The following is a 144,179-nucleotide window of genomic DNA, read 5'->3' as shown; positions in this document are numbered from 1 at the left end:
TAAATCATAATTCTTAATTTTCACACAGGTTTAAAACCCTCATTTGGGACCGGTAATTGGGTGGACACCATTTGGTGGACAACTATTTATACTTAACCTCCAGTGGCCGGATACCATCAGCAACAGCCTACTGTGGGAGAGAACATATCAGATAGCAGTAGAAGAAGTAATCAGGAATAAGTGCTAGAAGTGGATAGGACACATATTGTGGATAACACTCAACTGCTTCACAAGGCAAGCTCTCACCTTGAATTCTCAAAGCCAAAATAGAGGAAGAAAATCAAAGAACACCTTACTCCGATAAATGCAGACAGACATGAGAAGAATGAACAATAAATGGATAGAACTGGAAAGGAAGGCTCATGGCATAGTGGGTTGAAGAATGCTGTTCGACGGCCTATACTCCATTAGGAGGGACGGATTTAAGTGGGCAAGTGATATCACAGTTTAGCTGAAGAGACCAAATAAGACTAGTATTCGTTTGAGCAAAAAAAGTATTCAGATACAGATAGGAGATTTAATGAAATTAAGCCTAATGAGTATGAAATTGAAACTCTTTCAGATATATCCTTCAAACTTTTAAATTGCAATGAATATGGCTGTGATGATTAAGAGTATTTAAATTATAGTACAATCCCAGAATTAACACAATTTGACCAAGAAGTACGAAATAAACTATGGTGTTTGAATGAAGTAATGATTCCATTGTACTTGTTGAATGCTTGATTTCGAATTCTAAATGCAATACATTCGTTTGTGGTTATCTAGTAATTCTTGATCCGATTACGTTATTTCTGGGATTCTTAGTTCATAGTAAAATTCAAATAATTCGAAACATAAAGCCTTCGTAAACGAATAGTAACTTCAGAGAAATATTTCAGAAATATTTGTGTCTCAGTGTTATTTGCATATAGCTTATCTCTTAATATAGTAGAGGTGTGATGTTTCACTTTGTGGAACTGTTGATAATGATCAAAATGCTGTTTCCTTGAGTGTCACCGTCTGTAGTTGGATAAGCATATGTTGCGTAATTTCGTGAATTCATCAACATCACAATTGTTTTCATTGACAGATTATCCATTCTTTTCCCTTGATCAATATCTTATTATGAGATGAAAACGTATTTGGGTATGTATCAGTGAAAATCATTATTGTGATCAGAAAGAGTATGATTCACATTATAAAGTGTCTCTTTATACCTACTTGTATATTTGACATATTGTCATTAGAAAAACGTTGTATTTGAGCATTATGACTTACTTCGTTAAGAGGTTACATGCTTTTGAGGTCGGACAACATCAACTGTTACGATTTATCAATTCTTCCGCATAATCTATTATTGTTTACGAAGATCCATTATCTTTACAAGTACTTTTGAAAGAAAGACTTTTCTGGATTTAAAAGAGTGCGGAAGGCACCTAGCAATATGTGTGATGAACCTTTCAAGGTGATCATTGATATGATTGTGCATAGACATCTGATGTTTTGCTAAAGCATGGCAGGTGTTATCTTAATGGATGCTACCCATCTATTTCATTTACATCTTTCTACTTGTATGCCTTCTAGTAGAACGAAACGTCATTACATTAGAGCCTGTGTATTGAAGCCATAGAATGAAAGTTAAACTGTACCTTATCTAGCAAATATAGTGTGTGACGAACAGGTTGTTTGAGTTTACCTGGCCATCAACTTCTATTCTTACACGATTTTATATACGCTAACGTTGTTCATTACCTCAAATTAACAATTCATTCAATTGCAAGTAGTATATCTACTCAACCTATGAATGCAGTTATCAGTTCATTTCAATTCTTCTCTTTTTGTGGAAGGGTGTTTCAGTTACCATATTCAGTAACTTGTATTATTATACATGTTTTTAAATAAAAACTTTGAATAGATTGGTAATCTTCTCAAAAAGACATTTCATTCAATTCTAAGTAGTTTATCTATTCAACATATGTATACAGTTATAAGTGATTTTCATTTATTGGGATACTTTATGCTGAGAATTCTATATTGTAAAAAATACATAATATCGAAAAGATCCATCTGATCATAACAATAATAAATCATTATCTCAATTGCTCAATGTCATTTCAAGATAACAGAGCAATTGATTGTCATATTTTAAATGCTTACAATTACCGTTCACGGATTGATTACCATTTACCGTATGTCATTCAGTTTTCACAAAATGTCATTTAAACAACTCGTTGGTTATATGCTGTGTACTTCAGTGAATTCTATTAATTCAAAGATTAGTCTGTGGTAGATAATTGCATTCTTCTCCATTGACATAATCAGACCTATTTTGAATAGGATTGATTTAGATTCCTAATCTCCTTGAAAACGTTTCATTCCATTTCATGTAGTTCGTCTATTCACCTTATGTATGCGTTCATCAGTTTCCTTCACTTTTTCTCTTTTTTGTTAAAGAAACTTGTTGGAATACCTTATATTGAAAGTTCTACACTGTACGAAACACAATATTGATTGAAGCCATTACCCATAATCATAATAATAAATCATTATCTTCATTTATCAGTGTGATACCTTAATGACACCGCGAACAATTGTCATATTTTAAATGTTTAACGATACCGTTGGTGGATCCATTACTGTCTGTATAATGTAATGGAGTTTACACGAAAACTCATTTAAAGGACTTGCTCGTAAGATGTCGTGTACTCCATCGTTTTTCCATTAATCCATACAGAGATTATTCTATGTTAAATATTTCTTTCGTCTCCAGTATATCTTCAACGAAGACTAATAAGTTCTTGGTACTTATCACCAATATGTGAATACTTTAATGTTGAACTCAAAGTAGACTGCGACAAGCATTCTGACGATACCAATTTTTGCAAGTGTACAGCCGCATCTATAGTTCAATTATCAAGCATGTAGTAGTCTGTGGTAAAATAGAGTAGTTGGGTTCTCTGAGTAGATAGAGAAATTTATTTTATTCTCTATCCTCAAAGGCCAGACGGCTATGAAATGAAGACACAACTGTTGATGAGCTGTATATAATCCAGCGAACAATTAACGAGGATGGCTTCTAACCCATATCCACTGACAGTAATTGGAAACTTTAAATAAATTGAAATACCACCATCCCATCAGCAGATTACTACTTAAGATGGGTGAAGGTTATTGATTATTTTGACTCTATTCATTTTATATGTATGGAACAGCGCTTCATTTTGATCAAAATTCAATCGAATGCATCTGATTGTCTTTGATAATTTTGTAAAACTCCTTTATTTTACCACGTCATCCGTTGTATATTCAGTGCCTATTCTACTTGCCGTTAACGGCAGACAAAGTAATAAATTCCTATTTCCACTCAAGTTACTCATTTATGCTACTTTCCATTGAGCCCGTTACAATTCACATGAACTGAGATCCGATTCAATAAGTTTGATTATATTTGATAATTTTGAAAAAACTTTTCCATTTGTACATAGATCAAAACATTGTCTAGCAAATCGCGTGTGAATACGGTTGTACAGCTTCACTAATTGATGTCGTCAAGTAAAATGCTTTTTCACTGAAACAGTGAAACAGTGATGTATAGTTTCAGGTCCACAATCGTAATTGTTGATTGTTTGTTCTGTTGCTTGTTCGCATTTTGTCTACTTTTTCTTCGATAACTGGACATTCATTTTTACCATCGTCAGTTATTACGCCACCCTAATGTGTTTGAAAACTAATTAGTACGGTTGAAGTGATTAGAAGATAGCATTGTGCTACAGGAGCATATTATTATTGATGTGCGCTATTTGTCTGAATTGAACACAACAAGTACTTCTTTCGTCATCTCAAAATTGTTTACACCGAGGACTACAATCACACATACAATCATCATATCCATTTGAGTTCTTTCAATCCAATATGAGTTTTGGCATAAGAAGTATTTTTTTCTAAAACTGAAAACAATGATATAAAAAGTGTACATTATCTGAGTGTGTGATCTATCCGATGACCTCATTTGTTGTCGGTATAAATAATTCTGATCAGATTTTCTTCTTGTCTATCACCATATTCTCTATTATTCATCATATTACTTGACATTGTCTATTGTGTATTCAGCGTGATATGAATCATAAATATAATAAGGAATGTCGCCTACTAATGATGTGTTCAAATGACTGACAATCATCCACCCGCACACGGAATAAAGATGAATGAAATTTTCATTCTACAAATGATCAATACTTCTCTGAAGTGAATATGAGTTGAAAATTAAACAGCTTATCCGTCAATTCATAGACGGTCTTCTTTCCAGTATGAGTAATCCCTATAAACATTAACCATCAAATTCCAAATCAGTTGAGTGATCGCTTTCCTACAGGATTATCTAGTTTTCACGTTCTCATTTTATCTATCTATGGAGCTACTTTCGATGCATCTGGACTCGACTAAACAACATGTCACGTGTATATTGACCATGAGACTGTGGTCAATCATCCTGGTGGCATAATCTTTATCACGTTCAGTGTGTCGTTTTATATCAATCACTGTGACAGATAAACTCATTGATGCCAAATATTCTGAATAGATACACTTGGCTGTTGGCCAAATGTATGTTTGTGTTGAATATTGATTGAAGTTGAATATCATGGTTAGGTGGAAGCGATCTGATTTCGCAGGAAATCGAAAACATTTTTAAATATAATTGACATTGAACTTCGCAATATTTTGCAACAGAATTGAAATAAATATCTTCGTAAGGAAGCATTCGTAGTTGAGCATTTAAACAGCCTGCCATCTATGTCTGCCTCAACAACTCCAATTCTCAACAGAATGTTGCTGAACCGGATTTTGTGGTGGTTGAACAGGTTAGTGAACTTTACTCTCAATCTGGAGGTATTCAATGCTCCTCGTGTGATCCGAACGCATCACTCAACAAAGTGTTGCTGAACCGGATGAAGGATGCAGTACGCCTAAAATCGAGATCAAGAAGCTAGATTCCGTAAGGATCGGTCGTGCACAGACCAAATCGCAACACTACGGATCATCGTCGAACAATCAGTTGAGTGGAACTCATCACTATACATCAACTTCATTGATTATGAAAAGGCATTCGACAGTGTAGATAGGAGGACATTATGGAAACTTCTTCGACACCACGGAGTTCCTGAGAAGATTGTCAATATTATCCGGAACTCATACGACGGACTACAGTGCAAGGTTGTGCATGGAGGACAGCTGACAGATGCATTTCAAGTGAGGAACGGAGTCAGACAAGGCTGTTTACTCTCCCCCTTCCTCTTTCTTCTGGTGGTCGACTGGATTATGAAGAACTCAACATCTGAAGGAAAACACGGAATACAATGGACAGCTCAGAACCAATTAGACGATTTGGACTTCGCAGATGACCTAGCCCTCCTATCACATACATACGAACAGATGCAGATGAAGACAGCCAGTGTAGCAGCAGCCTCTGCATCAGTAGGCCTCAGCATACACAAAGGGAAAACTAAGGTCCTCAAATTCAAGGCGGAGAACAGGAATCCAATCACACTTGATGGCGAAACTCTGGAAGTTGTAGACTCTTTCACATACCTGGGAAGCATCATCGATGAACAAGGAGGTTCAGATGCAGACGTAAAGGCGAGGATCGGCAAAGCAAGGGTCACATTCCTACAATTGAAGAACATATGGAACTCAAAACACCTGCCAACCAATATCAAAGTGAGAATCTTCAATACGAACGTCAAGACAGTTCTACTGTATGAAGCTGAAACCTGGAGAACTACAACAACCACAATCAAGAAAGTACAAGTATTTATAAATAGCTGTCTACGCAAGATACTCAACATCCATTGGCCGGATACCATCAGCAATAGCCTTCTGTGGGAGAGAACAAACCAACTTCCAGCTGAAGAAGAAATTAGGAAAAGACGATGGAAATGGATAGGACATACATTACGTAAATCATCAAACTGCATCACGAGGCAAGCCCTGACTTGGAATCCTGAAGGGAAGCGGAAAAGAGGAAGGCCAAAGAACACATTACGTCGGATAATAGAAGCAGATATGAAAAGGATGAATTACAACTGGACGGAGCTGGAAAGGATTGCCCAGGACAGGGTTGGATGGAGAATGCTGGTGAGCGGCCTATGCTCTTTGACGAGGAGTAACAGGCGGAAGTAAGTAAGTAAGTTACTTACTGACTTCCTTACTTATTTGCTTACTAAATTACTTACTTATTTGCTTCCTTCCTTACCTACTTACTCACTCATTTATTTATTATATTACTTACTTACTTAGATACCAACTTATTTTTTTACTTACTTACCTACGTATTTTCTTACTTACACACTAGCTTACTTACTCACTTACGTACCTCATCACTCACCCACTTACTTACTTATTGCTCTCTAACTTAAACACTTGCACACTTACTCAATTACTTGCTTACTTACTCACTCCCTTACTTACTTATTTACTTATTCAATTACTTACTTATTTAATTACTTACTCGCTTCCATACTTACTTACTTAGTTAGTTACTTACTTATTTACTTACTTACTTAATTATCCCTTTAAACTGAATAGTTCTCATTTTAGCTATTTATTTTACCAAACGGTAATTCTAGAAGTATAACTCTTTTACACAATTTTCCTCACTGATGTTTTTCCTGAATAAACACCGTCTAGACGTTTTCCGATAATTACATTGTAGTATCATTCAAGGTATTAAAACATAATCCATGTGTCGGAAAATTCACGAAACTGTAGAATTGGTTTAACATTGTAGTGACTCACATTTATCACGAGAACACGACTGGTTTAATAAAAACAATTATTATTATAACCAACTGTACCAGTGTTTGTTTTAATGTGCTTTTGTTTGACTGTGCTATTGACATCTATTTTGTGCTTCCATTCTTATACTCACACTTTGATTGTAACTTCGCGCGAATTCGGTTAACTTCTGTAACCAAGCTTCTATCCTGGCACGATCTCGGTATCCTTTCGATACCACGAGATCGCCAGCAAATATATATATCTCGATTTGCTCCATTAATTGCCTTCTGGTATTTGGCTTCTCGGGGATTTTATAGATTTATTTGGTTACATCCAACCTTCGCCTTCTGATTAACTTGGCACGTGGTTCTTTGTAGCGGTGTTCATAGTTAATCCCAACTCGACCCCACGCTACAATTGGTGAGCCGTATTTTGGAACACGCCTCAACATCTGGTCAAATCTTCCAAAGAAGCCAATTCGGTGAGTCTATGATTTATCTATCCACGTCTGTCGTATATTTTCAAATTTTTCAATATATAATATACGCGACATGACGGATAACGATAAGAATAGTATTAATATAATAGACTCCCATTTATGTGTAACGAATCCTTGTTACTTTTTATTCGCGTGACGATGAATTCCACGCTTTATTCGAGAAATTTTCCTTATTAACTATTCTCCTCGCTGACCCGGCTGCGTGGTACGGAATGCATAAGCACACGCATTACCGTCTACCACCCAGCACCAAATGGTTAAGTTGAACGGTTTCACTGCCAACTTAAAAGTGCTCTACGAGCACACGAGAACGACAACTGGTACGAAACCTTATCGCTCGTCCTCTTAGGTATTCGAACGAGCTTGAAGGCAGATATACAATGTTCCGCCGCTGAACTTGTATGCGGCACGACATTGCGTCTGCCCGGGGAATTCTTCACACCACGGAGCAGACCTAATTTCGGTAAATCAGACTACGTCCATCGACTGTCTGCATTTATGCGAACGCTGCCTCCGGTTTCAACTCAAATACAACATCGACAGGTCGCTCTCCCTCATGAGTTATCTACCTGTTCATATGTTTTCATACGAGTAGATTCGGTACGCAAACCTTGGCAACAACCTTACGAAGGCCCTTTTCACGTGATCGCTCCTGACGAAAAGACCTTCAAGGTTGATCGACATGGCCGCGTCGAGATCGTCAGCATTGATCGTCTCAAACGAGCACACGTTGATGACAGTGTCCTATCTGATCCCCTGAGATTCAATCCTAGACCTATCAAACCTAGCGGGATACTTCAATCTTCTTCAGGTCCACGCTAGATACACCTGAGACCTCATTCTCACGTCCCAGTCAACAGCACGCGTCATCTGCACCGTCTACGGACGAGACCACAGTCTCACGTCCAGATCGGCAGACCACGCCGCCCTTGACTTCGGATGAGATTGCAGGCCGAGTACGGTTACCCGTACGCTTCCGCGACTAGTCGCACAGTGAACAACCGATACGGTGTAGGATTATTCCTATACTACACGCATGCTACACTCTTCTCTTTTTTGATTTTCTTTTTGTTTCCTGAGCCCACGCCTTCGACCATCTCCGTTTGGTTCCGTCGACTTCAGTCAACTTTGGCGAAAGCTGGCCTGATCACCCATGCTCTTGTCAACGCACTCAGTCGATATATTGGTTTCGAATGTTTGGCATACGCTTGGTCTCGAACTTGGTCGTTACGGTCGCTTCTAGTCTTTTGGCTCAACGTGGTTTCGTCCTACGTCTGCAGCGTTTCTGGTACGAACGCCATCTTCAGATTGTGGATACAAACCACTCTGGTGTAGCATGTCAACTCAAGCAATAAATACAACACATCGCTCCTGGTACCGTTCTCCGAAAACGACCTTCGTTGGCAACTCGACGATCAACGATCGTTTTCCTGTTCGCCAATTCTTCCGTCCTACAATCGCTCGTCAGCCGATCAGTCCCACGATTTAAACGGCTATTTATCGAAAGTGTAAACCCTTTCTAGCGGGGGTCTCCTGTAGTGACTCACGTTTATCACGAGAACACGACTGGTTTAATAAAAACAATTATTATTATAACCAACTCTACCAGTGCTTGTTTTAATGTGCTTTTGTTTGACTGTGCTATTGACATCTATTTTGTGCTTCCATTCTTATACTCACACTTTGATTGTAACTTCGCGCGAATTCGGTTAAGTTCTGTAACCAAGCTTCTATCCTGGCACGATCTCGGTATCCTTTCGATACCACGAGATCGCCAGCAAATATATATATCTCGATTTGCTCCATTAATTGCCTTCTGGTATTTGGCTTCTCGGGGATTTTATGGATTTATTTGGTTACATCCAACCTTCGCCTTCTGATTAACTTGGCACGTGTTTCTTTGTAGCGGTGTTCATAGTCAACCGCGACTCGACGCCACGCTACAACATCATTCAAAATTCCACCACAATATGCAATCAGTTTAATGATGGCGTCAAATATTGAAATGTATCTAGGACTTCTCTTTACTTAAAGACGTTCTAGCAAAACATTATCACGTTATCAGAGGGGGGATTTGTGGATATGGTGGCAATTTTACGAGTTAAATTGATGAGTCCTATATTAGGACGAAAACGGCCATCCAATGCTGCAAGGTTCTCAATGGTGATCTAGCCTAGATAAAATCATGAATTCAAACTCTGTCATATTCATGTTAGTAACTTTGTCTCAATTGTTTAAATGAGTTAACAGTTGTTAAATCATTTTATAAATCTTTTTCTTATGTGTTAACCAGTATTACCGGTTAGATATTTACTGAAAATGTGAAGCTTGTTCAAAGGACTTTTGTGTTATATCAAATGAAATGTATGTTGTGCATATCTATGTGATCCTGATGTAACCCATTCTGACAGATAACATGTTCCGAACTTTATGAATTATTAGTGTATTCTGTTAATGATGACCAAGAATGAAACAATTTGAAATATGGAAGTAATTATGGTATTCTAATTGTCGTATGAACTAGGAATTCCAGGATTAACGCAATTGAATTAAGAAGACACAGGCACAAACGAATGTATTGTATTTAGAATTCGAAATCAAGCATTCAACAAGTACAAAGGTATCATTGGTTCATTCAAACACCACATCCGCCACAGCTTAAATTGGAGTCTAGGTGTTTGTAATCAATCGTACGTCTTCTTCTCAAATTCATCCTGAGTCTGTCTGACATTGTATTGGATAAGGATTCTGTATTATCTAGAATATGCTCATTAGCATTAGAATTAACAATCGAAATTGGAACTGACTCACCTGGTTCCTGAAATTGTATTTGATCTACATGTCGACTGTGTGTACTTAAGTCATCGATGTCTAGAATTCGCACCATCGATTTTCCGACATTCTTCAGAACAGTACCCGTAGATGGTCGAAGATCATTTCCTCGATAGTATGTAACTTCTGCAGACTCCAAACATCTCATATTCGACCGAAGAATTCTTCCTTTCAATAGCTTCGCTGGAGTCTCCTTCGTCACCGAATGTCTGGCATTTCTATATTGCAATAGAAAGGTATCTACTCCCCTCTCCAGCTCATTAAATGTTGAGGGGCTATAGAATCAATAGCAGTCTTTAATGTCCTAACAAAATTCTCTGCCTGACCATTAGAACACGGATGTCTGGGAGCAGTAAATAGATGTTTGCACCCTATACCGTTCAACCAGGTAGTGACTGCATCTGCAGCAAAATGTGAGCCATTATCAGTCACCAACACCAAGGGAACACCTACTCGACTAAACACCTTTCTTAATGCTTGTATTGTGAAATCAGAATTTGGTGAAGTTGTGAAAAAAACTTCAGGCCACTTTGAAAAAGAATCAATGACTACTAGTGCGTAGTATTTACCAAGAAATGGTCCACAATAGTCAGCATGAATCCTCTGCCAGGCCTCAGACGATACTGGCCATGGAACCCACTTCGAAGGATGATTTTTCAACTGATGACATTTCTCACAATTGTTTGCCGTACGACATATATCTGCATTTATCTCTGGCCACCAGCATGTGAGCCTTGCCAAGGACTTCATTTTCTCAACACCTAAATGACCACTATGAAGATCTTCAAGAACAGATTTACGCAATGAAGGAGGAATGACAACACGATCATTTAAACACAGAATACCATCAGGAGTAGTAGATAGCTCATTCCGCTTTGAAAAATAGATAGGAAATCTACGTTTCAAATTAGCATTCCAACCTTTCCTTATAGCACTGAGTATACATCCAAAATATCTACGAGTTTCTCTAATGAGATCTGAACGTCTCACTGGTAAAGGTTGCGCTAACAAACAATCCGAAGTATTAATAGGTTTATCTTGTAATGACTGTCGAGAAATGTAATCAACATGTTGAATCTGTTTGGCACTTCTGTGCTGAACCGTATAGTCATATGCACTCAAAGCAATACTCCATCGTTGAACCATAGCTGCTGAGGAACGTGCTAAGGATTTTTCGGGATGATAAATAAACTTTAAAGCTTCATGATCAGTAACAATAGTGAATTTCTCTCCGAATAAATATTTATGAAGTCTTTTAACAGCCCAAAACACAGCTAATGCTTCTCGCTGAGTCTGTGAATAACCTTGTTCAGTAACAGTAAGTTTGCGTGAAACACAAATAACTGGTCTACCTTCCTGTTCCAAAACTGCACCAATTCCCACAGGTGGTGCATCAGTAATAAGCACAGAATGTACATTAGGGAGTACGTTCAAAGAACAACATCACTTTGAAGAAACTTCAGCAGACTTCGTAAGCATGACTCTTGTTCCTCACTCCATTTGAATGAATTGGATGTTAAAATATTAAATAAACAATTTGCACGACAAGAAAAATTAGGAATAAAACGGGAATAGTATTGAAGAGCACCCACTAGTGAACGTAATTCTGTAAGATTTTTCGGAGACGGTGCATTATTCAGTGGAGCTAGTCGTTTCATATCTGGTCTAAAACCATTACCATCAACTAGGTATCCAAGGTATTCAAAACTAGATACAAAAAATGAACACTTATTTGGATTCACTGTAATATTCTCCTCAAATAAACGACGCAATAAAGCAATAAGTCTCTGGTCATGAACTACTTTATTAGAGCCATGAACAATGAGATCATCCTGATAAACTTCAACACCTTCAAGATCACTAACTACTTTATTCATAACTTCCTGAAATATGGCTGGAGAACAATTTAGACCAAATGGAAGGAAATTGTATATGAACAGACCAAAAGGAGTGTTAATTGTCGTCAAAATAGATGAAGATTCATCTAAAGGAATTTGAAGATGAGCATCTTTTAGGTCAACTTTCGAGAACACTTTAGAAACATGAAGTCGATTTAGAATATCTTCAACTTCTACCGTCGTGCACGTTTGCTTCAACGAACGGGAATTCAGAGTGAACCTATAGTCACCACAAATTCTAGGGGTCTTGCCGTCCGACTTCAGTGGCGTAACGATAGGAGTACCCCATGCTGAAGACTGAATTGGTTCAATTATGCCTTTCACACAAATCGTTTAATGTCTTATGTACTGCTTCTCGAAGACCATAAGGAATTATTCGTCTTTTAAGAAAGACGGGATCACCCTGTACTTGAAGTTTTATAGGCTTAATTTCCATACCTCCACTGCACTTAGCACACATAGCTATCAAATCTTTAAGGGTATCAGAATTTTCTTTAGAAACTAAGAAGGACAACTCCACCTTAAGCCTTTTCAACTTCTTTAAACCCAATATTGACAGTCCTGTTTCGCTAAATAAAAATTCACAAGGTATGTATGAAGAATTATCACCTCTGATTAGCAATTCACAACATCCTCGTATGGGCAGTCTGTGTCCAGTAATCCCCAGTATTGATACTTCAGTGGGTCGTACAAAAACGTTAGGATCTAAAGCTTTCAAGTTCTTGAATGAAATAATGGACTCTATACTGCCTGTGTCCAGAATGAAGTCATGAAATGAACCAAGCGATGTATATAGTCGCTTCTGAATATGAGCATTACCTTTTGAAATAGTAGACAAAGATAAATGATCACTAGAAACATCCGAATTATTGAAATTTAAATTACAAGATTTAGTACAGCTTGAAGCAAAATGGACAGTAGCTTTGCATACTGACTGAATGTGTCCTACCTTACCACATTTAAAACATTTAGCATTACGAAATACACATGGATTGCGAGCATGAAACTTTCCACATGATAAACCTTTACCAAACTTCATCTCACCTCTGTGATTTGCTTTCTAATTCCTTGTTGAAACACCTTTCATATTTACACGAGAATAGGAATCACTGATAAATGAACGCAAGTTTGATTTGCCCTGAGATTGTAGTTCATCACGACGACTAAGCAAAGTATTAGAAATCTTCATTGACCGAATATCAAGTTCATTGACTGCTTCGTAGTTAATACACTCAGTTCTAGCATCTTGAAAGGAACAGTTTGGCATTTTTAACAACTCTCTTTCCAAACTCGATCTCTCAGTTGCACATGAAGTTGATCACCGAAATTACACTTTACAACTTGTTTCTGTAATTCAAGGATGAATTTCCGAGCCTTTTGGTCATTTTGACGAACCATCTTATGAAACTTCGCCTTTTCACGGCCTTCAAAACTGGTGCATTTTACATGAATTATTAATAGCTCTTTAAGAGCTGCATAAGGGAGTGAGATAGGTTTTTCTGGATATGCCAAAGTTTTTAATAAGCTGTACGCTTCTCTCCCAATGAATGTCAGAAAATGTGCCACAATTTTATCACCTTTAACATCTTTCTTTGGTCATGCTCCAGATTTCGAACCTTTCCAAATAATCCTCAAAAGCTCCAGGAGTTGAATGAATATCTAACTTTTCCATTGCCGGCTCCATCGCGACGCCAATATGGTATTCTAATGGTCGTATGAACTAGGAATTCCAGGATTAACGCAGTTCAATTAAGAAGACACAGGCACAAACGAATGTATTGTATTTAGAATTCGAAATCAAGCATTCAACAAGTACAAAGGTATCATTGGTTCATTCAAACACCACAGTAATCCAAATGAATGTTCTGTAACTCCACCAAATGATGAAGACGGATGAAATGGTTCAGATAACGAAAACTGATCAACATTTGCAAATGTCATCTATAAGTGCATAATAACATCACTGATGTTTACATCTGGAAAACATGTTGAACAATCATTGGAATGTTTATTCAGGAGAATTGTACCTTGTCACTATACTCCCTAATCTGACTTATATTCGGTTATACAATAAACAATTAAAATCTCATGTATTTTGTGAAATTTCGAATAATAAGCCTGTTTTAATTGAACCAAATGTTTCAGTTAGGAATAGGAAGAAGAGTATGATGACTGACGGCAAGAAAGAATATCAACTTCGTGTTGATTATCCACATTCTCTTATGTTTTACATCAGACAAATTATTATCCAGATGAATAATGAAGCTTTCAAGTTCGAAAAATTGTGTACTAACTGCTTTAAAAACTTCTGTGAGAATGTTTTGACTATTTGTGGCAGTGGTTTGACAACATTGTTCGGTATTTTGAACAATGGGAATACACATGGTAAAATTTTTATTTCTACAAATCAATGATGCTCATCCATGAAACCTTCTGCACCATGAAGAAACGGATTTTCAACGCCACTTCATTTGAGATTATTCCATGGCAATGCAACTCATAGATCAGATGAACCAACTAAAAAGCAATTCAGTTAAGCTAATATTACCAAGAAACCTTTATTTTTCTACTCTTTACTCAACAATCAGAATCTATTAACTGCCAGTGAAACAAAGGATTATAGAAAACGATCAAATACATTTCGTATTACACTTACGACTACCGGAGCTCGGTATCTATTTCAAGTTCGTTTGATAATTGTCGTTCATTACGTTTGATAATACTAGGATCTAATATAGATTACGACCAGTTTATTGTATCTGTCAGTTTACTACGGTAATAAATATGTTGAGAATCACAACACAAAATAAAATTTTGGGGATACTGTGGAATGACCAGTACGTAGACAGTATCTTCGAAAGTAAGAAACATCCTGCACATTTCCACGTTATGTGCAGAAAATTATAATGCTGTCAATGGAAGTTAAAACTTGAGCTGAAAACAAGTCAGGAGTCACTCTATTAATGGCCATTTCAAAAGTTAACGCTTGTCATCAAGATGACGACTTGGTTGTTCAATAAGTTCCTACTGGCCATCAGAATAACGTTTCTCCATGTCCAGATACTTGAACTGTTTATTCAAGACTCTGGCTCGTACAATAAAGTCAATAAAAACACTGTTGGGAAGATCATTTAAAATGCGATAGGACCCATGTTCGATTGCCTTCTGTTTACTATCAACCAGCTGAGCAGTGAAGATTGATAGGAGACGTCGTTACTTTTTTATCAGAAATCTACGAACCGCTGTTAGCAAATTTACAAACAATAGCAGCTGACATATCAGCAAACATTCAATAAAGAGAATACTTCACTGAGCCCTTATGTGTTAAGGTCTATATATATACCAATTATGAACAACAAACAAATGATTTATATTTACACTTCAATAAAAGTTATTTCACAATTAAAATAAAACGAACTATATAAATCAGTTGCAGTTGAAATGGTATTCAGCTGAATTAGACATTGACAAAAGCTTTACTGAGTTTCATTTCTTACCTCCGCCATCTAAATAGATAAGAGCAATTTCTTTAAATAATTTAATACTCAACGGATGTATGATTGATAACATAGCTGAAGTTGGTTGTGTTTATCATCTTTGTAAATCATCTAAAAAAACTATAGCCAGGTCAGAAAGTGCAACATAGTGACTACTGGAGAAGGGTTAGTGTCGGAGTCAGGTCAGCAGTTAAGATTGAGGGTCAGAGTTAGGCTTGAGTTAGGGTTAGAAGGTCCGATGATAATAGTGCATTTGTCCATGTGTATTGTGTCGTTTGTAGTGTTGTCCTGAATAGTACAGTGTATTTGGATAAGGGTGAAATGGAATGTTGATATTGATGAATTACTGTTGCGGTTGTCGGTCATTCTTCGTGTGGCCGAGTGATCCAAGGTGCTGGTTTCAGGGACCAGTGTGAGATGAGAATGAGTTCAATGCCACCCCCAACGTTCACTTTCACAATCACCCACACCATACGGTTTAGACTATCACATATATACTAACACAAACACACAATCACAGCCAATCAACAACAACACTACCACCACATTCTCATTCTGTTCCGTGTCACTTCGAGACACTCACAACCCCGAACAGTCACAGTTCGTTTCCTAGTCCCACTGACAGACAACATCGTCTGAATGTATCAAACTACTGTCATGTATACCAAATGCTTAATTCACCTGTGCTTCGTGCTCAAATCCAAGTTCTGCTTGTCTTCTCTCCGGATTATGTAAACCAAGCCACGTCTCTCTGGGATAACGTACGGTCCTTCTCACTTTGGGATCAGCTTTCCCGACCCTGATCCCCCTGCTATGTTACTTTTCCGTTCTCCACACTTCACTAGGTCCACGTTCTCCTCTGTTGTTCCAACATTTTTATGTTTGATACTTATTTCTTTCCCATGTTCCTTATTGCCTCCCTCGTCTCTTTTCTCAACCTTAATGTCGTCCACTTATGTTGTTGTGGTCAGGTGTTAATATTGCTTTGGAAGTCGTGGCTGTCTGCCATACATGAGCAAGAAAGGTGACTTCTTGGTTGTTCCTTGTATGGAGGAACGATGTGCCAGCAAAATCAATCGTAACTCTTTCTTCCAATTCCCTCCTTTAGATGCTAACCATTCCCTTAACGTCCGGTTGTTTCTTTATGTCAGCCCGTTTGTCTGAGGATGATACGGTGTAGTTCGTATCCTCTTGGTTCCAAACTGCTTTAAACGGGCTTTAAACTCGTCACTTTCAAAACGGGGACCCTGGGCAGTTAATATCACCTTTTGTATTCCGTGACACGCTACAATAAGCCAGATTACCACTTCGGTCACTGTTCTTGCCCGCTGGTCTACGATGGATACGGCATCTACTCAACGTGTGGTATGTTCCGTCATCACTAGCAGGTACTGGTGACTGCTCGCCGTCTGTGGAAACTGTCCCATCACATCCACCGACCATAGATCACCGACTGCGGTTACTGGGACTGACTGTAATGGTGTTAACACGTATTGAGCCACATCACCTCTCATGCCCGGCCAGTTTGCACTTTCTCGTAGTAAATCCGTTGTTCCTGCAATGCCTGCATGTGCTACCTGGTGACACTCATGTATCATCTTACGCCGCCAGTCTTTCGGGATCACAGCCACCTAAAACTCCATATGCGTTTACTCTCAGTCGTTCCCTTTGCAGAAGCAGCATTAATAACTCCCCGTCCACTGTTCGTTTGTCTACGTCATATCTCTCTTTTATCACATTGCTTACCACTACAAAGGTTAGGGTCAGCTTTCTGCTGTCGGACGAGTTCTAATAGATCTCCCTCAAAATTATTCAAGGCGTATGCTGTAACTGGAAGGTCGGCTTCTGTGTTTCGTCTTGACAAGTAATCCGCCATTTCGTTTTTCTTTCCTGAAACATGGCCGATACTGAATTCGTACTCTTGCAGACGCATCATCCATCGCGCCAACTTTCCTCGGGGGTCTCTTGCTGTTTTCAACCACTGCAGGGGTTTATCGTCAGTCTCAATGTGAAATGGTCTACATAAAGACGCACGGCCTCCATTTTTCTACTGCCCACACGACTGCTAAACACTCCTTTTTGATCGTTGAATACGTCTGTTCAGCGGGTGTGAGAAAGCGACACGCGTATTCCACCCTTCTATCAACCTGACTCAATACAGCACTCATTCCGTGATCACTTGCGTCTGTGGACACCGTTGGTGACTTACAATGTCAACACTAATAACGACTGTTTGTTTCTTGCTGTCTGGAAACTGATCATACATTTGGTGGGATTCTACGGGTACTTATCAACTGTCTACGGTCATTCTAAATCCTTAGAATGTAAGCGAGTTTGATACAGAGTTCTCCACCTTTATAGCTAGAGTGTTCCAAAGATTCTTAGTGTTTTGAAGCATCGCCTATAAGTGCGGTAGGTTTAACGTACGTCGAAAACGATCGCGTTGGTATATTCCGTATTGTGAGAAAATACTGAGGAATGTCAGTCATGCCATGCTTATGATAATGAGCTTCTGAACAGGTGATCCAGACTTATCATGCTAGCGTGGTATTCTTTATAGAGTAAAAAACAAAGAGACAAAAAGATGAAAAGATGAATAAATATGCGGTCAAAGATCGAAGAACACAAAATTTCACAATATATAAAAATATATATGTAAACGTGACTATGAACAAACTAGCAGTTCGCGGTATGATATGCCAGACTACATTGATGTTCATCGATTAAATTTCACGGTCACGCAATATTTTTCGAGATCTCTTTTCAAGACGTCATCCTGAACAAGTATCTTTAAGTAGGTAAATCAAGAACTCAGTAATGATGGTGTAGCGTGGTGTCGAGTCGAGATTGACTATGTACAACACTATAAAGGAACACGTGCCAAGATATCCATAAAATCGCACGGAACCCAAATATCAGAAGGCAATTAATGGACCAAGTCTAGATATATTTGCTGGCGATCTCGTGGTATCGAAAGAATACCGAGATCGTGCCAGGATACAAGCTTGGTTACAGAACGTAACCGAATTCGCGCGAGTTCACGATCAAAGTGTGAGAATAATAATGGATGTTTTTTAGCACAGGTAATTAAAAGCACATTAAAACAGTCACTCGTACAGTTGGTTATACTAATAATTGGTTTCATTAAACCAATCGTGTTCTCGTGATAAATGTGAGTCACTACAATGGGTTGCGATGAAATCTTGGTAAATGTCATCAGTCTTCAGTCTTCAGTTTTCAGTAATAAGGATAGTAGGTTGATGAACCTGTGCTAATCCTGACACATTGCTTTCAGTGAAGGTCCAGCTTTTCCTTGAAAGTATTCACTGATGGGGCTGATACCACTTGTTCGGGTAAGGCGTTCCAATGATTGACTACTCGATGAGAAAAACGGGATCCCACTTTAAGTTTATTAGATCGTGGTTTATGAAGCTTCTTGCTATGACCTCGGAGATTATTAGTGCTGGAGGGAGCAAGAAGATAAGACATATTAATACCCAAATCATAATTAAAGATACGAAATGCCAGTATAAGGTCACCTCGTGTCCTACGATACGACAAGGGGAAAAGATTTAGGCGTTTTAAGCGCTCATCGTAAGGGAGACTAGAAAGACCCTTCCCTAATTTCGTTCCCACACGCTGGACACGCTCAAGGGAGTTAGTATCCTTTACTAGACACGGGCTAGCTGCTTGGATACAGTACTCTAAATGTGGTCTAACATATATGGGGTATAAAATTCGAAACGTTTCCTCGTCAAAAGATTTGAACGCTCGGTGAAGTGACCATAACGCACGAAAACCTTTGACAGCGGCTGCTTTGCAATGCGCAGTTGTTTTTAAGTCATGACTTAATATTACTCCTAAGTCCTTATGCTCTTGAACGCATGGAAGAGGTTTACCCTCAATAGTGTAACGGTAACTATTACCGTGACCGACGTGCATTAGTACACTCTTCCTAGCATTAATTTCTAAGCCCCACTCTCGAGCCCATCTAACTAAATCGTCTAAGTCAGCTTGAAGATCCACATGATCAGCCGCACTTTTTATTGTTCTCAGATTTTTACATCATCTGCAAACATTAATGTCGATGACCTAAGTAACAGTGGTAACTCATTAACGTAGAGAAGGAAGAGCAGAGGGCCTAAGATGGTGCCTTGGGGTACACCACTTTTGGCCGGCTTCCAATCGGATAGCGTTCCATTGACCCTAACTCTCTGTCTGCGGTCACATAAGAAATTTCCTATCCACTCATGTACAGTACCTATTATTCCGAAGCTCGTGAGCTTCTGCATAAGACCTACGTGTGAAACCTTGTCAAACGCTTTGCTAAAATCTATGAATATCACGTCGACAGACAGACCGTGATCTAGGGCTGCTGTCAATCCTCCCCTCGCAATAAGCAAGTTAGTCAAGCATGAACGCTTGTTACGAAATCCGTGTTGCTCAGGAGCTAACAGATTGTGTAAATCTATGTGGCTTAGCAACCTAACCCGAATTATCCTTTCATGTAACTTGACGACTATGCTAGTTAGACTGACAGGCCGGTAGTTAGATACTATCTGTCGCTGACCGTCCTTAAATATAGGACTAACTATAGTGTCCTTCCAATCTCTAGGGAGTTGGGCTAGTGAGAGGGACATGTTGAAGAGTGTCGCAAGCGGTTTCGAAATAATGTCCGCAAGAGATGTCAGCAACCGTGGATGTAACCCGTCAGGGCCCGGTATCTTACCAGGTTTGAGGTTAGTTATCAACAGAAGGACAGTTTCCTCAGTCACCTGTACGGATTCAATGGTTGGTATCTCGGTGTGAGTGGGACAAGTATTTGTTACAATAAACGTAGAGAAGACTTCGCTAAAATAATCTGAAAAAGTCTCAGCTTTTGTTCGATCTGATTCAGCTAGTAATTCCGAATTTTCGTGTAACAGCAACGGGGAATACCATCACTACGTTTCATTTGCCGTTTAACATACGAAAACAATCGTTTCGGACAAGTACGGCTATCATATACTAACTGTCGTTCGTAAGTGGTACGGGATTTGGCTATGGTTTTCTTACAGATATTACGGTATTTTTGGTACTCACGCTTAAATGGTGCATGACCTGTCAACAAGAATAAGTCCCAGAAATGTTTCCTACGCTTTAACAGCTTCCGGGTTTCCTTACTAATCAATGGAGGGCAATGTGATAGCTTACGTGCTGACCATGGGATAAACGGCGACGTTACGGACTCGAATGTAGCCTTAAACATATTCCATTCATCTTCGATCAATCCATCCGCGTCGATTGACCAATCGGTCGAGATAGCACGGTTTCTGATTTCCGGAATATTAGCTCGCCAGATATTGGGACGGGGTGGAGCAGATACGAATTGTATACCATGTGTCCTAAACTTAAGGTGAATTACAACGTGATCACTGTTCACTAGTGGAGGAAGGTGCTGGATATCAAAGACATCCTCAGAGTGGTGGGTGAGGGCGAGGTCCAGCAGTGACGGAACATGATGCAAATCAATATGTGTCGGTTTGTGATACATTGTACAATTGCACACTGAATAACGGTAGATAAAAGGTCGCTATCGAAACCGCTACCTGGAGCTGTAAGCTCTATCCAGTTGATATGCGGTGCGTTGAAGTCCCCAATGATGAGACAACATTCTGCCATACTCCAAGAACAGATGTGTCTTAGGATAAAGTCGTCAGCCAGACAAGACGGACTACGGTATATTCCCCTATAGTCACTAACCCATTTCTAGATTTAATCTTACAACATGCAACCTCACATGTGCCACTGATATGAGCCTCCGATATGGTCAATATATCAGAGTGCACGCGACCCTAGCTGGTTTTTTGCCGTAAGAGATAAACAGTACGACGTAAAAAAGTGCGGTTTCGTGTTGATGTTTGGCCACAAGACCTCATTTAGTGGCGTGTCCAGTAAAACTAATCTTGCTAACATCAATGTCCAGGATTTACGAAATTATTTTGGGATTTACTCACTACTGCAGGGGTGATTATCGATGTTGTTACATATAAACCTTGCTTTGATCTCGGAGAGGTACTGTCATTGAAGGTAGCCACTGAGAAAAGAGCACCTCAAGTGAACTTCAATAATAGATCCATAGTAAGCGTTAAAAACTGTATAAAAGATAAAATCTGTGAACATAATCAACTACTTGCTGAATTTACAAATAAAAAGAAAATAAAAGATTTTGAAGATGCAATGTTGGTTGTAAGTTTCCATAAGAATGAGTTAAGGCACTACGTTTGTTTAAATTTTTGAAGGAAACCTGAAAGTCATGAATTGCTTGTAAGCTTTTCAAAAGCCGTAACATGTTATCACTCTCAAAAACAGTTCATGGACTCCAAGTTTACTGATGAGCGTAAACCTGTATGAAAAATCACGAATTAAAAATCGTGCAGGTCAGTATTTTACATTTTACGCGCTCGTTATTCGATTTTTCTTATACATATAAGTACTGAGGGTTCGAATTAATTTTTACCTTTTTGACGTATGATTATTTTTCAAATTCTGTGATCAAGGATCAAATCCAGCTTACAAGAAGCGTAAAATGTTGGTGCATGTCGTATCGGATTGGTAGAAAACTTATTATCTGAATTACTGGTTTTGAAACCATCATGTAAAACTGAGTCATTAAACCCAGATAAAGATATACTGTAAATGTTTTGTAAGAGTGGTTATTGTGGCAACGTTTTTGTGTGAACGTTTATAGTGCAAAATTCAGCACAAGCAAAGGACGAATTTCAATTTTTCCTCTGTAGTGGAAGTTAATAACATGTAAATTAATTTTAGTAATTGATAATCATTTTGAATGACAGAAGCTTTAGAGCAAAACTTCATAATAACAATGCAACTTCAAAAGGCTTACACAAATGCTTTGTAGCAGAATTTACTGCACGATTAATGAACAAATTAAGACCTAAATTATATTGTACTACACCGCTAACTATATTAATTATCAGTCTCTATAAATATGCATTTGTGAACTTCTTATCTTTGTTGTCTAGGACTTCTGCATTCATGATCTACAATTAGCCGATTGTATAAGTAATGTTTTTAAGTTCTTGTTTGCTTTTTTACTATTTATAGACCTATCTGTATGTCATTTTGAACTTTTACGAAGCTCTTTGAATGCGATATAAAATATGTATATTCATTTCTGAGGAATATCACTAAAGTTTATAGTTAGTATAGGCTTGAAGAAAGTCCATAAAAGATGTGTACTCTCGTTATTTTTCTATGATCATAATTTGCAGGATAAAAGTTACAGTAGCTTTACTTGAAATCGTTCCATGGCTGTCAGTAGTTATCCATTTTTTTAAGACTTATTAGTACACCTCGCAGATGATGAATGTATTCCCAAAATGCCCGTAAACAGAACAGATCGCGCCGTAAACCATTTTTATCCGGTTAAATATGGATTTTAAGTCAGACAGGAGCTAGATATTGTTACCACTTACGAATATAAGCAAATGGTAGCCATCAAATAATTCATGTACTGTCAAACTTCAGACGTCGTCCATGAAAAAGGCAAATTAGGTTAAGAACAAATAATAACATAACTTAACATAGAAAGTTTGTATGTTTTTTATTAAAAGTTCAAGGGCTTTATAAAAATACTGCGATCGCAATAATATCATCCACTTGAATCACATGCCATGATAAAAGTGTTCATTCAGCGTCAAGTGAACCACGTAAACACTAGGAATGATTTTCGCTTGATCAAACGTTATTCAATACTCAGTTTTCCATTTCGTTTTTACACTGACAATCTTGACTACTCAAATTATTACCACGGTGTACATTAAGATGAGGTGGATAGACCTGTTAAAATTCACAGCATATGTATCTACGGTTGTTGGTAGAATAAAACTAGTAGTCTGAAATGTGTAATTTCAACTTATATAAATTTGTAGGTCGGCTAAGCCTATATGATTATTATTCAGAATAAATAAAAAAGCATTGGGCAACAGAAATAATACAGTAGTTACAAATAAAATAAAATCCCCGATTTAAGAATAAGTAATGGATAGAATGACAAAAATGAAGTAGAGGATGGTGAAAATTGGTGATCGCTAATCGAATTCTTTGTGCACATTAAATATTTATGATAATGCTAACCATAAAAAATATTTATATTTGCCTTGCTGAGCTTTGCGCTATACTTCAGATACACGTAGAGAAACTTCAACGCAAATGTTTGCCCAGAACTTTTGAATTTGGTGAAAATTGCTATTTTGACATGTGGTAAACAAATACGGAACAAATTGGGCGAAGAAGGAACGATTACACTAAAGTTGCATGGCCTGCCAAAAATGCATAAATGTGGCTTGCCCTTCCCATCAGTTTTAGATATGAATAACTCAGCCTATTATACCGTAACAGAATTGTTGTTGCAAATTCTCAAGCTCTTACACAAAGAAGTTGTTAAGCATAGTATCGAGAATACCCTCGAGTTTGTTGAGAATGTAAAAATTTATCGGTCAAGAATAACTTCGAGATACCATTAGATGTATCGTTCTTATTCACTAACATTCCACTACTTGAAACGGTGGATTTTATTTGTAATGAACTAACAGTGAGGCGTATAGAAACCGCCATTCCCACATCCGCGATAAAACAGTTAATTCTTAGATGCACGATGAATGATCAATTCCGATTTGACAACGAACACTATAGACAACTAGATGGAGTAGCCATGGAGTTACTATCAGGCCCCCTACTGGCAGATATTTTCCATGCAAAACTGGAAAAAGAACCACTTAAAAACACAATCAGCCATTTACCAACTTATTTTCGCGATATAAACGATACTTTCATGGCATTAGAAAGATAACAAGGAAAGGTCAATTTACTTAATATATTTAATAACATCCATCAATTAATTTCACATCAGGGAAAGAACAGAACAATAGCATATCATTTCTAGATGTTCAACTAACTAGACGGGCAGATGGAACTTTAAAAAGAGGGTTACACAGAAAGTCTGCAACAGGACAATACACTCATTTTTATAATGCAATACCAATGAGATACTAAAGGAACTTGACGAAAATCCTGACTCATTGTGCCAGAATGATTTGGTCGGATGACACTATTGTATATGATGAATTGGTTAATATTCGTAACATACTTAGTTGGAATGGGTATCCAATGAAGTTCATCGGCAGACACATGTAGAAAATGAAAAAAAGGACAAATACCCACCGTTCCTAAAAAGTATTTTTCATAAAATTACAATTTCTAAATGACACTACTGAAGAAATTGTGACTCAGAGACTAAGGAAGGCGGTACAAAAAACATTTAATGCAGTCAGACTAAGTGTTATCTTCTACAACCACCTCACAATAAGAACGGTCAATAAAGACGGATTTCCTGAATTTGCCAAACCCATGTGTATTTATCAATTTAACTACTCCTGTGGAGCCAGTTATATATGGCGTACAATTCGGCAAGTTCGTCACCGCATAACAGAGTACTATCCGTCGCGTTTGAGCAAAGGACAGGTAAGAGTGATTAAGAGTTCTATTCTCGCTCACTTGGTTGACACAGGTCATCAAGTTGAACTGAACAAAGATTTTAAGGTTATCTACCATATTTCATCAAATTTGCCACATGGTTTACGAGTGCGCCTTTTGCACATTGCTGAAGCCATCGCGATCCATGTTCACAAGAAATTTGTACAACCGCTTTCTCTACCTTGGCCATCGGTATAAGAGTGCTTGCAGCAGAACTATTTTTCGTACTTCTTCCATTTAGTTATTTTTTTGAACTTTGTAATTTTCTCAACATTCATCTCCTGATTCTTACATAACTACTATTATATTGACCGTCCATTGAAATATTCTGTTCCTTTTTTACATATATTATGCAACATATCAACTTCTTGGTTTTCGAATAATTACTTTATTATTAATCCTCATACTTCCAATTACTCTATGTTAATTTATAATCGAAATATCATTATGTAATTATTACGTAACATACCCACTCAATGAGTATTATTTCATTATTGTAAATCATTCCCTCAAATCGTTCTTTCTTTATTTACCAAATGTCAAAATGGAAATTTTCACTATATAAAAAGATATGTGAGTGTTAACAGCGATATTTTAACAAAGTAACTTTAAGTCATGAAAATACGAAGGTGACTATTAAAATTTAAACTTATTTCACTCTATATTGAAATTATTATTGAGATGGTAGATTTTATTATTTTATTTGAACACATAAATATTGGTACAAGGGGGCAGCAGTTATATATACTCCACAGAAAACAATGACGATGGAAAGAGAAGAAAGAAGGTAAGGTGCGTATAAGAAAAAAAGAACAATAGCGACCACAGATTAGTGTAAGGTAGTGTAATAATAATAATAATAATAACAATAATAATGGGGGAAACGGAAAGATACAATCAGGAGAATTCTTTCAGTTAAGCAAAACACAACCGCTTTTTATGAAGAAAGTAAAAGAAGGTTACAGCGCGATCGCCACTGGCTTCTATTTTGAGCCATATCTGATAACGTCTCTCTTGTTGGCTAGCAAATTTGGTTTGATTCTTATGTGTCTATTGATTGATACCTGAATGAAGTGCCAGGCTTCCAGAAATTTCTTGAATTTCTCGGTGTTTATTCCATTCAGTATTCTGGAATTTTCCGGATAGGACTCATGTCTGTAAATCTCAATATGAATTAATCTGAGTGAAGCTATATCGTGTCATTTTGTAGCCAACTGATATTCATGCAGACGTAGACAAAAAGGGCAGCTACTTTTTTCTGTATAGTGTTTATTGCATTTGCTAGCACTTAATTTTTAGTTGACGTTTAGTTTGTCTTTTGTACGCTGGGATTTGTTTGACCTATAAGCTACCTCTGTTACTAGCGGTTTTAATTATCTGTTTGTAATATTAAAGGCCATCTTTATATGGGGAAAAACTATTTGTTTGCTGATGTTTGTCGTTGATTGTGCATTTAACTGTCGGTATATTAAGGCTCTTTTGATAAAATTCTGGAGACAGATAAGTTCTAAAAAATATATCCACTAAATGCTTTTTGTAACCTCAGTGCTATAATGTGTTTTTATGCTTTTAAAAAGTGCTTGTTGATTTATCTAGCCTGCAGTTGACCAGGGTAACTCAAGCGGTTGGACAAATGAATTTTGTTCTGGACTCTTTATCCGAATAGCTATTATGTCAGACATTTGGAGGGCTCCGACCCTGACAGATTTAAGCGATATGTTAATATAAGCAACTGATTCATACTAGCTGTATGACTCAGTCATAATAAATGGGCTGTAGAATATGTTAAACAATTATAACTACTTTTACTTAGCCCTCCTGGGAAACAATTATGGACACAAAAATGCTAATTCTATGAACGTCCGTCAACGTAGCTTGCTTCACAACAGTAGTTCAATTTAAAAAGCCAAAACAAGGTGACAGCTGTAGAAAATTCATCCATTAGTCATAAAATCTCTATTTGATGAGTAGAAAGTGTTTATAGTAATTTTAATGCCTTGAATGCCCTTTGAATTATTTTGCGTAACCTCAACAGTAACATTTTGGTTGATATATCACTCGCAAACAGGTATCGTACATACAGTCATTTTTATATTGTTATTTATGATTCCTTACGCCTTATTTTCGTAGTTGTGGGTTGTTTGTTACCGTCTTCAAAAACTCATTTTCCCTTGGAGTGTCGTGCAGGTCGTTTGATTTTTTCGTAACTGTATTCGAAGAGCGAATTGCTTTCATTTTATGGTGAAAATCTTTTCCAGACTTTTTTTGATAATGTAGAAGAACAAAACCTAGAAGGTATTTGTGTTGGTCAGTCCGGGTACTTTTTATTGTTCAGGTTCTTTTTTACAGTCCATCTACTCTCTTCTTATTAAAACATCTAGAAAGGCTACTTTATCTCCATTTTTCTCTCATGTGAATTTAATAGATCGGCTAACTTCATTAGATATTTGTTAAAGACCGAGCAAAATGGGTCAGCTATTTTCTTTACAATCAAACATTATTGTAAACTGAAGTTTCTGAATGGTTTTATTTCACCCTTTTTAATTAAGAAAAGGTTCCATAACACTGGGTGTGATTTGAATAGTTGATGTTTTAGCATACAAGTTCCCTGTAGTAGCATGGAGTGATTCTCAACATATAAATGGTCTGATGTTCCATTAATCGATACTTATAAACTTTGTAAGTTCAGTTCTTTGGGAGGGGGAAAATTACTTCAGAGTTTTTTTTCATTCTCACACAACTAACTTTATAAGGGATTTATCTATGATATAGATGTAGAAATCTGGGCATCAAATACTTATTTTATCTCATTTTTATATGACTTCTGTTTATATCTTATTTATTTATTTTAACACATAGATATTGATACGAGGAGGCACCAAATACACATGCACCACACAAATCTCATTCGATATGTGTGAGGGCTGTAATACTGACCGGGTGCCCAGACCGAAGCAGGTGGTTTTCTTAGGGGTCACTCCCCGAGCCTTCGACCTGAAGGTCTGATCCACAAGGCAGTGGGGCATCGTAAGAGATGCAGTCCCATGGAAGCCGCTGACCAACAATCGGTTCATACGCCATTTGTTCCCGCAGGATACTAGAGCCCATGTTCACCATTGATTTGGAATCCTGTTAAAGCGCTGGACATTCGCTTTTCGTCCTCTCATTTTTGTAAACAACACCCCCGCTACGAGAAGGCAGTGAGTAGTACTTCTCTGGCAGAGACTGTATACACGTGGCCATGTGAGAGCATTTGGAGAGGGAGGGCGGACTCACTCCACTCTCGGCCGTACCAGGGCATTGTACAGTAATCATGTTTGTCATTAGACCTGTCAACTAACATAAGTGAAATAAATGTGATTATAGAAATTAATTGGATAAAAGTAATCCTATAACCAAAAACTATTATCAGCTAACAAATTAAAAATACTTCTAAAATTATCTAAATAACCACGAAATAGCCGGTTATTCTTTTAAAATTTACATTTCGGTGTTTTAACTTACGAAATGTTTATTTCATTTAACACTTTTCTAATTTATCAATAAGGCATATTTGAAGGTAGATTAAACTGTTTTGATATTAACATTGACAAGTTAATTGTATAACAAAATCATTAAAAAGTTACTGTATACATCATCCTCAAAGATAACAGAATGGGTTTCATTTAATTTATCACTTTATATATTATCTTACTTTCTTTACTGCTTTCCAGGTTCTATAACTCAGGTCTCGTTCTAAGCCATAAAAGCACTATGATCAATCTTAGGCGTTAAATAAAAGAAGCAATCTAAATGAACATCTTTGTCTATTTTTCAACCTAGTTTTTTGTTGTTGAGTAAACTGAGTTTAATTTTAATGTGTTTAATAATGAAACATCAACGGATATGTACGCTAATAATTGGACACCGGATTTAGATTTAAAAAAATTTCGGCGAATACAGTCTCAATTATACAATAGCTGGAGCAGTATGGTTTCAATAAATTTTCCTTCATAAAGTTAGATATATTTAAATAAACTAACTGAAGGCGTTTCATCGGAATGGGTTTTGTGGAGATTTCTAAGGAATTTCGCTTGTTGAAGTCATGAGTCAATTGAAGTTAGACCATCATGGAAAACCTGGAAGCACTGGACGCCCGTTTCTTCCAAGTTGGGACTCCTTAGCAGTGCGCATCCACGATCCTGCACCCCGCGAGATTCAAACCCAGCACCTATCAGTCTCGCGCCAGGCGCTCAACCAACTAGACCAGTGAGCCCGCATCTAACGGTGTTAATGTCTAACTTCAAACAATCCACGAAGTTGCGCCACCGTACACCATTGTCTTCAGTGAGTTCCTATCTCACAACAGACCTGGTTGAACTCCACTGGTAAGGACTTCTCACTAAAACTCCAGGAGTATCTCCTGAAGGCATTTTAATTAGTTACTTAGTTGTATAACATCAAACACTTGTCAGTTAAACTAATTTCCATTAGATTTAGATCCAAATAAATAAATGAAATTATCCCTTTGCAAAAACCGTTGATGTTCTACAGTGTAACAGTTTCACTAACAATATTTACTACACATGAAATGTTTAAGCATTAAACCATGTAAAAAACTGATAATCATTATTTTTCCTTCGAAAAGAAAAAAAACAAAACAAACAATCAAGAAATTTATCATGTAATTAACTTGGCTATTTGGAAAAGCAAACAAAATTAAGAATTACAAGTATAATTATCTAATGTGTACTTATGTTACGGGATAGGTTGAAAGGTATCTTGTAAGTATAACTATTATATATATATATATACTGAAACAAAGAAAACACTACAAATCGATTATACGGATTACCTAATAAAGATAATCTAAATGTATCATTCATTATTTCCCTTTTTTATTCCGTAAGATATATAAATCATCTTACCTTTTTTTAAATAAACAGATATTCATGATTTCCGTAAATCATAAAGTCTGGTTTTTACAGTTTAGTTGAATTTTGTTGACATCAGCTGGGAAATAATAAATGAAAATCATTGAGCAACTGTTTAGTTTGAGTAAAGAACCTATCGGCCATTATGAAAATATGGATCACATTCAGGAACTCGAGTTAAAATCTCATGATCTACATTCCCAAAACCTAAATAAGTTATAATGTGGTACAAAATTCATACAACAATGTTGGCAGATAACCGATTTATTAGACATTTCCGGTCATGAATAAATACCGTATTACCACCCTAAAGTCACAGTCTAGTGAGAGTTGCACTATAGTTTGGTGTGGCTTTGATCAGTGGTTAATTAACCTTGAAGACAGTTTTCACCATAGACTAATATCAGCTGCAGGATTATCAAAAATCAAATGCCTCTGAACGATTATGAGAACTAGTGAGTTCAGTGGTTTGATAAGATAATAAAACTATCTCAAGCAGTTTAGTTTGACTCAATACAACTCACCAATTACAAAATGTGATAAGATCGTTCTACGGACTGATTACATTTCATCCTTTTCAATCTAACTTTCAGATAGATCTTATGCTATCCAAATCTTTGAGTATAACTTGACATTTCACATTTAAAAGGAAGTCTCAGTGTGAATCTGGTGACATTACACCTTCTTATTATTAGGATATGTTTTACTTAATACGCCTATAGTTTGTCACAGGCAACATGAATAATTCTTATCCTCTTAACTGCAATTCTTCATAGCTTTCAGTGTGATATCATAATTGTCAAGTTAAGATTAACATTTGAATAAGCTAGTTTTGCTTTAGAAGATGGATATGTACTTTACCCTAAACTACTGGTAGTTAGGCCTATTACACTGACATATGCTCGATAATAAACATTTTACAAAAGAACTTTCGACCTTCTAAAATTAATGAGCGATGGTCTGATTAGTGTTAAGTGTTTACTAAGAAACTATTAATAGATGTAGTCAATCTAAAGAAAACAATCTTTGTAGTTTTTGCGTAGTTAATCATGAAGCTTGTTTTCAGGAATTGATTTCGAGTGCACGCTATGTCGTGATGTATGCGAACTCATTATTGGTATGACAGATCATTCATTCTTGAAAGTAACTTCCATTCTTAAAAGTAAATGAATACTATAAGCAAAGATAGATAGTGGCTAGCAGTGGAATGCAGGACGCGCATTTCGTCCTATTTTGGACTCGTCGGCTGGGTGTAGCTGTATCTCAGGGTTGATGCTCACTGTGGGATGGACTCGAACCCAGTGCCGTTTGCTTCGAACGCCATCATGTTATTCACTTAGCTACTAAGTCCTGATAGCCACTTGCTTGTACATGGGATGAGAAAAGCTTTAAATGCAAACCGAATAAAAAATCAGTCTGAGTAATTTTTATTTTGTTTTAAAAGCTGTGAATGAAAACTTGGTCTTTTTAATCAATTGCCATTTCACCGTTATTCTGCTTGTACTGGTAAAAAAAGATACAACTTAGCTATAAATTAAATTAATTACAAATAAGATAATATACTATTGAAATTTTATTTATGGTTTGTATAAAGTAGACAAGCATATTTATTTTGCTTTACATTCTACGCTAATATATTTTGGAGTGTTCGCTTTTTTAAAAAAAATAACAGCTGATGTCCATGAATATCAATAGATAGTGAGATTAAACATTTTGTAAACAGTAAATTGTAAACATTTTTTAGAAATAGTAATTACATTTCTGTCTGTTTCACAAATATATATATGGGTTCATATAAACATTAAAAAAGAGTATAAATTTAGTAGTTGGACTCATGGGTCATTTGAAGGTAGACTGCCATGGAAAACTTGGAAGTACTGGACGGCTGCCTCGTTCTAGTACGAGGCTCCTAAGAAGTGCGTCTCCACGATCCCACATCGCGAGATTTGAGACCAGGACCTTCGGCATCGCGCGTGTGCTCTTAATCTCTGAATTACTGGGCCGGCATCCTACGGTGTTAATGTCTAACTTCAACCACTCCTGGGGGTCCCATACTAAGACGAAATGGCCGTTCAGAGCTTCCAGGTTTTTTCATGGTGGTCTACATTCAACTTACCCATGAATTCAACTACTAAATTACTGTAATATCCACAAATTCCTTCTCTGGAATATATTAATTTATAGCATTGTGGCGACTTAGATTGGTATTTAATTAAAATAGGTCATCAGTAGATAAACATTATTTGACATTATTCTAATTAATTATTTCGTATTTGTAATTGATTTCGTCAACAATTTTCAAAAGGGTTCGACGAACATAACTATATGTTCTCTACATTGACAAAGCACCCTCATCCCAATGTTTAGGTTGGTATTTAATTTGATCTCTGTGTAACTGAGAGGACCTAATTACTATATATTTACAAAAGTCAATAGAATTATTTATTTAATAACAATAACGATAATAATAATAATAATAAACTGACATATAGAATTCTTTGATAATTTTATTATTACAAGGATGGATAGAAATAGTTCTAGAAATCTTTCGGAAATTAATCTTTTACAGATTATTTTCCAAATAGAAAGTTTTATTTAATGGTAGATGAGGAACGTTTTTTAAACTGTAGAAAGCTACTTTGTATACAGTTATAAAGATTAATTAAAGTTTTGTAATGAACATATCTGATTATTTCACTAACCATTCACAATGAACTATTTCATTTATTCAAATCCTTAACTATAAATAGGTCTAGTGGTTAAGTGCTCGCGCGCGAAACCAGTAGGTCCTGGGTTCGAATCTCTGATAGGTCTTTTTTTTATCCGATTAAGTTTGTCTGAAAATACATTACGTGCTTCACAATTAGACAGTTTCATTCAATAAATATGAGGTACACCAATTCATAATTCAAAAAATTATGCAGATACTTTGGGAAATTAAACTCTACTTTTAGAGAATGAAACATAATTTTTTTAAAACACGTAACACTAAATAGTTTTTTACCTACTAGGAGATTTCTTGCAATGATGAATAACAAATACGTTTAGATATGTTACCTAATAACATTGTAAGTAGATTTAGTGTGAAACAATTGTTTAATATTCACTGATCATCATTGGCTTCTTAACAGATGCAATATCTAAGAAAAATTAGCTGTACATTAGACTGATTGTCTCAAAATATCCTAAGTGAATTATTCATTTGAAAGTGTAGATATATAGTTTCGATCTAGGATCGTTTTCAAGTTAGCTGACATAAGCGATAAGACAGTTGAATTGAACATAATAACTTATTTATGACAATGAATGATGAGTTGCTTACAAATACAAAATAAGTTGTGGAAAAAATAGTTTTCATCCTGTTTATTTATTTATCTATTATTATTTTTACTTCTCAATTGGCTGAATGAATTAGATTAGAAGGTGGTTTGAGGTAGTCAATAAGAAGCCATGAACTTAGGTTTTGTGCTACCTGGCACTCGTCAGCAAAGTGTACCTGTAATCTTGAAGGAGTTGATACTCCCTGACGGATTCGACTCCGTCACCTAGACTGGCGGTCACATTGCAACTTCATCGATCGGATTTGATATGAACTAAGAAAGACCTTCCATTGATCACCACCCAGTGATTAATCAATTGTAAATGAATCAGATTAATTTGAATTAACTGGTTCGGAGAAAAAATATTCATCTTTCTATGAAAAATGTTAATACAATTACTAACAACGTAACAATGAATCTGTTCCCAATAGGGAAATTTTTCTTTTGAAAGTTTCTTTTATTTTCAATAAAAATAATAAATTTTTTTTCTGTGTTCATCAAATAATTCATTTTCATCGTTTCATCATTTTAATTTCATTCAATTTGCCAATAATTTTTCTTTCTTTTTTTTTCTTTTTTTCATTTCTGTTAAAATAAGCAACTTGAATCCTTGTCATTTGTGTGTATGTAGTAGAATTTGTATTTTCGTTCTTTTTTTCTTTGGTTTTTCTCTTTTTCAAAATGCATTTATGATGTTTATTATTTATATGAGTGAAATTCACGTGTTACTTGCTTACTGTCTGAACATAACAGGTTTTTGAGTTCACTATACTTGAGTAAACATAAAGAACATTGTTGTTTTGTTTTGTTTCTTTTACAATCTAATAATTCTATTAAAAATATATAAATATTGTTTTAATAAAATTAATTTTTTTTGAAAGACGTTCGGAAATTTTTTAATTGTTTAGATTAGAAAAACAATTGAATATGAAATTCTTATGGTATAAATTATTGTATCTTCATTTACTATAATGATATAATAATAATAATAGTATTTGTTCAGTTATACAGACTGCAATCGGTCAGTCCTTTTTGGTATATATCTATCTAGAACGGATTGCTTCAGTATTGCTATCAGTGCTAAGAGTTTTTTAAGCAGAAATGGATAATGCTTAGTATCAGAATCTATAATACCCGTTTTGTCTTGTTTGAGACTCATCAGCTAAATATGCTTGTATCTCAGTGTTGATTTTCACTCAGACACCTGAACCCAGTGTGTTGTGCTTCATACTAACTTGCTATCGCCTTTGCTACTGAGTCCAGATAGTTATTCGTCGTAAAATATATCAGCCGAACAACATCTAGTTTATGGTAAACTTTTTTTAAGCCTAGTAAATTTTGTTTTTTTTCTTTGACCAATCATCAGCAGATGTCAGTAAAGTCATATAAATAAATATGTTTTGATCACTGAGTCATATTGGTCTCCGAAGAGTGAGTAAAATTGACTCCTAGAATCGCTTTCGTTTTTAAATTGCATTGTGAGAATCTCATGATGTTTTATTTTTGAGATGAGGAAGGGTGTCTTTATTTGTTAAGTTTGGCAGCTCAATTTCTTGACCATGATGGAACGTGTTCTTGAGCTTGTAATATGGAAATCAATTCCGTTATTTTCTAGGTTTTCGAACAATTCCAATATTATATGATCTTAGATGTATATCAACTTTTTAGTGCTGAGAAGAATGCGAAATCCAGTTATGAATCTTGTTACAGAAAATCAATAGAAAGTCAACCTATTTGTTTACTTGTCATTTTTTCGATTACGTATCAACGTCAGTAGTGATAAATATTAATATATGCGTTTTGACTAGATTTCATACTAAGCATACATGTAGTGTAAGCAATACTTTCAACTATGTGTGTAGAGGTAAGGTGATTTTCTTTTCAGCAACAATAAAGAATTATTGTTATGCATTTAAACAATTATTCTTTGGTATTTAACTTGATTTGTTCATTCCATTAAGTTGTACAAATTTAATTATTAAAAAAAATTTTAATTACATAGAGGAACGTGATCATATACAAAAATGTTTGTTTACCAACTGGATTAATGCTCAATTAGATGGAGTCTTTTCATCGGAATTTCTCACTTATCTATCTTATCCAAATGATCTACATAATAGTTGGGCATATCATAATAGTTCAATGAATAGATTAACACATTCACCATCATGGGAAGCATCATCATCTACACATAGATCATATGCTCTTGGACATACTTATTTAGTGAAAGAACTATATAACGATTTACGTGATGGAAGAATTTTACTTCGTTTATTAGAATTACTTTCAGGAAAACAATTTGTAAGTTCCAATAAAAATATCGATACCTTTTTCTTTGAAATATTTCTTTTTTTGGCCATGACACATCATTTTATTTTCTATAAAAAGAATGATGTACGAATTCTTCTTTCAAACAAGCATGATATTCACCATGGTAACAAAAATATCGTTTGATTATTGTCTTAAAATTATAAATATAAAAAAAGAGGATCATTTCGATATGATGATGTGAGAATCCAGACTATTGATTATTGAAATAACGATGGATTGATAACAGTTATTGATTATTTTGTGTAATATAATCGAATAGAAAAAATGTGCTGAACAAAAAATTGATTTGAGGAGAATTATTAAATTTCTGAAATATTGGATAGATTGACTTATAGGTTTTTCTATTACAATTAAACATAATTTGATGTATTACATTAAGGAATTAAGAATAAACTAAGTGATCAATTGAACTTTGATTACATAATTAGAATATCATAAGAATCGTTTTAAATTAACTAAATTAGCTTTATTGAAATTGTGGTTCAAACGTACAAAATCATTTTGTGGATTTATTCAATCATTTCAATCTGTTCGTAAGAAATCAATCTATTCAAGGAGTCATATTTTCGAAAATACTTCTTCTTAAAAGATTCAAGACACAACTGATAGACAAACTGTAATCACTGTAAACTATTTTAGAGGAGCAAGTTCAACCTATATATAAGGAGTTAACTAGGTTGACTTTTATGTTTCAAAACGATTGACAGTTACTATACTGTAGGATTGCAGTCAGATCCTCAAATGCTTATGTATAGCTGTGTGAAAAAGTGTGAGCTATATGGTCATATGAACCAACATTATATTGTCCTTTTTGAAATAAAAATGTCGAATATATATATAAGTGATTAGTAGTTTTAAGCGGTAAGAAATGGTGACATTTGAAAATAGATCAGCATATATTATATTGAAGAAAAACCTAAGAAACTATTCATTTTGCGATCTAAATATGTAAATGAAACCTGAAAAAATCTCACTAATTTATTACAAAAGTATCTATAGTAAGTGACAGTGGCAGGGAATAGAAGTTATTATTTCGATTGAAGATGTATGAAGATAAAATGAACCATTCCTAATTAGCTGGTGGTGTATGAAATTCACCACCAAAATTTAGTTATTTCAATAGTAGGATGTAATTTGTTATGAGTATTTAAAAACAACGTTTCAGTTTGGCATAATAATAATAATAACTTATGGTATTCCCCCTAAAAGTGTTCAAACTTCTCCAATATTGAATTATTAGTCATTTAGAGGGTAAATATTTTTATCATGGAGATTTTAGAAATTTCACAGATTGAAATCATGAGTCAGTTGAAGAAATTTGAAAATGAATTTACTAATAATAATAATCTTTGATTCTCTGGTAAATCTTAAGATCTACACACTGAATTTTTACTTGTATAGAATATTACAGTAGATTTTAAAAGTTAAGCAAATAGTTAATTGTGCACAGGGATTTGGACATGAAATGAAAATATCATCGTAGCATACCATTTTTACTGCTTTTGAAGGTCAGTACATGTACATATATATATAGACATAATTTTAATTGTATAACATAAGTATCTAAGATATCTAAGATATTTTTATGCAGTTAGATTTCATCTTGATTATGATTGAAAATGAGAGTAATAATAAACATTTATTCATTTCATATTGCTTCTTATCAACCTTTCAATCAGCTCAACTCTAAGGTAGTTAGAGATTATAGTATAAGTAGCCTGAATTCATGTTTTATAGGAATAGATACATTCACTTATACAATATGTTAACCTCCTTTTACTTTTTTATTGAATTATACTTGCTAAAACAATTTGCTGGGCATATTTCATTGTTAATTAATCTAATTAGATTGGCAGTGAAAATGAGATCTAACTTAAAATGATAATATCTAGACATTTATTAGTCTACTGTGTAGATTAAGGGAAGGAAACTAATTATACCAAATGATAACCTGAAATAGTGTTATAAGAAATACTATTACTTATTTGAAAGTAAATTATTTAATTATATGAATAAAAATTTTGATCATTAAATAGAAAGTATACTTCATCAAGCCTATACAGCATCTGTTGACATATTTCCAAGTGTCAAATGAATACAAGTTTTCTAAGTATATGAAGAGGTGAGATTGCAAATTCTATGTATGCGGATTCATAACTACCTGAAGTATGAAGAAAAAAAGTATCACAGTAAAAATTGAAGTGAATGGCTTATGAACTTGTCAAATCAAGAATAAAACGGGATAGAAAACTTAATATAAAAATAAAAGTCATCATATCTGTCAAAACCATTTTTGTTTAGTAGGTTTGTTGATTATACATTAAACTGATTGGTTTTATTGGTATTTGTTGTTTTCCATAAATTGGTTTACACAATTTGTCAAATGACTTGAAACATAATTGCAATTTATATAAGAATTTGTTGCTATGTATTTTACTCATGCAAAATAGCTAGACGATAATTGGTGTTATTCTACCTGGAGTTTGTACTGATGATGTCTTCAGTAGAGTGATGAAATTTCCACGACGAAACTATCCAGTACAGAAAACAAAACTTCATCAAAATCATTCAGCTGAGCTACAAATCTTCTCCACCATGTTCAAAAGTTGTAAAATACGAAACATTGTTTTTAGGCTAAACTAAAGAAGTCCGACTATATGAATGACTAAAAATTTTGTAATGAAGACATTCAAAATCTTAGAATATTTCTATAATTACATTAATTCTTAAAACATTAATGTTGTAGATTATTTCTTCTAACTGAGACTCAGTGGTTAGTTGAAGTAAAGCTGATTGATGGGATGTTGTTAACAAGTGAAAACATTATATATATATATATATATATATATATATATAAATCATAAAAAGATTTATGAACAATAATTCGAATACACTTGGCATTGTTTGGCTTGTATCTTCGCATTGAGGTTTAAAACTGCAATCGATCAGTCTGTTATTGGCATATGTGCATACCGTGCGTATGCCTCGATATTGTCTTAATTCACAAGCTTTGCGAGTCCCAGAATGAACATCAACTCTGAGATGTAGGCACATCCAGCTGACGAGTCCCAAGTAGGACGAAACGCGCGTCAAACTGGATTCCACTGCTAGCCACTATCCATCATTGCTTACAAATAATTTGAATATTTAGAAAACTTGTGTCTAATGTTATGAAGTCATTTTAGATGTATTACAATCTGGCAGATAAAATCCGAAAAGTTTAAATCAATAACAGGATATTAAAAGTTGAATTACTAAGAAATGTTCAAATCGATTGTATTATGTTTCATAGTTTTGATAATTGAAATAATGTCCACTGATCTTAACAATAAATACAGAAAGTGAGCTACAAAATCTTATGTTTAAACAGAAATTCATGAAATGTTAAACAAATAGTTTTCCTTAAATGGATCGTAAGTTTTGTTTAATACATGAAGACTTGGAAGAAGATGTGAGGTTATGATGACCAGTAAAAACTAATCAGTTAATGAAAATACCAAACACATAGAGTTTCGTATGCTGTCAGATAATCGACTGACTGTCCAGTTTATCTCTGATTAGCTGAATTTAAGGAACTCTTCTGACCACGCAATATTAGTGAGATCTGTGTTGACTATCCAGTTGAAGTGTCTAATTTCAGGAAAATATGACGGAAAAGAGTAGGATATACGTGTGCTTTCGCAAATAAAAAGTATTTGAAAAATAAGAAATTGATTAATGTCATATTTTGTTTCCATAATATCAGTTCACCTGTTTATTGTATAGACTACACATATTATCAAAAAGAGAGTCTGGTCTTCTATCTTAGCATACAAGACATAAAGATTACTTGTGAACTTTTCTCTTGAAAATATTTCTCAAAAACAGCTTTCCAATATAAACTTATCACCAAATTACTAAGTACGTAACAAAATGTATTAACCTAGTATGTTCACACATATTTACAAACCTAATGAAAATACAATTTATAGGGGTTGGTATTTTCGCGAAAGTGAGTTACTTTTGAACAAAGAATCGTTCGCTTTCTCCAATTACTAAAATATATCGATATATCCAAATTTCTGAATAGTTTATCCATGTAAATAAATACAAAGTCAAGAAAACCAGAAATGATAATTGATTTATCTGGCTACTAAGTAGAATGTTAAGCTCCTTATAGCTATGTGTTTTAGATAAATGCTGAATATCTTTAAATTATTATTTACAATGGATTGTATTTAGTACAGTATGTAGTAAATAATATTGTACTACTAGTATTTAATATAATAATTATTAATGCAAAACTGATTATCTTATTACTATAATCTCCACAAAACCCTTTCTGATACTAACTTTAAATGCTGTCCTAAGTAATCACATACAACTGTACGGTTCTGAAGAGCCGAGGGAACGGGACGAAGCAGTGATTAGCTTTTACAAAACTGTTGGTGTACTTTTACGCAGTAAAGACGTTTAAAACTACTGCGTTATCAGCGATTTGATTAGGCTTATAGTCTACAGATAGTGACTAAAGTTAGAATTGTTCAGTTATAGTTCCCTGAAGAGAAGCTTAGCAACATCGTTATGGGGACTATTTATTTTCGGTGAAGTTGAATCCAGAGTGGTGTGTGAGATGTATGTTCCTGTCCTCATAAAGCGCAATGCCTTAACGCTTTTTCTAAAATATCTAACCAACCGCAATAAAATAATTATGGTTTCATTTGACTTTCATCATGGGTTTGTTAAATGCTTCCCTGAACTCTAACCAGTTACTAAAGTCGAAAATGTGGCACTATTTCTTCTAGTCAGCTAATATATGATGAGGAATACCTTTGACTTATTGTGTCATCTATTGTGGTATACTGAGGTTTTAACTGTAGAGATAACGATAATCTAATCTTCAGCGGCTAACGCAGTTGAAAATCGTGTATCCCGCACCTGAGAAACAAAACTGTTGCAAATATTTACTACTGATTTATAAACTGCGGACTGATAATTTTACAGTAGTTGACTTTCTATTACAGACAAGAATTAACCACAGCAGAATGCGAATTCATCAATTGGAGAACATCAATAAGGCACTTGATTTTCTTTATGAAGAAGGAGCACATCTTGAAAATATCGGTGCACAAGATATTGTCGATGGTAACCCAAGAATTACATTAGGTCTAATATGGACAATTATATTACATTACCAGGCAAGTCAATTTTGAAAGACTGTATGTTTATGTTGTAATGAAATGTTGAATTGCATTAATTGTTTACGTAGTGTGTTGCATTCCACCATCTTAGATCATTTTCGTGTTGTCAGCGAGGAGAATTATCAGCAAATCTGATAAGATGACTTTTTTATGGGTATAATTTACTTACATATCTGCCTGATATGTTGGGCAGGAACAAAGGTGAGGGGTCAGGTCTTATTCCATTGCCAAGTGAGTGATCGATTGACTTATATCTATCAAATGTTTATGACATTTAAGTGCGTAAATTTTCGCTTCTGAAATCCATGTAAAAGCATATAACTGCCAACAAGAAAAAGTGATTTTGCTAGCTAAATTTGTTGTCTTGTGGATGTTCTATCCTGGGTTTTTGTTAGTTTTTAAATCACGTGAGTAGTTATCACTTAGTCGCTTGGTACGATTAAATATTGTCTATATTTATCTACTGTAAAATTCAAAATATATCCATCATCATCTTGGACATTGATTTTCTTGAAAGATTTTGGCACACCAATGACCAGGTGAGTTAGGGGGTAGTGGACTGCTAAAATTACAATGCTGTTTTATGTAATTTTTTTGGCTCCTATTGCATTAACTTGAAAACGTGCAATTTGAGGAATAGAAAAATGAAAACCGACTCCTGTTAATCAACCTCAGCAGAAGTAAAACAGAATTACACGGTGAAAAAATCTTTACATTGACTATTTTCTGAAATTAAAGTACATCTTTTTTTCACTCAGTTAAACGAACAAGTATTTTTTATTTTTTGGGGAACAAAGAAGGAGTCTACACATCTAGTAAGAGAATATCTGCAAATGCACAGTGATTGGACGACAATTGTTCACATTGCAGTGCGAGTTCTTCATCAAAGCTTTTAGATTACCTAAAAAGATATGAATTTAAACAGCATTATGATGTAACCAATTAGGATTTTACACTAAGTTTGAAGCGAAAGAACACTATCATTTAAATTATTTCTAAGTTGCAATATCTCAAATCTTATTTCGAGGATTGAAATATCTGAACAATATACAGATAATTTATAGTCCTGGCAGTAACATCTGAACAGCGAATTCCTCATGATAGCTTAGTTGTCTTTGTAAGTTAAGTTGAATAATAACCAAGAAAAGAACAATTATTGTCGAATGTCATATTTCCGACTGATGTCAAACGACTACTATTATTGTAGTTTTTATGTTGAGTTTATTTGAAATAGTACCGCGGTTCAAAAATGAAAAGTAAGAGATATAATTATCTGCAGCTGGTATTTATTTGGCACGTTTACATATTCACACATAAAATTATTCATCTTATAAACAAAGATGGATAGTGGCTAGTAGTGGAATCCAGGACGCGTGTTTTGTCCTATTTGGGACATCCATCTGACAAGTCCCAAATAAGACGAAACACCCGTCCTTGATTCCACTTCTAGCCGCTGTCCATCTTTGCTAATACTGCTTGCGAATCAAGGCAATACACATAGTATGCACAAATGCTAATAACAGACTGATCAATTGCAGTACTATTCACCAATGGGAAGATTCAAGTAAACAATACCAAGTGAATTTATTCAACTTATAGTTAAAAATAAGTGTGATAAGATTCATGAAAAAAACTATAAGCGAAAGTTTATGTAGTACACCACATTCAATAATCTACTTCTTCATTTTTTTTTATCTATCTCATGTAATCTATAATTATTATGAATAACTTTCATTCTGTGATTTATTATAATCTGTTTTAGGTTCAGGATATCGTTGTCAAAGAATCAGATGAAACTGGTGAAGTTAGACATGCAAGAGATGCTTTACTTCTTTGGTGCCAGCTTAAAACAGCTGGATATCCTCAAGTAATAAACATTGAGTATTATTGTAATCATCAATTAATTCATAAATATAATCAAAGTATTTTTATAACTAAAGTCTAATTACAAAATGATGTGTGTTACAAATAACTTGTACTCATTTTAATTAGGTACTTCTTTTCCATTCAAATCATGCACAAATGAGTTTTCATAATTGATTGATCACTGAGTGGCGATCAATGTCATGCGTGTCTAGTCCTTATTATTAGTGCAGATCGAATGCTATCGATCATGTTGCAATGTGGCCACCAGTCTAGGTTACTCGACACTGCGGGCACTATATATTGAGATTAGATGGTGGTTGGAGGTAGTCGACAGGAAACCCTGGACCCGGGTTTCGTGCTACTTAGCACTCGTCAGCAAGGTGTACCTGTAATCTTGAGGGAACTGGTGCTCTCTGGCGGATTCGATCTCGTGTCACCCAGCTTCACAGTCAAAGACGTTACCACTGAGCTATCCGGGCCTGAGACCGACCTCCTGTAGGACTGAGATGTAATCACAATTGATTGATCACTGGGTGGCGATCAATGTCATGTGTGTCAAGTCCTTATTTTGTTTTAGTGGATGGTGTTATGATGGAACGAAAATTATCAAAATATTGAATCATATTGAAAAATAATTATTTTATAATCTAGGATAATTTCAGTGTTCTGTCTTTGAACTGCACTACCAGTTACTCATTATCAGAACAAGCTGACTGGAAAAATTCACTAGGTATCTTGAGTAATGTTTGAATGATCACATCAATCAGTATCACACGTCATTACAAAATTACTTGTTGTTCCTTTTAGTGAGAAGAAGAATGTTCTGGCATAAAAGCCATAGATAAATTGTAACAATATATGAAGTTATTGGTTTTGAAGGCTGACAGTTATTAGAATTTATCACCTTGCTGAAAAAATGATCCGTGTAGAATTCAGATATCCCATATAGTGAACTAAAGATATCTTCCTTTACCACTCAGTGAAACAGCAACTGTTTTTCTTCCCATGTTGGTGTTCGTATAGCCAGAATTGAATACGTCAGTATAATATATTCCTTCTGAACTACATTTTGTACACTTATTTCGCGATGTTTGTTCTCGTTAATTCAACTTTTTTATAATTTTGTTAATGTTCTCTTATTGTGTTGTTGTTTAGTATGAGAACAGGAAATGAAACATATCCGTATCGTTATTTTTATTGTCCATTATTGAATAAAAGTTACTCTTGGATTTAAAGCTTACAAAAGGAACTCAATTTCGCACATATGAATATCATAAGCTTGACTAACAATACTGCTCCATCAAGTCATATTGTGGGACAATATTTCTATAAAACTACTTGCGAGCTACGTAAAATAACGCACATGAATCTCAAATGTTTTCAAGTTTTAACTGACCTGTGTTAGCTCTGATGATGAGGATTCCCAAATTAATCCTTCCATTTTCAAAATATGGCTAAAGAAGTTATTACTTATTGTAACAAAGAGTACCACTCTTTGAAGAGTTTAGGAAAAGTCAGCTGGACGTTGTAGGTTTAGTGCACATGAATATTTTTTATGTGCCGGAGCAAGCTAATCTTCCCAATATGACAGGAAATAAAACTGACATCTGAAATATAATATCGTTAATAATTGATTCGAAGACTATGGTTGGGTAACTTTCACTTCTCTGTACGGTTAGAGGAATAGATTTTATTTAATTAATCGATGCTCATATAAGAACTTAGATACTTTAGGGCTTACTGTAGTGACAGTTCTTTGAACTTTAGTCAGCCGTTAACTATAATTTTGTAAACAAGATGTAGCTACTTATTTACAGTATTCCACTTCTGAGTTAACATATCCTGTCCAGTATCAAAAACTATTAAGGATTTAGTTAATTTAATGTTCCGCCTCTTTTACCAGATGTCCTAAAACCTTCGTCAGCTACCGCTTGGTAGAGTAGTTCGATTCACGGGTCTTGGCTGTTGTTATTAGAATTGAAAATGTTCAAGGTTCCAGGCTTGTATTGTTCAAAGAGGGTGTATTTATCTTATTTTTAGTATTGTTTACAGTCTTTTGTATATGTATTTGTAATATAGTTAAAATGCAATTGATTCCTCAATTTTTAAGGTTGAAGTTGTTGATTTTACAAAAAGTTGGCGAGACAGTTTAGCATTTGCAGCTTTACTACATCGACATTATCCAGATTTGATTGATTATGAACGAATACGTCATATTGGTAGTTTACAAGTACGGCTAGAAATTATCTTTCAACGAGCATATCTACATTTAGGCATACCAATACTAATCGAATCAAAAGATTTTACTCAAACATGTTGGCTAGAAGAACGTTGTGTAATGACTGTTGTTGCGACTTGGTATCGTTATTTAACCAGTTCACATAATACAAAATTATCATTGGAACGTGTTAGTAAAGTGATTCAACACAGCTTAATTATAAGTCACAAAATATTTGATTACATCAAACAAGCAAAACGATGGCTTAAATGGTCCAATGTAAATATTAAGCAGATTAACCAGTTGCTAATTAAGCTACAAGAATCGAATCAAATTAGAAATGAATTGGATGTAAAGCAAGAATTACAGAATTTAATGATTTGGCGCCGAAAGGAAAAAGAAGAAAAAATGTCTGAACTAGTCCAATTAGAAGTGAGTGCACTGTTTGTTTTGAACTTAAATATAAGTTTTTAATTCAGCACTTAAGGCTTAAAAAAACATTATCTGACCTTGTTGTTTAATAAGTACAAACAAGCTTTGTTTACTTCATATATAGACTTCATTTACAAGGTGCAAAACGTTGAATATTATTCCCCTATTTAAGAGTTGTTATTGTCTACTATTGGTTCAAAAGAGATTACTTGGTATTTTATGTACCCAGTTAATACCCGTTTGTCTATTGTAATTGGATACTCAAACGAAGACCCAGTTAACTATTTTCAGTAAGAACCTTTTTTAACATTTAAAACCCTATGAAGTTCCGCCACTTTATGAAACTAAATTGTTTATGAAAGATTATAAATGGAATACTAGATAAAGGAAGCCAATTTACTAACTTGTATGATTCGTCACCATATCTTATTAAAAGTACGATTTGCCTAAGAATAACATTGGAATTTGTTGACAAAGCAAAAATGATAATAGAAACAGACGAATACAAATTCTCTTCATTTGATTAAATGTGAGAAAACATTCAGGTTCTTTGGCCTGTAAGTCTTACGTTTGATCTTTTATAAAGGCTCATATTAGAATGAGAAAGTTCCATAGGGCTTCTTTGTTTTAAATAGTTGCCTATCTCCATACAGTCCCTCTTGTAAACTATTTCCCACCAAATCATTCATAATAATAAACCCCATTGCTTTCATCATATTAGAATTGTATTTTCAATCTTTTAAAATGGCATAAATGTTAATATCACTGAAATGTTGATTAATTCATCAGTTAAAATCTATCTCTCTCTAATTTTCATCATTTTTATTTTAACAAACAATCTCACTACAACCACTACTACTAAGTTCATGAGTCATTTTAATTCAATTGAATGACAGTAAAATTGAATAAATAAATAGTTGTCATAGTAAATTGAAAATATTTATAATGAAGCAATTCATATCGGTTGATTGTTTGATAATGCTTGAAATGAATGAAACCAACTATTACTACTACTACTAATAATAATGATCATATTACCCAGTACTATATATTTAGCCAAGTGGAGTTTCCAACTTATTCGCCTTCTCTAATAATATTTATACTACTGTGTATGTATGTATATAATAAGAATTAAGAATCGTTAGAAATTAGTTCACGTAAAGCATCAATAGGTAAAAAAGCTTAAGTTCAAAAGGATTTTGAGTTAGTCCTGCTATTATAAATTCTTTTATAGGAAAATATATCTGGTAAATCAGTTATTACAGTAATATTGTATTTCCTATTTTCGAATAGATATAATAGTGTACGTATGTTGTGTCCTTCCAAACATAGATAAAACTGTAGATGGTTTGTATTCACTAAAACAACAAGGATTCATATCAACATCATCATCTATAACCATACTTTTAATGAAGCCAAGTAATACTTTGCTAATACTACAAACAGTTTTCAACACCATGTGGTATACAGAACAGTGTGTTTTTGCAAATGATACGAATGAAATAATGAGGAATAATGTACAAGAACAGATAGCATACATAACTTGAAAAAACACAAACGTAAATCTAAATGATGTTAAAATACTTAGTTTATCTTACAATAAATTGAATAAAATCACATTTATTCGATCTTGAAAAAGCACGAGGAAATTATACGAGAATAAGAGAGAAGCTTACACTTAGACTGATAACAAAAGTAGGTGCTTTTATCCTTTTCGTGTCTCAATCTGAATATGACAGTTTAACAAGAAGTTCTGAAGGTAACATCTACATGCAGACAAACATTAACATTGTTTGAATTAGAACAACGCGTTTACGTGAATAATAGTGTATTCAATAAAATTTCCATCAGTCTTGGTTCTCACATGCAGTGATATTTGTATGTATACATGTGTTAGCGAGTGCCACCCTTCTTAGTTTTGAAAGAGAGCAGAATAAATCAATTTACATCTTCGTTTCATCACATTCTGTTGATGGTAGTCATGCATCGAATGGAGCAAAAGCATTCAGAGTAATGTATCAAAACGCTCCAATTTTCACGAATCTTTATCTTATTATCTATTCATAGTAAAAAACAGTGAGTTGATGTCTGCAACTCTAGTCTTTGCATTCAAAAACAATCTGTGGTACCTCTGTCTCCTCCATGACACGATAAGACCTAATAGATGAATTAACCTTGTTTTGGATTTTTTGCAATGATGTTCATTTCTCTTTACTCATTATGTTTAATTTCGATAATGCAATGAGAAGACGTAGTTCATCAGAATTATGTGATATATTTGCGCAATACATTTCGAACAATCTGATCACACATATACTTGTTAAGAACATTTATATATGAAAAATTAAAAGGTCAACTAGACAGGTTAAGGGTAAGTCTGACCAATTATCCTCGTACTTCTTATTACGCAATTTTTGATGATTATTATTTTATTAAGTTTATTTACCTAAGTTTTGATCTACTTCCGAAGTTATTAGAACTATTATTATTCGTACCATTGTTAGTACACCTTTCATCTTCCTATCAATCCGTATTTATTGCTTATAGCAGTCAGTTACGTAGTCCACTTCATTCTTATTATTAGCTCACAAACTATCTTGTTCAGTTCAATGTTTTTCTTGTCTGCATATAGATATTACTGTATATTAGAGTAAAACCCGATGAAAATCTAATTGAAACAGTACTGTTCACTAATATATGTTCTGACTTAAAATTAACATTAAGAATATTTTACAATCTCTTTTTTAAAAAAACTTCAATAGACCCTGTTAACTGAAATTCACACTAGTCAGTTGGCTGAATCACATCGATTATTCAAACCGCCAAATGGTTTCAGCCTCAATGACTTAGAAGAATCTTGGAAATGTTTAATCACAGTTGAACATAATTGTCATTTGGCTATTGTAGACGAATTAATTCGCCGAGTAAGTTCAACGTAAATTCATTTTTAGTTTCAATGTATATATATGGAATAAATTTATGATTTGTAACTGTAAAACAGACGATTCATGGACATATTCAAAGGTAATTTTTATTTTGTATCATCAAGTTTCTCTCATATAATTTGTACTAACCAAGGAGATTTTGAGGGCCATCGAATGAATGTGCTATAAGCCATTCATTACGTATCGAATATCAATTTTCAAAATAGCAATGATTTTTTTTTTTTTTTTTTTTTTTTTTTTTTTTTTTATTTTTTTTTAAATTTTATATATTAAAATAAATTTTTTTTTTTTTTTTTTTTTTTTTATTTTTTTTTTATATTTTTTTTTTTTTTTTTTAAAAATATTTTTTTTTTTTTTTTTAAAAAAATTTTTTTTTTTTTATTATTAATATTTTATTTTTTTTTTTTTTTTTTCTTCCAAATAATTTATAATTTTTTTAATATAAAAAAAAAAAAAAAAAATTTAAAAAAAAAAAAAAAAATAAAATTATAAAAAAAAATAAATATTTTTTTTAAAAAAAAATTTTTTTTTTTTTAATATTTTTTTTAAAAATTATAAATATTTTTTTTTTGGGAAGGTTTAAAAAAAAGGGGAAATTAAAAATAAATAAAAATTTAAATAAGCCAACAACTGTACTGTAATATGCCTAATCCGTTAAACTACCAGGTTATAAAAAATGTTCATAAAACAATCACTAAAATGTGGTTTATTAGTAAAAGTACAAATAATGTGTAAGCGCTTCCAGACATGCACAGAGCTTTTTCAATTTATCAGTTTTTTTGAGAGGGGGAGGAATGAAGTCTTATAGATTGAGCTATTCGGCTTGTAGACATTAAATACACTGCTATAGTACCGGAGTTATACAGCAGCTTATTAAAATGAGAGATGATTAGTGTACGTTACAGTGTAATATATGCTGATGAACATCTAATAATTTGGCTACATAGCTTCTCAAATGATATATTAGGTTCTCAGTAACATATTTAATACTAATCATGAAATTCAGTTATCGTGTTGACTGTCGCTGTTGGCATTTAGATAGTCATATATTGTTCCACAAAATTTATTTTCAAAGCCTCTAGAGAAAGTATATCAAATAGTTTCTGAAATCTAGTTTGGATCCAGTTATTTAACCAGGTAGAACCACTTAGTATTTCACTTTTTCATTTTAAAAAGTAACTTGTTTCTTAAATACATTAGTCAATCACAGTATTAACACCTTTGGTTAGTCTGAAAATATTTTGGACAGTATTACCGGAGCTTATATCAGCTAACTACATGGTGTTTTTAACCAGATTTTGAATAACAATGACCATGAATTCAAAGCAAATTCATGAACATTAATGCATCGTTTAGATGAAGTTTTCAGTGGATAATGGCATTTCCATGACAATATTTATGATAATAGGAACCAAAGACAATCTCATTATTTGACAATAAAAGAGTTAAGTAGCCCTATCATACTGTTAGAACCAAAGAACTTTTATATCTTGTAATTTAAAGCTTGATAACTACTGGTATTGTATATACTTGCTAAACTTTTGTCACATAAAAAGGTCAAGTATTAATAATCAAAAAACATTTCTTCACTTACAAACTAATCAAAATATATTGACTACTTCAAAATCCCAATTTGGAGACGAGATTGTTTAATGAAGGTCTTACTGAAATTCATGTTTACTTCTACCGATATCTCAAGATAAATAATTTCATGATAGAGCGAATTAGTTATTTGTCTTTGGTTTTAATTCATACTTGAACTGACATTATTACGATAACGAAGATCCCGAACAAGCAAAACTAGCCTAAAGCGAAATTTCTAGGTTAAAATAATACGGTATCGCGACAAAATGTTTCTCTTAGAAACATATACACTACTTTCTTGCATATTCCCAGCAGAATGTAATCCATAACAGCGATGAACGTGTCCCAACTGAAACGGTACGCTCGTCTTGGATTCCACTACTATTTATATTTCACTTATTCTATAAATTTATGACATACTCTTGTATTAGGTATCTCTTGATTGAAAGTAGCTAAAAATGCTTGTGACTCGATGGGAATATCGTGACAATCTGCACAGGATACACATATGCCTATAAGTGACTGATAGATTGTGATCCTAAATAACCAATAACAGTTTTATTCATAATCGTTTAACAACTTCCAATGTTTGTTGTTTTCTAATTCCAGGAAAATTTAAGTCTATTAGGCATAAAATATGAACGTAAAATTGAATTATGCTTGAATTGGTTACAAGAGAATATGCAAATTATTAATTTAGCATCACAAACTGAAGATATGAAATTTTTAGAACAAATGAATTTATTTGAAGTATATTTGATTCATCATTTAACTACTACTCATGAACAATCACAGGAATTTCAGCAGGAATTTCCACTTCATCATTTAATCAATTCTCGTCATCATATTACATCATCTCAACATAAACATTCCACTTTCATGAATGATATAGAAATTTATATCCAATTAAAATTACATAAATTAAATGAATTATTACAATTGTTAACAGTATCATCTATGCCTCAATTACAATGGGATAAATATAAAAAACAATGGGATCATTTATTAATGACTAATCATCTATTACAAATCAAATTATATAATCGTGCAAATGATTTAAAATTATGTCAAGAATGGTTAGATTATTTATTACAATTCAATAATCAATTAGAAATAATTAATAATCAATTAAAACAATTAAATCAATTTATCAAAGAAAATAAAACCAATTCAGTTGATACATATTTAGATCAATTACAAATAGATATCAATCAACTCGTTATATGGATTGAATCTGTAAAAACTTTATTGAATAGAATAGATCATTCTGAAGAGAAAGATCTTGATGAAAATGATCATAATAATCATCAATCAAGATCATACTTACAAATCAATATTATGCATAGTTTAGAATCTATTCAATGGTATCATTTATATCTTGAAAAGATTTTATTAGATATAAGTCAATGGAATACAACAATAAAAAATGTATATCGTTTATTAAATGAAATGAATGAAGAATTATTATGGATAAAAGTTAGTTGATTGTTGTTGAAATGATGATGATAATGAACTTTTATTCATTGATGTACATAACACAATGATATGAACAAAGAATATTCTTTTCAAGGAATTTCTTATCAGCTACTACAATTATAAATCCAAATTATAATAACCCATAAAATTTGCCAGATTTAAGGTAGAGTACATCATTTGGAAATTGTTTATATGTGAATCAAGAATATAAAATCAAATTAGTCGCTCCTTTGACTTTGGCCAACTTTGGGGCCAACTAGTTAATAATCAATTTTATAATATGATGACGTCATTTGATTAATGTTCATTTTTATGTCCCAAACTTATCTCACTATTATTACTGTTATTATTATTATTATTATTATTATTATTTATTATTACACTTGATAAACTTTTTGAGGAATTCATTCAGTATCCACCCCTAAATCTACTATATCTGACCTAACTCATTATATTCTACAGATGACGTAATTTCTGATTTGCAATTACACTATTCTCTCTCTCTCACCCCATGTTGACCATATTTATCCTGATCATTTATCTCAGAATTTCATTTCACTTATAAACTGATTCAAGTGAACAACTTCATATTAGTTAACCCCAATGTTAACGATTTGATTTGATTTGATATGACAAACAACAATCTTTAATTCACATATAAACAATTTTAAATAAAGTACTCTACCTTAAATCTGCCAAATTTTATGGATTATTAATTTGGATTTATAATTGTAGAAGCTGATAAGAAATTCATTGGAAAGAATATACTTCGTTCATATCATTGTGTTTTAATATAAGGGGAATTTTTCAGCTAAATATATATAGAACTTATTTAGTTAAATGTACAGTTTTTGATGGGTCAGGTGATACCGTACTTCGTTAACTTTAGTCATTCACTCAGCTATAACGTAGGACCAGGCACATATATGCATCGGTCCAAGTTGCCATACCTCATTAGCACAAGATGAACATCGAATACATAGTAGTTAACTCAATGGTTGTAATATATAAAAGAAAGATTGCAATAAGGAAATAGTACACGAAGAAAGATATGAAATAATTTTATTCTCTTAGTTTAAGGGAAGACATAGAGTGCATACACCTACGCCATTCTGATTGATTCTATGCCTTGTCACCCAGAGTCTCCAAACATTGGTTACGATAGTCACGAGGACCCCAACCACGTAGTTCGCATCTACCAACATGGCTCGTACCAGAAGTCAGTGGCTTCAAGCACTGATGTCACGTTTTGGTTTAGCCACCCCTAACTTTCTTCTAACCATCTGCAACATTGGTTAGCATTGCGCGTCGTGGTAATCAGTGTTCAGGCATACGTAACACATGGTCCAACCATCTCAGTCGATGAAGATTCACAACCTCATCAACTGGTTTACCATCATTCCCTAATACCGTGCGTCTAACCTCACTCTTACTTACTCGATGGTCCCAGCAGATGCCAGCAATATTTCTAAGGCATCTATGGTCACATACTAGTAGCTTCTGAATATATTCAACTCTTAATGGACACGTTTCGCAGACGTAAAGTAAAACGGAATAAACTGCCGCGCAGTATACTCGTCCTTTTATTGATAGACGAATATCTGGTCTTCGCCATAGGTAACGTAAGTTGGCAAAAGCCAAACGAACTTTTCGAATCCGTGCTGAGATTTTGTCAGACATTGACCCATTAAGGCTGATCAGAATTCCAAGATAAGTGAAGTTGTTAACGCGTTCGACTACTTCAGCCAGCACCTTTTCCATCTCTTTTGCTTCCGTTGCCCACCACTGCTCACGGTCGTTTCTTAGACTTTCGATTAACCTAGATGTGATTTGCTTTCTCTCTTCATCGCTGTTCGGAGCCTGATGGGATGATTTTAAGAGAACCCCTTTTCAGAACTATCTAAGTGTGATATCAGTTGTTCCTGGAATCTACTTTTGGCTTTCTCGTCACTGAGTTCAATTCTAATGGGTCTTCTTGGTGTGGTTTTTCTGCGTCCACTGAGACACAAGCAAATTTGTGCTCGTATTAGAGCATGATCACAGTCTGAACATGTATTCCGGAACGAGCAACAGTCTTCTATCGAGCCTCTCCAACGATGACTGATAGCAATATGGTCTATTTGAATCCAACGTTGGTTTGGTGCAGGGGGTCGCCATGTCAGACGATGTCTCTCCTTAAAATTAGTGTTTACTAAATATAAACGATTGTCTGAGCTCAGTTGCAGCAGACAATCACCATTATCTGCTCGCTGAACCGAAACACCGAATTGCCCACCTAAATGTCTTTTCGTTAGGTTTAAGCTAACTACTTGGGCATTAAAGTCACCTGCTATGAATACTATGTCTGAACGTTTAGCTTTCTAAAGAAGTTCAGAAAGCTTTCTATAAAATTCATCTTTCACTTCATCTGAACCGCAGTCAGTGGGAGCGTAGGCAGAAACGACGAAAAGGCAACGACGTGTGTCCCTGTCCTTTGAGTTCTTACGGAGCCGTCCAGCCGAACAGCGAATAGACTTTTAACGGGGATCCATTATAATAGTGCTTGTTCTACTCTCGTATACGGTGCTACGTCTACACATGCCAGTCCACGAAAACTAGCAATCGGGTCGCCAGATACGCGGAGGGTTTATCTCGTCGGCCCTCCATTTTGGCGAGATGAGATAAAGTGAATGATCACACTAGGATCCTTTATACGTGTTTCGGAGACTCAGTATACATCAGTGCGGGGGCTTTAGCCATGGAGACCTGCTGGCCGATTTGACATAGGGTGCGTACGTTGAAGGCTCCAGCGTGTAGTTTGGAGCGAGGTTTCATTAGACCTGGGATAGTGTTTTGCACACTAGAATCGTTAGTTATGGTAACACTTGAGGAGGAAGCCAAAAGAGGAATTTCAGTGTTGAAAGTCGATGTAGAAGTTATAGTAGGAACTGAAGAGGGAGGTGCATTGCGAATACAGTGGTCTCGTGTGCTGTTAGAGGTGTGAAGGCGGTTATCACTTCCCGGTTGCCCACACCAAAGAAGGGTTCTTCTGGAGGTATCTGAAAAGGAAATTGGATTAGAGGTGGTCTTAGTGACCTGAGATCGTGGACGCAGTTAAAGATTGTTAACGTCACAGACTGACTTTGACTAAATAACCATTGAACTCTAGGAAGGATCGGACACACTCTATCATATTTTTGGATTAATAAACAGTATGGACTGGGATATTCACCAACAATCGGACAATAGACAACTAGACCTTGGGTTTAACACTTTAAATTAATGAGCTGATTTTCCATCGGCTAACATTCCTATTTTATGCTGATTCGTTATATTACGGGATGATTATCCAGAACCGTAATTGATAACTATCTCGATGATTATCTAAGAAACATCAAACCGTGACGTTAACGATTTCATAATCGGATAATCTCCACAAATCTGTTATTCTAATAACACATGGAGTTTATCTCATAGTCGTTCCATCCACTAATAGGTTAATAATTGTCACAAACAGTGATAGGTTTAAAGACGCCCCTTGAGTCATTAACGACTCACACAATATGCGCAACAATATACTGCTTCCGGGTATTATGCTCTCAAGCCACGCACTAACTGCAATGAAAAGTTATTGAGAGCGAAATTCAGTTTGTTTGTCAGAATTCATTGAGGTTTAATGTTATATAATGTTATAAGTAAGTTTTAACTGTGATCATATAAGGATAATAATACGTTACTCAACAAAATGACTTCATATGACTAAACAGAATGCTTATATATGAAGTGAAAACGAGACCTTGAATTTAATGTGAGAAGAATAACAGTATGTTAACAAAAAAGTGTATTTGTAAGAAGTGTAGCGTGTAATGTTTAACGATACGGCTTTTACAGACTGGTAACATTTCCGGTGAACAAATTACTAATGATTTAAATATAGTCTATAAATATCCAGTTACACAGTCTTAAGTGAAACTATACGTGGTGTTATATTTTCTAAAAAAGCCCTTCTCATAAACGTATGAATGTTGGTTAATGTGGATTTAGAAAACGAATATATGAATAAACAATGTTCTTTCCAATAAGTATTAATTACGTTCTATAGATATACATTCAAACTGCAAGTTTAATTTAAACATCATGTCGTAAAAGTCAATGATGGAGAGTAAACTGTTATGAAATGAGAGTTATAGGATTCATACAATACTTGACTAGATGGAAATTCTCACACCATACAAACTATCTTGTGGGACTTGTGTAACTTATGCAGCATTTGAAACATATAAACAAGATGATGGAACAATTGTGAACGACATTCAATGAGTGTTTAAAGTTTGCTTCTAGTGTTTTGCAGAAATAAACCGGATTCGAGAATCAAATAAACAATACCAGGTGTATTTAATTGTACAAGTAAGCGACTAAGTGGATAACACGATGGCGTTTGAAGCAAACGGTACTGGGTTCGAACCCCAGAATGAACATCAACTCTCAGATGCAGGTACACCCAGAGCACGAAACCCAAATAGGAAAAAACGCGCGTCGTGGTTTCCACTTCTATCCTCTATCCATCTTTACTTATAATGTTTGTGAATTAAGGCAATGCCGAGGCAATCTGCACAGGAATCACATATGTCAATAAAACAATGATCAATTGCAGTCCTGTTCATCAATGGGAAGATTCAAGTAAACAATACCAAGTGAATTTATACGAATATTCGTCAAGATTAGAACGAATAGTTTGACAGTAATTGAGCGCCGAGTATAAGAAGTCATTATATGTGAAAATTATATTTGAAATATTCTCAGCGATTGAAATTTAACTAATTCCAACGTTTCGTCCAGCTAACTTGTCTGACTTCTTCAGGGTAATAATCAAGATCAAAATTATCAAAGAAATATATAGCTTTTAACAATCAGGATTATACTGTGTTAAACCAATCATATTTGGGTGTTGATTTTTTGTAAAATAGGATAAAATGAGTCAGTTGACTACAAATCATGTGATGAATTCAACTACATGGAAATACTTAACTGAGTAACAAATCGTATGTGTGTGAGTGTATGTATGTATGTATGTGTGAGAGATTGATATGAAGGAATAAATAAAGTTCAAGTTCAAGGATGAAAACTGATAATGAAACATCGATGTACATGTCAAAACATAAATTGTATTGTTTAAAAACTCATTCAGTTCTTGAAGGACAAAATACTTCAGAAAGGTTTTAACACCCATAAAGAAAGATTGACAGCAGAAGCTCTGCATATATGGGCGAACAAAACAGCCTGAACCGAAAAGATGGTACTCAAATGGCAACTACCTGGCAAATTTCGTTTGACAAGTAAATTTGGAACCTATCTCTTGTTTAAACCTGTTTTTAAATCACATGCATCGTTAAATTATTGAAAGAACTGAATGGCAATGCCGAGGCAATCTGCACAGGAATCACATATGTCAATAAAACAATGATCAATTGCAGTCCTGTTCATCAATATGTCAATAAAAAATGATCAATTGCAGTCCTATTCATCAATGGGAAGATTCAAGTAAACAATACCAAGTGAAGTTATTATTTATCTAAGTTTTGTAACTAGTAAAAATTCCTCCTTTGAAAGTACTAAATGTACAGTTTTTCTTTCCTCTTCATATGTACTTAGGATCAAAATGATTCAATTAAACCCCTTGAATTTCTTAAAGAGGAACTCGTTGAAAATTTCGGTCAGGTTGGTGTACAGACTCATCATTTGCAAAGTAGATTACATCTACTTAATAATGAACTTCAGTTAAGATACGGAATTAATTATTATGACCATCATTTTTCTTCATCAAATCAAACATTGTATGAAGAATTACAACAAATTACAATTAAGTTGAACCCTATGAATTTCAACCAACTAACCATGAATGATATTTCCCTAATGAGTATTTTTAATAACATACATCTTGATGAATACAAATCAAATGAAACTGAAGAATATCATGGAAATGAAATCATCGGGGACTTGAAAAAATGCCCAATAGTACGAATATATGAAGATATTATATTATCTTTAGGAAATATGCATCTATCAAATTTTCCACTTGATAATTCATCATTTACTAACGATCAGAATATTCAACATGAAGAACGTTGTACAAAAGTAGTTGAATTCGTTAAATTGTTACAAAGACAATGGAGTAAATTACTGATTGCAATTAAAGACATAAATGATAAACTGGCAAGACATAATCAATATTTAAATGGATTATATAGCTTAGTTATACTCAATACTAAAATTGAAGAAACTAATTTAAGAATATGTGAAACATACAATAGTGTTCAGTTGACATCAATGCTTGCCGACTGCTGTCTTGAACCTGTTAGAGATAAATCAACACAGAATGAAGTCATTGATACGTATAAAATAAGAATGAAATCAACGACAATGAATAAAAATGTTATTACTCATACATTGGGAGAACAAAATGCTATAACAATTAGTAAAGAAATTGTGATTAATTCAACATTAAGGCAAATGGATCATGTAAGTAATATAGATTTCCTTTTAAATGGATTTAAAATGAACAAACCTATAGTGACCATGTTGAAATGAATGTTCATTAAATTTGATAGCAACATTTTATGAGTTTGTCTTTAATAAGCAACAAAACTAGAAATATCATTTTATTTTATTTTATTTTTAATAAACCTAAAAAATTGCATAATAAATTCTACCCTATTACCAGATATCGTTAATTGGATTAAGATTTGACAATGAAAACGTGCACTTATAGCACGATTATATCGTTCAATGAAGTATGAAATTTTGACTATGATACATATATATATATATATACGGTGGAGAAGACTTTTAGCTCAGGTAAATGATTTTGATGGAGATTTGTTGTCTGAGCTGGATGGTTTGGTCGTGGAGCTTTCATCTTTCTTCTGAACGACATCTTCAGCACAAATCCGGACATTTCACTTCTATCTGAAGTTTTTGCTGATGATGTTCAAAAAATGGATGAAAGCTCCACGACCAAACCATCCAGCTCAGAGGACAAAACTCCATCAATATATATATATATATATATATATATATATATATATATATATACATATTAGTAGAAAGAAATTTAAAGGTGAATGTTTTTATCACTGCAAGAAAATTTCAATAATATCAATGTCCGATCATAACTTGGACCCAGTTCTTATGGCTTTAAAAAATCATAGAACTTCTGTGATAACTTCAAAGTTCATAGGTTATCGGAAATTGTTTATCTTAGTCAAGAAATAATAAATCAATGAAAAACGTTTTATACCCATTTCTAAATAATTTTCTTGATATACATTAATAGAAAAGTTTTTTTTCTACACAGAACTCTTATGTACTGGAATAAATGATTCACCATTAGCTTATTTCAATTAAACATAAATACCGAAAATTCATTACTGCGTTAGATAATTGATGAATACATATATAACATTTTTATTTGAATAAAAGTATCCATTCATGTAAAACTAAACATTCAATCCCAACTTACTTACTTACTTACACCTGTTACTCCTAATGAAGCATAGGCCGCCGACCAGCATTCTCCAACCCACTCTGTCCTCCGCCTTCTTTTCTAGTTCCATCCAATTCTTGTTCATTTTTCTCATGTCTATCTCCATTTCGCGGCGTAATGTGTTCTTTGGTCTTCCTCTTTTCCTTCGGCCTTCAGGATTCCATGTAAGGGCTTGTCTCGTGACGCAGTTCGGTGCTTTCCTCAATGTGTGTCCTATTCGCTTCCAGCGCTTCTTCCTGATTTCTTCCTCCGCTGGGATCTTATTTGTTCTTTCCCACAGTAGGTTGTTGCTAATAGTGTCCGGCCGACGGATCCGAAGTATTTTGCGTAGACAACTGTTAATAAACACTTGTATCTTCTGGATGATGGCTTTCTTAACTCTCCAGGTTTCTGCCCCATACAGTAGAACTGTCTTGACATTTGTATTTAAAATCCTGACCTTGGTGTTGGTTGACAGTTGCTTTGAGTTCCAGATGTTCTTCAGTTCAGTTGTAAAAATGCTGCTCTTGCTTTACCGATCCGCGCTTTCACATACGCATCAGATCCACCGTGTTCATCAATGATGCTGCTCAAATATGTAAGGTTTTTTACATCTTCCAAGTCTTTTCCGTCGATTGTGACTGGATTGGTGCATGCTGTGTTGTATCGGAGAATCTTGCTTTTCCCTTTGTGTATATTGAGACCTAGTGCTGCTGAGGCTGCTGCTACACTGTTCGTCTTTTCCTGCATTTGTTGTTGCGTTTGGAATAGAATGGTCAGATCATCTGCGAAGTGTAGATTGTCCAGCTGCATCCTAGATGTCCATTGTATCCTCTGTATTCCTTAGAACTAGAAACTAATATTACATAACTCAAAATACTAACTACTAACTTGGAAGGGGATCAAAGAAGCAATCACTTAGACATGTCATGATGTCCTGGGCCACAAGAAGCACCATCACAAGGAATGGATCACTGTTGATACACTGGATAAGATTCAAGAAAGGTAGAACAAGAAAGCAGCAATCAATAACAGTCGAACAAGAGCAGAAAAAGCCAAGGCACAAGCTGAATACACAGAAGTAAACAGACAAGTGAAAAGGAGCATCAGAACCGACAAACGTAAATATGTGGAAGAACCAGCAACGACGGCGAAAAAGGCTACAAGAGAAGGGAACATGAGACAACTGTATGACACGACAAAGAAACTCTCTGGAAATCACCGTAAACCGGAGCGACCAGTAAAAAGCAAGGAGGGCAAGGTAATCACCAACAATGAAGACCAACGAAACAGATGGTTAAAATATTTCAAAGAACTCTTGAATCGACCAGCTCCACTGAACCCACCCAATATCGAAGCAGCACCCACGAATCTCCCAATCAATGTTGGCTCACCAACAATTGAAGAAATCAGAATGGCCATCAGACAAATCAAGAGTGGCAAAGCAGCAGGACCAGACAACATTCTAGCAGAGTCACTGAAATCAGACGTAGCGGCAAGTGCAAGAATACTCCACATTTTCCTCAATAAGATTTGGGATGAAGAACAAGTACCAAAAGACTGGAAAGAAGGACTTCTGATCAAAATACCGAAGAAAGGCGATCTCAGCAACTGTGATAACTACAGAGGCATCACTCTTCTCTCAATACCGGGAAAAGTCCTCAACAGGGTACTGTCAAACAGGATGAAGGACTGCGTAGACGCCCAACTTCGTGACCAACAGGCAGGATTCAGTAAGGATAGATCGTGTACAGACCGAATCGCAACTCTACGGATCATTGTGGAACAATCAATTGAATGGAATTCATCATTCTATATCAACTCCATTGACTACGAAAAGGCATTTGATAGCGTGGACAGAACAACACTATGGAAGCTTCTTCGACACTACGGCGTGCCTAAGAAGATGGTCAATATCATACAGAGTTCATATGATGGATTACACTGCAAAATCGTACATGGAGGACTGTTGACAAAGTCGTTCGACATGACATGTCTAAGTGATTGCTTCTTTGATCCCCTTCCAAGTTAGTAGTTAGTATTTTGAGTTATGTAATATTAGTTTCTAGTTCTAAGGAATACAGAGGATACAATGGACATCTAGGATGCAGCTGGACAATCTACACTTCGCAGATGATCTGACCATTCTATTCCAAACGCAACAACAAATGCAGGAAAAGACGAACAGTGTAGCAGCAGCCTCAGCAGCACTAGGTCTCAATATACACAAAGGGAAAAGCAAGATTCTCCGATACAACACAGCATGCACCAATCCAGTCACAATCGACGGAAAAGACTTGGAAGATGTAAAAAACCTTACATATTTGAGCAGCATCATTGATGAACACGGTGGATCTGATGCGTATGTGAAAGCGCGGATCGGTAAAGCAAGAGCAGCATTTTTACAACTGAACTGAAGAACATCTGGAACTCAAAGCAACTGTCAACCAACACCAAGGTCAGGATTTTAAATACAAATGTCAAGACAGTTCTACTGTATGGGGCAGAAACCTGGAGAGTTAAGAAAGCCATCATCCAGAAGATACAAGTGTTTATTAACAGTTGTCTACGCAAAATACTTCGGATCCGTCGGCCGGACACTATTAGCAACAACCTACTGTGGGAAAGAACAAATAAGATCCCAGCGGAGGAAGAAATCAGGAAGAAGCGCTGGAAGCGAATAGGACACACATTGAGGAAAGCACCGAACTGCGTCACGAGACAAGCCCTTACATGGAATCCTGAAGGCCGAAGGAAAAGAGGAAGACCAAAGAACACATTACGCCGCGAAATGGAGATAGACATGAGAAAAATGAACAAGAATTGGATGGAACTAGAAAAGAAGGCGGAGGACAGAGTGGGTTGGAGAATGCTGGTCGGCGGCCTATGCTTCATTAGGAGTAACAGGTGTAAGTTAGTAAGTCTAAGGAACATGGCGAACAGAAAATTAATGTAATCGGAATTCGTTTGATCAACTAGCTGAATTGATTATTATTGACTACATTGTAAAAGATATATAATTCTTTATTACAGTTTTTTCTGAGAATGTTGCATTTAATGACTACATTACTGAGAATATTGTTAATTTAATTTATTGTTTTTCTTTATATAATTTACTTGTTAATTAGAATGATTGAGCACATTAGTCATTTTAAATAATTTTGCACGTTTCTCAATGATATTTCTCTAGGGATATCAAATGCCGGTACAATCAATGTTAGTAGTAGTAGTAGCCATATCTGGTCAAGTTGTATGAGCTACTTAAAATTAAACAAGTAACTAAACCAGTCAATATTAACATATATATATATATATATTCAACTGAAACAAACGGAGTGAGTTTATGAATTAATAAAAAGGATAAAACGAGATAGGCAAAAGAAAGTATTTAGAAGGATGCTTAGGCTTAGACATGAAATATAATTATGTAAAGATGATTGCTTCAATAGTTTGTTTCTTTATTCATTTTAACAATCCTTTAATTACCGAATTACCGTTTACTAACCTCAATACTTATTCACCATATCCGGTCATAACAAATGGTGCTTAGTGTTCTGATTTGAGTACAGTTTTCACAAGTGATAAAATTATTTAACTATTTAAAATTAAATTCCAGTGATTTTGTTTTCAGATAATTGAACAGTTGAAATTATTTACTACTCATTTAAATCGACTACGAAATGAAGTATATGCTTTTCTACCAGCCAGATCTGTCCTGAATGAAAATGATTATTCAGAATTTCATCTTTTGAAAACCAAATTAAATAATGTCTACAGATCTAGAAAATCCCGTATGGAAGTAACATCTCAGTCTGCTAAACAACAAAACACCAATAATGAAGACAATTATAACAGTGATCGTAGTGATGAAGTTTCACTAACCGGTCTACGAACAGTTGGTTCATCATTTCAAGAGGATATAGGTTCTGTTATTTCTAAATCCAGTCTTGAAGATGATAAAGAAGAGAAGATAGACAAAAATCAACTCCTAGGAACAACCACATTGCATGAAACACTGAATTTACAACAAACTGATTGTGAAATGACTTTGGCTGCTACTGAGTCTGAGAATAGTCTACAGGGATTGTTGTTTACATCAACAAAACCTATCATTAGTAGTACTGAAGGCAATGAGGATAATAAATATTCTGAACAAAATTATAGAACTCCGATGAATTCCCCTGAAGAACATGAACTACACATACTATTACTTCCACATATTTCAATGAGTGCTCATCATTTATTAAATAGATTAAGTTTTATTCATATGCATTTCATAGATTGCTTAGAAGACAGTTTAAAAATAAGAGATAAATTGGAACTTCGACGTGATGTTTTGCGTCTTGTTGACAATATTGTATCAATGGAAAATTGGATTGAAGAAAAGTAAGTTGACATTTATTTTTTTTTTACACTGATCAACCATATCTACCCATTATTAATTTTTGAATAGAAAATTAATTTTGCTTAGTTTTAAGTTGAGGAGTTTGATTCCCCCATCCCATTTTCAAATGGAATTTATAAAAAAAAAATTCATCGAAAATTCCCTAGCACCTAAAAATAAAAACATGCACCTTATTTGGTTGATATAGGACTTAAAGTTTTTTCATCGCTACTTATGGATCTAATCTCATCTTTCTAATAATTTAGCCAGAAATGAATTTAACTGCCAAGTCCACTCAGTGTGTTAACTGAATTTCCAGATTTTTAAGTGATGATATGTAACTAATCTTTACAAAGTAGAATATAAGTTACTGAATAGTTTAAAGGGTAATGAAAAACAGTTAAGTAAAACTAACTTATAAATAAGAGGTGTTAAAATAAATATTCACCAGAAGAATGTAAAGACGATAAGGAAACGATCATTTATCTGACAAAATTTTGTATAATCAAAATGATTGTTGGAATCATTATAAAATGAGGGATTAGGTATCTCACTTTTGGGCTCACAAAAACATTTTCTAATACACATGGTTCTTTTGAGCCATTTCATTTGTTTTTTTTTGCACACATATGAATGGTTGTTGTGGTGGAGTTTTGGCATTTTTTAATGATGTTGTTTACCAAGTTGCGTTCAGTTTTAGATTATGAGACAGGGTAATTCCAGAGATTATTTCAAAGTGAGCATGACCTTTACGATCCATATAACTAGCTACATGCTAGCACTTGAGCTGATAGGTACAAAGTAATGCCTTTCTTAATGAGGTAATGCTTCTATGTTAAGTAGCATGAAGTCTGATAATTTAGCTTCAGTAAATGAAATAGTCAGCAGGAATTATTTTATTTTGCGTGAAAAATCCTTGTTTTGCCAAATCCAGTTTAACTTTCATTTCTATATCTTCATTCCTGTTTTTATTTTCAAAAAAGGGAGAGAATTTTGTTAACATTCAATCCTGTAATATATCCTTCGATGGAGTTTTTGAAATCTTTACCAATACCATGTCCTATTACTGTTACGGAAGAAATTATTCATGCTATATCACAACTCTCTATACAAGCTTATCGTTTTAAAACATTTGAACATGAACTAATAAGTCATGCAAATTTAAGATTAAGTGAAATTGGAATGCTTAATGAAGGATTATCGGAAAATTTAAAGAAGCTTGACAAAGAAAAGGATTTTAGTATTCTTCAATTTATTCAGTCTACTATAAAACTTAATTTATCAGTCGAGGATTATGTAAATGACGATGAAGATGATGTTGATGATGATGATAATGAAGAGGCACAGGAGGAAGAGGATAGTAGTGAATCCAGAGATAAACCATATGAAATCAGTGTGGATAAAGAAAGTAGTCAAGAATTTGTTGAAACTAACCATGAAAATAAAATGTTTCACCTCCGTACATCGAAAAACTTTAGTGATGAACAAACTGACGACAACAATGTTGACGAACCAAAATATTCAAAATTATTAGATTATATTAACAAGAAATGGCAACGTTTGAAGCTTTTACTCAATGCGCGTCATGAACGGTTTGAATTGGCTGCATATTTATCAAAATACCATACTTTATGTCAAAGTACAAAAGAATGGATAATACGTAAAAGAGAATTACTCATCTCAACTGATGATTTAGGCACAGATTTAAATAGTGTTATGCAATTACAAAGAAGATTACTAGGTTGGGAAAAAGATTTTATTGCATTACAAGGTGAAATCCAAAGTCTTAATTTAGAAGGTGAAAGATTATTGAAAGCCTTAATAGAGGAAGCTCCACAAAGAAGAGATTTATACCTTATCTCCGGAGAATTGTATGCTTCAAAAGAAGTCAATCATTTAAGATTAGAGTTGAATCAGGAATGGGAACTTTTAAAAGTAGAATTAAAAAGTCGTCAAGACAAATTATTAGCTTCAGCTGAACTGCAACAATTTTTTCAGGTGATAATTATTTAGTCAATGTTATGATTAATATATGGGTTTTTGTTAATCTATGCAATAATATTCAAAAAAGACATTATTATTTATATACGAAAGATTGTATGTTCTAAGTAGTTAGGGGTAAAATCTATTCGATAAATAGGATGCCTTATACTATTCGCTATGTATCATTTTTCTCTCTTCAAACGGATATAAGAATAAATTCAGTTGTAGACGATTTTTAGAAAGTCAATCAGTCAATAGATAATTTTCCCGCGGGGTGCATGATCGTGTGTGCGCACTGCTGAGGAGTCCCATACTATGACGAAACGGCCGTTCAGTGCTCCCAGGTTTTCCATGGTTGTCTAGCTTCAATTGACTCATGATTTCAATCTGTGAGTAATTTTCTATTGTTCAATAATAACAAGTTTAAAAATGCGCTTTTTAACATTTAATTGAAAAGTTATAGTGTTTAACTAAACTATCATTTCAAATTGCTTATAAAATTCACTATTCAGGATATAAGTGCGATTTAGGAAAGAAACTGTTAGCTATTTAGTCTCTGTAGACATCATTTTATTTTTAGCATCGTTATGGCTAAAGTTAAAAGTAATTTCGAAACAAATTAATGTCATTTGAACGGGATAAATTAGCTACTAATATATGAAATCAATCTAAACGTTCGAGTTTCCATAACAGTCCTAATAAAATACATATTATGATCACGGTTTAATCTTCCCATTTTGTTATTTTTTTATATAATGGATTTTCGTAGCGATAGCCATAAATTAAACATTTCAGTATAACAAAATCGATACTAAAATCTGAATTAAGTGTAAAAACACATAATCATAATCACGCTACAGAAAACCAAAGATTAATTTCTTTCCAATTCTTATTTAATTGTTGAGTTCATGAGTCACTTAAAGCTAGAACACCATCAAAAACCTAGAATCACGGGGTGGCCGTTTCGTCCCAGTGTGGGAATCCTCATCAGTGCGTACCCACAATCATGCCTCGCGAGATTCGAACGCGGGATCTGTCAACCTCACGTGCAAGCGCTTAACCACTAGACCACTGAGCTGACACCCAGTGGTGTTAATGTCTAACTTCAACCAATCCAAGAAATTGCACCGACGTCCACCATTGTCTTCAGTGAGTTAACATCTCACAACAGACTAGGTTGAACTCCACTGGTAACTGCTTCTCACTAGAACTCCCAGAAGTACGTCTTGAAGGCAGTAACTAATGAGCATATGATGTTTATAATCAGAGAGAGGTTTTGCGAATATTATAGTAAATTAAAACCTGGAAGCGGTGGACGGCCGTTTCGTCCTTGTGTGGAACTTCTCAACAAATTCACTTTTCTCACTCCATTTTATTATTATTACGTTGATTTGTTTATCACTTGTGAAGTGGTATTTTGTTGTATGTTTAGATGCAAAACTTTGTATTAATGTTGAGTTATGATGAAAATCCAACTGAAAACAAGTATCCTTTTGATCAAGTTTTATATTTTAAGTCTGAATGGGAATATATAAAATAGAAGAGTTACCATAATTTCACAATTCATTTCTTCATTTTATGGCTGGTGAATATCAGAAGTGGTAATAGTAATATATGCACAAAGTAACTAACTCCCAATTATAATGAAAAGGAATGTACTCAGTTTTTAATTTCCGTTTACTTTATATCTAAATGTAAAACTCTTCAACGTTGTATTATAGTTAATTATTATTGCGTCATTAAAAGATTAAATTGGATACATAATACTACATTAAGTAGTAAAAATGTTAAATATAATATTTAATTTATAAATATCGGAATTTGTGTTGTGGGTTCAAATCTCATGGGGTGCAGGATCGTGTGTGCGCACTGCTGAGGAGTCCCATACTGGGACGAAACGGCCGTCCTGTGCTTCCAGGTTTTCTATGGTTGTCTAGCTTCAATTGACTCATGATTTCAATCAGTGAAATTACTAAAATCTCCACAAAACTCCTTCTGATACTTATTTTTAATCATCTATAGTGTGATGAAGATTAAGTTTAGCTTTTTATATAAAAGGCAGAAAATACTGATTCATTTTTTGATGTTGTTGCGTAACCACTGAAAATGTTTATACTAGAAGTTAAAATTAAGATTTATTTAATATTAATACCGGATGTTTTTTTATTTACATGACAATTAAAGCAAAATTACACGAACAAAATTGTCAATCCTTTCTTTTGCTTAGAGTTTAGATGAAAATCAGTTATGGTTACGTAATATTGAAATTCGTGTAGCAACACATCAATTGCCACTGTCTGTAGAAGAAGCCAAAGCTGAAATTGATATGCATAAAGAATTAGGTGAACAGATTTTAGCTCGTAAAGATGAATATAGTGATTTAATAAGTTACGGACGATGTATTACAGCTGGTGAAACAGATGCACATTACATACAACTTGATCAACGTTTAGATAGATTAGAAAACGGTTGGTCAGAATTAATGCAAATGTGGACATATGAACAAAAACTTTTACAACAGAATTTAAACTTTCAGGTGGGTTGAAGAAAAACTGAACTTTATTGTAAACCATTTGTTATATTTAAACATATGTGCAATTTTTAATGAAGTTGTATCTGTACCATTCTGAACTACCTATTTGGAATTATCAGTCAGTAGTTGTCGGAATATGATCTTTTGATTTTTCATACCAAATATCGTTGAGTGAGATTACATTGTTTTCGAATTAGAAAACGTTGTGAATAGATACACTGTAGAATGCTGAAAAATTTCCTTTTAATTTAAGTACTTCTTACTGCAACTAAACATTATTGAATATAACTAACCTTGTATTTCACGTCATCATTGTTTCTGAAGACTTAAAACAGAATTCAAATTCACCCCATTGCACAAGCAAGTGGCTATCAGGACCCAGTAGCTGAGTGGATAACGCAATGGCGTTTGAAGCTAATGGTACTGATTTCGAGTCTCAGAGTGAATATCAACTCTCTGAGATGCAGGTATATCCAGCTGACGACGAGTCCCGAATAGGACGAAACGCGCGTCCTGGATTCCACTGCTAGCCACTATCCATCATTGCTTACAAATAGCTTGTGAATTAAGGCAATATCGAAGCATACGCACAGTATGCACATATGCCAATGACATACTGATCAATTGCAGTCTTAAACCTCAATAAGAAGATACAAGCCGAACAATACCAAGTGAATTAAAACAGATTTATCTAAATAAACCTTCTAATGTTGATTAATGTTATAGGAATAATTTTTGTCTGCAATAATTGTGTCTGTGGAATAGTAGAATAGAGAGTTTACATTATAATGAATTATAAATAATTTGTTGATATTATTCTCATATATATTCTTCAATACATACTGAATGAATAGTTTTAAAAACCAGACAATATCATCATACACAAGGTACGCTAATTAACAACTGTTGAAAGTGGAGTTACAGGAGATATGGATTTCAACATTGTGAAGTAAATCATCAGTTAGTGTATAGTGTTCATTAGTATGAGAATGTGTTTTATTCCACATTCATAAGTATGATTTTATAAGTATTGTAGTGAATAAACACTTGAATGGGGGAGGGCCGATTTATTGTTTAATGTACAACCACACAATGGTTCAGTATGATGTGAAAATCATACATCAAATATATCATTTGCACGTCTTTTTTAAGTTTTCTCTTACAAGTATCATTGTTTGTTCATTCTTGTTATTATCTTGATTACTATCTTTTTTCTTTTTTTCTTCTCTTCACTTCATTCTGCTCAACCTTCTGCTTGCAGGCATTGTCCTTCAGGTTGGTGTTGTATACTACTTGTGTCTGTCAACGTAAGCAGCATACACCACAGTATCAGTTAATATCATTATCTGGGATATATCGCAAACTTTGTATGCTTTGGAGTTTCACAAAAAATATTAGTTTAACTAAGAGAAGTTGTAGGCATTGATCCGGAAGTCTGAATAGGGTTGGCTATTTAAGATAGAACTTCTATATCAACAAACCATAGCATTATGTTAGTTTACCGTAACCACAAACATAACAGTTGTAAGGACTTCTTACTTAAATATGAGTTCATGAATTGTCATCTGTTTGTTTACAACCATGCCAACATTTAATGTTTGTTATTTATTAGTTCTGTTTATGATAATCCACTTAGTATTATGATAAATTAATACGTTGAGATTTCACATTTCACCGTATTAAAATACACATCAGAACTAAAAACATAAAGTTAGATAGACTTCATTGAAAAATTATACTAAATTCATGAATTCCGTTGATTCAGTATTTTGTAGATTAAAACAGTCAGTCAACTCGCATAAAGTACATAAAAGAGAAAAGTCAACAATACGTTTATATACGAAGTTGTAAATAGATGTAATCGCTTTGACTGTTTCCAAGAAATCATCATCAATGTAGAAGCAGTCAGTTGATTTAGAACACCGTATTATTGTACAGCAGATACATATGGAAATATGTTTATCATCGTTGGAAAAATTAGTTTGCTAACGTAACTCCTAAATATTAGTGAAAATCTACCCATCGTAACATTAGTTTTTATTCATTTTTTTCCGTTTATTGATTTAAAAGGATAACAGTAACTAGTAAATGTAAAATGAAGACTAATTTATGTATTAGATGTTTTGGTATTAGAGCTGTAAAGCTTAAAGAAAAGATGAATGATGGATGTGGCAAGTCTCAACACCCTTTTTGTTGATTGATTTATGGTCGTTTATTTTACGACTTTTTTTTAACTTTTAAGAGCATCTTCAAGGTAGAGAAGAAAGAAATATGCCTTTTATAATTTTCAATAGAGAATGCTACATTTGACTGAGAAGATTATGAAAATTAGTTCAATGTGAAGAAGAGCTTTTTACATAGACGTTTATTAGTATTTGAGTCTTTACGAACCCGGAAACATTGGAAAACTGTTTTTTGTCCACGTTTATGATTACTCAATATTTCATACTTATGACTTTGTTAACCATCAAATTCAGGACATTCAGGCCTTGATATCAGTGTGTCAAATATAGACCAACAGGAGAGTATATGTTTTCAGTTTCAACCAATTCGTGATTTAGTACGACAGTGATCTAATTTAATCGTTTGTGACTGTCTAGTTGTTAAAATGACTAAATGATTACGATGAATTATTTTTCATTAGGAAGTTTAATTATGTGAATGATGTTCTAAATGAAAAATTTTCAATGTTCATATGATCTAATTTGAAATTTTATTCTTTCGTCACTTTTTTTCTTTCTTGTAAAGATGTTTTTACGTGATGCACATTTATTTGAAACTCTATTGTCAACACAAGAAAGTAAACTAATAAATTATCAACTCATAGTAAGTATTTAATTCACTGACAGTTTACTTTGTTGTAGTCAAATATTAATGACTTTTTTTTTATGAGTTGATATAAAGTATTTTAAACAAAAAACACAAAATGTAAAACTGTTGATTACAAGGTATTTTGCTTCGTTTTTGTTTACATTCTAAATTAAATAACAACAGTAACTAAGTATTTCATTATCAATAACATCATCGTCAAACCTCCACTAGAAAATTCAGTGTTATGTGTAATTTCAGGTTACTTGGGACAGTATTGACAATAATTCTCATGAGCTCAAATTAAGAAAATAAATTCATACTGATAGCTGACAAAATGAGAATTACTATTCATTAAGTATAAATTAAGCGGAGAAAGCATCGAAACATTCTCTGAAATATTGTGAACATATGAATGATGTATAAACCAAGACGATGCGAATAGTATGTGGATGAACGGGTACTGAATATACTTGTAGATGTATGGATGGAATCGACTGGAACCTCTTTCCATGATTTTGAAACATTGAAGTCATTTTCAAGCCCGAAAAACATATGTAATAATAGCCAAACATTAAGATTAATTATCTGTCAAGTAAAAGCAAATAGTTTATCGGACTGTTGTGTTGCATGAGCAAACTTTAAAGTTAGTATGTATTAATTCCTTTACGGGTTCGAATCATACAGGTACTGATAGAATAAATAATTTCCTGTTTGACTTTTATTCAAACACCGTGGGCATAGCCAAAGTTAAGGATAAATATCTCTTAAATCTAGATCATAAGTTATGACATTTCCTAAAAAATTGTAAGTCTACATATTACCTAACAAACTGAACAACTATATGTAATTAAAAGTGTATTTTTGAGATTCTTTCACTCTGCATAACTCTTGAAGTAATAATCTCAATCATTTGTAATTCCTATAAGGTAAAAGGATAACCCTAACGAAATCTGAATTTTTATATATTTTTATGTGATTCTTTTCCTAATATTTATAATGTTACTTTTTTGAGGTTGATCTCATTATGGGGAATGGTCAAGATGACAGAAGAATTAAACATTTAAGAGTTAAGAAGGTGTTATATCTTGAAAGTTGATTTCTTGATATACCGCGTATAACACCCGTGGTCCATCGTCACAGAAGGTTACTATTCATTTCAATGAATTGTGAAATCTGATACCTGTCATGTTCAACATTTTCAATGATGAACCAATCGTATGAATTAATAAATGATTAAAGGGTATAGAAAAAAAGATATCGGGAACACATTTAATATTAAAAATATTTCTTTAGATATCACAAACAATATAAGAACTAGACCAAATGAACAATTCGAGATGTTTAATTTTTTAGTCAATATTTTATACAATATCAACTTCAAAATGAGTAAGTGAGGGAGTGAGAGAGGGAGGGAGCAAATATGAATGTTTGTTAGATTTGTAGATATTATGACTTGATTAAGATCTGAATTATTAGGTAATAATTTAGAATTATGATTGATAGATTGTATCATGGCTCCTTTCTTCTTTTTTTGATGATCTATCCATCATTTGCATGCATTTGTACCTCATAGCTGATATCCTCACTTGAAAAATGGATTCTAGTTCATGTGGTTTAAAATATGGTCATATTTAATGTCACTGTAATAATAATCATGATTAAAGTTGTTTATCGGTAAAATGTGACACTGATAAAAAAAAGTTAAACTAAGGAAATCTTATCAATTTTCAACTTCTACTTCTTAACAATTACAAAAATGTGTTGTTGTGAAACCGAAGAAATATTTGCATGGTTTACTCATAATAGATACTTTCAAAGTGAAAATGATAAGAATACAGTAGATTCAGTAGTAATTGTGGAGAAGGAAAACATAGAAAGTTATTTTTATTTCCTCTAACTTATAAATGAAGACCAAAACAATTCCACTTCATACATACAATATACTTACTTACTTACGCCTGTTACTGCTAATGGAGCATAGGCCGCCGACAGGATGGGGTCGCTAACGCCATGTCCAACCCTCCTCCTTTATCCGGGCTTGGGACCGGCAGTAGCCCCCGGAGGGACTCCAGGCGGAGTTATACATACAATATGTATCACTGTTATTCATATTCGATATATATATGAAAGTAGAATATAATGTAAATGAATAAGAAAAAGAGGTTAATTGTTAATAAAGACCATAGTTAGAAAATATAAAGTAGGAAAGATTTACGTCATTGTTATAGAACTTTATAAGAATTTGATAAAAAGTACAAAAATCAAACAAATTTCAAAAATAAGGAATACTTATAAACACTTGACAATCAGTAATACATATTACATCACTTCAGTTTTTTTTTATTTTATTCAGTCTTAGTGACATATTTGAAAAGTAAAAACAATTGTACGATGATAACAATTAGAAGTGACATTTGTTTGTTTTTTTTCTTTGTTTAGACTTTACAGAAAATGGTCATAAAGTTAAAAATAAAACAAACTAACTAATTTTGTGTCTTGGTATAAACTAATAATACTGAATAAATTTTGCATCATATTACAGTAATATAGAGAAAGTGAAAGATAGAAAGAGACAGAATATATTATGTTGATTTTAGTTAACTGGTTTCAAAAAAACAACCGAAACTTAATTCATTGACTTTTTAATGATAATAGAGAGAATTATTTCATTAGATAGTAGTGAATAAATGATGTTTGGAGAATTGATTTTTAACGTATATAGAGATTCAATTGGTGTCATGAATAAATGAATGTTAGAACACCATTAAAGACCTGGAAGTATTAGATGGCCGTTTTGTCCTAGCATGAGACTCCTCAGCAGTGCGCATTCACATTGACACCGTTGGATGCTGTTTCAGTAGTTTAAAGGTTAAATGTTCGCCCGTGAGGACGAAGACTCTGGGTTTGAGTCCCGAGTGCGGGATCGTAGATGCCCACTGATGAGGAGTGCCGTACTGGGACGAAACGGCCGTCTAGTGCTTCCAGGTTTCTAGTAGTGGTCTGACATTCATCCATTCATGATATTGATTGAAACTCAACAATCTTCGGGACCCTTTACTGGTATATAGAAATCATTTATATGAAACTTGTGTAATAATACAATTCTAAGATTCGATCTGAAACAGAAAGTTTTCATGAAACAGATTCAGACCAGTTATAATTTGATACCTAATAAATAGTATTGTGTTGCAATTATTAAGTCAGATGCCTTAAATTCGTCAAGTATTGTATGAAACTATCACGCAAAGTGAAAAAACAGAAGTATTTTACACCTGAATCTGTCAATCATTACGATATATAGTTATGTCTCGGAAATAAATATAAAAACAGAACTATTTTAAGGTATCTGGAAATGTACTGAAATGTGTGTCCAATTTTAAAAGATCAGTCAGGCACCGAATACTGAGAAGACGTAAAAAGGAAAGAATACTTGTGAGCATCTTATAGAATGAAATCGAAGTAAATTCAACGATCAACCCAATGGGTTTATCCGATTATTGCCGAGAATTAATCAAAAGCCAAAATTGTCAAAAATTAAGAAAGTATATATAAACGTCTATGAAAAGTTGAGGAAATTCTGTAATGGAATAAAACAGAAATAGGTTACCAACAGTTTTCTGTCCAAGACATTGATTCAGCTCACGATTAAATTTTCTCTTAATTTTACTATTCCTTAAACACTTAACTTTGTGCTGATTGTAAGATCTATTGAACGCGTATGAGAACCATTTTATGTGAAACTAGTTTATGTTGTGGATTATTTTCACTTCTTGAAATATTCAAAGCTGAGAAGAACCAAAATGATATTCCTTCTGATCGTAGGAACTCTATAAATGGAACATGAGATAATATAATAAAATTTAAATACCCAACTATGTATCAGAGCAACTGCGACATTTTTAAACATATTTGTAGGAAATATGTGACTGTTATTTTCAATTCCAGTGAGTTGATTAGTTGACGATGATTTAGTATCGGAACGTACAATCCTTACAAAACGTTAAATAACTAGTTTGTAGCATGTAACAATTCTTCTAGAATTGACTTAGTATCACTTCAATATTCACGCGAATTACTGTAGCTAATGCAGTTATACTTAAAGTCGCTTGTGATTCAAGTCACTTGCTGTTTTTTTCCCAAATTTTGACATGTGGGTAAATGCATTTGAGACTTGCGAAGCTTAACAGTTTTTACAAAACTGCACAAATATCTTGTTAATGAGTTTTAATGGACTCCAGTTAACATATCTTCAACTTGAAGAAATCTACTCAAGAACAACCCAATATATTTACTGAGTTCTTAACAAACCCCATTAATTTCAGTAATTATTGTTTGAATACAAGTGGATAAATTTGTGAGGTAGCTCATTGAGTTCTATTAAGAAGCCATTGTCAGATTAGTGAGACAATATCACCAATCGTAATAGCTATTTCTTTGAGATTAGAAACCTTAACTACTGAATGTCAACTTGAAGTTCTGAAACTTAAGTCCTCGTTGTGAAGATCATCGGATACTTGTAAAGTTATGGTTGCAGACTACTTGAAAAGTCTTAAACAAGGATAAGGCTACTTTATAGTATCTACGGTTGTTACTGTTTCTCTAACTAACATTTGTCCATGATATGAAACTTCGAATTGAAAGATTTCTGAATGACTCTTTAATCAGAATGTAGAATAAATTCATGATATCTATATATATTGATGGATATTGGGAAAATTTCTTTGAATCATTCAAACTTGGTGACATTTATCATGAATATTGATTACTTAATGTGAAACTAGAAGAAAAAAACAAAAAACAAATGGTTCGACTGTATCTCGTTTCTTGAAAAAAACAAGAGAAAATAGAATGAAACTGATTTGAATATTTAAAATGTTACCAACCATTAAATCGTGTCTATCTCTGTTTATTTTTCGTTTATAGTGTGTTGTATTGTTGTATTGTTCAAAAAAAAAAAGTATTCAAATGTTAGATGATCAAGTAATAAAACAAAACATAAATTGAAGTATCCAGACGTTAAGATTATTATGATTATTATAACTGTTGAATGTTTATTGAAGTAAAATTACATTTGTTTTTGTTTTGTTTAAATTCATAAATAACACTTGACTATTGTTTATTTAAACAAGCATTAAAAAGAATGTAGATTAAATTTCATTCAATAGAAAATACAGATTTGTTATATAATACGAATCAATGATTGTCTCGATGCCTAATTACTAAGTTGACTCATAATTGATTGATCACTGAGTGGCGATCAGTGTCATGCTTGTCTAGTCCTTATTATTAGTGCAGATCGAATGCTATCGATCATGTTGCAATGTGGCCACCAGTCTAGGTTACTCGACACTGTGGGCACTATATATTGGGATTAGATGTTGGTCGGAGGTAGTCGACAGGAAACCCTGGACCCGGGTTTCGTGCTACTTGGCACTCGTCACCAAGGTGTACCTGGTCGCGGTCTGGATAGCTCAGTGGTAACGTCTTTGACTGTAAAGCTGGGTGATACGAGATCGAATCCGCCAGGGAGCACCATTTCCCTCAAGATTACAGATACACGTTGCTGACGAGTGCCAAGTAGCACAAAACCCAGGTTCAGGGTTTCCTGTCGACTATCTCCAACCACCATCTACTAAGTTGACTATTTAAGTTTTTCAAGGGCTAATATTTGAAAAGTGAATATTCTCTTCAATAAATTTTCTACAGGTTCTACAATCATATAATCAAATCAATAATCCGAAAAATGGTCAGGTTAAGGGCAAAGTACATTGTTTAAAGTGTTATAGCATGTGATTTTAGGATTGTTAAACAAAATAGAATAAAATTGTTCATGTTGATATGACATATAGATATACAGAATGTTTACTTGAATCTGCATATATGTTATGTGAAATTTAACATCCATGATCCCAATAAATATGGATCAAATAGGGTGAGAGAGAAATAATAGTGCAATTCCAATTCGATCAAATATTTAACGGAAGACTATATTGTGTAAAAAATTATTAGAAAGACATTATAAAGTGGGATGAATGAGAATTAAATGAATCATGTATTGGGGAGATGAATAATGATGTTTAACCAATAGTAATAATAACAATACAAAGACTTGAGAATAAAGATAACAGATACAATTACATTCGACTACGAAAGGTCGTAAGTACAATAGTCAAATTAGATCATTCAATAGCTAAGATTACTATTGATTAATTGGCCTTGATGTTGGCCAGGGGAGGAGAAGCGGTTGAAGATATTTCTTTTATACATATAGCTCCATTTTCTTCATCCAGATGGCTACTGTTTCAGCCGCTTGAAAAACTTTAAGTCTCACAAGCCTCGGCATGAAATTATTGACCTTATAAATAGTTGAAAAAGATTGGTTTGTACTAAATGGGCTAATATCGAGCCGTTCACTTTCTTCATCAGACCTTTGCTGAGTCACACTGGGAGGTGTTTGCCAGCACGAAAATATCAATTTCTATAAGTTCGACCAATATGACTTGCTCCGCAGGAACAGTCGAACTGATAAATACAAAATGAAATGATCATTCTAAGTAATTCATCTTTTAGCTTTTACGTCACCATTGGGAGCGTAGGAAATAATAATCGTAGTTCACGGGCGTTGAAAGATTTTTGGGTTGTTTTCCATGATCTCTGAGTTAATATTTCACTGACCGTATCCCCTCTGAATTGTAGGCGCATGAACAGGCATTCCTTATTCACCGTTTGTATTTCGCCTAGTCTCACCTTCGTGAACATATATTTAATTATAAACTTTCTAAGGTATCTGTAGAACATATAATGCGTACTCAGTAACTAATAGTTGTGATCAGGTTTCTTTTGTACTGCGGAGGTACAAAACTAAGGAAATGTGTGTACTGCCCCGTCCAGGTATTTTTCCTGTTTAAATTCCTTTTCAATGATCCATCAGCTTTCGTAGTTGAGAGTACGTCCAAAAAGGCTAATCTACCATTACTCTCTTCTTCAGATGTAAACTGAATATCTGGATACACTTAATTAAACTGCCTAAGAACCACTTCCTGTGATGGATTATCTTTTCAAGGGATGAACGTATCATCCATATATTGACAGTAAAATGTGAATTTTTGGATAATCTTTTTGAGTGGACCGTTTTCTAGTTTGGCTAGAAAAATGCCAGGTAGTATAAGGCTCAGTGATGAACCCATCGCAACACCATCCGTGTATTTATATATTTATCCGTCGAACATGGAATTCACATTCATGGTGCACTTCAGTAATAACTCTTTAACGACATTGATAGGAACCGTAGTTTCAATTTCATTTTCACTCGATTTTTCACATGTATATTCTACGGTCTCTATGAGTGTAACATTTGTGAATATTGATGTTACATTTCTGACCTTGTCAACAAATTGGAATACATACTTAATACTAAGTTTTAAAAGTTTTGCATGGAAACGTTTCAATGTAGTTACAAACCATTTAGCTATAGTATGATAAGGAGAGTTATGCATATCTAAAATTGGTTTTAGTGGGATCCCTGATTTGTGTACCTTTAGCAATCCATACAATTTTGGCAGATAGGTTCCCACTGGTTTAATTATTTCACATAAACCCAACCAAATAGTCTGTTGGTCCCTGAGCTTCTTCAAAGATCTGGTTAGCTCATTCTCTATCTTATTATTAAGAACTTTCTGGTCAGTTATTTTTTGAAATTTTAATTTGTCATCTAAAACGGTACTCGTTTTGTCAATCTAATCACACTTTGCCCTTAACCTGGCCAGTTTTCGGATTATTAATTTGGATATAAGAATTGTAGAACCTGAAGAGAATTTATCGAAAAGAATATTTTTCGTCCAAATATTAGTCTTTTAATATGAAGATCTATGAATAAATAAACTACTTAAGTTTTATTCAGAGAGGGGTTTTGCGGATATTATAATAATTCACTATTTGGATGCATGAGCCAATTGAAGCTAGACTCAGTGGTCTAAAGGATAAGCGCTTGCGCGCGAGACTGTTGGGACCTGAGTTCGAATCTCGCGAGGCGGGATCGTGGCTGAGCACTGCTGAGGAGTCCCACACCAAGACAAAACCGTCGTCCAGTGCTTCTAGGTTTTCCATGGTGGTCTAGCTTCAATCAACTCATGAATTCAACTATTTAAAGTTTTAGTTAAATTCAAAAACGAAGAAGGTTGTTTTTGTTTAACACATGTATTTAAAAACTAACAAAAGTATTTAGTCAACATTAAAACTTTCTTATTTCGTAATATTAACTCTATGTGAATAGCGACGATGTTTTGCATAACAAAAATCTATGATTAGTGAAATCAATTCTGATCATTATTTTATCTTCTCATTTAATTCCAATTAGAAACAAAAGAATACAAACGATATTGTTGCTTCGTTGAAATCTCAAAATGAAATTGTTCAATGTTTAATAAATGCTGATGAATCATTGAATCATTTATGTGATACCGGGAATCAACTCATTATAGATAAAGTATATTCAATGGAGAAAATACAAAATAGAATTTTTTTTATAAAAAACAGGTTAGTGATAATAATACTTTATGTTTCTAGATTTTAACGTTTCAGAAATATAAGTTGAATCTGTTTACCACGTTCATGAGTTGTAGTTTTGAGTTTTAGACAAAGTTTTCAATAATTATCCCTGCTACTGATTTATTTTAGATAAACTAGAAATCCTGAAATTAAAGGTGCTTATCTACATTTTTCAACAGTAGATGTCAACTGAGATAAACGGGTGCAGCTGCATTTGATATGTAACTTAAAGCACGGAAACGTGGTTAGTGTTGATGGACTAAAGGCTGAGGATTTTAACACTAACAATCGATTGACCTATTAAATAATGTCTGAAGGCTAGGAGATATTTTTTGACAGGTTTCATTCAATGATTGTCTTAATCTGTACAATGGACAGACATTTTCTTATAGTTACCGTTGAGGAGTCAGTCTGATTAATTACATCTAAAATATTATCCTTTATGACAGTTTGACGAATTTTTGTAGCTTGAAAACTGCAAACGTAAGAAAAAAAGATGAATTTGGGGCTCAAATAAATATGTACGAAACAAATATACTGGTTTTTGAACATAAAACCACTTACCAACTGTTGTATATAGATGTTTTTCTTCATCATAAGTTCGATGATTTCCTCAATGTATATCCTACCTCCAAAGTCTTTTCCTCATTTCCTCTTCATTTGGAAGCTGATTCGTTTTCCCTCACAGTAGGCTGTTTCTGATGGTATTCGGCAAACGAACATAGGGTATCTTTAGCAGACAATTGTTTAGAAACACTTGTGCATTTTTGATGGTGGTTGTGGTAGTTCTCCAAGTTTCAACTCCATACAGTAGGACTGTCTCGACGTTCGTAATAAAAACTCTAACTTTGATATTGGTTGAGAGTTGTTTTTAGTCCCATATGTTCTTCAATTGTAGGAATGCTTCCTTTGCTTCACCAATCCTTGCCTTTACGTCTTCATTGGATCGTCCTTGTCCATTGATGATGCTGATCCGCCAGGTACGTGAAAGTCTGTACCTCTTCCAGAGTTTCTCTATCGAATGTGATTGGGTTGGTTGTTCTCCGTGTTGAATTTGAGAATCTTGGTTTTTGCCTTGCTTATGTTGAGACCTACTGATGCAGTGGCTGCTGCAACACTAGTTCTCTTCACCTGCATTTGTTCATGTGTATGTGATCGAAGGGTCAAGTCATCTGTGAAGTCTAAATCTTCTTCGAATCTTTCATCCGGTTCAGCAACACTATTGAAAACCTTTCCTGGTACCAATAGTAGTGTGATGCCTCTATAGTTCTCACACCTCAGATCTTTCATTGGTGTGTTGATGAGGTGTCCTTCTTTCCAGTCCGTCAGTGGCATTTGTTCTCCCTCCCAAATCTTCCTGGATAAAATTTGGAGCATGTTAGTATTTATTTGTATGTGTGGCTTCAAAGAACCGAATTTTTCTACAATCATTCTCCTGAAGTACACCTTATCAAAGATTTATTCACCTGATTTCCCAGTAGCCAATCTCTTGATAGATTAAGTTGTTGACGTAAATGACGAATATAATGTGGTTTTATTTGGTGAAGAGGATATAAAAATGAAGTATTATAAACGCCTCGAAAAACGATGCAAGAGTGTTCGAGGTATGAGTTTTTATTCTCAGTGAAAACGCTTTCCTCTAAAATCATCTACACCTATGTCTAGTCTAATTATAGGTTAAGTCGTCAAACACGCTAAGTTTCTGCAAACCTGACTGGCGTATGCCTGATTCAATCTTTGCATGAACTGAAAAAGTTCCCTTGGTTTCTGAAATCGTGCACTACCTATAGATTATGTTATTTTATGAAGTCATAAACTGTTTATCTGAGCTGTATATTATCGGAGTAAGTTTCCCACGATATTCGTAATCAATGATATTTTCTATGTTTAGGTTTTTTTCAAAAATACATATACACACTATTATGACTTCGATTCCTTTGTTATGTAATTTCTTAATTTCATCTATAATTATATCAAACTAACTCAAAGTCGAGAGTTATTATTCATGTGAAAATTAGATGTTGTTAAGGTAAACAGGTGATTTATGCATAGATGATTCATGACAGAAGTTGGAAGAGGTTGATCTTTGCTATAACTTTTATATCATCAATTTACCAACTAATCAGAGAAAATTATAAACCTAATAATGTTACAATTGTAGAATATTTAGTGATTGTTGCTTACTGAAGTAATGACTAAAGCATCACATATGATTTACATATTATTTACAATTATTTTTATCGCAAACGGAAAGAAACAGTTATGATTAGTATTATCTACAAATAACTTCTTGAATAACTTTATTCAAACACTATACCTTAATATTGGACAGTACTACTTACATTCAGATATCTGAATAGAATACTTCTGTCAATAACGAATTAAAAAGTAGATATATTTTATTCAACGATTTAAAACTTGTTTCATTCTCTATTAGGGTTTTTTATGTGTTTAATATGAAGTTTAATTATCTTCAACAATTTTGTCTGTTTTTTTTGTTTGTTTTGCATTGAGCACTTGATTAGAAATTTTATCAAGATCTTTTGTCATTTCATCTTGATATTCTTGTTTTTTTTTAAAATACTTCTCACCCTATTTCTAGCTTCTTTTTGTTTCTAGGGGAGAATCTTTTTCTTTTTGTTTATTTCAGATATATCTGCATTTATTGTTTTCTAATTTTATAAGATGTATCACTAACTGTCCAACTAAACACACACACAAAAAAATAAAATGCTTAGAATAACCCCAAAACAATGTCATTAAAAAGTTCTATTTTTCATTATCCTGGAAACAAAATGGTTTATTTACACTTTCCTTTTATCGCAAACAATCTATTGTTCATAATTATAATAAACAAGAGGAACAAAAGTTTTTGTTTATTTATTCGGAATTGATTCACTTTTCAAATGTTTTATGATCTGTTTTTTTTCATTTTTTTTATTTTTTGATTCTTCATTTACCGATTGACTATTTTCATTGACAACTTGGATGCGAAAATTTATTCAATAAATATTTATTTCAACCAAATAAGCATTTTTGGTTTGTTGTCAGTAATGAGGAAAAGTTATAGTTGGTCTCTAGGGTGACATCTTTCATAAATAATTATATTACTACTATTTTTATCGGTAAAAGCAACATCATGATTTTACCTAATTGTTAATTCTGAATATAAACAGATTTTATTTTTTATGATTAATCACTTGTTTACTTCTATGTGCTTGTGTCAATAAACAATAATAAACTTTTTACTAGTATAGGCGTTGTGGAGATTATTAAATTTTTGATTGGGATCATTAACCGATTGATGTTAGACCACCTTTGGAAACCTGGAAGCAGTGGACGGTCATTTCGTCCTATTGTGGGACTCCTCAATCAATTGGTTTATGATCTCAATCAAAAACTTTATAATCTCCACAACTCCTATACTAGTAATTAACATGTGCTCACTAGCGACTAGCTTCGTGAGGGAATTCTCGGAGTTCTAGTGAGAGTCTGTGACCAGTGGAGCTAATCCGTGTCGGTTAGAGACAGGTATCTACCTCAGTACAATGGAAGTTGGTCGCGCAATTTCGTGGATTGGTTGATGTTAGACACTACCACCATTGGATGCCGGCTCAGTGGTCCAGTAGGTTAAGCGTTCGCACGCGAGACCGAAGGCCCTGGGTTCGAATTCCGAGAGCGAGATTGTGGATACGCACTGCTAAGGAGTTCCACAATAGGACAAAACGGCCTTCCAGTGCTTCCAGGTTTCCAAAGGTGGTCTAACATCAATCGGTTCATGATCTCAATCAAAAACCTAATAAACGTTTTGTTTAAATTTTGAGATTTCACATTTACATATCACTTTTTGTTTTGAACTGTAAACTAATGTGTAAAATAGTTCACCATTTTGTTGATAAAGTTCTATTTATCAAAACATCAATTAGGATAGTTAGTTCATATATGTGTGGAGATGTATACACATTTTATATGTGTGATGTAAATCATTAAACCTAAACAGACTCATCTCATTCTATTCAGCATTCTAAAGCTTAAATATACCATTGTGACATTACTGGTTTTAATGTTTTAACAATGGTATTTACATGTTAAAAGTTGAAAGCATAGAGCAGTGATAGATTGAATTAGATAGATTAGATCAGTACATTTATTTTTCATACTGATGTGATTTTAATTGTAAATTGTAAATTATTATTTCAAATATTAAATAGAATTGTGTTTAAAAAGCAAAAAAATCTTCAGTAAATTCCATTCTCTATATTTTACAGTTTTACATCCATAAATATTCCTTTGCAATAGTCAGTGTAAAATATAAGTAACGCATAGGCTTGATATGAATAAACTGATTTCTTTCTAAATGGAATAGTAGTGAAGTCATATAGTTTTCAGTGGAGTTTTGTTCTCTGAGCTGGATGGTTTGGTCATGGAGCTTTCATCGTTCTTCTGAACGACATCATCAGCACAAACTTCAGGTAGAAGTGAAGTGTTCGAATTTCTCCATATGTGTTTCACAGCTTGTTCTGTGCACCTCGATGATCGAAGTGCATCATCCACCTGAGCTCCAGCATTTCGAAGTCATATAGTTTTTTATTATATTTTCTATGTGTATAGTAGTTTATTGATTTTAAAATTAAAAGAGAACGATCTTGTTACAGTAGGATAAATGAATTCAGTGAACTTACAATTGTGAAAATGAAGCTGGTGAGAGAAAAATATTTGAGAAAAAACTAATATTATTACTGCTATTATTGATATTGATTATAAATGGAAACTAATAATAACATTTGTAAAATAATGAAATAGGAGAATATAGTATTCTGTATAGAAGAACAAGTGTAGAAATAAAACCAAGAAGTGTTTAAAAGGTTTGACAGTGTAAATCAGTCAAACATAACCTCCTATAAATTCATTCGGTGTTGTTTGCTTGTATCTTCCCATTGTTGTTTAGGACTACAATCGATCAGTCATTTGTTGGCATATGTACACCTTGTTCGGATTGCCTCGATAATGCTTTAAGTCACAAGCATTATAAGCAAAGATTGATAGTGGCTAGCAGTGGAATCCAGGACGTGCATTTTGCCCTATTTCGGACTCGTCAGCTGGATGTACCTGCATCTCAGAGTTGATGTTCATTCTGTGACTCGAACCCAGTATTGTCCGCTTCATAAGTCATCACGTTATCTACTTAGCTGTTGGGAAGATTCAAGTAAACAATACCAAGTAAATTTAAACTTCACCCGGTTGTACAAGCAAGTGGCTAAGCAGATAACACGATAGCGTTTGAAGTGAACGGTACTGGGTTCGAGTCACAGAATGAACATCAACTCTGAGATGCAGGTACATCCAGCTGACGAGTCCGAAATAGGGCAAAATGCGCGTCCTGGATTCCACTGCTAGCCACTATCCTCCTATAGTTGCCTCAATCTAAACTTACTGATTTGATACATGTATTTCTGATACTAATATAGATTTTCCAATCACATTTCAGCGGAACTTGATCCCAACTGTTTAAACATCCCCAACATTAATATATGAATCAAGAATATTGTTTCCAATAAATTCTTTACAAGTTTTAGAATTATATATATTCAAACTAATAGTCCAAAAATTGGTCAGGTTTATGACAAATAAATCGTTAAAAATCATAGTATGTGAATTCAGGATTGTTTATAGATTAAAAATTGCTAATATTCAAATAATTATTATTCATTGTTATCTTGAATGGGCTCATAAGCTAGATGAATTTATTAGATTCATCATCAGAATAAATGCAGCATGGCCTGCATTAATACTTGTATCTTTGTTTGCGCTTGGATGAGCTGAACAAGTCTTTTATGACATTTAACTGTCTACTATAACCAAATACAAACAACATAATTGTTAACTAAACGAAACACGTTATTTATACGAATCTGGGAAGTTGGAATTATAAATTTACGATAAAGTTATAATTTATTCAATTCAGAAAATGTTTATCATCAAACTTCGATAATTAGCGAGTTTACAACTAATTGATCACTGGATTTAGGTTTCGTGTTGTTTGGCACTCGATAACAAGGTTTACCTGTAATCTGGAGACAACTGGTGTTTCCTGAAGGACCCAATCTTCTGTCACACAGCTTCACAGTTAGAGACGTTAGCACAGAGATATCCATGCCACGTTTAACCTCATTATAGTGCACTCGATGTGGAGTTACTTAGATTAGTGACTGCATTGGAACTTGGTCGACAAAATTCGATCTGCACTAAGGAGGACCTGACACACGTGACAATGGTCATCACACAATGGTCAACCAATTTTAAATAAAACTCAGTCCTGCAGGAGGTCAGTCGTGGCTCGGACAGCTCATTGATAACATCTCTGACTATGAAGCTGGGTGACAGGAGATCGACTCCGTCAAAGAGCATCAGATCCCTCATGATTACGGGTACGCTCTACTGACGAGTGTCAAATGGCAGGAAACCTTGGTCCAGTGTTTCTTGCTGATTAGCATCTCGACTAGCTACTTTCTTTAATATGCCATCTAGCAGTATGAACAAAGGTCCTTCAGTCTAAATATTCGCAATTCATTGGTCTTTATCAGATCAAATGTATTTTTATATCTTATTTTAGATATATCACACTACTTGATGAAGCTCGTACACTAGTGGATTCAACTAAAGATTTAATAGCACTTCGAGAGAATATGCAACAAATTCAAACGGTATGTATCATGGGAATTATGCTAGTTGTAAATAAATCATTGTTATTAGTCAAATATTACGTAAGACTTATATTATCTAATATGTTTCATGTTTTTGTAACTACTCCAAAGAGACAAGTTAACAATATTATATTAGTTATGTTCAGCTGGTTAATTTGAGATGAGATTCTAGTGGATGAGGTTTTGAAGAAAATTATTTACTGAGTAGTTAAACAATCAGTAAAACATTCAAATCCCTCTTCCGAATAACAAATACCGGAAAATGTAGCGAATTCATTCTATATCGTGAACTTACAGCCTTCCATAGAGGCACCTAATGTATAAATGTATTCTTGTTTTTGAATGTTATCTATAGAAATTTATTTGACAATAATTTATCTGACTAGTACAAATAAAAGTAAAGATTATTTCTTTATGATTATATGAGAGTTTATCTTTAATAAATAAGATAATTTTATAGTATAAATGTAGTGAACGAGAACACAAGTTGGGACAATCAAACGTATTTTAATACAACATTACAGAATATATGGGAATCACACAGTAAATATTTCGTTTGCAAAATGTCAATCAATTGTCTCAGACTTGATTGTTCCTTCGTTTCCACACCATTCTCTGTTCTCATTTACTTTCTTCGATCTTCTTAACCTGCTACCAGGCTTTTCACTTTCGATCAGTAATACATACTACTTACATCTGTCAGCATCAGTAGCACATACCGCATAAACATTCTTTTTATTCAAAGGCATTTCACGCTGGCTATTTGTCTAAACTAAACCAACATGCGGCGAAGCTATAATTTGTGGACGAACCAATCAGATTTAGGATAACAGGTCTTGGATTTTGGCACGAAATTCACTCACCCATTTGGCTAAATAGAGTTTTGGCATTACAGCTGATGTTAGTTTGTGATTGAAACCCTAAATCTAATTCCTAACCTTATCATCAACCCTCATTTTGTCATAATTATAAGGTGGACACTCTCAAGGTGATCATGGCGTCTCTCAAAGGTCATTCATAAATTATTGTCCCATCCCAACATACTAATATACGAGACTAAAGCCAATAAACGTCGAAATTCCAGTTGTTTACCTCTGGATCCTGTCGGAACTAATGTTTTTTTGTCTAGAATATTTACAGATCAAATTTCAATTATACATCTAAATCAAAATTTGTTCTTTTTGTGAATAAAATAAATGTGTAAATATAAACTTTTCAAAATTATTCTCATTTTTGAAATGCCAGTTTTTTTGTTTTTATCTCAATGTCAAAATAGTTTATATCAAAACAAATGACGATGTTTATTCAATCTTATTTACAATGAGGAGGAAATTTCTAAGTTCATGAAAGTAGATATTTAAAAAGACTAAAATTCGAAATAAATGAGTTTCTTTTCACGTCTTTACTCTTATGTCATAATGAATAAAGTGATTTGGCATGAAGAGGATTAGCTTAATTGAGGGAAATTTGTAGGACAAGTATATATATATATATATATATATATATATATATTTGTACGTTTGTCAATCTAATGACCTGTCTTTTGGAAGTGATTAGTATAATATAACTAGTTTTTCCACTTTTTATTTATAAGGATCACTTGTGCTTGTGTAAAAAGTTATGATACGATATACCGAAAGTATGTATTTCAGTTTATGCTACCAATGCTTAGTGGATATAATATTCGATTTGGATAGATAGGTGAAAAAGAACTGCATATATCCACATACAAACATCTATGAATATTGTAACTTCTATAAAGATAAAATGTTATATACAATAAACTGGCATGCATTATCTACAAATTCAAAACTTTTAAGGTCAAAATAAAATGATGTTTGTTTATTATTTCGTGTTATCTAACAATGTTATTCATGTTATCATTATTCTATACTCATTCTCTATCCATTTATCTTAATAATCTATATTACAAGGAAGCATGAAAATTCAATTTATCTAAAATAGAAACTATTTATAACGATGAATCGGATCAAATGACTGTTAATGCTGATGTTAATTGAATAGTCTGAATAATCAGTGATAACAATTATCATTCATTCTGAATTCAATGAGCTTGATGTTTCTATGAAAATTAAGAGTTAATCTTTTTATTAATAATGAGTTGTTTCCCAACCCCTGCCCCCCCAAAAAATTTCCCCTTTTCTTTTCAATTAATTTAGATAAAGATAATGATGATAAGCTTTAATTAATAGATTGTTTCTGGAAATTTTAATTACGATGTTCATGGAATATTTCTCAGTAGATATTTGCTTTATATTTTTTGTCTTGACAACGCAAACAATTTAGTCGCTTTCAGGTGGAACATGTTTTTTGGTTTTATGAATACTTAAGAGTTAGAACGAAGTAAATACTCACTTTTATCTGGATTCAAATGAATCGTTTACTGATTTTATCTAGACATACATTTAAAAAATGGAAATCACCGAAAGGCTTTTTTGTCCTAATATTGAACTCATCAATTTTGCCCAACTGACCCTGTTAACATCTTCATGAAGAACTCATCATCTTAGGAATACCAAGCTGTTAGTCAGTGGTTCACGATTCTGAAGTACCGAGTTACTAACCAAAAACATCCAAGTTCTTCAGGAAATGATTTTTCATTGCACTATACCACCTAATCGGAATCAATAACCAGATATTTTCATTTGTACGCAATATAAAAGTATTTCATGATAATATTTTATTTATTCGCCTGTCAAAATTATTTGGTAACTGATATCTAAACATTATACAGGAATAGAAGGATGAAGAGTGCTTACATTTAGTCACTCGTCATTTTGGTATGTTTATTAATTTACTGTATATCAACATGTTTCATTTAGCTTCAAGAATGGCTTATAGAAAAGAAAGAACTTGCTGAAGAATGCGATCAGGCAGGTAAACTATCAAATATGGGTTCACTGGTACCATACAAAGTATTCGTCAGTAAACAATATACACAACATCGCGTACTTGAAAGTGAAATTGAATCTAATAATGATCGTATTGAAAAGGTTTTCCAAGTATGTTTTATTGCAGAATATTAAATGACTGCTAGATTGATGAAATGTCTAATTGATGTGTCTGTTGTCAATTGTTGTAAAAAATAATTTTACATCAATGATTTACATTTATATGCATATATAATTTTGTAGCTCGAAGTTGAACTACTGAATGACACACTCAGATTTCACATTTTACAAAGTTAACTTGTTCCTTTAAGTTTTGAGGGCGAGACTAAAATTTATGGACAAACCAATCAGATATAAGATAACGAGCCACGAATTTTGGTGCGAAATTCATCCATACATTTAGCTAAATAAAGTTTTGGCATTATAGCTGATGTCAATTCGTGATGAAAACCCTAAATCTAATTTTTAATTCTAATCACCAACTGTAAATGAGAATTCTAACGGCTCTATAACCTTCATTTAGTCCTAATCAGTAGGTGTCCACCCTCAGGGTCACTTCAGTGTCGCTCAAAGGTCGTCCATAAATTATAATTTCACCGTTTTCAGTTCCAGTAGTTCGAAAGTATTGATATTGAACAGTTGCATAATTTCACTTATAAACTCTCCAGTATAACATTCCTACAATCAGTTCTTAGGTAAGGTTTCTAACAGGGATGAATTGTTTTCAAGTGAATTGGAAGTTATGAGTTATGAAATTCAACTACTTTTGATAAGTTTCACAAAAATTTCAAAGTTTGTTCAGTGATTTGCGCAAAATATGTCTGTTTCAAGTGTGTTATCTGCCATTGTATTGCAAAACAGTTTAGCCCGAGTTCCATGCTAAACATGATGAGTTCTATAAATTTAGTGCTTATTCTAAAGAATTTACACTCTTGTTTTAATTATAACAATCATTGTTGCTGATTTTTTTCCTGTATCATCAATTCTAATCGACAAAACGCACGAAATGATTGAAACGACGTTTTTTTACAACTCAAAGATAAAATCGGAAAAGTATACTTAAATAATTTGTCGACATTTATTACTTATATAAGGTTACAGTTTTGACAAGATTACTAACAGTATAGGGGTTGTGGAGATTGTTAAGTTTTTGATTGAGATCATAAACCGATTGATGTTAGACCACCGTCGGAAACCTGAAAGCACTGGATGGCCGTTTCGTCTTATTGTGGGACTCTTCAGTAGTGCGTATCGACGATCCCGCTCGCTGGATTCGAACCCGGTGCCTACGGTCTCGCACGCGAACGCTTAACCAACTAGACCACTGAGCCGGCATCCAATGGCGATAGTGTCTAACATCAACCAATCCACGTAATTGCGCGACCAACTTCCATTGTACTGAGGTAGATACCTATGTTCGAATCCCGCGAGCAGGCTCGTGGATGCGCACTGCTGAGGAGTCCCACAATAGGACGAAACGGCCGTTCAGTGCTTTCAGGTTTCCAAAGATGGTGGTTTAACATCAATCGGTTCATGATCTCAATCAAGATTACTATCGTTGTACTTTTCAATGATAAATTAGATACACATTTATGCCATTTGAAACAAACTTTATGTAGTTATCAAAGATTAATTTACCGTTTAATTCCTTTAGTGATTGTATGAAAAGAAGAAAAACTCTTTGAATAAATATCGCTGTTAGTAAAATAAAATATTTTTTTAGTTTTCTTAAGTATTCATCTAAAAGTCATGACGATTACTTGAAGCGTTTAGAAGAGAATTTACTTACAAAACAAAAAACCCACGTAAAAAATATCATTCAAGATAGATGATGATTTTGCCGGTTAAAAACTGTTGAGAATCTGCGTATTTATGAATACTTGGCTTAAAAATGCTTACTAGATAAGTATTTCAAGAGCAAAGTCAACTAGCGTTTTTATGTGCCCTTGTAAGTTGTTTTATGTACGTGTGTGTGTGAGTGTGTTAGGTAAACTATGGTGAATCTATAGCGTTTCTTATTGCACGTGCCTATTTTAATGTACCAATGTTATGTTTTCTTAGAAGACATATCAATGAAAAGATGGAAAAGGATCGAATGGTTCATACTACCTAATAGAATTATGTCAATCAGTGATTTTCATCATTTTAAATCTCCAAAAATTGTACATCATTCTGAAGACAAACCGTATTGTTAAAGAAATGATTAACGTCTTGAATAATTCTAACAGATAATTATCATCCTTAACTTTTTAACATCTTATTTTGTATAATAGAAACTGATTTATGCTTTTAATGAGCAAGATGATCTCAGTAGTTAAATGTTCATTCTAAAATAGTAAAAATAGATTGTATGGGAGATAATAAAGTTAATGAACGAGGTAGTTCTACTAGTTTCATTAACAAACTATAATGCTATTAGGTTATTTCTTTGAAGCTATCAACCAGTATCACGTGCGCCGAGTTGCCACTCGGAACCTTATTTCTATTTCGGACTGCTATTTACTTTACAGATTAGTGTCTCTGAATTGAACGGGTACTAACTCAACCAGCACTAATGTGGTCGACTCGACAGTCATGTTCCTATTACTTCACTATTCGCTTACGTCTCTCTATGCCCAGGCTTATATCCGGAAGTAGCAATCAGCTTGTATTGAATTTATTCTGTAACAATTGTAGTTCATATTCAAGCATACCAGAGCACATGGCGCTATAAAACTAGATATAATAACTATACATGAACAATCTAAAGTGTCTTTGAATAGGAAAGACTGTAAATATTCGATTGACAACGAATGAAGAAGATTAAATCGTATGTCAGTAGTGAATGAATCAACCGAAAACTTATCATAAATGACATACTTATTCCTAATAATCTAGTTACTCAAAAATTGTATATAAAAATGACAATCAATGATCATTCGAAAAACTAGTCTCAATTTCAACAAGGTTCTTTTTTTTTAATTAGAATGTAGTCAATACCATTGTACAATATCCACGTATTGCAGATCAATTGAGTGAATCACTTGGTAATTTAATGATACTATGGGAGAGTCTACGTAAATTGATACGGGAAAGAGGTGATTATATGGTTCAGTTACACAGGGGTATGTTAACTTTGTATCTGATTGCATAATATTAGTTAATTCTGGACCTGGTTGTATCGTTTAATTGAATATCTTCCTTTTCATTCATTATAATGAACACTCAATTCCGAATATAATGAAGTCAGTTTCTTTTGAGGTTATGTGTAAAATCATATACGGTATGTTTTAAGAAAGAAATATTGTTTGTTATAGAATATATTCTTCAATTAGTTGGGATTACACATTCGAATGCCATAGAGCATAATAAATATCTAACTCGCAAAACATTTTCAAGAAGCATCTGAATACAAAATGCTGATCAAGTTTTGTCGAAAACTGAATACTTGACATTTCATTTTTTGCTTTTCAACCCGTAACCTAAATATACCGAAAACACTTGGTCACAATGTGACAATCAGAAGTTTAGTTAAAAAGTTTCAAAGATGTTTTCATTTCACAATTACGTACTTACTTACTTACTTACTTACTTACCTACTTACTTACTTACTTACTTACTTACGGCTGCTACTCCTAATGGAGCATAGGCCGCCGACCAGCATTCTCCAACCCACTCTGTGCTCCACCTTCTTTTCTAGCTCCATCCAATTCTTGTTCATTTGGTCTTCCTCTTCTCCTTTGGCCTTGAGAATTCCATGTGAGAGCTTGTCTTGTGACATAGTTGGGTGCTTTCCTCAATGTGTGATCTATCCACTTCTAGCTCTTCTTCCTAATTTCTTACTCCGCTGGAATCTGAATTGTTCTCTCCCACAGTAGGTTCTTGCTGATCGTGTCTGGCCCATGGATAAGAAGTGTTTTGCGTAGACAACTGTTAATCAACACCTGTATCTTCTGGATGATGGCTTTCGTAGTTCTTCAGGTTTCCTTACCATACAGTAGAACTGTCTTGACATTTCTATTGAAAATATTGACTTTGGTGTTGATTGACAGACAGTTGTTTTGAGTTGCAGATGTTCTTCAGTTGTAAATATGCTGCTCTTCCTTAATCGATCCGCGACTTCATTGATTCATTAGCAATATTTAAATAGTAAACTATTCATTCATGTAAATTTAAAGTTAGTTATGATTTTCTAGTATAAAACTATTTTCACTGTTTATAAACTTATTTTATTACATGAGTACGATTGAACTAATGGAATATAGACATTAAGATCTAATATGTGTGAAAATTAACTTGTCCTGGATTCCACTGCTAGCCACTATTCCATCATTGCTTACAAATAGCTTGTGAATTAAGGTAATATCGAGGCAATACGCACAGTATGCACATATACCAATAACAAACTGATCAATTACAGTTTTAAACCTTAATGGGAAGATACAAGCCAAACAATACCAAGTGAACTAACTTGTTTATAGTTTGTACTAATGCATTAGTAGTAATACAAATAATTTACAGATTTTCATAATCAATCATTAAAAAAAAGTTATACTAACGATCAATGTTGTTCTGGATCCTTCAGCATTCTTTACTTGAATGTTCTGTAATATTTTTTTTGACGCATATAAATCGATCAAATGCGATAATGAGCATGAGTATTTCAACAAAGAGTAGGTTTAAACGAAATACATAAAATGATTAGAATTATAACTATGTAATACGTTATGCATGAATAGTCAATTTAAGTGTACTCTATTAGTGAAAGAGAGGTGAGATAAATCAATGTAACAATAAACTAATCAGAAATGTTATAATACACTAATTGAATTTCTGACGTTTCTCTCGACTAAGTTGTTTCTATGGAGAATTTATGACCAAATGAAAATAACAACACCAAAAAAATTAAATTGTACAATAGTAATACGGTACAATATATAGACAGTCCTAGAAATTCAAACAATAGTGGTGATACTTATAAACAAGAGTTTGGAAAGAATGATTGAATAACCTATTAAGTTTTTTGTCATTCATTAACGGATACACTTGTTTCAAGCTTATTTTAAATACAACAAAGTCTTACCTGTTACATGATTAATTAAATAGATTGTAAAGGTGTTTCTATTTGAGCATTTTGCCAATCACTTAAGGAAATTTGCGCTTACCTGTTAACATTGACTGGGTTGATGTTTCCCGTTAATCGTCATACAATTTGATTTGAGTAAACAATGATAAACAGTGATGAGATCACTGTTGGATCCACTTCTGGTGAATCATTTTATAACTAAATTTGAGAGAACATTCAATTAGTTTTTACGAATCAAACTCCGTTTTCCATATGTAAAACGAAAACTTACTCGTCTGACTGTTCTAATTTGTTCTAAGTGTTCATCTGCTACTCTAAATTAAGATAAATTATCAATAGTCAGTGTTAACTTCTAAAAAAATCATAACAACTAATTCCAGTTTAATTTAGCTTATTCTAGACTAAGTATATATAGAAATTCGATGAAACTAAATAACTTGCTGGATGATATGAATCAAACATGCTTCAGAATGCATAAAATGAGGATAAATAAATACATTAACTGTCAGCATTGGGTTGTGGAGATTGTTGAATCGATCAATGTCAGATCACCACTGAAAACCTGGAAGTACTGGAGCGCCGTTTGGTCCCATTACGGGAGTACTTTGAAGTGAGGACCTATGACCCGCTCGAAACAACCGTTCACTGTTTACAGGTTTTTAAGGGTGGTCTAGCATTGATCGGTTCATGATTTCAATGCTATTGTCTTGACCAAGCTAAATTAAATTAAATAAAATATGAAGTGATGTTAAGGTTTATTTATTCATCCCTAATTGCTATTAGACTGCTAATTGTATTCCATCTTCTACACTTATAATGTCTAGGTATTCAATAATTTTGATGTTTGATTATAGTTTCTTGAAAATGCTTGAACCAAATTGTCGAGCGAAACTTTGGATTTACTCATAGTTTAATCACTGGAAGTTTTATAGATCCAATTCTCTTCCATTAAATCCCCATGTACTTTTAGAGAGCAACTTTGAACTTGCATCCGAACTTGTTTCCATACTTTACATTCAAATTCACTCAATAAACATCCATTATATAATGTATCGAATCAGGTAATACTCATATCACTGTACGTTATGAAGTAATAAGACTCACTACTAACACTTGAATATATACAGCAAAATATGTTTAAGCCAACCTACTTATTGTGCAAACCAGAGATTCTCAGATAGTGTTTAAAAACAAAGATTTCCAAGTGATTAAGTATTTATGAATCAACTAACCTTGGGAACGCAAACTTCTAAATCCATAAATAAGTAATATAACAGCCAACGTAAGGCATCTATATGTTGTGGTTTTATCGGAGCATATTTTTTAAATTACTTACACCTGTTACACCTCGTAAAGGAGTGTCGGTCGCCCACCAGCACTACCCACGGAAATATGTACTGCGAAATCCTTTCCAGTTGTTCCTAGTTGCGATTCATCCTTTGCATGTCTGCTTACAATTCTTGACCAATGTGTTCTTCGGCCTTCCTGGTTTTTGCTTCCGATAGCGCTTGCCTCGTAATGTAGTTTGGTGATTCCCTCAATGTATATCCTATCTACCTTCAACGTCGTTTTCTAATTTCCTCGTTCGTTTCTCCCACAGTAGGCTATTGCTAGTGGTATTCGGTGAACGAACACTGGGCATATTGCGTAGACAATTGTTTAAGAACACTTGTATCTTATTGATGATGGTTGTGGTAGTTCTTTAAGTTTGAGCTCCGTACAGTAGAACTGTCTTGACATTGAAATTGTTTAATCTGGTTGGCGTCTTTTAGCGAGATTTTTTTCTACGGAATAGGGTTGACGACCTCACGCCCAACCCTCCTTCTTTACTCGGGCTTGTGATCGACGATAACTCTGAAAGAGCTACAGGCGGAGTTGGATTTTTTTATTTAGTAAATTCTAAATAAGAGCAGCAAGATCATGTGAATCGAATAAATATGTTAGAGTTTAAATGATTTGATTCATTTAGTTCTTCCGAATTTCAGCAATCTAATTAACAATCATTTCGATTTATGTATTGGATACTCAGTTTATTTCATTTCACGTATTACGTAATCGCTTATTAAATATTACCCTACTAACATTTAATCCAATTAGCAGTCTCAAACTTTTATTCGTTCAACAGCCTCATACGAGCATCCTTTTAAACTGTGACAAAAAAGCTGTATGTCGAAATAGAACTAGTTGTTCACTTAATTTGTCTCTCACTTAAACATAGCCACTTGGTTGATTGTTTGAGCAACAATCATTGGGAGACTAGTAAACGATAAAAACAGAAAGGCAAGAGAATGTGGTGAAGTAAAATACAATGAGATACTGGGAGTATATTTAGCTGGTGTAACCTTTATAGTGGATCAAACAAGAACTACAGATATGATTTTCTGTATATATGTATTAGGTTTTTAGAATTGATCAGGACGAATTCCATCGTACAATGGAGACCATATCATGGAAATTTCACCAGATTACTCATGACCAAATGCAACAGCTATAAAGTGTGCTTATATGGTAATAGACTATTCACGAAATCTAGTTTCAGTCAGATTTTACTTTACGCATAAATTTAGCCTAATTCGAATTCTTATTTAATAGTAAAGTTCAAGAGTCAGTTGAAGCTAGGCCACCATGAAAAACCTGGTAGCACTGGATGGGCGCCTCATCCTAGTATGGGAGTCCTCAGCAGTGCAAGTCCACGATCCTGTCTCGCAAGATTCGAACCCAGAATCTATTGGACCGTTGGATGCCAGCTCAGTGGTCTAGAGGTTAAGCGTCCGCGCGCTAGACCGATAGGTCTTGGGTTCGAATCTCGCGAATGGGATCATGGATGCGCAGTGCCGAGAATTCTCATACTAGGACGAAGCGGCCGTCCAGTGCTCCCAGGTTTTCCACGATGGTCTATTCTATTTTAAAATTAGTAATTTTATGATAATTATTATTATCAGAAATAAATCAAGTTGCTTTGTGAGTCGAGTTGTATTTTTTTTCTAAAATACTTTTTATCGAAGAAAATGTTCATTATAGAACAAGAGAGCTTTGCAAATACTGATTCAATGCAACATTACAATAACAACAAAAATTGACTTCAAACTTAATGTTACACATTTACAAGCATTTTTGAATGAAAATTTCTAGTGATTGTCATTCTGAACTTTATTCGATTAGTCTGTGACAAAAAATGGGCGCTTTGAATGTTCGATTCGAAAATGTATTTTTCTTTGGCTAACAGTTAATCAAATTTTAGTTGCTAAGCAGTGAAATCTAACAAGATCTGAATTAGAATTTCAGTGATTTCTTTAAAACTGGAATGTATGAATATTAAACATCCTTGTTAAAAAAAATAGAACAAAACGTATCATTCATTTGGTATTGTTTGACTTGTATCTTCCCATTGGGGTTTTAGACTGCAATTAATCAGTCTGTTATTGGCATATGTGCATACTGTGCGTATTGCCTCGATATTGCCTTAATTTAAAAGCTTTATAAGCAAAGATGGAATAGTGGCTAGCAGTGGAATCCAGGAGGTGCGCCAATAACAGACTGATCAATTTCAGTGCTAAACATCAGTGGGAAGATTCAAGTAAAACACTACCAAATGAATTCAAATTCACTCCATTGCACAAGCAAGTGGCTATCAGGACTCAGTAGCTGAATGGATAACGCGATGGCGTTTGAAGCGAACGGTACTGATTCCCAGAGCGAACATCAACTCTCTGACATGCAGGTACATCCAGCTGACGACGAGCCTCCGAATAGGACGAGACGCGCGTCAAACTGAATTCCACTGCTAGCCACTAATCCATCTTTGCTTAAAATGTATTATTGCTAACCAAAAGACAATTGATATCTATGTATGATTAGACTCATGCTGAATCTTATATCACTCTGATCATTACCAATGTAATATTCTTTCTCCTTTTTTTTCTTTAACAACTAGCGATTATATTTGAAGATGGACACAACGAATTAAATCGTTGGTTAGATAAATTTTTTATAGAATTTTTATCTTTTAAATCATTTGATCAATTAAAACAATTCGAAGAACATGCTGAACAAGATCCATCAATAATGGTGGAAAGTTTCATTGAACAATTCACATCAGAATATAATCAGAATATGAAAATGATTGAAGGAACAACAGAATCATCAAGTAACATTATGGAATATCTTATAGAAAATAAGTTTATGAATCAAAATTGGACCAATAAAGCTAATATACCAGGTTGTACTAGTATGAATGAGGTATCTTCTTATTTGAACAAAATGATCGAATGTTTAATCAATATTGATGTAAAGAAAAAACTTCTAGTGGAACTTCATGTAAGATGTAAATTTTGTTTTTGGTATTTTTCAGTGTTCATAAATATGTTTTTTATAAATAGCCCTTGTTTGTAGGCCTTAGATACAAGTATTCAGACGAAATACCATTAACTGACCTTATTCTCAATTATAATAAACATTTCTTTTGTAAAGATTAAATATAAAACTATTAAACTTGTACTTAATTATCATTCCTTCACGGCAGTCCGTTCTGTTTTAATTTACGGCAGCGAAACGTGGCCATTAAGAGTAGAAGACACTCGTAAGCTACTAGTTTTTGACCACAGATGCCTTAGAAATATTGCTGGCGTCTGTTGAGATCACCGGGTAAGTAATAGTGAGGTTAGACGCAGGGTATTAGGGAATGATGGTAAATCAGTTGAAGAGGTTGTTAATCTTCATCGACTGAGATGGTTGAGCCATGTGTTACGTATGCCTGAACACCGATTACCACGACGTGCAATGCTAACCGGTGTAGGGGATGGTTGGAAGAAAGTTAGGGGTGGCCAAACCATAACGTGGTGTCAGTGCTTGAACAAACTAACATTTGGTCTTAGCCATGTTGGTAGATGCAGACTACTTGATTGGGGTCCACGTAACTATCGTAACGAATGGTTGAAGACTGTTGATGACATGGCTCAGAATCGATCACAATGGCTTAGGTTTATACACTCTCTGTCTTCCCTTAAACTAAGAGATTAAAATTGCTTCATATCTTTCTTTCTATCAACCAACTCATTCTTTCTTCCTGTACTATGTCCTTAAATGCAATCTTTCTTTTATATATTACCACAACTGAATTAACTACTTTTATGAATTCGGTGTTCATCTTGTTGTGTTAATGAGGTATGGCAACTTGGACCGATGCATATATGTGCTTGGTCCTACGTTGTAGCTGACTAATTGACTAATTCCTTCGTGTTAAGCCTTTATGAGTATTTATTATCTGATAACATCATAGTATGTATTAATTTAAACTAATAAGATTTAGAATTACGCAACATTAGCACGCTCCATTTCCAATTTTCTGTCAATCTAATATGTCATAGGTATTGGATAAACTTTGTGATGATAAGTGGTGTGGCATAAGGAAAATGGTAATGGTTTTGAAGGTTGTAGATGAGAACACTTGTTTTATTTTGTAAGTGTTTGCACTAAATAGTAGTTTACTTAGAAAATCTATCAAAAGATCAGAATTCGAACTCATATTTTCAAGATAAGTTTTAGTCTACAATTTATGCAAGACAGTAACTACTCAGTAACTTAATATTATTGTTGTCATGTGTTGGGGATGAAAATTTCTAAAATATTTCTATTCGTAAACAAAATGTATTTTGTTGTTTATCATTGAACATTTCAATGATTCTAGTTGAATAATGTCAGTTACATCAGGGAATAGTTTTTAGTTACGTAAAGTATTTAAACAGTCCTACAACTGTCCAGTGTTTCATAACAAATTTGATCAGTTGTACGTCTACTTGAAGTTTGTGCTGATGATGTCATTCAGAAGAACAATAAAAGCTCCAATGCCAAACCATCTAGTTCGGAGAACAAAGGTGTATAATCGCTTATTTCATGGATATTTCACTTTTATGGAAGTTCTCCAAATATGATAGTGAAGTGATTCACTGAAAAACAATTAGGATAGGATTCATATACCTTTAACCGTGATAAGTGAATTGTGAGTATTTCATTCATAACTGAATAACTAAACTGTAATTTACTTACGATATCACATTCGTGGTCAGTAACCATTTTGATGAGATAATAGCAACTTTTAATGTTAAACTAGACATTATAGTATGCCATTTAATCATCTATTATTCTATTGACAAATATATCTTTGAATGATTCTCATTTTCTTATATACGATTCACTGGAAACAATTTTTACCTATGCGATATTAGCAATAACCAGTAGTAAAAATTATTGATAGAAAATAAGAATTAATACAATGATACAATAATAAACATTCACTTGGTGTTGTTTGGCTTGTATCTTCCCATTGATGACTCAGTAGCTGAGTGGATAACGCGATGGCGTTTGCATCGAATGGTACTGAGTTCGAGTTCCAGAGTGAACATCAACACCTCTGAGATATAAGTACATCCAGCTGACGACGAGTCCCAAATAGGACGAAACATGCGTCAAACTGAATTCCACTGCTAGCCACTATTCCATCATTGCTTAATAATACATATTGTTCCAGATGAATGAAATAAATGGATTCTATCATGAAATTTTTATACTCTAGATCATCATTCTTGTTTTTTAATGGTAAACAAATTTCTTACTTCCCCCCCCGCCCCAAAAAAATGTTACGAATGATCATAATTTTATTAAACAATCAAACGTTTTTATCGTTTTGTTATTTCATCTTTTGAAATTTATTTCCAAGACAACAACAACAACATTACCTCCCATTTTGTAGTCATGAATTCATATTGTTTCCCTTTGGATAATATAATGAAAACTATGTTATTATATAATACATCATAGAACTAATCAATGTACAACATATTTATTAGTCAATATTCAATTGTTATTCATTTCATTTTTTTTTGTTTTAAAATGGATTTTAATTTCCTGTTCAATGTTAAAGATGTTTATATTACTTTCTATGGAATACAAGCACATGGCTAAGTATATATATATGGGTTGATGTATTCAATCAACATTATGAAAGGAACTATAGTGATTAGAAGACTTTTGTTATATGAAATATGTCAATCATTTAAAACAAAAAGAAACTAAGATAAACATGTAATTTTCTTTGAACTAATTCGTAAAAGTATTCGAACAACAATAATAATGTTTTTGGTTGAGATCATGAATCAATTAATGTTAGACCACCGTTGGAAACCTGGAAGCACTGGACGGCCGTTTCGTCCTAGTGTGGGACTCCTCAGAAGTGCGCATCCACGATCCCGCACCCCGCGGGATTCGAACCCAGGACCTACTGGCTTCGCGCCTGAGCACTTTACCATTAGACCACTGAGCCGGCACCCAATGGTGTTAGTGTCTAACATCAACCAATCCACGAAATTGCGCCACCGTACACCATTGTCTTCAGTGAGCTGATATCTCACAACAGACCTGGTTGAACTCCACTGGTAACGACTTCTCACTAGAACTCCAGGAGTGTCTCTTGAAGTCAGTTACTAGTGAGCAGATGATTATTATCAGGATGGGTTTTGTGGATATTTATAGTAATTTCAACAGTTGAGATCATGAGCCCTGGGTTTGAATCTCGTGGGGTGCGGGATCGTGGATGCGCATTACGGAGGAGTCCCATACTAGTACGAAACGGCCGTCCAGTGCTTCCAGGTTTCCAACGGTGGTCTAACATCAATCGGTTCATGATCTCGATCAAAAACTTGATAATCTCTACAACTCTTATAGTCTTTTAAAATAATTTTTAAGTTTAAAAGTTAACATTTCAAACAAATGTGTTTCAATATTTCATAAATAAAACTATTGACGGATTAAATAAGTTGTGAAGTCAACATCTGGAGGGAAGCACGGGATACAGGGAACATTTAGGATGCAGATGGACGATCTAGACTTCGCAGATGATCTGCTTGTTCTATCACAAACGCAACAACAAATGCAGGAGAAAATGACCAGGTTAGCAGCAGCCTCAGCAGCAGTAGGTCTCAATATACACAAAGGGAAAAGCAAGATTCTCCGATACAACACAGCATGCACCAATCCAGTCACAATTGACGGAGAAGATTTGGAAGATGAAAAAAACCTTTACATATTTGGGCAGCATCATTGATGAACACAGAGGATCTGATGCAGATATGAAGGCACGGATCGTTAAAGCAAGAGCAGCATATTTACAACTGAAGAACATCTGCAACTCAAAACAACTGTCTGTCAACCAACACCAAAGTCAACATTTTCAATAGAAATGTCAAGACAGTTCTACTGTATGGTAAGGAAACCTGAAGAACTACGAAAGCCATCATCCAGAAGATACAGGTGTTTATTAACAGTGGTCTACGCAAAATACTTCAGATCCATTGGCCGGACACTATTAGCAACAACGTACTGTGGGGGAGAACAAACCAGATCCCGTAGGAGGAGGAAGAAATCAGGAAGAAGCGCTGGAAGTGGATAGGACACACATTGAGGAAAGCACCCAACTGCGTCACAAGACAAGCCCTCACATGGAATTCTGAAGGCCAAAGAAAAAGAGGAAGACCAAAGAACACATTACGCCGGGAAATGGAGGTAGACATGAGGAGAATGAACAAGAATTGGATGGAATTAGAAAATAAGGCGGAGGACAGAGTGGGTTGGAGAATGCTGGTCGGCGGACTATGCTCCATTAGGAGTAACAGGCGTAAGTAAGTAAGTAAGTAAGTAAGTAAATAAGTTCTGACGATTAAGGATGAATTTCTTTAAACTTCGATGAAATAAAATAAAATGAAATATTCGTACGTTTTTGTCAAAGGTAAAATGTAGTGAATATAAAACACTTTATCATCAATTGATTCACCTATCGGTTATCTACATATTTCTCTACCGATACTGACATAATGAACATTGACGATAAAACAAAATCCGTCTTGTGCACAGTAAGATGTTAGTTCTTTTCGAATAGACTTCATCGCTCACGTTTATTCTGTTTGAAGTGTGTCTTGATAATATAGTTTAAAAACAGATATGTTGATTGCCTAGATGTCCTTGAAGGAAAAAGTAATAGAGTATTGATTTTTCATCAAACCAACATTTTGATCGACTGTAGTGAATGACAAGAGTATGAATATTGAATTTCAAGCCATTATTTTCAACACTTTTTATGGTATTGAAAGTATCCTACGTTTTCTTGTAAACATTTTTGATTTTATAAATAGTTGCTTAAATGAATGTTCATGATTCACTTTTGATTTGTTGTATTAGTTTTCACATTCACATCACATTTTAATAGATCATGTTTACTGGTATACTAAATAACCGCAATTCCTTCATCAGTCAAATCCTGGTACAAATAAATGGTGCATATAGGCTCCAGTATCCTGAGGGAACAAATGGCGTATGAACCAATTGTTGGTCACCAGCTACCATGGGACTGCATCTCCTTACGTTGATACACTGCCTTGTAGATCAGACCTTCAGGTCAAAGGATCGGGGAGTGACCCCCTAAGTAAACCACCTGCTTCGGTTTACGCACCCGGGCAGTATCACAGCCCTCACACATATCGAATGAGATTTGTGTGGCGCATATGTATTTGGTGCCTCCTTGTACCAATATCTATGTTTTAAAATAAATAAATAAATAAATAAGTGAATATGAAGTTTGCTTCATAAAAGAAAATGTAGTAAATCGACATTTATGTACATCACATTTATGGGAAAAGTCAGTTATTATTTGTCCTACGCTTCTGTTACACTTTTTCCACTCTTTACACACTTTGAATGAACAGACTAGGATTGTTATTAGCATTGTAATGACTAAGATTATGGTAATTCTCGAATACTCCTTGCTTAATGGTTTCTACACTCCTTATGAAATTAATAACCATACCAATTTACAATGAAAGGATATCTTGATCTGAATAGTTTTCATCCATATGTGTACTGTTTTGTATTGCAAATTTTTTTTAATGTGCTGGTTGCCATGCAACTATTTCATACTTCCGCTATATCTTCATATATTTTTTAAGTATCATATATTGTGTGAGTAAATGTCATCATTGTTGTGTATTGTAATGCTTCATTCAAATGCTAATAATTGATATACGACACTGTTTTGCACAATACTGATACATATATTACTTATATCAAAATTTTACTAAGGAACAAATGTACAAGTCAAATCACCAATCACTTCAATTTATGATATGTATTCATTGGAAAGCTAAATGTGGTATCACAAATAGTGATAAGTGCCTCAAAGACAGAACAGAAAGTCAAATGTCTACATTTTTCTGTTTCGTTAAGTAACATGTGAAAAGAATTGTAAGCAGAAAATACCAGCATCAGTAATATTGCAGTGAACAAAACCACGGATGGAGACAATCAAATATGTTTAACACTAAAATTACAGACTATTTCAATAAAATCTGAATACCATATAGTAAATCGTCAATTTGCAAAATATTAATGCATCATATCAAACTGAACTGTTTCTGTTGCAAACACCAATTCATTGTCTCCCATTCCATTGCTCATGCGTTTTCTAACAAATTTCATTGTGTTCTCGCTCTTCTTTTCTTGATCTTCCCCTCATCTTCTGCTGCCAGACATTACGTTCTTGACTCGCATAATATACTACTTACATCTATATAAGTAGCACACTCCACAATATAACCACAGTTATTAAAACTGTCACTATTGGTTTAGGAGAATTGAATGTCATTAAAGTTCTCAATTAGCTTTTTATCATGAAATTCTATTTTGAATACTGCATAAATGAATACTTAATGAATAATACCTCAATTCATTCGGAAATGATGGTCGATAAGGCTGAACTGCAACTAAGAGGGTATGGATTACTTCTAATAAATACATTTCAATGATTATGTCTTTAGGTCTATCAATGAGCTTGCTTAACCTCTAAACTATTAAGTTGAATTTCAATCGTTCACATATTTAATCTCATTCATTTCTTGATACAGCCATACGATTGTAAGATAAAAACAACTGTTTCTATCTTCTAATGTAAATTAAGTTCATCAGTCTGAACTTTCTACTAGGTACTTTGAGAGGTAAATGCGTCAATCCAGATAAGAACTAAATCAATCATTCTCTATTAAACTAATTTTAAATAATCTTAGTTTAATGATTTACCCAATTTGCATTACTTCCAGGAACATTCCAAGATCCTATCAAATCTTGATAACCAAAATCAGAATACTGAAGTAAAGTTAAAAATGCAGAGTTTAATCAAGAAATTTTGGAAAATTCAAATATTTGTTTATGAACATACTAAAGAACTGAAAGCACAAAAACACATTTATCAACTTTATAGGTAAGTTTCGCTATCGTTATCATTGCTCTCGTAATCATCATCATCAAACAATTTATAAATGATCAGAAAGACGTTTTGTGGATATTATGGTGATTTAATAGTTGAATTTATGAGTCAATTAAACCTAGGTCACCATGAAAAACCTGTTGTGAGATAGTAACTCACTAAAAACGATGGTAGATAGTGGCTCAATTCCGTAGATTGGTTGAAGTTAGACATTGATACTATTGGATGCTGACTATGTGGTATAGAGGTTAAGCGTTCGCGCACAAAACTGGTTAGTGCTGGGTTCAAATCTCGTAAGCGGGATCGTGAATGCAAACTAGTGGAATGAAACAACCGTCCAGTGCTTTCAGGTTTTTCATGATGGTCTAGCTTTCATCGATTCATAACTATTAAATTTATAAATCACTGAATCATTTTATATAGCTAGTTAGTACTATAGTGGAAATGTTTCGATATCATTCATTGATGAATCATAATTTTCTTGACCGTTGTCACAAAGCTTTTAAACTAGCGTGATATCCGGACCAAATCGATAAGAGGATTCTATTGACCTAATTAAATAAACATGACTTCATTAAAATTGAGTTTTATTTATTACGTGCGAGACCAGTTACATTCATTTTAATAAGCAGTCCTGTTCAATTAAATTATCAGAGCGTAAACAAATATACATATTTATTATTATCTTTATGCACGCAATTATGCTGAGATATTCTGAAGTAATACAAACGAAATATAAAGTTTTAAGAATCTGCCATCCACAGAGTGAAGGTTATTAGATTGTAAATAGTTGCCAATTGGCAACAAAATCTGACATGTGTAATATGTAAATGAATTTCTTTTTTTTAAAAATTATTGTTGGGTCGGCTTCCGGAGAACTTCAACGGAGCCTCCAGAGGCCCAAAAGGAGCCAAAGAGTCCTAGCCAATCAGAGTATGATAGAACGTTCGAGAATTCCAGTGTGGCGTGCTATCTTTGGTCGGTAGCATAATATAACGTTAACGGATTGGCTGAAATACGATGTTGATTTAACAGACGCCAACATCTATAAATACCCTTGATTTTCTGTACAAGAATGAACCTTGGAATAAAGTGTTTTCTCTCATACTTGTGTCTTCTCTCTGGAGTTAAAGTCGCCGTGTAGTTCTAGACTGCGGGTTACTGGAATAGCTTAGGAATCGTATATAGCGTTCAACCTACACGACTTATCAGTGGCGACGGGGATGGGATTCGAACCCATGCGGGGAGACCCCAATGGATTAGCAACCCATTAGATACAATTTTTTTATCAGAAGGGGTTTGTGGAGATTTTTAGAAATTTCACAGATCGAAATCATGAGTCCATTGAAGTTAGACCACCATGGAAAACATGGAAGCATTGGACGGTCGTTTCGTCCTAGTATGGGACTTCTCAGTGGCAGTGCACATCCACGGTCCCGCACCTCACGAGATTTGAACTCAGGATCTATCAGTCTTGCGCCAATTTTTTTACCAAAATTAAATAGAGACCCTAATGAAAGGTTATCAAGATCACTTATGTGCCATAATTATGTAAAACCGCAAAACTGCATTCCAAGATGTTCTTAGTGGAAAAGAATAGTTCACTCTTTAAGATGCATACTATGAATAGAATGACACAGAATTATGTTTTATTAGTATTCTAAAAAGATATCATTTTAAATAATATTGCGTGTGATTAATTTAAGGTGAAACAGTCGATCTTCTTTTGACGATGGAAACTCAAAAGAATATAAGGTCATTTCGGTTCAAGTTGGAGGAATCCACATTTTAGCGTCCCTTATGTGTTACAACTCTAACAAGCTTAAATATATTTAACAATGAGGAATAACATAAAGTTATTCCATATAACTCAGTTTTCATGGATGGTTTAACTAAAGTTAGATCGTTTCATTTGTGTAGTCTTCATAACTTGATTTGTTCTATCGATGCTTAGTGTATAAATAAATGATGTATGATCACTTTTCCAATAATTTACCTTACGAAAAAGTGTACTTCAGCTTTAAATAGCCTGAATATGATTATTGAATTTTTTTTTCAGAGATTTAGAAAATGAAAGGATTTGGACTCATGAAAAACTTCTTTTAGCCGATAACACTTATATTGGTCGTTCCTTATTTGCTGTAAATCAGCTAATCAGGCAACATCAATTACTCATAAAAGAAGTAGCTAATAGGACAAATAGAATGGAAATCACGATACAAGTGGGTAAATTTCTAAACTATGAGTATTCATGCTATTTGGCATGAGATTATTATATTTGACACGACTTACATTGCATATTCTTTACCAATGGTTTTTGTAAATAATACCAACTGAGAACATAATGAACTATATATCTGTTTCTTCTCCACTGAAACTCGTTGGATGTGGTTAAAAGCAACTGAGTATCCAATCAGTCAATGATCTATTGCTAATGTATCAGAAAATGGTAGGAATCGTGTTATTTAGATCTATAGGTATCATTGTAGTGAACAGAACGTGGGTGGAGACAATCGAATGTTTTTAGCACAAAACTACAGAGTTACTTGGTAAAATAGAAAAACCATATAGTAAATCGTTAATTTACAAAATATCAATCCATCATATCAACCTGAGCTGTCCCCGTTGCAAACATCAATCTATTGTCTCACATTTCATTGTTCATGCGTTCTCTTACAAATTGCATTGTGTTCCCGCTTTTCCTTTCTTGATCTTCCCCCATCTTCTGCTGCCAGACATTGCGCTTTTAACTCGCGTCATATACTACCTACATCAATATAAGTAGCACGCATCACATCATTACCAAGATTTGACTTGATAGTTTCAAATAAAATGAACATTAGGTTGATTGTTATAAATAAATTAATATATATTTGTAATATCTCAATGAGTAGAGAAAGTAAGTTTTTCGATTTTTCGTGACTCTCTGATTTTCTGAATAAGTGACTTACTCTGAGTCATGAAACGTCAGAAAATTTAGTTTTTCTACTCATTGAGATATTACAATGTTATAACTCAAAGGGACGCCGATTAGAGGGTAGTAACTTATCGATCAAATCAAAGGATTCAAAATCTCGATAGACTATTCTGGTCCGTTGTCCCTGACTCAGCTAACGCGATCAAGAAGTCTTGGCAAGGCGTAGAAAGTGTATTCTACAGGCAACCAGCAGAAACCAGGTCAGGTCAAGTCAAGTCAATCAGGCACACAAATCAAGCGTATTCATACAAATATTTATGATCGATATTGACATGGAAATCTTTTTAAGCATTAGTCAATAAGTTCATCAATTGACTGCCATCCAAATATTTAATCGATAAGATGAGATTACAAAATATGAGTTTTGGGGATCTATCGTTGGTTTATTCACTTTGAATATTACGTGCGTTATCAGAAATGAAAGTAGAGACAACCAACTTCTAACTCAGTAGTCAAGAGACACTATTCTCCTAGATTTTATTCCTTGTCGAGTTATAAATGTTTTCTGACCTGAAAACCTATTTTTTGCTCATCTAAATGACTATCTAGTTTTAAATATTTTGCGATTATAATGTAGAAAGATTTTTTTTAGGATGAAATAAACTACTCTATTCTTTAGAGGCAGTAATAGAAAGTTTATTCCATCCAATTGGTTATCACAGGGCACTTTTATATCTAACCTAAATGATAATCAGAAAAAAAGAGAAGAAATCATGCGTTCTTATATCCATTAATCACTATTTGACATTAATTTGGAGTAACGGGAAAAAACAAGCCCAGTTACTGCGATTTGTTCACATAAATATTTAGAGGGTGGTGGTGGGAGTTTATTTCAGTTTTCTATCACGATAACTCATTGTATAGTATCTGATATTTGTTTTCTTTTTTTTACGTTTCTAGGATGCAGATAATATTATAACGAAATTTCAGTCAACATTTGAAATAGTTATAGATGACGATTGTAAAACAATTCAACAATCGAAGATTAGATCGTCTGAGAAAACAATGACTATTCAAACAGACAATCATTCTATGATACAAATTGAATTATCAACTGATATAGGTGTAAAATATAAAATCCCTAAGAAAATTCTAATCGATTTGCATACATTAGTGATAGAATTACGTTATGATTTAAAAAATCTGATTGATCGAATGTCTAAACGTACTGAACGATTAAATATAGGCTTTCAATGTTTTACACATCTTGGTGAATTTGCAGAATTACGCAGTTGGTTACAAGAGTGTGAAGATATGTTACTTTTAGAATCAAGAGCTAGTCGTGATATAATTACAGCTAAAACGGAACTTAAAAAACATGCTCATATTGAATTTCGTGTAAATACGCTGTTAGCAAATTGTGTTTGTGATTTCAGTAAGTTTTACGATTTTTTCGATCATTATTTTATGTAAATCAGTTAGTTTTAAAGTTTTCAATTATGAGTGCTGTGTGTACACATTTCATAAGCAGTATAATTATCAATAATAAAGCAAAGTGTACCTGGTCGCGGCCCAGATAGCTCAGTGGTAACGTCTCTGACTGTGAAACTGGGTGACACGGGATCAAATCTGCCAGGGAGCACCAGTTCCCTCAAGATTACAGGTACACCTTGCTGACGAGTGCCAAGTAGCACGAAACCCGTGTCCAGGGTTTCCTGTCGACTACCCCCAACCACCATCTAAAATCTCAATATATAGTGCCCGCAGTATCGAGTCACCTAGACTGGTAGCCACATTGCATCATGATCGATAGCATTCGATGTGTACTAATAAGGACTGGACATGCATGACATTGATCACCACCCAGTGATCAATCAATTGTGATTACATGGGTATATTTTTGGTCTTCTGTTTGACTTATCTCTTAAACAAATTCAATAATTAAGCCATACTTCACTCGAAGCTTACTTTTTATACATTAGGCTTTTTGATATCTCGACACTGAAGTCATCTGATTATCTAACAATTTTTGGTCTAAAATATATATCAAAATAAATGGGATCATTCATAATCAAAATCAGAGTGGACTCTAACATGCTAATCGAGCCGGAAATATCTTTAACCAGTACTTGTAAATAATACCTAGTTGTTTATTCAGTAGCGATAACGGAATTATATTGGTGAAATAGTGTCAAAGGTTTGATTAACCTGACATTATACAGGATTGTATTTTCACTAAATTATCAGATCTTAGTAAGATAAGTAGTATGTTACTGACATATCATTTGCAGCTCTTTGTATTAGTATATTCATTCAATCCAACATTACTATTTCCAGTGATCTGTTATCTATTAATTGTCCTTCTTAATCTATAAAAAGAAGTTTTTCTATTTTGCTTAATACCATCCCTACATTTACACTTATTCATTTGATTTCCTTGAATATTGCCAATAGTTGACTAATCATGAAACTCTATTCTGTTAGTTTATTGTTATCAAATTTAATGTTTTGACTATACTCTGAAGGTTTCAATTAAAATAAAAGTGAAATCTGTCAACAACATTCACATCATATTGTGGATAAGTACTGCTATCCAACATCCAATATCATGTAAATATAAGTGAAAGCAATAACAGTTTTCCAATAAAAAGCCATATCCTGTTAATGGGTAGTTCTACTACTATCATGAACGGCTTACAATAATAAATAGTACACCCGGAAAAAACCATTTTATTAAGTTAGTTATTATTATGGGAAAACTTTAGGTAGACAATCTTTGAAAATCAAGTAATACTTGTTAAGCATTTTATGTGAATACGGAATTCCTCAGTATTGTGTAACTACCATCCAAATAAAAATCAAATCTATGGTACCAATTCTTCACGGCAAATTAGTAATCTGTAAATCACTGAGCTGAGATACAATAGTTCACGTTTTTTTATTATCGATAATTAGCATTACCAAACGACCGCTATAAATTGCTCTTATAGTTCAAACTTTTTAAGTTAATTTTTACATGCTAATTTTATGCCAGACTACGCGATCAATGATTGTGACACATCAGATCCTCACAAATTTATTCAGTTACTACAGTTTCATTACATTTCATCACTTGTATTCACATGAATAAATTCCAAATTCAACAACATAACATGATTGGAAAAAGTTTGAGTATGCGGTTGTTTTATGAATGAAACCTATAGTATGTTAGATGATTTTTGATTTCTGATCATTTCCCCAACGAAGCTGAGTAAAGACTACCGAGTCAAACATTAGTGTTACTTCTGATTTTGGATAAATATGGTTTCTTCGAAGAAGTTAGTTGTAGGAAACCTACTTATTCATATGTGTATTTCGTTTTAACTGTCAAAAAATCTATTGAATATTTGATATGCTGTTGTTGTTGTTGTTATCGTTGCTGTTGTTTACGATCAAATAGTAATCGGTAAAAAAAAGCATTCAACAAGTGATTATATTGTAGTGTCGGTTGCTATGTTCAGCCCATATACCTTATTCTAGCTTCTGGACAGGCCAGTTTATCCGTTCTTCATGAGAATCACACATTTTGATCTTGTTAATTATTCGCTTATCAATCTTGACTTTTGTTATGTGAGCGTATATATATGTGCACTTTTTATCCTATTCATTTACATGTTTGTAACTTAGTTTTGTGTGACTATAAATATTGATTACCACTTGATGAAATGAAGTTGGCTCACAAACCTCCACCACGTGTCATTTCGCTTCACTCTCTTTTATTCGCCTCATCCTTCTCATTTCCTGTCCCATTCCCGTATCTGTTATTCACCACCAATGCGATTTAACTGAAGGATTATGTACGAGGATAGTCGACATGTGTATTTCAATGACAATCAGTATGCAATCCAATTGGAGTCAGATATTAAAACTAAACTAATAATGAACTAAGTGAATTTCATTTATTAGAATTAGAATTATTCTCTCTCTAGATTTTAGATAATCTATATATTACGACTTTTTGACGTCTATTTAGCATTCAACCATGAAAAAGTGATTAGTTTTATAAGTGGACTGTCAAAACTACCATGTATAATTTGTTTTACTTATGATTTAACATTGAACAAAAAAGTAAAAGACTGTTGATTTCATTTAACTAGGCAACTAGGCAACAACATTATCAAATAAAATTTGTTTCAATATATATATATATTGAAGTAGATTTCAAGTTGTTGGGGGTTTTTTGTGGTTGTTGTTGTTGTTGTTCATAATTAAAATAATAATAATATTATTATTATGCTTCATTCAAAACCTAAAAGACATGAAAACGATTGTGTCACATCCCACTGTGTTTGCCAATTTAAATGTGTGTTTGGTCACACATACATAGGGAGGAACAATCGTGATCTCAACATTAGATTAGGGTCAGTGAACATGTACCCAAATGGCTGCAGAAACAAATACAATCAAGTGACCCAATAAGAGCAGAGGATAAACATCTATCATCCTCTATTGCTATACATATAATTGAGACAGGTCATAAGATTGATCTAAACTCAGCTTTTGTGGTGTTGTACAAGGGTAAAAGGGTGTATACTAAAGTTTATTGAAGCCTTAGCCATACGAAAATTCAAACCCCCTTTGTGTATTCAAAAACAGTTTGTTCTTACCTTAAACCTACCCTGGTAATATTGACTTATTATTCAAAGTGATTAGGTTTCGAATTGTGTTGACATTATTATTATTATTATCAGAATGGGTTTTGTGGAGATTTTTAGAAATTTCACAAGTTGAAATCATGAGTCAATTGAAGCTAGACCACCATGGAAAACCTGGAAGCACTGGACGGCCGTTTCGTCTTAGTATGGGACTCCTCCACTGAACCGGCATCCAATAGTATTAATGTATAACTTCAACCAATCCATGAAGTTGCGCTACCGTATACCATTGTCTTCCAGGTTTTCCATGGTGATCTGGCCTCAAGTGACATTTCGAATTGTTTATTCATTTATTCTTTAGAGAAGTAGCTTACACAAAGTCAAATTATATCAGCAATTCAATTTCTTTTGTTTTACTCATTGAGACATTGGAAGTTTATTATTTTATGATCATGAATATTGTATCATTAAAACAGTAGGGTAGACACAGTCAATTGATCAAACATCTAGGACATCACTATTTTTTTCAAATGTTCATTGAATGATCTAAATTTGTTTTGAGAAACTTTTATTAACTATCCGTTGGCTAAATGTATATTTCCTCATCAAAAATATTTATAACCTATCACAAATTGAATTACAGAGAAAATCAAGTAGAGCAACCACAGTTGTTCGATGAAAACTACGCTAATGTTAACGATTACATCGCAATATTCATGGAATCCTCTTTTTGGTGGAGTTTTGTTCTTTGAGCTGGATGGTTTGGTCGCGTGCGATCACCAAAATCATCCACCTGAACTACAAATCTTCTCCACCATCTCATGTTATCCTCACTTAGTCAATACTTTCTTGTTAGTTAGTTAGTTAATTGAAAGCAACGTATATGTTTTGTAACATTCGTTTCAAATTCAATAGTGTATTAGGCTTGAATCAGTTAAAAATAATCAATGGAATAAACGAATTTATTTTGACTTGTGCTGATGGGCGGCCTATACTCCTCCACGAAGAGTAACAGGAGTAAGAAAGTAATGATTTATACTAGGAACTGAGACTAACTGACTTCTGTTCAATTATTGAAAATTACCGTTTACTTATCAGTATTGAAAACGCATGTCTACTTGTAGTCATCAGTAATTTTTCTTTATTCAATTCAAGAATATTACTGGACTATGATTATTGATTCCTTTTATTCGTGTTTGGAATCGCTGTGAAGTTGATATATTACATTTTGTCTAAATTATTAATTACATTTTACTGGACACATGGGAATTGAGATTTGAGTTATTTTTTGTTTTAGTGTTGTTCCGTATTTATCTACTCAGTTTATTTGTCTATTTTGTATGATGTGCATAAAACCGTATTTTACTTTTGATGAAGTTCTTCATCAATTTTTATGATAAGTTCTAGTTTCAAAAGAACTGAGTATGGAAATGCATCATTCAATCTTTTAAAAAGTCACATTTTAGTAAACATATTATATCTGTCTAATTCAAATAAGTCGTGTTATTACATTAGAGGCTTGTTGTTTTCGTCTGATTTTGTGTTGTTTCCTAATATCCTTAATGATTCAACATTAAAAAGTAAATAAATTTATCCAATATTATGTATTTAAATGGGTATATACATATGTTTAGAAGTAAGTTACTTACTTACGCCTGTTACTCCTCGTGGTGGAGTATAAGCCGCCCACCAGCAATCTTCATCCAAACATGTTCTGGTCAATCCATTCTATTTGTTTCCGGTTGCTACTCATCCTTTTCATATTTCCTTCCATTTCCCAACGTAATGTGTTGTTTAGCCTTCCTCTCTTCTTTATCTCTTCACAATTCCAAGTTAGCGATTGTCTCGTGATGCAGTTTGATAATTTCCTTAATATGTCTGCTATCCAATTCCAGAGTGTTTTTCTAATTTCCTCTTCACCTGCAAGTTGGTTTGTTCTCTTCTACAGTAGGCTGTTGCCGATGGTATCTGATCAAAGGACATTTATTAACTTGCTTAGACAATTGTTTATAAATACTTGTAGCTTTTTGATGATGATTATGATGATTGATGTAGTTCTGTAAGTTTCAGCTTCGTACAGTAGGACTGTCTCGACGTTCGTATTGAAGATTGTGACTTTGATATTGGTTGACAGGCAGTTGTTTTGAGTTCCGTATGTTCTTCATAAAAAATTATAATAGACCTCAAATTAGTATTTGATTTCTGCTGTAATCCATAATGAAATAATTTCAATTTAACACTTATGAACAATAAAATAAGTCGTTTTAGGTGAAACATGTTTCAGTAATAATAATACAAAACAATTCTTGTCTCAGACAAATACAAAACTTAACGTTTTTTAAAGTTTTTATATCTAACATGATACAAGATATAAGCAAAGATGGATAGTGGCTAGCAGTGGAATCCAGGACGCGCGTTTCGTCCTGTTTAGGACTCGTCAGTTGGATGTACCTGCATCCACCGCTAGCCACTATCCATCTTTGCTTATAATGCTTGTAAATTAAGGCAATATAGAAGCAATACGCACAATATGCACACATGCCAATAAGAGACTGATCAATTTCAGTCCAAAAACATCAATGGGAAGATTCAAGTAAAACAATACCAAGTGAATGATATAAGATAGCTATTCCTACATCAACTTACTTTTAGAAGAAACGTTTCTGAAAAAAAGAGATACATCCTGTTACACATCAGTGAATTAAAGATCATACATACTCTTGATGTGTCTGATTTCAAACTATCAACTTCCATCAAAAGATTATTACTTCAAGCTTTTCAATTCATTTCAAATAAGAATTTTAGTAAAGCAAATAGAAACGTTTCGGAAGTTCATCAAACTTATCAACGCATGCTTCAAATGAGGTAATTAGATATTAAGTTCTTGTTTTTTGTTATTTAGCAATGAGTATTGCATTGTTGATGAATTGATACATACCCTGATGTAGTGGATATTGTAATAGAATATTTCAAGATTGAATAATATAGAAACTAATGTTGTAGTCATTGAAAATGAAGATTCCACCAAGTCTTCATTGTTTTTTTTTTGAATATGTGTTAGAATTACAACTAAACAGGACGTATATTTACTTCATGTTGTGGTGTATGATATTTTCCGATAGCTCCCGAATGCCCTGGTACGGCCGAGAGTGGGTTGGGCCCGCCCTTCCTCTAGAAATACTCTCACATGGCCACGCATATACAGCCTCTGCCAAGCAAGTCCTACTCACTGACTTCTCGTGGCCACAGTGTTGTTTACGAAAATGAGAGAACGAAATGCGAATGTCCGGTGCTTTAACCGGATTCCAAACTAATGGTGCACATGGGCTCCAGGATCCTGAAGGAACAAATGGCTACCATGGTACTGCATCTCCTCACAATGCTCCACTGCCTTGTGAATCAGACTTTTAGGTCAAAGGCTTGGGGAGTGGCCCCCCCCTGCTTCGGTCTTGGCACCCGGGCAGTATCACATCCCACACACACAAATATGGTGTGGCGCATATATATTTGGTGACCTCTTGTACCAATATTTATGTGTTCAAATAATGATAATAATATAGTATGATATTTTCTGATTGCTTGTGTTTTATTTCTTGGGAATAAAAGATCAGAAATCATTGAAACTAATCAATGAGTTTTTGGAACGTAAAGAAAAATACAAAAATCAACTAGATTTAATTAAAACAAATGAAAATCTACAAAAAGTTGTTGAGCGATTGTCTGAAATGCAAGCTGAGAAGTGGACTGCTCAAAGTCAATTGTCACAGTCTATTCTACATGATGAAAATATGAATAAAGTAAAACAAAGTTCATTTGAAAATTTAATAAATCGTCGTAAACTTCGTAGTCAAATTAAACAACTACGTAAACGTATCCAAGTTATACAGTCTATTCAACGAATTATGGACCGTCAATATGCAAGTCTGTTAGATGTTTGCGTACAGAAACGTCAACGTTTAGAAGAAATTCTATCTTTAAGCATTGTTTATGAAGAAGTTTCAGAATTGAAAGTAAGTTCAGCTACCTTAGTAATATATGTTTCCAACATCGAGCGTTTTGAATGAGATCTCATACAAAATATATCCAAACTGAAGTTGAGTTATCTTTATTATGTGTAGTCATTCTTGTTAGACTAACTTTAATACATGAGTCTTGATTAAACTATATTTAACTATATTGATAAAACACCAAATAGTGATGCTTAAGATGAACTACTTTGTATTTCTATGTTGTACTATGTTTTACTTAACCAATATTATTATCATTAGGATTATTAGAATTAGAGTATCGACAATCAATACAAATCTGCAACTAGATTACATTGTTTCAAAAACTTATTGACTTTATAAATGATCTTGATTGATTATGAAAAAGAGTGTATATATATACACCAAAGTAATCACTATTAATGAACTAGACAGCTAAGACTACAGGAACTCCAAATGATTGATGTACACTAATGAATTATATTATTCGAAATCATATTGCTCAACTGTGATGAATATGGAGACATAGATCTTTAGTGAAGATGACGTTTATGTTTACAACAAGTGGATAGAAACACTTTACATTGATTAAAAATAGGATGAAAAATGATATCTAAACAAAAAAGTGTTAAGGTAAACATACACGATCAAACAATACGTTTTAACATAAAATTGATATCTCATAGGTAGAACCGTGTCTGACGTACTACCTGCCATTCTTCATAATTACTTCAAAATGATCAGATTTCACGAAGATCTGCCTAATTCACCAGTCATACTTTAGCCAAAAATCGAAGAACACTAGTCACTCGATACATTTCAAAGTATAATAAAAATTTATTGCACAATCAAGCTTTCAAATGTAAGAAGGGTTTGTCCCCACAACTTCACAACATAAAGTTCAAAAGTTGGAATGACCTAGTACATAAAATTATGCTTCTACTAGGAATCAAAAGTTTTCAAATTAAAATGTAGTCATCGGTAAAATTTAAAGTAATTTCACTCTGAAATATTGGCAAAAGTCAAATAAAAAGATATAAACTTGATTTACTTATTGTGCGATAATGCCAAAGCCATACAGTCCTCATTTAATTAGTTGGCAATCAATGTCCGTAGGTATGGTATGTGCTTTGCACCTTCGAAGTGCAAAGTAATTCTACAAGACTGGCAGGATTCTAATCCTGTACTCACCCTGGACGGTGAGCAGATAGAAGTAGTCGAGAAATTCGTGTATCTAGGTAGCTGCATAAGTGCTGGTGGTGGTGTGAGTGATGAGATCAATGCACGTATGGTGAAAGACAGAGCGGCTTATGCCAATCTGGGCCATCTTTGGCGCCTTTGTGATGTCACTCTGGCTGAAAAAGGTTGGATCTACAACGCGTCAGTGAGAGCAGTTTTGCCCTATGCTTGTGAAACCTGGCCTCTCCGAGTTGAGGACGTTAGACGACTCTCTGTGTTCGACCATCGTTGTCTCCGAAGGATTGCTGACATCCAGTGGCAACACCATGTCAGTAATTCATGGGTTCGGCATCGTGTGTTCGGGCGTACAGCAACAATGCAATTGGTGTCACCAACTTGAAACACCGACTTCGGTGGCTTGGACATGTTCTCCGAATGTCGTCCCAGAGAGTTCCACGTCGTGCATTACTTGCCGACTCTGGGACTGGTTGGAAGAAGCGGAGAGGTGGTCAGTGCATGACATGGTGTCGTGGTATGAAAGAAAGCTGCAAAGCACTGGCTTCTGTCGGTCCTTCATGACTCCCTGGTTGGGGTCCGAGAGATGGTGCTACACAGTGGCTAGAGACGTTATGAGATATGGCTGAGAATAGAAGCCAGTTGCAATCCTGCTGTAACCTTCTTTTACTTTCTTCATAAAAAGTGGTTATATCTTCCTTAACTAAAAAGATTCTTTCTGATTGTACCTTTTCGTTTCCCCCATTATTATCACTATTACACTACCCCACACTAATCTGGCCGTTATTGTTCTCTTTTTTTTCCTTCTCTTTAAATTCTCATTTGATTTGTGTGGCGCATATATATTCGATGCCCTCTTGTACCAATATTTATGCGTTCAAATAAATAAAATAAATTACCCGATCCACGATGATCAATACTTCAAATGAAATTTTGAACGACATTATATCCGAATTCAGTTATTAACATACAACAGATGATTTTAGTTAGCTGACGATACTGAAGTTTAAACAATTTGGTCGATAGACCTACTGATTTAAATTTTAAGTAGTTTGTTCTCCTTAACGTTTTTTACTGATTATGATTTCAAACATTATTTAATTCGTTTTTATTAGATGAACCTTTACTGAATTGAAGATAACGACAAATCTCTTATTTGACTTTTTTAATATAATAAACATATCCGTTAGCTTCATTGTTGTAGAAGCCTTACTTACAAGGGTATACCAGTTCAAAATAGTTGTGCACTCAAATGAGCCTATATGAAAGGTGAATAGTTCAGTTTTTAACCCTTAACAATCAGTATAAATTTATATATATAATCAGCATTCGTCTATGTATCATGACAAATGCGTTTACGCATTTATACGGTATATCTGCCTACAATTATTAACGTCATTATTGAACGTATTTCAATCGACTCATTTGAGAAAGTCATTTTCAAGGTTTGAATATAAAGTGTTTTGTATAAATGCTTCATAATAACATTTAGTTCACTTACAACATACAATGATATCTGTAACAAAAAGTTCATTTTGTCAACATGTTTGTGTTCATAAAAGTGTTTAATAGTTAAATTTGCTCATATAGATTTCTCATAAGTATCTACATATTCTACAAATTTCATCTGATTTTTTTTACTTCAGAATTGGTTAAATCAACAAATCACTATAGCTTCTTCAACATATACCGGTCGAAGTTTGAATGAATGTGTATGTATTATCAATCGATTCATACATTTTGGTGAAAATCTTCTAGGTGAATCTTTTACATCATTTGTAGAAGTTGAACTACATTCATTTGATCCTATTTCAACAGTATATACCATAAACATAACTGATCAATTTGTACATACATCTGGTTTAGCTTCTGAACGTACAGCAAGAGTTATGAATATGTGTCGTTGTTTAATACGTACAAAACATTCAGATTCTCCACGTATTGCATTTTGGCAAGATATTATTTCAGAAACATGGGCTGATCTACGTGAATTAATTTGTTCACGAGTAAAATTATTAATTTCAGCTGCTCATCGATTTATTTTTATAATTCGTTGCTCTGTAAGTTTTTTGTTCTTATTCATTTTGCACTGATACACTTTCTTCATACACGTAAAGGTGTCACATGAACTTTGAAAAATATAGGAAACAGAGTCAGTGATGAAATAATACATCATGTATCGATATTATTCTCCACAATTTGCCATCACGTTAAGAATGACATTTAAATATATTTTTGTCTTGTAAAAACCGTCATTCTCTTTGTTGATCATGATGGATTATTTTAGGATGGCAGGAACTGTATTAAGATTATCAGGGGGTATTACTTACAGGGAGATTATTTCACTGTTGAGTTATCATAAGTTATCAGCAGATATATCGTAAATCCTTTTTCCTACATTTTTCTTAATTTGATGATAAAATTTGTTTTTGACATTATGGAAATTGTTTCCTCTGCATGTAATGAGTCGTTTCGATGAGATTGGTGGTATGGTTTGCTGGTGATTCTGTAAACATCATGTTGCATACTAACTCTCGATGAATAATGTTCAACTAAAAACAAAGAATACATTTTTAAGACTTTTAGAGTGATTTGCTAAATGAATTCATGAGTCAATTGAAGCTAGACTACCATGGAAAAAATGTGGAAGCACTGGACGACCGTTTTGTCGTAGTATGGGACTCAAGCGAAATCTGATTAAGTAATCCACTCTTCTAATTTTATTCTACGACCAAGAAAATGACAGAAAATCTGAGTTCGGTCATTGAAATTTTAAGTCACTACATTGTATTGTAATTGTCAACTTGAAAGTAATCGTCTTTCACCCATTGGCACATTCTCTACTAATCACAGGAAACTTTGAAACTTGTTCAAGAAAAATCCGATCAGTTGTCTCAATCCATTGGTAAAGACGTACAAGCCATTTGTAAACAACTTTCATTGTTATCTGCATTTGAACAAGATGTCCAAGCTCTTGAACCACTAGTAAGTTGTTAAATCAACCGTTCATAAATATTTTGTATCACAAATTAAATAGTTGCATCTGTTAGTTCATTGGACTTGAAGTGATTGTGACACAGATAATGTAAAGAATGTCCTGAGTTTCAAGTTTATCCAGATCGGAAACAAAACTTCTTAACCAACAAAAATGATCTATCATATTAAGAAACAAGGATATGAAAACTGTTAATAAGAGAAAGTTCCATTTCCGATGACATCGTAATCATATCTATGGTCATTCTAAATATGAAGAATATTTTACTTTAAGTTGAAATACTCTTACTTGAATGATAGGTTTGTAATAGTGGCTAACAGTGGAATCCGAATCCAAGACGCGCGTTTCGTCCTGTTTGGGACTCGTCAGCTGGATATACGTGCATCTCAGAGTTGATGTTCACTCTGGGACTCGAACTCAGTACCATTCGCTTCAAACGCCATCGCATTATCCACTCAGCTACTGAGGTTTGTAAGTTTTAAAGATCGAAAGGATTCGTATTTCATTGATAATTATTGAAATGCAGCAGTGTAAAAACGTTTTCTAGAAGAGAGTTAAAGAACATAACTACCGGTACGAACAATATGATGAAAGTGAAAAGAAAAACATATAGGTTGTAAAATTAACTGATCAACAAGAATGTAAATTTAAAAAGAGATACTAAATGCTTGCTTAATTACGACTGTTACTCCTTGTGGAGGAGCGAAGGCCATTCATCTGCAATCTCCACTCGACTCTGTTCTGGGCAATCTTTTTCAGTTGTTTCCAGTTGCGATTCATCCTTTTCATGTCTGTTTCCAATACTCGGCGCAATGCATTTTTTTGTTATTCCTCTTTTCCATTTCTAATCAGGATTCCAAGTTAGCGATTGCGTCGTGATGCAATTTGATGAATTCCTACCCACTTCTAAAGTCTTTTCCTCATTTCCTCTTCATTTGGAAGCTGGTTCGTTCTCCCTCACAGTAGGCTGTTTCTGATGGTATTCGGCAAACGAACACTGGGTATCTTCAGCAGACAATTGTTTAAAAACACTTGTACATTTTTGATGGTGGTTGTGGTAGTTCTTCAAGTTTCAACTCCGTACAGCAGGACCGTCTCGACGTTCGTAATAAAAACTCTAACTTTGATATTGGTTGAGAGTTGTTTTTAGTCCCATATGTTCTTCAATTGTAGGAATGCTTCTCTTGATTTGCCAATCCTCGCCTTTACGTCTGCATTGGATCATCCTTGTCCATTGATGATGCTGATCCGCCAGGTACGTGAATGTCTGCACCTCTTCCAGAGTTTCTCCATCGAATGTGATTGGGTTGGTTGTTCTCCGTGTTAAATTTGAGAATCTTGGTTTTTGCCTTGCTTATGTTGAGGCCTACTGATGCAGCGGCGGCTGCAACACTAGTTCTCTTCACCTGCATTTGTTCATGTGTATGTGATCGAAGGGTCACATCATCTGTGAAGTCTAAATCTTCTATTTGTTTCTAATCTATCCATTGTATTCCGTGCTTCACCTCAGATGTGGAGGTCTTCCTAATCTAGTCAACCAACGGAAGAAAGAAGAAGGGAAAGAGTAAGCTACCCTATCTGACTCCGGTCCTCACACCGATCGAGTCTGTCAGCTCTTCTGCATTCACGACTTTGCACTGTAGTTCATCGTGTGAATTTCATATGATGATGAAGATCTTCTCAGGTACACCATAGTATCAAGAAAGGTTACATAAGTCCATCCTTTCCCAACTGTCAAGGAACTTGATTTATAGTGGCTAATGCCATCAAATTGATTGCTCAATAATGATCCATACTGTCGCTATTTGTTTCGTGCACAACCGATCCTTGCGGAATCCGGTTTGTTGAGATCGAAGCTGGACGTCTACTGAGTTTTTCGTCCTGTCCAGCGTCACTTTGTCGAAAACCTTTCCTGGTACCGATAGTACTGTGATTCCTCTATAGTTCTCACATTTGCTCAAATCTCCTCTCCTTGGCATCTTGATGAGATATCTTTTTTTCCAGTCTGCCAGCGACACTTCTTCTTGCTCCCAAATCTTCCTGAATAGAACGTGAAGCATGTTTACAGTTATTTTTGTGTCTGACTTAAGTGCTTTAGCTGGTATACTGTCATATCCTCCTGCTTCCCCTCTCTTGATTTGTCTGATGGTCATCCTGATTTCTTTGATCGTCGATAAAGTGACATTATGTCCAAAATAGTGAGTAAGTAAATAGGTTTATGAATCATGGGATTTTCATATGTACAGCAAACAGTGGTCAAATTTAAGTGAACAGATTTCAATTCATTACAAGGATTATTACAGTAAACAACTAGATTTCAAGTAAAAACATGAATCTAAATTTATTTTAAGACGGTTTAAGCATTTGAAGTGTTAAAAAATAAAACTATCCATTGCTTATCATCATTTTATTCAATGATACAGATTAATTGGGTAGAAAAAGCAGCGGATTACCTTCTTCCTCTTTATTCTGGTAATTGGATTAAACGTTTAAAAAAACCACGTGATATTCTTCTCTCTGTCTGGTATCAACTTAAAGATAAAACTCATCTTCGTCGTATCAGATTAAAACGTTCTATTGCATTATATCGTTGGATATCCAATTTAGATGCTTTTTTCAACTGGACCCAACAATGTCAAAAAGAATTAGAACGTATTGAAATGGATATATGGAATATGAATCCACCACAATCTACTGTAATCAAGAAATCGAATCACATGTAATGTTGAGATTTTCTATTTTTTTCTATTTTGGTCATACTTTACTATGTTCTATTTGTTAAAATCCGATAGTGTTTCAAGAAGAAATGACATTTTAAGCAAGGATTAATTGGTCATGATCAACTTTGGATAACAAAAACAAACGTATCTTTTTACAAATCAAATTATATTATTTCACAGTATAGAGGTTGTGGAGATTAATAAGTTTTTTGATTGAGATCATGAATCAATCGATGTTGGACCACCGTTGGAAACCTGGAAGCACTGGACGGCCGTTTCGTCCTAGTATGGGACTCCTCAGTGGCAGTGCGCATCCACGATCCCGCTCCTCGCGAAATTCGATCCCAGGACTTATCGGTCTCGCGCCAGACGCTCAACCAACTAGACCGCTGAGCCGGCATCCAATGGTCTTAGTGTTAGTGGATTGGTTTATGTTAGACACTGGCGCGAGACTGATAGGTCCTGGGTTCGAATCTCGCAGGGAGCTGGATAGTATATTATTTGATTTCAACACAAGAATTTTAAATAATTCGAACAAGTTGTATAGATGCTTTTTGTAAAACTAACAATTTACAGTGGAAATTATGGCGAGACTATAATTTCTGGACTAACCAATCAGGCATAAGATAACAGGTCGTGGATTTTGGCGCGAAATTCACTCATTCATTTGACGAAATAGCATCTTGGCATTAGATCACGATGAAAACCCTAAATCTAATGCCTAGTCTTATCATCAACTGTAAATCATAATTCTAATTCTTCAAACAGGTTTATAACCCTCATTTAGTCCTAATTATTAGATGCACACTATCAAGGTCATCATGGCATCTCTCAAAGGTCATCCATAAATTATAGTCTCACTGAAATCACTTCAGTTTTAGATGAACCATACTGAAATATCTGTAATTCAATTCATTCATAGTTATATAATATACTCTTGTGGGCCAGGGTGATTTTACATTGGTTTTCAGGAGAACCAGACACCATCCAGACTTTCATGTGACAACCCAAGCAGTACAGCTCAATCCCGCTTCACAGGAGAACCAGACACCGTATAGGCTCTAACGCTAAAATCTGAATACTACAGCTCAATCCTGAGGCGCAACCACACAGGTACTGAGCACTCTGGTGGACCATTCGCACCATTCATATACACATTCACGTCACATGTATAGTTATTACGATCAATGATCGCGTGGATCAGTTATGCACATCACGAACAGGCCAAAGTTGACCTATTCCGCTTACACGACAGTCAAACTCGTTAATGTTAGCAATCGTGACATGTCTTGCAATATCTCAACGACAATGGCCCTCGGGAACAGTGAAAAGCAACCACCAGTATGAATGAAATCGGTTAACCAGCAAATCAATTTTTTGCGTGAACAGTCAGCAAAACTTGACAAAGCAATGCCAAACCGTCCACAATATCAATGGCGAACCTCCAGCCTCATATCAGACCTTCAGCTCTACATAGCCATATAGCTTATACTGCATACAACACATTTGTAGAGTAGTAAACGAAATAGTCCAGCCTGAAGCGTTAGTGCTTAAATAACGCTTAAAACACATTGTCTGGTTTCGGAATACTATTACTGGACTACCAAGATTATTTTCATCGCATTTGCGAAATTTTCATGTTTCTGACTTTTCAGACCCTGAGAGTTAGGCGTAGCATCCCTTGTCATTAAATTGGGTTGTTATAAAGATTGTAAATTTCTAATCAGTATGAACAATCAAACGGTGACACTTAAAAGATCTACTGTCTATCATTCATGATTATTTATTCTTTACCGTTTAAATTGTATTGAATATTCATAATATTAATTTGACAAATTCACTCAGCAACATGATTCTCATCATGGTGGATAATGTTTTAATCATCATCATCTATGATTAACAGAAGTCTCACATAAAGTAGGAAAACAATAAAAATGTTGTTCCAAATGAGAATTCGAAAAAATACTGACTATAATATCATATTTCGGGTGCTTTCATGATGTGCTTTTGTAATATGATGAATATCCATCGTGTACATATCAACAACATATAGAAAGTGAACAAAATTGTTTAAATAAATCTTCATCAGGCTTTGTTCTACTGGTATATATAATAATACATACATACATATAAATTTTTGAATAATTTTTTCTGGTTAGCGATTTTCAGCGAGTTAGTTTTCTACGGGATGGGATCGCTAACCCCATGCCCAATCCTCCTCCTTTATCCGGGCTTGGGACCGACGGTAGCCTCCGGAGGGACTCCAGGAGGAGTTTATACATATATACGGCAATAACATAATAATATTTATATGTGTAGTTCAATAATATTAGACCAGAAACGGAATTTGTGAGTAAATAATAACATTAAAACAGATTGTATACCCAAGCATACTAAGGCAAAAAACACAAGTAAATAATATATTGACAGGTAAAGTAATTAAATAAAAGTATAATACAAAGTGTTTCAATAGTTGATCTAAGTATACCTTTTGTAAATAAAAGGAATGAATAAATAGTGGAAAAAATTGGGCTTTCTCCAGCCCAGAAAGTCACTGAGATATTGTAAACTGATTTTGAACACAAGGACTAGAGCTATTAGCTCGAATGTTCATACTTTCTGTCATGAACAGACTTTATTCGTAAAAAACTGAAAACATTAGACAAGCCACTGTGATTGTTTTCGTTCTACCTACAACAAGAAGCTATCAGTTAATTCTTTTAAAGCATTGAAACAAGATGTTAACTAAACTAACCACGAATCGAAAACAACATAACCCTAAGATTTAAACATAGTTCATAAGTCATAGGTTCTTCTTTGATTGTATAGAGTTAGGGTTTGTTATCTATACCCCGAAACATTAAATAGGCTGATTCGAATGAGAAGTCTAGTACACACATTAGTCATTAAAATAAGCATCGAAGGCGTTTTATATTTTACTTCTATGGTCGAAGATATAAATTTAAACAGACGTAAAGCCTTCTGGAGATTTTACTGAAAACAGTATTATTTGTTTAGATGTATTTTAAGAAAACTGTAACTTGTAAGTTCAATAGTCAATAATTAATTTTTGCCAAATCGACAGGAACTTCCGATGCAATCGTCTTAGCTCTATGAATTTTTGAAAACCAATAAAATCGTTGATTACTAATCTTATTAGTTTACATCGTTATTTCTTGCCAACTCCGATCGTTGTTGCTAACTTGACATGGTTGGGCTTACCTATCGTGATGAAGCCACCAAGCTATACTGGCTAGAACAACCGTTCCTCAAGGTCCTATAATGTCAGACAGGTCGGTTGAAGAGCGGTAAGACTAAAAGCAACAAACCCAAGGTCCGAAGGTGAAGTCGTACTGCTGACTGTACAGAGGTGTGACAGCAGTAAGGTGTTTCCTTCAGACAGCCAACATGACAGCGATGCTGCCTTCCCACAACGAGGAGTGGGGTTAGAAAAGGTCGACCCTAAAAATGCACACCTCGCCTTATCCCACGGATATCCGTCTCCGGCGATAAGGTCTTAACAAGTACGGAGCTCACACAAAAAACTCATAAAAAGGTCGTGTGTGACCAACCTCAAGCAGTTGTCTCTTGAGCACTGCGGTCACGCTCTCAGGTCACTAAGACCACCTTTAATCCAATTTCTTTCTTGAGATATCTCCAGAAGAACCCTTCCACGGTGTGTGCAACCGGGAAGTGATAACCTCCCTCATACGTCTAACAGCACTCAAGACCACTGTATTCATAATCAACCTATTCTTACCAACGGTATTCGTTAGATTTCAGTCAATCACCCAGGACTGAACGTAGTAATTGTTCTTTCATTTATGATATCATGATTTAAAAGTTCAAGAATGAAGACTTTTATCATTCAAAAACATTTTAGTATTCTTTATAAATCTGATTTTGGCATAGCTTTTACCAGTTCTCCACTATCAATCTACAGTTGTAAATTACGAGTATTGTTTCATAACATCAGGTAATAAACATCCAAGGATTAAGAGAAAAAGAGTATAATATTTATGATGGTATAGCTTACCTCTGGTCTATATCTTAATAGATGTATTTCGTTCACTTGAAAATAGTACATATGTGTACACTATGAATAGCTAAATAGGGCCTGGAAACATTCTTGATCATGTAGTCAGTATAAAATAGATCTAAATAATTCTAATTCAAAAGATAGATATATCATTTCAATAATGATTAATCTACCTCCGTTTATTATGTTTTCAATCTTTCTATTGATTGCCAATTTATTCCCAATTTGTTATCAATTAAAGTTTCTAAACAAGAAAAAAGTATAAACTAGGAGTGATGTAAAATCATTTGTCATTTTCAGAAAGAATAAACGATAATGTTTCTGAACGAATCAATCAGGCATAAGATAACAGGTCGTGGATTTTGGCGCGAAATTCACTCATTCATTTGACGAAATAGCATCTTGGCATTAGATCACGATGAAAACCCTAAATCTAATGCCTAGTCTTATCATCAACTGTAAATCATAATTCTAATTCTTCAAACAGGTTTATAACCCTCATTTAGTCCTAATTATTAGATGCACACTATCAAGGTCATCATGGCATCTCTCAAAGGTGTAATTGGTTAAAAATATAGTTTACGTATTGCTGTTGATGAAATAAATCCTTATCTGTTATGGATATTTTCCCTTTGCCTTGCTTTGAACAATAATCAACACTATTTCAATAATAATAATAATAATAATAATAATAATAATAATAATACAAAGAATTCCAGTTATCTAGTCCTCATCGTACAGAAGTTGCAAATGTATTGTATCCTGTGAAGAGACCTGAATAGATAGAATGGACTTAGTTCAATTCAGCCTATCATGAACTCTATGACGCTAGATGTTAGTCGAAATTCAGATGACAATGAACAGTTTTCTATCCTATTATAGAACATTTCAAAAGTCCTCATCCGTGACCCTACCAGGAGTTGATATTGGTAGTGCAATATTATTAGTTCAGTTGCCGGAATATTATGTAATGGCCGCAAGATCTGTATGATCTGGGTTCGACCACTTGGGGATTAGATATCAAACAATACTAAGGAGTCCAATGTTCGAATGTTCAGCAATTTTCAATGTTATTTCCACACGAAATGAGCGCTAACTACAAATATTTTTTGTTTTTCAACAGTTTTCTAGACATGATCAAACGGATATATTAAAAATAGTAGTTTATAATTCCATATTTTTCAGCATCCATTCCTAACTCATTTAGGAGTCTGTTGAACAGTTGTTTTTAGTTCTGTTAGTTCGTACCAAACAAATGGTACTCAATAGTTCTTGTGATCATTTATTTCTTTTTACTTTAAAGCATTTATAAAACTTTATATTTATTCCAGATAATTTCTATCATTTTGGTGGAGTTTTGGTCACGATCAAACCATCCAGCTCAAAGAACAAAACTTCACCAAAATCATCCACCTGAGCTACAAATCTCCACCAATGTCTATCATTTCTAATCACAATAAGTAGTATAATTATATCGAAACCAACTGGTTTACAGCAAATATTGCGGTTTGCTTTAAAATCTTTAATTAGCATTTCAGATATTTGAATTTGTTAGGTCATTATCAACCGAACTGTTTATGTTTGTTCTTTCTTCGAACAACAGCAATTATCTACATTATTGTCAAACTATCAATTGCTAAAGTCTTGGCATTCCGGTTTTCTTAAACAAAAACTATGAGCTTCTCAATAGTGAATCAAGGTTTTTCTGTCACACATCATAAGGGTGATAAATTAACTTTCAGTAAGATAAAATTTAGATTTTTATTCCCAACAACTGCTGAACTAACCACCCAACTTAACTAATGTTTAATTTTGAAGTGAGTAAAGTAATAAATATAAAGCATTTTCACGCAGTTTAACCATGTCTAGCGAGTTATCAATGTCAGTGGTTTGTTCAATAGCATTGCCTCAAAGTATCTTTTAAGAAACTAACTGCGTGACTTTAAAAAACATAATTTTTAAAACAGCACTGGAATGTAGTGTGGTTCATGCTACTTGTATCAACATAAGTAGTATATAACGTTAGTTAGCAATGGAATGTCTGGCAGCAGGATCTCAAGAAGATCAAGAAGGAAAGAACGGGAACATAAGGCAATTGGTATGTACATGCAGGAACAATGAAGTTTGAAACAATTTCGTTGCTAAGTCTGCTCATCTGTGAATTTAACAAGGTTTTATGTTTACTTTTATATTTCAAATATTTTCCATAGTTATTCACCAATGTTTTTACTCTAAATGATCTAAAGTTTATAAAACATTATCCTTTTTATATTTCAGTACAACTGAGAATATAAAATTTGCCATTGGTCAAGCACTTCAGTTGCGAGCCGAACTAAATGCTAGAAATGACAAAGTCAACTCATACTTAGAAGAAGGTAAAAGACTGAAAGCTTCATTCAAACAACATTTGATGCAATATGATAAGTCAAGATATGAAAAGTGCCACCAGCCATACGAAATGTCCCAGTTATATTCGAAAACGGAAATGGGAAAACAACATGGAACTAATAATCCAGCTGATGAAATACAAATTTGTAAGATCAGTGAACAGCAGAAAAAGTTCCGGAATAATACCTTACAAAATGTGAATATTACTGACAAGCATTGTATTATAGAAAAATCTGAACAACACAGTCGAATCGCAACAGTTAGATCAATTTCCTCTGATCCTCACCTTGAATCTGTGAGGTTAAATGCAAATTACAGTCAGAAGTCAGATTCATCATCTTTGGCATTAAATCAAATGGATTTACAAAATGAGAGTCATATGAGCGATGAAGAAGACCAAATAATAAAAGATCTTCAGTTACGTATGACACAGGTAGTAACATCATGGTATAATTTGCACAAGAAATGGCATCAAATATATGAACGACTAGAATTACAACTTAGTATTAATGAGTTTGCAAGGTGAGTTAAATGATAACTGATCACTACCTGACTTCTTGTACTATTGAAATTTGATCAGTCAATTAATGGTTTCGTTATTTCACACAATCATTTGATAGGTCTGTTAGACATTTCACACGAAATACTCTTGAATTTGAACTTAGTCATCCATTTAAACATACATTTCAAAGGGTTTCTACTACTGGCGTTTTTTCGCAACTAACCTGTCTGTCACTGCTTTAATCATTTCGAATAACGTATGTGGTTAATTTCGGAAATCAATGCCTATGATTCGAGCTTTTTCACAAAAATATTTTCAAAGTTTTAGCTTCTATGATTCAGGTATCAAATTCTATTTAAATCAGGATACTAATGACAACCCGGGAGGAGTTTACACTTGTTTTTGGTATGTTATTGGGGTCCTCCTTATTATTCACGCATAATTAGTTCATTAATCAGAGGTTCATATTTCTTAACGAATCGGTTATCAGTGTAATCAGTCAAATTGTAATGCTTTTAAAGTGACAGAGGTTTAACATTATACTGAAAATATTTCAGATGTATTGAGATCAATGACTACTTAATACTTCTATTGGCAAATAGTGTGAACATAATCAATCAAATAATGAACTGAGAAATAAACCTTAGATAATGAAGAGGGTTGAAACCATCTATAATTCAAGTCAGCTAAACTGATTCATCGATTCAAACATTTCAAACGTCAGCTCATAATCCGAGTGGCCTATATGCATTTATCTAACTCTGAAAGTTGAACTATTTTATCTCATTTTATGGTGTGATAGTGACATAAATATTATTTTTGCTTCGTTTTCTAACTATTCGTTCATCAGTCATAGGAAGAAATAGTACAACTGTTCAGTCTGTTTACTAATTTCGACTATCCTATGATCATTTGCGTACATGTATTTGTTATTTTTCTTATCAAGTGTCGCAGATTCTTTGGAACATTGGCTGGTACTTCATTCAGCAGAAGTGGAATGTTTAGATATGGGTGATTCTATCAAGGAAACACAAATATTAATTGATCGATTAAATGTTTTGGAACGGAATACTTTGCCACAAATCAGCAGATATGAAAAAGTTAAACAACTTACAAAGGTTTGCTTAAATGTCACATTTAAAACCTTTTTTATTCAATAGTTAAGATCATGAGTCAGTTGAAGCTAGACCACTGTGAAAAACCTGGAAGCACTGGACGGGCGTTTCGTCCTATTACGGGACCCCTCAGCAGTGCGCATCCACGACCTCGCCCCTGCGAGATTCGAACCTAGGACCTACTCGTTTCGAGTGCGAGCACTCAACAACTAGACCACTGAGCCGACTTCTAACACTGTTAATGTTTAACTTCAACTAATCCATGAAATTGAGTGACACATCCACCATTGTCTTCACAACAGACCTGGCTGAACTCCACTGGCCACTATTTCTCACTTGTTATCCAGAAACAAATATTGGCCTAAAAGGTTATACTGATGAAATAAATACAAATATATATATATATATATCATCTATCTCCAGTAATCAATAAAAAATTGTACTTTTTGACCTAGTGGTAGATTATAAGCACAACTACCTTCAGCTATGTTATCAGTAATACATCCGTTGAGTATTAAATTTTGGTAAAGTAATTGCTTTTGTCTATTTAGATGGTGGTATGAAATGAAACTCAGTAAAGCTTTTGTCAATGTCTAGTTCAACTTGATACCATTTCAAAGTGTTGTAAATTACTAATTAAGGAAATGGACGTTTTTCTCTATTTCAAATCGACACTTATTGCATTCACTTTTAATAGCTAAAGTCAAAGATACTTGGAAATAAGCGTTTGAGTAATATCATGCGACAAGTTCAATGTGAAGGCTCTTATACAAGTAAAGATTAGAGTCAAACTTGAAAAGTGCTCAAATAGCTACTGTATGTTTTGAAACATTTTTGGAACGCAATACAAAGTATCAACCACTAGTGAATTACTGTTAGAATGCACAAAATCCTGAGTTATTTTTAGTCTTTAACTATGATAAGATGATGTTCTCCTCAAGATTATATTAAGAAGTGGGTGGTGTATTTCTCAAGGGGGGGGTAGAAAAGCTGAAGTATAATGTTCGGGGTTTCATCATAATAATGTTCTATGACTTGTATAGTAAGTGATCAATCATTGTGTTTATTCAGCTCGGTGAAAGGTGGGGAGAATCATCCAGTCAGTATTGCTTATGTGACATAATAATCATAAACATACATTGCCTATAATTATATAAGGTTAACATTCCAAAGCATTACACTCTTAGTGAACTATATGAGCAATTGTTCTAGTCATGTTAATACTTTTGGTTCCATAAATGTATAGAACTTTAGATTTTCGACTGACGAAATTGACATATTTTAGACCAGGCAAGTGGACTAATGACGTTATGCATTGAATAATATTTCAATAAAGCATAAGCACTAATTCAATGTTACCTTAGTCATTTTGACAGTTTATTATTTTATTTATTTTAACACATAGATATTGGTACAAGGAGGCACCAAATACATATGTGCCACACATATCTCATTCGATGTGTGTGAGGGCTGTGTTATTGCCCGGGTGCCCAAACAGAAGCAGGTGGTTTTCTTAGGGGGACACCCCCTTAGCCTTCGACCTGAATGTCTGATCCACAAGGCAGTGTATCAACGTAAGGAGATGCAGTCACATGGTAGCCGGTGACCAACAATTGGTTCATACGCCATTTGTTCCTTCTGGATCCTGGAGCCCATGTGCACCATTAGTTTGGAACCCGGTTAAAGCGCCGGACATTCGCATTTCGTTCTCTCATTTTCGTAAACAACACTATGGCCACGAGAAGGTAGTGAGTAAGACTTCCCTGGCAGAGGATATATTGCTGGTTAGATAAAAAAAAAGCCGACGACCATACCACGTTGAAAGCACCGGTTCTCGTCCGATCACCGCAGTTAAGCAACATTTTAATAGTGATTTCTTAAATCTCATTCTCTTTTAAAGAATAACAGATGGAATCTAAATTTTAATACACATTCACAGTTTAAGACTTTAAGTTTACTATTTTTCACATTTCACAATATGTCTTTAGACTACTTAACTTTTTCCAAAAGCTCATTAAGAAGGGCAGACATCTCTTTCATATTACTTTCTTCAGTCTAGAATATATATGCCCACCCACTTTGGCTCCATCATTTATCAACATGTTACATGTACTTTCTTAATTTATTTTAGTTTGAACTCGCTGAGATCGAAGAAAATATGCTGAATGTGCCAATAAGTTGTGTGAATATTGTTCACAGTTCGGATCTAGAAAATATACAAACACTTTTAAATTACTATGAATTGAATGAAACAGATGCATCAAATGATCTCGATGATTCTAAGCAGAATGTCGACACGATGACAGATGAGAATGTAAAGGATACTACTGATTCACCTGAAGTTAGTTGGGAGGTGGCAGAAGGTCAGAATCTTTCATTCAGTAGTTTAATATAACACACATAGTTTTAATTTAATAAAATTTATTATAAAAAGTAGTTTAACTAAACTAAACATTTCAAAATTCCTGGTTATTTGATATGATCACAGAAAAAAGTGGGAAAAACAGGATTTTCAGTTCATTTCAAGACTTTCTATCAGCTACAAATAATATAAAACCACATTTAGTAACATCATTGCTTACACGTTTTTCAAATACCTTACTTATGCTATTTGAACTCGACTTCCTTGATGATGATGATAATGAAGATGATAACATGAAAGTCGCTGCTCGGGTAGCTCAGTGGTAACGTCTCTGACTATGAAGCTGGGTGACACGACATCGAATCCGCCAGAGAGCACCACTTTCCTCAAGATTACAGATACACCTTGCTGACGAGTGCCAAGTAGCACGAAACTCGGGTCCAGAGTTTCCTGTCGACTTCCTCCAACCACCATCTAACGTGAAAGTTTGTTTATAATCTAGTCATATACTTAGAATACTTCAAAATATTATTTCACTTAGTATACTTTGGTAAAAGAAGGATAAAAGTTATTGTTTGATAAAATGAAACAATTTAAAGGCTTGTGTTTCACGTTTGTTACAGATGCAAAAATTTCACATATTAAATAACTGTGATAATTCTGGATGCGCGCTGCCACTGAGGAGTCCTATACTAGGACGAAACGGCCGTCCAGTGCTTTTAGGTTTCCAGTGGTGGTTTAGCTTCAATTGGCTCATGATATCAATCAGTGAAATTTATAAAAATCTCCACAAAACCCATTCTGATAATTGAAAATTAGTTGAATTGGATGATAAATCTAATCATAGAATATCTCTCTCTTTATATCAGAATACAATATATGACGTCATTGTTCACACGATAGATGTCCAGGCTATTATTCAGTCAGTAGACAAACTAATACATTTGATTTATAGTTTGATTAATCTCTCAGTGGTTACTAGCTGTTATAATTCTCCCAGTTGAGTCATGTTTTCAATTGATGTAGGATGTTCAGATAAACTGAACGCGTTTTCTGTACTACATATATGTAGACTAGAGCAATGATTGCCGAATTTTATAGGCATCAAATTTATAAGTTACGGTATGACTACTAAATGACTTCCAAGCGTAATGTTTTGTTCGTTAAATGTTAACTTTCATTAGGCTATTCAATTTACTTCCATCATTTCTTTTAAACACTGTTTATAGATTCTATAAGTGACTATTTAATGAGAAAACACGAGTGGATTAATCATAATTGTAAATCTCGTGATCGTTCCTGGTATGAACTCTATATGGTCTTAAATACATCAGTTAAACAGCTGTTAGCCTATAAAAACAAATCTGATTACAATGAAGATAAGTGAGTTTACATGTTTATACTGAAATGTAAAATATTTCACCCATCATTGTTGATTTTTCTGTCACTAGTACTTCACATCTCAGGCCAGTTGTAGTACGGATGAAATACCCTCATGTACTATTTATACCAATTCATGAGTTGATCAAATAGTGTTTTCCGAAGTTCACGAGAAGCCGTAAATTTTGATGGGCTTCTGATGTTACTACTTAGATTATGTTAAAGTAGTATGATATTTATATAGAAAATACTAAACGATTACAATTTGCACACAAATTAAACTATTTCGTGGTTTGTACAAATCACCAGTCAAATGATTCGTAAAATTCACTAATATTCCAAACATTTGGGATAAAGCGTTCGTAGATCGTATGATTAAAATTGGGAGTATGTGGTTATTTTAAACAAAAAATTTCGTTTTTATTGGATGCTTAGTTCTTACAAATTCAATGGAGAATAGTTAGCTCTTACTCATTGAAACCTTGTCATAAATCGATATGCATGATTTGCTTTACCAATGATCTAACTATTCATGGCCACTTCATTGAACTGTCACCAATTATAAATGGAACATAACACTACACATTTCATTGTCACGAGCGGCATTGTCAGCCAACTCAAGAACTTCAGCCGCCAGGTGCTCGAGGACAGCCGCCAAATAAACAGGGGCACCAACTCCGAGACGTTCTGCGTAGTTACCCTTGCGAAGGGGGCGATGGACACGACCAACTGGGAACTGCAGACTAGCACGGGCTGATCGCGTTTTCACCTTAGCACGAGACTTTCCACCTTTACCAAGTCCACTCATTATCCGTTAGAGCCGAATAACGTGTTAAATTTGCATTAGTTCTTCACTTTGTCTAAATAGTTATTTGAGGAAATAATTTCATTCTCAAGTTCTAAAAAAACATTTTGTCATTTTATTTTGTGTTTAAGTCCTCAATCCAATACATTTCGTGGAGAGACTGGATTATTGGTGGGACAGAATCTATTAACTGCTTGTGAAACAAAGGATTATACGAAACGATCCAATACATTTCGCATTACATCTACGGCTACCGGAGCTCGGTATCTATTCCAAGTTCGTTTGATAATTGTCATTCATTATGTTTGATCATTTGAACATCATCAATCTACACTGAAATATAACATGAATTATGTGATGAACCGGATTTTAACTCACTGTGAAGTTAGGCAAATGATTTTTGAATGTTTAGTGTCGTTTTTAAAACTACAACTGTCTAAATAACCCAATACAGATGCACAGAAACTCAAATGATCTGGCACTCAAGGCAGATTATGCAGAAACACAATGAGGAATTCAGTTGAATAAACCTGACAGAAAAACTAAATATTTATTTTTTGAGTAATGCAACAGTACCCGACTTGAAGACCAGGATAACTGAAGAGACTGTATGAAGGCTTTCTGCACACCAGATCAGGTTCATTGACACATGTTACTTTGGCTTTCGTTGTATATGAGTGACAGATTCTGAAAGTCTATGATGACAGGGTTGATGAAGTTCTATCGATAAACCTAGAAGGTAAAATGTGGGTCCTGATCCGTATCAACTTAATATCTCATTTTATCTTTCGTCAACTATGCAAAGCGATGTTCAGAAATCCAATGGTTTAATCATCTGATTGTTTCTAATATTTGGTAAAAAATATTGTGATTGTTAAACTATTTGACTAACACTTATTTTGTATTGGTTTGCATAAATAATTAAAAATCTCTATATTAGTGTAGAGTATTGACGAGAAATTAATTGTAACCGAATATTTATTCTCTCGATTTATTTTTATCAATTCGGCATGCTTGCTTACTTACTTCTGCCATTTACTCCTAATGGAGCATAGGCCGCTAACCATCATTCTCCAACCCACTTTTTCCTGAGCCTTCTTTTCTAGCTCCATCCAATTTTTGTTCATTTTTCTCATGTCTATCTCCATTTCTCGAAGTAATGTGTTCTTTGGTCTTCCTCTCTTCGTTTGGCCTTGAGGATTCCATGTGAGGGCTTGTCTTGTGACGCAGTTGGGTGCTTTCCTCAATGTGTGTCCTATCCACTTCTAGCGCTTCTTCCTAATTTCTTCCTCCGCTTCAATTTGAAATACACTGAATTCATTAGATGGTACACTGCGTAACGCCTTGTTTTAATATTTTATTATAAGAAAATGGCTATAGAGAAAAGATTTTAGTCACTAATTTGAAATATATCTCCAAATTATCGTCTATTCTATGTTGATATGTTGACTGAGCTACTGTGAATACAATATGGTAATAAGAAAACGAGCAACGAATATCTTTTAATCAAACGTTTTCGTTACTATGATGTTACGTTTTGGTTTTGTTTTACTATCAGCAATGGACAAGAAAGTTCCTCTTGTCATCAAACAATATGAAAGCAGTGATCGTGAATACTTTCTCGTTTTCTGACAAACTTGGACCTATCTTAGTTTAGTGGCCTAGGGATCTGACTTCAAGATCGTACGAATGGTTGTTATCGCCTATTCTCGTATATAATCGTCGACTTAAATCGCGTCAGCCAATAACGGAATTAAATAAGTCGAATAACGAGAATTGATTTGTGAATACATATATTTCGTACATGGAGCGAATGAAACATAGCAAAGCAAGATGACACGTATGGAAGATGGCTGGGAAGCCAACTCCATTTCAATTAAGCGTTACTCAATATTTATAGTCAGACAAAATAAAGCTTCAGACATGCAATGAGTCATGGGATATGATGTGCACACACATATACGCTCGTATAAAAATAGTGAAGACTGATAAGCGAATAAATAACAAGGTCAAAGTATGGCTCAAGTAGAATGAATAAAATGGGATGTCCGAAAGCTAGAATAAGATATATGGGCTTAACATAGTAATTGACACTACATTAGCTTCATACTAGGGATTAATATAAATTGCAACCAGTTTTTTGTACCGGTCAGTTTATTGCGGTAATAAGTTTGTTGAGAATCACAACATAAAGTAAAACTTTGGGGATACTGTAGAATGACCAGAACTTAAACAGTATCTTCTAAAGTAAGGAACATCCTGCACATTTCCACGTTATGTGTAGAAAATTATAATGTTATCAATGGAAGTTAAAACTTGAGCTACAAAAGAAGTCAGGAGTCAATTTATTACTGGCTAATTTAAAAGTTAACGCTTGTCTTAAAGATGACAACTTGGTTGTCCAACGAGTTCCTACTGGCCATCAGAATAACGTTTCTCCATGTCCAGATACTTGAACTGTTTATTCAAGACTCTGGCTCGTACAATATAATAAATAAAAACACTATGTTGGGAAGATCATTTAAAATGCGATAGGACCCATGTTCGATTGCCTTCTGTTTTCTATCAACCAGCTGGGCAGTGAAGATTGATAGGAGACGTCGTTACTTTTTTATCAGAAATCTACGAACCGCTGTTAGCAAATACCCAAACAATAACAGCTGACATTGCTAGGTGACTTACAAGAGCCCTGATGCCAATGAGGATAAATATGGATCCTACAGGACCTGCCAACGCTTCCAGGTGGAGCTTCCATAGATGTAAATTCGATTGAAGTGTCAATATTTCGGTTTGTCTTTCCTTCTTTAGAATTTTCAGCCGGTGATATTAAATAACAGTGTAAAACATTTACAGATTAGGAAATTTCGTATTGATCTGTGATCTACAGTATAACACCCGAACAGTGAACATACAGATGATTCATTTATTTTAGAATTATATTTCTTAGCATGTTTACGTATTATAAATGACAATCATAAACTTATTCCCATTGTTTCCTGTTTTAGGCTCAAACCAGTGAAATTATGAGAAAGTGGCTTGGTTTAATCCAAAATATCAACCGACAAACGAGATCAACATCAGGTCCAACCCTTATCACTTTATCGAGACCATCTGAAGAATTCCAGAATCCTTTAGTCATTGTAGATATTCATGAAACATTGACTACATCGAAAAAATTAACTTTAACACAAATGTTGAGATCAAAGACAACTAATCAAATATCATGTATGCGAAGACATAGTTCAACTCAGGATAATGATCTTACAAATAATATATTAGAGAACACAGAATCACCACAAATTCGAATGAAACGATTTCCTTCAGTTCGTACAATGAAAGTATTTTCACCAAGACAAGTAGTACGTTGGCTGACATTTAAATATTCTTCATTTTCACCCTCATCCTCCTCCAGCATGAGTCATCAAACGCCTAAATTGATTAGAAGTAGTACATCGCATAATATGGAATCTGAACAGTCTAGTCAACCAACTCCAGTACTACGCAAAAGTTTAACTTATGGTTCCTTGCATAAAATTAGTCGATTTTCCATTACACCAAAGAGTCATAAAGATACATGACATGGATATCATTAGAATTGGTGTGTAAAATACATATCGACTATAACATTCAATGACCGTTAATTTCCCCCCCACCACCAAAAAATGATAATTTTTAATTTAGTTTATAAGGTATCAGCAAACATTCAATAAAGAGAATACTTCATTGAGCCTTTATATGTTTGGATCTATATATATATATATATATATTCCAATTATGAACAATAAACAAATGATATATATTTACATTTCAATAAAAGTTATTTCACAGTTAAAATAAAACGAATTATATAAAAAAAACTATAGCCAGGTCAGAAAGTGCAACACAGTGACTACCGGAGAAAGTTTAAAGGCAAAGGTTAGGGTTAGGCTTGAGTTAGGGTTAGAAGGTCCGATGTTAATAGTGCATGTGTCCATGAGTATTGTGTCGTTTGTAGTGTTGTCCTGAATAGTATAGTGTATTTAGATAAGGGTGAAATGGAATGTTGATATTGATGAATTACTGTTACGGTTTGTCGGTCATTCTTCGTGTGGCTGAGTGGTCCAAGGTGCTGGTTTCAGGCACCAGTCTGAAATGGGAATGACTTCGAATCTCACCCTCAAACGTTCACTTTCACAATCACCCACATCATACAGTCTCGACTATCATACATATACTAAGACAAACACACAATCACAACCAATGAACAACAATACTAACACCACATTCTCATTCTGTTCCGTGTCACTTCGAGACTTCGTTTCATTCACAACACCGACCAGTCACAGTCCGTTCCCTAGTCCCACTGACAGACAACATCGTCTGAATGTATCAAACTACTGTCATGTATGCCAAATGCTTAATTCACCTGTGCTTCGTGCTCGAATCCCGAGTTCGACCACGCGTATTGAGTACAGGCAGGCAAGCAGACCATGGTCAACCGACACATCTCACCAGACAAACTGACCATATTTCTGATGGATACCAACAGACGAGTATTCAAGTATTGAAGATGAAAACTGCTTATGTATCTAGTGCATGATACACACAAACGAACATTTCGGTTAGGGTTTGGTGATGCGTCAATTTTACATCAATTAGACCGCACGATGTTGTCGACGAGCTCACTACTTTAGTGACCCGGAATCTGACTCCAATTAGATCGAATGTTTGATTGCTGTCGAAATATATATGTCGCCTAACGTCGTATATTTCATCGACTTAAATCGCGTTAGTCAATAACGGAATTCAATAAGTCAAATACGAGAATGAATTTCGAATACGTGTATTTCATACAATCTTTGATCCAGACAAAGTATCGGAGAAGTGAAGAGGAATGACGCGCAGTGGAGAAGGTTTGTGAGCCAACTCCATTTATCCAAGCGTTAATCAATATTTACAGTCACACAAAAATAAGTTACAGACATGTGATGAGTAGGGTAAGAAGTATACACACACATATGCGCTCATATAAAAACAGTCAAGGTTTGATAAGCGAATGATTACCATGGTTAAAATGTGACTCTCATGAAGAATGAATAAATTGACCTGTACAGAAGCTAGAATAAAGTATATGAGCTAAACATATCAACTGACACAACATAGCCCCCTTGTAGCAAATAGAACATTTGAAAAAAATGTCTGTTTTCGTAAATAACATCAAATCGGTATGTGGATGGTGTTAACAAGCAAGGAGAAAATTGTCCTAGGCCTGGTGATGCACAATGACACATGACGGCTGAGTATATGATACGAATGTGTTATACTTATGTAAAAGAATACGTGAATATCGTTAAGGCATGGGAAAAAAATGGGAAAATTAGCATGCGATTTATAAGCAAATCAATCAGCGCACAGAAATTTAACATGCATTTATATTGTGATAGTCTGAACGATAAAATAATACGTTCGTGATGAACAATTCGAAATATTGTGAAAACAGTAATAAATTGTCTATGGATATGAAAACTAAATAAATCGTGAAAATAAGTAGAGTAGAACATAATAATAAATTAGTCGGTGGTGCCGACACAATGGTGAAATTTGAACATACTCTGATGAGCTGCAGTAGAGTAAATAACGTCGATTAGCGATGGATGTTACTAATCCTCTAGTCGAGTTAAATGCGTCCATGGACATAATAAGAAGGCAATATCGGAATGAATAAGGTATGGTAGGAAAATATGAAACAGTGACATCCATGTATATACCAGTCGCTGTTTCACATATTACACAGATATATTCCAGTATTCCTGTTTGACATATAACAGGAACACGATTATGTTGATTAGTTTTCTTAAAAGAACATTCATCAAAATCTTCAGTGATTCGTTTATGTACAGAATATCTAGGTTTTTATAGTATTTTAGATGGCCTTGGGTTTCCGGAGAATTCTGACATCCTACTAAACATAGTAGCAGTATAAATAATCTCATCCAGTCAGAAACTCGACATGTGAATTTCCATGCTGTGAGGTATATTCCCTTTTGAAAACCTGAGGCTGAATGTGTCAATGGTTATAAAATACGTAAACATCGCATAACAACTGATGAATCATATTGGTCATTTATATATATGCCATATCATTAAATATTCTAATTGTACTGCCAGTATTTGAAGGATGAGGTGGTGCATCAATTAAATATTCACTGATAAATATTCACTGAAAATTGAAGAACATATGGAACTCAAAACAACTTTCAACCAATATCAAAGTGAGAATCTTCAATACGAACGTCAAGGCAGTTCTACTGTATGGAGCTGAAACTTGGAGAACTACAACAACCACAATCAAGAAATTACAAGTATTTATAAATAACTGTCTACGCAAGATACTCAACATCCATTGGCCGGATACCATCAGCAATAGCCTTCTGTGGGAGAGAGCAAACCAACTTCCAGCTGAAGAAGAAATTAGGAAAAGACGATGGAAATGGATAGGACATACATTACGCAAATCGTCAAACTGCATCACGAAGCAAGCCCTAACTTGGAATCCTGAAGGGAAGCGAAAAAGAGGAAGGTCAAAGAACACATTGCGTCGGATAATAGAAGCAGATATGAAAAGGATGAATTACAACTGGACGGAGCTAGAAAGGATTGCCCAGGACAGGGTTGGATGGAGAATGCTGGTGAGCGGCCTATGCTCCTTCACGAGGAGTAACAGGCGTAAGTAAGATAAGTTGAAAGAGAAAGTATGGATTTAACAGTTCATAATATTCAAGGCTTAAACTAACATTCTAAAAAAGAAAAGCCTTTAATAATATACAATCGTCATAACAATACAAATTACATATAGCTAATAAATAAGACATATATATTTTGCACTACTCATAAGTAGGTTGAATTTCAATGGTGAATTAACCGAGAAACCGAGAAACACATCAAAATGTGACAAATGAAGTTCAGTTAAATTATTCACTATTTGTTGAGTGTTGTTTAACTGAAAGGTTTTTCTGTCAATTCGAATTATGAGAGAATGCAGAGAGAGAAAAGATCAAAAGATAAACCTAATCAACAAAATTGCATGAAATATGATTTTAGAGTTCTGTAGAGAACTCCTATGATGTACATATCATCACACCTACCGTTAACTGTAAATTAAGTAAGTTAACGCCATTGTCGTATTTGATTTCCAAAAAAACAAACATCAGAGCATCCAAATGATTAATTGAAACCAATTCACTGATTCTCTTATTACTAGTCTGATGAATTGTGCCCATGAGAATTTAAATGATAGATACAAATGATGAATAATTTGATCAGATAGTTGATCCCTTGTATTCTCTCTCTTCACTATTGTGCAAAAATTCCTCTACTATACGCTTATTTGTGCTCCGTTCACTTATATCATTCATTTGTCTTTCTACATTTTTCCACTTTTAGTTCAAATTACATTGAGCATTGTCTACTTAAACATAAACTTGATCACAATCATTCATTTCAAAATGAATCAATTATCACTTCTTTGGTAGGATTAGTGTTGATTAGTTAGACAATAATTATACAAAACTCATCAAGATGCAACTATAAAATACTAACTAATCAACCAAAATTTCATATCTGTTTCATAGTAATCGTTATGATTTGATGTCCGGTTTCCTATCACGTGAACTATCCACCAATCAGAATATCACTTATACAAATCTTCACACTATGCCAAACCAATGACGTTCAACCGGTATGAGCAGTCTACCGTCCTTATTCGTTCTATGTCCTCCTAGCCCGTCCACTTGAGTCCAGAACACAATACCAGCTTCTGTAGTATGAATCGAATCGAATCAGATCAGATCGTTTATTTCAGACATACTCGGTTTATATATCAATCAGACAGACCACAACGTACCATAAAATAGAAAATAACATGTGTACACAAGCAAAAAGTGGCTGTGAACGAGGGTGACAGTAATTAATAGACTGAGCATAGCTTAAGAACCGTAAATCGTATAATAATAAATTATAGGTCAAAATAAAGCTTATAATAAGAGGAATATAAATATACATAACGTAATTGCTGAATAGTTATACAATAAGAATATTTATAGAATATTAGTCCATTAATAGTCCTCGGAAGTTA

At 34.0% G+C, this 144,179-nt stretch overlaps 1 protein-coding gene across 1 annotated transcript; it reads left to right on the top strand.

Moving 5' to 3' along the window:
* Nucleotides 1-63,148: 63,148 nt before the first annotated feature.
* On the top strand, nucleotides 63,149-139,644 carry MS3_00011160 (uncharacterized protein; the record flags this gene model as incomplete). The annotated part of the gene is made up of 22 exons (XM_051219572.1): nucleotides 63,149-63,171; nucleotides 64,153-65,167; nucleotides 67,380-67,688; nucleotides 70,434-70,511; nucleotides 78,853-79,031; nucleotides 85,657-85,747; nucleotides 88,591-88,770; nucleotides 91,625-91,763; nucleotides 97,659-98,041; nucleotides 104,863-105,023; nucleotides 107,089-107,251; nucleotides 108,907-109,381; nucleotides 116,187-116,590; nucleotides 119,407-119,820; nucleotides 120,614-120,745; nucleotides 123,179-123,474; nucleotides 129,792-130,424; nucleotides 131,351-131,522; nucleotides 133,651-133,882; nucleotides 135,111-135,264; nucleotides 136,198-136,342; nucleotides 139,072-139,644. 22 exons carry the CDS (start codon nucleotides 63,149-63,151, stop codon nucleotides 139,642-139,644), a joined length of 6,351 nt encoding a protein of 2,116 aa, XP_051064172.1.
* Between the last annotated feature and the right edge of the window lie 4,535 nt (nucleotides 139,645-144,179).

The sequence above is a fragment of the Schistosoma haematobium genome, chromosome 7 (genome assembly GCF_000699445.3).
Source record: "Schistosoma haematobium chromosome 7, whole genome shotgun sequence".
Classification (NCBI taxonomy): Eukaryota; Metazoa; Platyhelminthes; class Trematoda; order Strigeidida; family Schistosomatidae; genus Schistosoma; species Schistosoma haematobium.
The sequence above is the reverse complement of the archived record's forward strand: the minus strand, read 5'-3'. Positions and strand labels throughout refer to the sequence as shown.